The 114528-nt window shown below is 35.8% G+C and overlaps 3 protein-coding genes and 2 pseudogenes across 3 annotated transcripts; 3 read left to right on the top strand and 2 right to left on the bottom strand.

Moving 5' to 3' along the window:
* Window positions 1-10596: 10596 nt before the first annotated feature.
* Window positions 10597-13602, top strand: LOC115483393 (angiopoietin-2-like). The gene is made up of 3 exons (XM_030225170.1): window positions 10597-10674; window positions 10729-11809; window positions 13385-13602. The coding sequence occupies exons 1-3, from the start codon at window positions 10597-10599 to the stop codon at window positions 13600-13602; spliced, it is 1377 nt and encodes a 458-aa protein (XP_030081030.1).
* Window positions 13603-20554: 6952 nt separating this feature from the next.
* On the bottom strand, window positions 20555-22157 carry LOC111600375 (annotated as a pseudogene).
* A 571-nt stretch (window positions 22158-22728) lies between these two features.
* On the top strand, window positions 22729-24062 carry LOC111600388 (annotated as a pseudogene).
* Window positions 24063-32288: 8226 nt separating this feature from the next.
* Window positions 32289-109055, top strand: LOC111600324 (Down syndrome cell adhesion molecule-like protein 1 homolog). The gene is made up of 15 exons (XM_030225169.1): window positions 32289-33150; window positions 39161-39326; window positions 84101-84142; window positions 84308-84513; window positions 84900-84965; window positions 85042-85081; window positions 85155-85310; window positions 85389-85517; window positions 87831-87968; window positions 94918-95082; window positions 96281-96340; window positions 97247-97333; window positions 104387-104758; window positions 105123-105226; window positions 109020-109055. The coding sequence occupies exons 2-15, from the start codon at window positions 39176-39178 to the stop codon at window positions 109053-109055; spliced, it is 1752 nt and encodes a 583-aa protein (XP_030081029.1). The 5' UTR covers window positions 32289-33150; window positions 39161-39175.
* Window positions 45821-49509, bottom strand: LOC111600361 (glycerol-3-phosphate dehydrogenase, mitochondrial). The gene is made up of 2 exons (XM_023316435.2): window positions 46365-49509; window positions 45821-46316 (listed from the first exon to the last, which is right to left on the bottom strand). Exons 1-2 carry the CDS (start codon window positions 49324-49326, stop codon window positions 46030-46032), a joined length of 3249 nt encoding a protein of 1082 aa, XP_023172203.2. The 5' UTR covers window positions 49327-49509; the 3' UTR covers window positions 45821-46029.
* Window positions 109056-114528: the final 5473 nt, after the last annotated feature.

Below are 114528 nucleotides of genomic sequence, written 5' to 3'. Positions count from 1 at the left end.
AATCATCTTTTCAGAAGATGAGGAATCCCACATTAAACACGTGGATTGGGTCCTAAAAAGCTTATTTGAAGCAAACATGAGGGTCTCCGTCGAAAAATCACGTTTTTTTAAGAAAAGCGTGAACTTTCTTGGTTTCATAGTCACCAGCACTGGCGCCACGACGGATCCCGAAAAGGTTAGGGCAATACAAGAGTATCCAGAACCTAAAACACTGTTCGAGGTCAGATCATTTCTAGGCCTCGCAAGTTATTACAGATGTTTCATTAGGGACTTCGCCGCTATAGCAAGACCCATCTCGAATATCTTGAAGGGTGAAAATGGAACAGTCAGTAAACATAGGTCCAGAAATATAAAAGTTCAATTCTCTGAAGTGCAGCAAAGGGCGTTTCAGAAATTGCGCGATATTTTGTCATCCGAGAATGTAATGCTTAGGTACCCCGATTTTAAGAAGCCATTCGATCTAACGACCGATGCTTCGGCTCACGGCATAGGTGCAGTTTTGTCACAAGAGGGTCGTCCTATAACAATGATTTCAAGAACATTGAAGGACAGCGAGGTTAACTATGCAACAAATGAGAGAGAGTTATTGGCCATCGTATGGTCACTTGCCAAGTTAAGGCACTATTTGTATGGGGTGAAAGACATTAATGTCTTCACTGACCATCAACCCTTGACCTTCGCAGTTTCGGAATCCAATCCAAATGCGAAGATCAAAAGGTGGAAAGCGCGCATTGACGAGTCTAATGCACGTATCTTCTATAAACCTGGCAAGGACAATCTGGTTGCGGATGCCTTGTCAAGACAACAGCTCAACGCTGTAAATGAACAAGAGATTGAGTCCTGCGCAGCAACGATCCACAGTGAGGTATCACTTACCAACACCATCGAGACAACAGATAAGCCCTTGAACTGTTTTCAAAACCAAATAGTTATAGAAGAGGCGCGTTTCCCCTTAAAACGAAGTTTTATTCTTTTTGGAAATAAGAAACGCCACTTGGTCAACTATACTTGCGTCGAATCGCTGCTAGACGAGCTCGAAGATGTAGTTTCACCCAAATGCGTGAATGCTCTCCACTGTAATTTACACACGCTTGCAATGATACAAGATACATTGGTTCGAAGATACCCGGCCACAAAGTTCTGGCACTGCAAAAATCGCGTAGTGGACGTATTGGCAGTTGGAGAAAGAAGGGAAATTCTCACGGCCGAACATAATAGGGCCCATAGGGCTGCACAAGAGAATATTAAGCAGGTACTCTCGGAGTACTACTTTCCAAAGATGGCAAAAATAGCCAATGAGATAGTACTAAATTGCAAAACATGTGCTAGGGCTAAATACGATAGACACCCCAAAAAACAAGAGATTGGGGAAACTCCGATACCCTCACATGTAGGAGAGATGTTACACATAGACATTTTCTCCACTGACAGGAAATACTTTCTCACTTGCATCGACAAGTTCTCTAAGTTTGCTATTGTCCAACCGGTCCCTTCAAGAACCATCGTGGATCTGAAGCCAGCGTTAATGCAGCTGATGAATTTTTATCCAAAAGCCAGATCCATCTACTGTGACAATGAACCGTCATTGAACTCAGAGACCATCGTGACTATGCTCGCAAACAACTATGGGGTCAGCATTTCAAATGCACCACCATTGCATAGCATCTCGAATGGACAGGTTGAGCGCTTTCACAGCACTCTCTTGGAGCTAGCCAGATGCCTAAAGATCGATAAGGGCATAAGTGACACGGTAGAAGTCATTTTACTGGCTACAACTGAGTACAATAAGTCGATCCATTCGGTCATCGACCAGAGACCAGTTGATGTGGTTCAGGCTCAACCAGATGAGCCACAAGAGAAAATACAAGAAAAGATCAGAAACGCTCAGATGACGCTTAGAGCTAGGGAGAACGCAAATCGGCAGAATAGGGTCTTTGACGTTGGTGACAAAGTTTTGGTCAAGTCCAACCGACGACTCGGAAACAAACTCACACCTTTATGTGATGAGAAGGCCGTGGATGCAGACCTGGGGACCGAGGTCCTCATTAGAGGGAGGGTGGTCCACAAGGACAACCTAAGATGACTCTTGTTTTTTTTTATTTTTAAGCCACTAGGCAAACTTGTATAAGTTAGATATAGTTTTTCAATTTACTGTTAGCCACTTGGCATAGTTTTTATTAAACATTTTTGGTGGTGGGCAAACCTTTTAAAAAAAAAAAGGTTGCTAAAAAGAAAGGAAACAACCTTATTTCACAGGTTGGGATCCATAGTACTCCTTTTCTTATCAGTGGCTTCGGCACATGTCACCGACTACTCGCGTGCCAAGTACATTCCCATCATCGACGGCGAAATCTTGATATGGGAAGAATACGCCTACGTTAGGCACTCGGCAAACCTCTCAGAATACGTGCGAATTGTGGAAGAAACGGTCAAATTAATTGACATGTTCCCGCTATCCCACATGAAAAAACTTCTGAGTGTGGACACGGTACATCTACAAGACCTATTGGAGGCGTTAGGCACGCATCATAGAGTCGCCAGAAGTTTAGATTTCCTAGGGTCTATACTGAAGGTTGTGGCGGGTACACCTGATGCCAGGGATTTAGAGCAGACTAGATTTACTGAAAGGCAGCTAGTAAATGCCAACAATAGACAGATAGAAATAAACACTAGAGTTCAAGACCAGCTTAACCAGTTGACATTCACTGTCAATAAGATTCTCAAGATAGCCAAAAACTCACAAGTTGACACTAGCCATTTATTCGAGACACTATTGTCTAGAAATAGAATGCTGGTAATGGAGTTGCAAAATTTAATGCTTGCTATTACTCTTGCAAAGGCTAACATTGTTAGCCCAAACATTTTGGACCACTCAGATTTGAAATCAATTTGGCTAGAGGAACCCACCAACACTCCCATAGGAGATCTTATGTCCGTTGCGTCCGTAAAAGTCCTTCAATCCATTAACACTATACATTTTATAATTAAATTCCCAAAGATTAAACAAGCTTGCAGAAAAATTACGATTTATCCTGTCATTCACAAGAATTTCATATTGCGATTGCCTGACAACGTCATAGCCGAATGCGATGGAAAAACCCACACACTGCAGAGTTGCACCGCTTCACCTGGAGCCACCTTTTGTCGTCTGGCATTAGAGAGTTCATGTGCCAAAGAGCTCCATGCAGGTGGCACGGCACACTGTGAAATCCAGCCGAGCAACCTGGAAATAATCACCCACGTAGATGATGGAATCATCATTCTTAACGACGGGTCCGCAAGGATCCAGGTGGATAACGGCACTGAAATCCAAGTACACGGCACGCATCTCATTACGTTCGGGGACCGAGTCGCGATCAACGGGACTCTGTTTTACAACCACAACAACGTACGCAATAGAGTCCCGGGCATTGCCAACTCTCCCTTGCTGAACATCACTGCCAGCCAAGATGTCCTCAGCCTCCCTTATCTTCATCGTTTAAATGAACGTAATTTGGAGGAGATACAGCAATTCAAGAAAGACGCCGGAACTGATCAAGCTTATCGTGTGGCATTCATCATTGGAGGTATATGCTGTGCTTTAATCTGCATTGGCCTCACCCTTTGGCGGTTCATCGACGCAAGGAAGTCTGCGAAGCAATTACGAGAAGTCGTCGCCGGAATTGGGTCGGCCGAGGGCGGCCTTACACTTGAAGGGGGAGTAGTTAACACATAACATTTAATATAGGGTATTTCATAAGTTTATAACCAACCCTCGCTATCGCGTGTTTCGTAAGTTAAGAAACAGCCCTCGCAATTGCGACACTGCATACTTTGTATCAGCGCGCTATAACTGCAATGGTCAGCGGCGGTAACCAGATACTTTTGTTTACTGCAAGAGTTTCCGTTATTGCCTAAGATTGCTGAGTCGGCTTGCCGACCATGACATTGTGGTGTGATGCGAGTTTTGGCTTAGCTTAAGTGAAATATTCTATGTAGCTAAAAATCAGTTTTGCATTGAAGTTTGAAGAATAAACCCGCACTACTCCGGCACACCGCCGTAATCAAATTGTTATATTTCTGATCATTGCTGAGCCACAAGGCCAGTTAATAGAAAAGGGGGTGAAGTCAAACCCTCCAACATAATCATCATAAGAAGATTATAATTACCCGATCAACGCTGGACCTGCCACCGACGCCTAGCTCATAGCTGGACCAGCAACTTATTGATTAAGACTATAAATACCCGATCAACGCTGGACCTGCCACCGACGCCTAGTTCATCGCTGGACCAGCAACATATTAATTTATACATATAGTTCGAACAAGAAGTGAAAAATGAAATTTCCTTTTCTCATAATTGGCACACACATTGCTCGGCTTGCATTCCAGAAAACGAATTACGTTTTTTTATTGCCTACTTATTGTTGCAAACTGAACATTAATGGCCTAAAGCGCTTTAATCGAAAATTAATTAGTTCGATTAAGGTGGCAAATTAAAATGAATTGTTTAACATTTATTGTCACATGTTCGTATACTACATCAGGCATTCCACAAAACAATTTCAGCTTATGTTTAGTTAAAGATAAAATATTTTTATTAAATGTTGCATAATTATGGGAGCTCAGATAAGTCTGATAAGAAAAATGAAAAGAAATTAATATTCATTAACTAAAAACTCTTGTTCAGCTAAATTCTGTTCCATAAGTGTTGCAATTAAACAACATAAGCATTTTGATTTAATCGAGTTGAAATGTAAAAATATTTCATACCATATAGAAAAAAGTTTTTTTTCCTTGAAAAATGCTAAAGAATAAATTTGTAATTTTCATAATAAATTAAATTAATTATAAAAATTAAAAAAATACTTATTTAAGAAATGTAAACCAAAAAATTTTATAAATGATTTTAAAATAGTTTAATAGCTTAGATAAGTATTTAATGTTCTAAGCAACAAAAAATCGTTCTTAAAAGAAAATATTAAAAACTTCTAAAATTAATACAGAAGTATTTACAATTTTAAAATAATATTTAACATTCCTTAACAAATTGTTAGAAATAATGTAATTCACTAAATTTGTAACTGATTTACGAAAAAATTTAAGCCAATATTTTTAAATTTTTTTCTTATGTCAACGCATACAGAAAATTTGAGAATTGATATCAAAAAAAATTTAAAAAATATTTAAAAGTTATTTTTATGTATTCTTAACAATAAAAATAAAAATAAAAATAAAATAATAAATAAAATATTTAAGAGCATTCAAATTTGAAAAACAAAATATTTTCGAACTAAATCACATTACAAGACAAAAGCAACGTGAAAAATACTAAAATACTTTATTTACTCACGTCTTTAAAGGAAAAAATATATTTTAAGGATTGCACAAAAAAAAATTAAAAGTAAAATTTTATTTCTGATGTTTTTAAAACACATCTGAACACCCAAATTCAATTGTTTCGTGATTTTCTTATATTAAAATTGCAAACAATTTTAAACACTGTCCAAAATCCTTCAATTGTATCGAAAACATTATGTGGAACAGCTCAAGTTCCTTTCTTTTCTCTTATTTGCTGAAGACGCAACTACAAATTGTTTTTGCTTTATGCGAAACTTTAATTAAAAATCATTTTTATTTATCGCATTTGTATGTTTTTATTTAATTATTTATTTTCCCTGTTTTGTTCGTGGTTTCTTTTCATTTTGCTCTTGTTTTATTTTTTTTAGCGTATAACAAATGCGTTGCAATAATTTTGGTGCGCCACGGCAAGTGTGACATTTATTACAAACATTGTGCAAGGTGCCTGGACGCTTCGATCCGAACACCGATGGCTGCTAATAAATTAGCTCGCATTTAAAATGGAAAATTGGCAATGGCAAACATATGTGCGCGCTGCCAACGCACCCAGCGTCAGGGGCGCCCCCATAAATCATTCAAGCGAGCTGCCGTCAGGTGATTTAAGAGCGTTTTCAATAAATGCCATCAATATGACATTCGTAAAGAAAAGAAGAAAATCAAATATGTGTTTCATATTAATTTATATTATTAACAAAATTATAAAAATAATAAGCGAAACGAAATAATAATAAATCTAAAAAAATATTTTTTGGAATAATTACTGTGTATCAGGTCATTCCGATTATTAATATTAAATTTACTCCCTGACCTGCTGTCAACTGAATATGCTTACATATTTGCGTATAAATAGACAAAATTGCTATTAGTCAAACTCCTATCACATATGACTTCAATCTGTTAAATATTATTAATAACTTAATAACTCGTCTGGCTGTTGACGTCAATTGACGTTTGAGAAATTGATAAGAAATTATAAGCTGCGAAATACGAGGTTTCGTTAATGAGATGAGTGAAGAGCTTGAATCAGTTCGAAATAAATTCAATTGTGAAACAGTTGCAAACTCTGATTTATTCAGAATGGAAAAATACATCAAGATCTGTTGCATGTTCATGATATTGATATTAACTTTGAGCTGCGTGGCAATGGAAAGTCCTGTAAGTATTTGCCTATCACTCATACACATTAATGTTCAATAATAACTATTAAAGGAGTGCAAGGCTAAGAGAGAATTAGATACGCAGTGCAGTAAGTACTGCTACACAGTTGTGAAGCCCCTTCTTCAACACGCCTCATCTGTGTTCACGAAGGAGAAGTCTCTAGCAGAAAAACAACTTAAAGTTGACGAATATATTCAGACTATAGCAGATCAACAGAAAAAAATTGAGCTTAAAGACAAAGAATTGGCTGCCAACCTTCAGTTGATTGAAACCAAGGATAAGCAATTGGCTCTTCAGCTTCAACTAATTGAAGCCAAGGATAAGCAATTGGCTCTTAAGCTTGAATTACTTAAGTCCAAAGATAAACAGGTGAATGTAAATCTGGAGTCAACGGATAAGCAATTGGCTCTTCAGCTTCAGTTGACTGAAGCCAAAGATAAGCAATTGGCTTCTCAACTTCAGTTAATTGAAGTCAGGGATAAGGAATTGGCTCTTCAGAATGAGCTTATCAATAGCTACAAGGCTAAGAAGAATGAGATGGAGAATGAAAAGGATAAGGAAATACTAAGACTTAAGTCTTTGATAAAGGAAAAAGATCTTAGAATATCGGATCTTGAACTTAAAAGTACTGCAGATGGGGCGAAGATAAATGATCTACAAACGAAGCAAACAGAATATATGAAAATCTTAGAAGGATCTAACTGCCTAGGCAAATCGATCGCATCTATAATTAAGTTGCCACACATCGAGCCATTCCTCGTGCCCTGCGACTTCAAGATAGCGGGATCTGGTTGGATCGTGATTCAACGTAGGATAGATGGGACTGAAGACTTCAACAGAAACTGGGAGGAATACAAGGCAGGCTTTGGCGACTTGCAACATGAATATTTTATAGGATTGGAGAAGATGCATTTGCTTACGCAATCGCAGCCGCATGAATTGTATATTCAATTAGAGGACTTCAATAATGAAACCCGATATGCCCGATACAGCGATTTCCTTATTGGAAGCGAAGAAGAATCGTATAAGATAATAAAGGTTGGCGATTTTTCGGGAAATGCTGGAGATTCCCTTAAGTTGCATTTAAACATGAAATTTTCAACAAAAGATCGTGATAACGATACAGCTGAAGGTAACTGTGCGTTAATGTACGAATCTGGATGGTGGTTTTATGAATGCAGTCACTGGTAAAAGCGATAAAAGGGATTTGAATTCTTGTAGCCTATTGATCTGTTGACTATTTCAGTAACTTAAACGGACGATTTACAGCCGAAGACGTTGGCCAAAATGGTATGAAAATAGCTTGGCATGCCTGGGGTCAGAAGTCGCTTAAGTCTGCACAAATGATGATCAGACCAAAGTCTTTTAAAGCGCTTTAATGTTTTTGTATAAAATTCCGGTTGATTAATAAAGCTTCAGAATGCATCTATTTCCATAGTTTAATTAATTTAATGTATCCCGAAGCCTAGGATGCAGAATACACAGATTTTGTATATATTTAGATTTTGGCTACATTTAACAGAATCATCAGGATACTTTCTAGTAGAGCACTCTCGACTAGAGCACTTTTAACTTTTTGATCTTGTTTTATTGGGCCAATTGTGAAACCATTTTATGTGGTTCTGCTATACATGAGTTGAACTTACTCTCGGAATCCTTAAGTTTTCTAGATGCGTATATCTTTTAAAACAATAATATTTACCTAAAGAGCGTGTGAATGATATTGTAATCCATGTTTATATGTACATGTTCACAGCTCGCCGAATGCGTGAAAGATGCGCCGAGAACATATGCCAGATTTTAATAATCATAAAAGCAAACAGCAAGGAGGCAGCTCGAGCCGAACAGCTACAGTTGGATGTGGGAAACGTTTACACATGCTGGCATTAAAATTGGCGCAAAAACTTCAAACTGAATGGGATCCGTGGCCAAAGTTGCCACCGCACAAGTCATTGTTATGCATGACGTTGACTGCCAAAGGCAAAGTCGAAGCTGAAGCCAAGTGCCAGCCACAGACATTTCCATAAATGCCAACAACAACAACAAGCAAGCGTCAGGAAATGCCCGACTTGATGGTACCCTAAGCGTGCTGTATTTGTTTGTTTCTATTAAGACAATGTCTTAAAAGTCGCACTTGACATCTATAGATATGCCCAATGAGAGCCTAACTACAAAATTTGATAGCTCTAGCTTCTAAAAAGTATATGAGTTGTGCTAAGAGTAAGGAGAATAATCTCTAGAATTTAGAGTATTTAGACAGGCGATAGAATTCGAACTGTAAATAAATTTGAAACACGCCTCAATTTTTGTCAATTATTTAATATGAAAAGCATATACCCGGCTTGGATATTTCGAAGTCGTTGCGTCGTGGCAACAAGAAAAATATTAAAGATTCTCTCTTAAAACCATAATCTTATTGACGTGATAGGATTACACTTTGCTAAGTGAATTAATAAAGTGTGTGCGCATCGCATCGACTTGGTGGCCAACTACTTAGGGAGACCACTCAATATGAGATGCACACAATGTTATGGGTGGGTGGAGGAAAGCCAACAGCCGACAGCCGAGAGCCGCCAGCCACTTGGTTGCGTGTGTCCTGACTCTTGACAAGCGTCGACTGGGATGAGCTGTGGCCGTGGCTGTGGGTGAAACTTTCGCCACGCTCAACTTTCTTTGGCAACATTATTAACATAATTTATCACGACAAAGTCCGCTAAGCAGCTCCTCAATAAGGTAACACTTTTTCTCTTCTTTTGCCCAAAAGTTTGCCAACAACCGAAAAGGAAAACTTTAACCAAAACATATTCATTACATAAGCATTACACGAGGCAGCTCTTGGACGCCTGTCAATGGCTCAAAAGTTATACATATATACATATATATTCTATATATAATTATGTCATGCAGGCCATGATTAATCGTAGCTTGATTTGCCCGGTCCGCAAATGAATTGACATTCATTGAGACGTCAAAAGCGTCAACACAAAGGAGAAAACAAAAAGAATTTCTTGCTTGGCCTTGGCTCAAAATCCTCGTCAATTATTTAGCCTGAATTGTGCCCAAAGGAGCAATTGTTTCTTGGCTACAAAGAAGCTTAGCATTTAGCTTGATAATTTAGCCATTATTTTTGCATTTTACTTTTAGCTCTCAATCAATTTTCTACAATTATTAAATACATATAAAAAAATATGGACATAAATAAGCTTTAATTTTTAACATAAGTCAGAAATAGATAATTTTAATTAAACTAGAAATATCATAAATTTTTATTAATTAATAAAAAACTATTTAAAATTTTACTTTTAACTATTAAATATGTAAGTTTAATTTTAATTAATTTAATTAATTTTTTTTTATATTAAAAATGAAAATGAAATTAAAAATAAATATAGAAAAATAAAACCAAATATTAATAAAAAAAATAATTATTAAAAACAATATATTTCATGTTTATTATTTAATATTTTCTTAATTAGAAAAGTTTATTTCATGTTTCATTTTCTTATACCCTGATCCCATTCAAAATGGGAAATCAGTGTATAATGGTTTTTGTGCAAATGTATGTAACAGGCAGAAGGAGGCGTGGCAGTCCATATAAAGTCAGGCAACGCCAAGCGCACGCATTTTTGCTATACATTCAAATGCGTCAATTCCACGAATCGAAATTGCGATTGAATTGTGATTGAATTATCAGCTGCTGCTTAAGCTCAAATCGCAACTTATTGCATAGCCAGTGCAGTGGCATTGTTGATAGAGGCGACGCTCGTTGCCGAGACGGTGAAAGCAAGGTAATTACAGCTCATTGACGTGCTCTCAATTAAATATATGTGTTTTCTTTTGCAGAATATATTCCTGAAATAATCATCTGAAAGTGATAAGCATAGCCTTTGCCTTAGCCAATCATATATATAACAAATTGCTATTGTCGTGTGCCAGAAGTTCCTCCTTGATAAGGCCACTGACTGCTGACTCTTGTAAGATTGATAAGAAATTATAAGCTGCGAAATACAACGTTTCGTTAGTGGGATGAGTGGAGAGCTTGGATCAGTTCGAAATAAATTCAATTGTGAAACAGTTGCAAATTCTGATTTATTCAGAATGGAAAAATACATCAAGATCTGTTGCATGTTCATGATATTGATATCAACTTTGAGCTGCGTGGCAATGGAAAGTCCTGTAAGTATTTGCCTATCACTCATACACATTAATGTTCAATAATAACTATTAAAGGAGTGCAAGGCTAAGAGAGAATTAGATATGCAGTGCAGTAAGTACTGCTACACAGTTCTGAAGCCCCTTCTTCAACACGCCTCATCTATGCTCGTGAAGGAGAAGTCTCTAGCAGAAAAACAACTTAAAGTTGACGAATATATTCAGACTATAGCAGATCAACAGAAAACAATTGAGCTTAAAGACAAAGAATTGGATGCCAAGATTCAGTTGATTGAAACCAAGGATAAGCAATTGGCTCTTCAGCTTCAACTAATTGAAGCCAAGGATAAGCAATTGGCTCTTAAGCTTGAATTACTTAAGTCCAAAGATAAACAGGTGAATGTAAATCTGGAGTCAACGGATAAGCAATTGGCTCTTCAGCTTCAGTTGACTGAAGCCAAAGATAAGCAATTGGCTTCTCAACTTCAGTTAATTGAAGTCAGGGATAAGGAATTGGCTCTTCAGAATGAGCTTATCAATAGCTACAAGGCTAAGAAGAATGAGATGGAGAATGAAAAGGATAAGGAAATACTAAGACTTAAGTCTTTGATAAAGGAAAAAGATCTTAGAATATCGGATCTTGAACTTAAAAGTACTGCAGATGGGGCGAAGATAAATGATCTAGAAACGAAGCAAACAGAATATATGAAAATCTTAGAAGGATCTAACTGCCTAGGCAAATCGATCGCATCTATAATTAAGTTGCCCCACATCGAGCCATTCCTCGTGCCCTGCGACTTCAAGATAGCGGGATCTGGTTGGATCGTGATTCAACGTAGGATGGATGGGACTGAGGACTTCAACAGAAACTGGGAGGAATACAAGGCAGGCTTTGGAGACTTGCAACATGAATATTTCATAGGATTGGAGAAGATTCATTTGCTTACGCAATCGCAGCCGCATGAGTTGTATATTCAATTAGAGGACTTCAATAATGAAATTCGATATGCCCGATACAGCGATTTCCTTATTGGAAGCGAAGAAGAATCGTACAATATAATAAAGGTTGGCGATTATTCAGGAAATGCTGGAGATCCCCTTCAGTTTCATTTGAACATGAAATTTTCAACAAAAGATCGTGATAACGATACAGCTAAAGGTAACTGTGCGATATGGTATGAATCTGGATGGTGGTTTCATGAATGCGGTAACTGGTAAAAGCGAAAAAGCTATTTAAATTGTGAATCCTATTGATCTGTTGACTATTTCAGTAACTTAAACGGACGATATACAACAGAAGATGTTAGAAACAAAATAGCTTGGAATAACTGGACTACGAAACCGCTTAAATCTACACAGATGATGATCAGACCAAGGTCTGCCTGAGTCAACAATGCTTTAATATTTTTGTTTAGCCATTTTCCATTTTCGATTTGTAATTTCAATTTTTCAAATTTCAATAAAGAAATAAAAATAAATAAAAGCTTACTCGCAATTACTCCAATAGAATATAAAATGTGTTTATTTTTTAAACTGAATGCAAATTATTGAAAATATTAAAAAGCCCAAATAGGACTGGGATCAGAGTATCTTTTATTCGGGCACCTCCACTTGAGCTTTCTTATTTGTTTATATTATATTTTCTTAAGTTCTCACTTATAAAACATTTATACAAATATTTAGTATGTAATTATAACTTTAAATTTATGTAAGTCCGCACTTTTTTATTTTTTACATATTTTTTTTTTATAACAATTAATCATAATTCGAATTATTATTTGACTTACAAGAAAACAGACAAATTTTTATAACGTTTTTTTTTAATTCTTATGAAATACATATGAAATACATATGTTCCTAAGTTTGGAACCAAAAACCATTTATTTTGTATTAATTAACAACATATTAATCTTATTATTGAAATACTCTTCAAAATATTGGCCTTGAAAGAAGTCAAAGTAGAGAGAAAAAACTAAGCAATTACCATAAAATCGTTGACAAAACTTGGCAGTTCCATTGCTACCAGTCATAATTCGAAAAGTTTGCTCGGCAACCGAAAATTTTGGGTGTTTCTCAAGTATTTTGCTTTTCTCTTCTATTTCTTCTTTTTCTTTTTTTTTTTTTTTTTGTCTATTAAAAAGTTACGCTTTTCATTTCAATTGCTCGGGTGAAACTTGGAGCAGGCGAACAAATTACAGAACTAGTCGCATAAAATTCTTGCAATTGCTCGCAATGGGCGTTAAAAGTGTTGGCCAAGACTTTGGCTGTTGCCCGCTGTTGGCCAAGTTGACAGTTGACAGTCGACAGGCTGTCAATAAATGTAAATTGTCAGCCAATTAGTTGCCAGAATATTAATTTATTGGCCAATGATTAAAGATCGATGCTTAAAGCGCACAAATGAAATATAGACTGCCTAAATACTCGCTCGCTGCACAAATCAATATAGAAATAATTTAAATATGGTTTATTTATAGTCATTCACGGGCTTATACACTTCTAACTTCCTCACCTTCATACCCTCCCCAATATACCCCAAATCAATTTTATGAACAGGGTATAGAAACATCATATCTCAGCCACATTTTTTTAGCTTTCTTGCTCTTAATTAATGCAAATTAGATATGCAACGGAATTTGGTTGGCTGCCGATGCCTCAGCTAAGAAAAACCCCGCCGCAAATGAGTTTTTCATCAAGTCTAACAACTTAATTAGCTCATAAAAATGACGCCCCGTAGCTGTTAACCCGGCCAACGCTAGCCGCAACAGTGCCAAACCCCCCAAATCCACACCCAACGCCGCCCTGCGCCCTTCGCTAACCGCTTTCTGCGTGCTGCGGCCACTTAAACGCAGCACAGATTGGCACCGAATCCGTACGGAAATGCTGGGACGTCAGGTCGTAGGTCACGGCATAGGCGCAAAGCTAATTAGTATTAAGTGCTCTGGCGGCACTTGAAACCACCCTCCTACACAGCGTATTATTGTTGTTGTTGTTGTTGCTGTTTCCATTGTGGTTGTTGGACGGCGTGCGCGTCGCCTCGGGTGTGGCAAAATATTTTTCTGTGTGCGGTCACTTGTGAAATACCAGCAAAACGCTCGGCACAGCAACAACAACAAAAATGAGCAAAAATAAATAGACAGCAACTCAAAGGCAGAGCTATAACGAAGTGCGTATACGCTTTCCAGGCAGCAACAGTTAGATAAGTGCATCAAAGAACTAATAGGCAATGCCAAGTCACGCAGAGAGCAGAACATTACCGTTTGCTTTTAATTACATACATGCATGTGTATATGTATATGAAATAAGAAAATAAGACCATAATTTTAGCATATACTTATTAAATGAAATTTATTTGCATATAAAATAAAGTAACTAAGTATACATATACATATATTTAATATCTATTGTTATCCCTATTCAAGTACTCAATTTTCAAGGTCGCCAATTGAATGGACTAAAACATTTACAACTCGAGTTGACTGTAGTTCATTTCCTTATCTGTTGTTTGTCTATTTCGTTAAGTTCCTTTCGTTAAGTTCTTTCGCCGCATGCTCTCTTCTCTTTGTTGTCAAGGGCAGAACCCCTTGCCTGTTATGTTCTCTTAGTTCTCGTTTTCTTAGTTGTTCTAGTATCTCCTCTTTGATCGCAGCGTCGGCACGTGCATATGTGTTGTTCAATAACGAACTCACTTACTTATTGTTTAATGCTTATACAGTATTATTTATTTCCCATTTATTATTATCAATTTAAATATATAATTTTCAATGTGAATGAGTGGCAAAGTGAAGTGATAATCCTAGCTTGGTTCGATTCGCTCTGTTATCTTTTCTTGCGTAATCTCAATTTGCTTTGAATTTTCGTCCATTTGTCTCATATAAGCCATTGCTCTTATTTTTTGTTCTCTTGCTTTTTTAAATGCCCATCATTTCGCCTTAATTGCTGTGTGGCTGGCCTTTGTTTTTGTGCGCCTCATTGGTTCAATGCCCCTCATTGTCTTTGTGAAATCCAAGAGTTTGTTCCGCGTTTTCAACGTCTCTTCAGTTGTTCCAGTGACTTCGCTGTGATCGCAACTAGCATTTCTTTTTTTGTTTTTGCATTTATACAGAGTGACAAATATAAATGTGCTTATTGCGCTTTGAAATGTATACAACTTAAACAAAAATTAATATTCAAGCATCAATTGTTATTAGTGAAAAGGTAAGTTGCGAAGTTAGTTAGGAATTCATAATAACCATCGCTAGTTAGTTAAATGAAAATTGTGCAAAAGGCCTGTGGCAAGGCATATACATACATATATATGTATTTATGTCTGTATGCATGTATGTATGTTTGTATGTATGCGTGTATTTATACGCGATTTAGTGCTGTTTGAGTGCGTAATGATCCAGTGCCCAGCTCCCGTTAGCTTTTGCCTAATTTTTGCGCTGCTTAGTTTGTTTTCTTCTTTTTTTGACGGCATCAGCTTTGTTGGAATAAACAGTTATCAGGTGGATTCGACAAAGTTAAAAGGTCAGCAGGAAACTGTTTGATGTTTTATTTTATTTATTTTGTTTTTCTTTAAGCGGCGAGGAATATGTGGCGCTGACACACTTTGATTATCAAATATGATATGCGGATACCGGGAGGTGACCGAAAAGAATATTTTGAGCGAATACCCTACAACGATTGGGGAATATAAAAGTAAGTTCAAATCCACAGTTCTTAAAGATAAAGAATAGTGATACAGTATATATATATATATAATATAGATAGTATATATATTTGTATATCCTGTACACATTTACAAAGGGTTGGTTTTACTGAGCTGACTTGTTTTTCTAATCCCATATTATTCTTGGAAAGTAAAGTAGAATAAGATATTATTGGAATGAATATAAGAGGCAGAAGTCTCGAATCAGGGAATCCAGTGACTTTGATATCCTGCAAGAACACATAGTACAACATTAATAGTCTTAAGTTGTAATCTTCTTAAACTTCGATTTCCACCAGCCCTTCCCAACATTGCGACCTTCAGTTTAGTTGGAATTTAACTGGCACTTAGATCTATCCGCAAACAAGTCAATTATCTTATTAGAATCCATTTACACCTCCTCCTCCGGCGCCGCTCAGTGCGATGCCCCTTGCTAATCCGCTGGCGCACGTATCCGACCACGGCTAACTGTCACGTAACGCTTTACTTCAGTTCAACTCATTTCCGCAGCATCTCACATGACTTTATGCAATAACGGCCAAATAAAATTATCTTATCAGCCAGTCAGGAGAAGCAAAGTTCTGCGTGTGTTCTGTTCCTGTACTTGTTCTTCTTCAGGATCTGTATGTGCGTTTCTGTTTTTTGGGCTAATTTTATTGCATAAAACTTGTGCTTATTGCGCAATGTCCTTGTCCCAGGCCATTGCTTGTGTCCAGCTAAAAATTGCACGTCCCGGTCATACAATGTGAACGTGACCGCTTGGTCATGTACCGACGATGCCAACTGACCTGCTTGTAAGGCCCCACCTCGGCTCCCTAGACATGATGTCCTGCGGTCCATACACCCATACACGTTCCCATGTAATGTGCACGACTTGGAGCCAAACAACAACGCGACACTGACAGCAGCCAAATGACAGTTATTCATGGTAATTTTGTTCTATAATATTTGTTACTACGAGCCGAACTTAGTTAGTTGAGGGTTTGGCTATTTAGGTTCATTTGATGCGCTACGATATGCATCGCAGACATTGTTATTGTTGCAAAGAGAGCTGAGCGAAGGCTGGACAGAAATAAATATATTTCAAAGATTATTTTTATTTATTCTATGAAATATTATTATATTGGATCTGTTTCTATTTCATTTATATATTTATTATAAAATAAGAATAATAATAGCTATGATCATATCATTTTATAATTTATTAATTATACAACTATTGAAATAAGGGATATTTGAGTTTAGTTTAAAAATCTTCTCAAAATTGGAAATAATATAAACTAAACTTGAATTTAAATAAACTTAAATTTAGTTCAACCTTCATTATCTATATATTAATAAAAATTAAATCAAGTTAATAAAAAATATTCATTTATTTTATTTTTTAGTAGAAATATTAATATATAAAGAATAATACAAATTATTTAAATAATTTGATTCATTTTTAAAAATTAGATGAAAAAAATAAAATATAATAATATATAAAGAATAATACAAATTATATAAAATTACTTAAATAATTTGATTCATTTTTAAAAATTAGACGAAAAAATAAAATATAATAACAATTTTATTTATTTCGTTCTAATTATTTCACTCTCTATCATTTCCATATAAGTCTCATGTTTTGTTTAGCCCATGGCACAACATTCTGTAGAACCTGCCTCTCCTCTCTGATGATAATCATGTTATGGATGGCTGTGTCAAGAGAAGATTGAGGGGAGCCGAAAAGCGGCATGAACTTGAGGCAGTTTGAGGCGAATGTGTCACGTCTGCTTTTTGCAATGAAATGACAACACGACGAGTACAACAAATATAAATGCAAATATACATTTTGCGGTAAGCATTTGTAGCTCGTTACACTTACATAAACACACACACACACACATGTTGTAATTGTGGCATGTTCTTCGTTTCATATTCGTTGATGTCTAGCAAAGCGGAAGTGTTGATTTTCATTAAATGGCATCAGTTCAATTGGAAAAATATTGTTGTGCGTGTCACTCAGAGAGTGTATGTGTGTGCGTGTGTTTATTTGGATGTTTATACTGCGTTTGACTTATTAAATTAGCCTGGTTCACTGGCCATGTTTTCGATTGTCTCTCAGAGAATTTGTTTCTCGATCGCAAACTAAGTGAAATGAAAATTTGTTGATAATATTTTAATGCGCTTCGGCAGCTGTCTTTCGCATTTGTGCATTAATAACGATAAAATATATTAACGCTTTAGACAGAAATGATTAATTATTGATTTATTTATTTGAAAAATAAATTATATAATAAATAAAAATAAATCTAAATGAAAATGAAAAGAGAAAAGTCTGCAAAAGCTTTATCCTTTTTTTAAATATAACTATATTACATATATGACATCAAATTTCTGAATTATTTAATGATTTTAAGATGATTTACAGCGATATAAAAAGAGCATTTTACGTATACAACTTAATTATTTATTAACAATAAATAAGATTTTATAAGAACGAGATCCTTTTGTTCATGAATTTCTCTTTGATCACTTTCAAACTGATTTTCACCAGATGTAAATAATTAAAAATAATTAAATATATTAGTTATTAGAGTGTTAGAATACTCGCTTATTTACTTTGAGCAAGCTCAGTTTTATTTAAGATGCTTTTATATCTTAAATAAAACTTTATTTTTTTATAATTCAAAATTCAAACTGAAAAAGTATTTCAATATAAAAGTCAATGATTTATGAGAATTCTGAAAGAATAAATTTCACAATAAACTCCCAAGCAGCTCAAAAAAATCAAAATAAATATTTACCAAAAGTTTTCTTTATGCCCTTTCAGTTTCTTTTCATACTAACTTGTCCTAGGAGTAGATCAAATACAAAAATATTATATATTATTTATTAAATAAATCCAAAAGCATAATACAAATCATTTCAAAAGCTGGCAGCTGCTGCTTCTAGTTTTCGAATTCGTAACGAATTTCCGTAGCTTCAAATATACAAATTCAACCCAAACTGAAGAAGAAGAATATAAGTAAACTACAAATAAGCCCATTGTATGGTTCGGCTGGCAACTGCTGCTGCTGCTGTTGCTGCTATAGATAAGCGAACTGAATGATAAGTTGAAGGTTTCTGAGAGCCACATAAGATGCATAGAAAATAGAAATTGCAATTCAACAAGGCACTGCTCAAGTTTTTGACACACACTAGGCGAGGGGACGCATAGATAGTTACGTACAGTTGTCACAAAAAGTATGCGCACACAATTGCCAAATGCTGACCAAAGGGAAAACATGAAAATTTATAACCAAAACGAAATGAAATTTAAAACCAAATGCAAACACGCACACACACACATGGCATTGTGTACGTGTATGTGTGTGTGTTCAGATTATAGTGTAAATATTTTGACATTACAATATGCCAGTGCAAGCATGCTTGTGCGCTTGTGTATATTTGCTTAAGTGTTTGCACAAAATTTACTATTCATATGATATGCTCAATGGCCAAGCATTTGGAGTGGGCACAGGAAAAGGTAGCATTTGGGCTAGTTTATTTGTTTGTTCTGTGGCATTCCATTCGCAGTTAATTTGTTAAAATTTCACTTTATAAATAATATTTGCTAAATTTGTTTGCCCAACAACAGCAACTACAACAACAATAGCAGTTGGCAGTTGGCAAACGCTTTATGGTTTATGGCGTCTTCTGGCACAAGTTTTCCAATTTACATAGCTTCCGCTGCAGCTTGTTTGCCATAAATATGCAAAGGCTTTTCAGCCTCTTGTCTATGGAAATGAGTCAAGCAAATATATGCGTTTGCTTTTCTCATCATCGTGTTCTGCTTCTTGGTGCTTAGTATCTCACATGAATTAAAAATTTAGTTTTGACTTCTATTCTAGGAATACATGATCCGCAAACTTTACAACTAAAATGGATAGTTCCTTCAACGGTAAAATAATAAGCCCCAAGACCTTTGAAAATGAATATATATTGAACGTCGGAGTGTCAGTCTTGACTGCCTGTTTGCCCAGGATCGGATGAGATAGCAAATCTGCCCTCATTGCAGGCAAACAGAACACCGTGCGAGTAAGTATATATATATCTCTCTCTCTAAGGTGGCTGTTAGACACTAAAAATGCTTAGCATCACTCACGCAAACTGTGGTGGCATCGACCGTGTTGCCGAGATGAGGGACTCGGAAAGCAAGTTTGCATTGATCTAAGAGCCAGTGGGATGTGAGTGATCACAGCATCATTACTGTTTCGATAATACTTCATCAGTCAGGCAAAGTTTAGGGCTACGCTCCTGTATCCTTGTTGAAGCTCTACAGTGCTGACCTGCGGCGTTTCGGTAAAGAGTTGAGGGCTCCCACGGTAGAACTTTCTTTCATCTGATGGCATCTTGTGAGCAGGTCTCTGCCATTCTCTTCCTGGTTTATCAGATGCGCTATACTGTTTTTGAAGATCACCCGAAAGGAGTACGTGTCGCTGAAATGATAAACTGGTCGTAATCTCCTCACGACAGGGACATACATTGCCAGAGTTCGCAGGAGACACTTATATATTTCAGTATGTCTGTAACAAAGCCTTGTGATGAGTTGCAGGGCTAACAGCAACGTCAATTTGGAAGATGCATCCTTTAAGGGGTAAGTAAATATATATTTTGTATATCAAATCCACTTTTCTCCCAATTCATTATCGATAAAAATCGATCATTTTATTAAACTTTCCAGGCGTAGCTCGAAAGCTTTAAAAGAAAACTTTAGTCACTGTCATAAAATTTGAATGCTGTGTTTATTGTTATTTTTTTTTTTGTTTAATATATAAATATCAACTTTTCACTTGACATTCTTTAGCAAATTAACAATTTGGGAGACCTTGAAGAAAAAAACGAAGACAAATGAATGAATTCTTAAAACTAAGTCAACAATTTTCAGTGGCCTTTTGATACAGTTGTATAAATTATGCAAACACAAACGAATCGTCTAACAAACTGCCCAATAGACGTTTATGTTTATACACATATATGGGTATCAATATATATATATATTCACACATGTGCATATCGAAGATATTTGATTGAAATCCCAACAAATGCGAAAAGTGGTCAAAATAAATATAATTCTTTGCATACAATCCAAATATTCAGTTTTTGTTTTTTTTTTTGTTTGTTTTTGTACAAAATGTTTTGTTGAATCCCAACCAATAAATTCCTTTGTTTTCTTTTATTATTTGTCTTTTCTTTTTTTAGTTTTTTCTTTGTTAATTCTCGTATTTGTGGTTCACTTGTAGATTTGATTCCTGCAGCGCAGCGATTTGTGTATTCTTGCCATATACCCAACAATTTTTTTATTTTGAGTAAAATTGTGTACGAAATTTAGATGGTATAATTTTTACACATACATGCAACATTGTTGAAGTGCATCCCAATCCAAATAGATGCGGAACTCGTAATGTAAGAAATTGCAGCAAATTTGTTATTTTTTTGTTTTTTTTTGTTTTTTTGCTTTTGTTTTATGTTTGTCGAAATATAATTTGGACCGATCGAACACGAATAAACGCCTACGAATTGCACTCAGAGGTAATCGCTATCTGGTAATGGTGCCGGCTCCGAAAGCGTTTCATCGACGCCATCAACAAATATCATAATCACACCCAGCACCGGACGAAGATTCTCGGGCATGTGTGCATTATCCCCGCCCAGAATGACCACGCACGGCTTCCCAGTGATCACAATTGGCAGCAGGCGCGTCACATATTGCGCCAACCGATGCAGATTCATGCGTCGCATCTCTAGCGTGGCCAAGCCCTCTGGCCAGCTATCCTCGTAGCAGCAATCCATCAGCAGATTGATCAGGTGCATCGGACACCCGCTGGAGCGCAAACCCTCGCGCACCATCATGTGCATGGGGGTGTCCGGCGTAGAGATAAGACTTCCCCAAGTACGAACCGAGGCTAGTGGCAGGCTGCGTCCCCAGCGCATCAGCGAGTAGCGATCTAGCTGTTCGCCTACATTGCGTATCACGGGATTTGTGGATCGCAACGCAGCCACATAATATTGCACCAGCTCTAGCTCACGTCGATGTTCGCTCAAGCGTCGCTCCTGATGGGCCTGCATATCCCGCAGCTCGGATATCTCGTTGATCTGATCCTGCAGCTGTTCCCTCAGCTCGAAGACACAATTGTGCCGGCTCAACTCGTCCTTGGGCACACGCATGCCACAGCCCTTGTTGCACAAGACCACAACTTTTGGATTGTTTTGGCAGTTTGCCACATGGTTACGATATTCGCCCAAGGGCATCAGGGCCGTGCAGCCGTTGTCCGCAAAGCTGCATTTAATCTTTAGACGTCCCAGCATGTTGCGCATGAGACGGGAAACGGGAATTAAATGGATCGGCAGCAGATCTGACCGATCTACTGGGCAAATTTGCTTCTCCTGTATCCACTTCTCGATGCAGTAGCGACAGAAAGCGTGCTCACAGCTTGACGATTGCATTGGCTCCTCTAGCACATCAGCACAGATGGGACAGAGGAGCTCCTCATCAACATGGCCAATAATTAAGGCCTGATCGTAGCCCATGATTGGTTGCTTGGTTGGTTGGTTAGTTTAGAATTATTATTGCTAAACGAAATTATTTAAATACCCATATTATTCATATAATTGCCCAAAGGCACACTTACCCTTATCACGTGTATGTTACAGACAGAAGCCGAAAAATGAGATTTTCATAAATTTCGTTTCGAAATATGAGAGTTGCGTCGCAGCCGGCAGTTGAGTTGATCTGTGATGACTTTTTCTACAAATTTGACAGAAATCTCTAATAAAATTGACAGCTTCTGCTGCTTCGCATCTAATTATATATATATCGAATCTATATATATATATATATATATTTGTTTTGATTGATAAAAACCATTGGGTTTATTCTATAAATAAATATATAACATACGCATTTAGCCATTAAAAATGGATAATGATTTCGTAAAAATGTATATATTATGCAAAGGGTGGCATGGCTAACCGCATAAAGTATATATGTCCTTGAGCAGGAGTCGATCTGATCAGGTCGATCTCGGACACCACAAAAGCTAGGCTTGAAATTTGAAATGTATAGTCGAGTATACCATAAGGACAACCCTTTCCCTTTTCCGATAACTTATGTCATTTTCTTTCATATCGATCATTTTCGATTACGTTTTTTAAGCAGATTGGATTCGTGTAATGAATACAGATATTTTGTAAATTTCCTTTAACTTCACAAATTAAAACATATGTAAAATACTACAGACTTCTGCCATAACCTGTGATAATTTGTAAGAAATTTTTAGCATTTTATTAACATTGAGATTAATCAAGTGATGTTTATCGATATGTAATGTTAGGGAATGCCTTGAACTGTCGCGGACTGTTAGCAATGAAATTGTTTAGAACTTTTAACATTGTAGGCAGCTGTAGCTGAACATTTTCGACATTCTTGACATTTGTAAGCAAATCAAAATTTCTGTCTCTACTGTGGCTTTACTCTCACATTTCGAATCGAAATTTATGAAAAATCGTATATTTCTATCTGCAAACATCCAGTGCAAGGTCGAGTGGCAACTATATTAGCTCAAGGGCTACAAAATACAAATATATCCCCCTCTCATATTTTTAATTTAGCGAATAATAATCACAATAGTTTATAATGGGCTATGATCTATCATTAATTGTTGGCCATGTCGATGAGGAGCTCCTTTGTCCCATCTGTGCTGATGTGCTGGAGGAGCCAATGCAATCGTCTAGCTGTGAGCACGCTTTCTGTCGCTACTGCATCGAGAAGTGGATGCAGGAGAAGCAAATTTGCCCAGTCGATCGGTCAGATCTGCTGCCGATCCATTTAGTTCCCGTCTCCCGGCTCATGCGCAACATGCTGGGACGCTTGAAGATCAAGTGTTGTTTCGCCGACAACGGCTGCTCGTCGCTGATGCCTTTGGAGGAGTATCGCAGTCATGTGGCCAACTGCCAAAACAATCCAAAAGTTGTGGTATTGTGCAACAAGGGTTGTGGCATGCGTGTGCCCAAGGACGAACTGAGCCGGCACAATTGTGTCTTTGAGCTGCGTCAACAGCTGCAGGATCATATCAATGCAATACCTGAGTTGCGGGACATGCAGGCCCATCAGGAGCGTCGACTGGGCGAGCATCGGCGTGAGCTGGAGCTGCTGCAGTACTATATTGCAACACTAAGAGCCACGAATCCTGTTATTCGCACTGTTGGCGATCAGCTGGATCGATATGCCCTTATGCGCTGGGGTCGTGGCCTGCCCCTGGCTTCGGTCCGCACTTGGGGCAGCCTCATCTCCACGCCAGACATGCCCATGCGGCTGATGGTGCGCGAGGGACTGCGAGCCAGTGGCTGTCCGATGCACTTAATGGAGATATTGCTCGATTGTTGCCACGAGGATAGCTGGCCCGAGGGTCTGACCACGTTGGAGATGCGGCGCATGAATCTGCATCGGTTGGCGCAATATGTGACGCGCCTGCTGCCAATTGTGATCACTGGAAAGCCGTGCGTGGTCATTCTGGGCGGGGATAATGCACACATGCCCGAGAATCTTCGTCCGGTGCTGGGTGTGATTATGATATTTGTTGATGGCGTCGATGAGACGCATCCTGAACCCACCCCATTACCAGATAGCGATTACCTCTAAGTGCAAATTTAATACGTTAACTTATGTTCGATATGTCTAAATTATATTTGAATGACAAAATTTGCCAAGTGATTGGTTTTTCAAAGGGCCGTCAGTGTATACATATATATATAATATATAAGAAATTGAATCTTATTCTTAATTGCTTAATTAGTATTTCAGTAAATATTTGTATTGTTCCAGTTGGTGGTTGGCTTCAATTACGCGACAATTAGCAGAGTTAACGCTGCGTATGCGTAATATTTCATGCAAATTAAGTTGAAGCACTTTCCGGAAGGCGGTGTGAAGAAACGGTTTGCATTTTCGCTTGACAGTGAATTGAGGGAAAACTTGTAATGAAAATGTGAAAAGTTGGCGCTTCAGTTAGCGGCAGTTGGTGACACCATTTGCTAAAGTTTCACAAATTGCACTTGCAATTGGAATAATTTTTATGGTCATGCAGCAAGTTGTGCGCTCAACCGAGTTGCAAATTGAAATTGAGCCCTTAAATTGCATGAGTATATGCATAAATATATATATATATACTATATATTCAATGAATGCAGCTTAAGGCTAAGTTTCGTTTTTAATTAAAAATTATGTTATGATAATTGTGAATTGACTGTGAATAAATCGAACTAATCAGGCATTTACCAGTTTGAGTAAATTCAATTATAAATGGTTAATTTATTTTTTAGCAAAATATTAATTATAAATATTTTTTTACAACAATATTTCTAAAAGAAACCAAAAAAAGTATTTTATTTACCCTTAAGGTAACTTGTCTAATGAGATTTTTGCACATTTCTTTAAGGCATTAAAAAGATGCAATTAAATAAAATAATTGCCTCAAACCAAAGTTTAGCTAGAGACTTGCTATCCTCGTTTCAAAAAGTTTTCAGATTTTCTCGATCAAATTCTATACTATACTATACATATATACAAGCTATACAAATACTATATATTTTTAGCTTAAGCGCCAAAGTCTGACCTTCTTCATATAAAGACTTAAAATGATTGAAAAATGAGTAGAATGACTGAGAAAACGGCGCTGTGCAGGGCTTACGGTATATGCTAGTCGGGCACTCCCGACTATAAATTTTAACTTAGCTTTTATAATTTCTTTCATATACAATTTATAAAGTTAGCTAAAGTCAGCTGCTGACAAAGAGCTCTCGTCCATCTAAACAAGATTGAAAACAAGCATAAGAGGAAGAAGAAGAAGAACTATGCACGCATGTATACAGCAAATTAGTGTCAAATTAAATTCGACTTTGTGTCAACTAATTAAATGGAAAAGCCCAAACTGAGCTTTTAGCTAAATTGATTAAACAAAGGCCAACGGCAGCAACTAACTAGGCGACTAATATAATAATATTTCTGATCAAAACAGATGCTGCAAAGGATGCAAGGACTCAGCCACTTGGCCAGCTGGACAAAAACACAAGGCCAATGCAACGAAAGCCAAAACTTAATTAATATTTACATGAACACTTAAGACAAGCAGAGCAGAGCAGGGTAGTGCCGAGAGAGAGAGAGATAGGTGGGAGAGGGGGGAGTTGTGTTGCAGGTGCTTTTCGCTGAGTGGCTGCCAATCGATGTCATTGTTGTTGTTGTTGTTATTATCTTTGGTCTGGCTTGTTTGCATATGTCTGAGGCCCTGGAACCTGGGGCGCCCAGAAAACGCATCCTATGTGTCCCATGTGGCATGCCAGCTAGAAATCAATTCGCATTGTTAACCCATGATTGGATATTATTGATTCAATTTGCTGCCACACTGTCGATACATGTTTTATGCATGCCATCGTCTTTCTCTCCCTCTCTCTTTCTGTGTGCTTGTGTGTGTTGATAATGTCTGAGTGTATCGATAATAGGAAACATGCACGCTTGCTCAACAACACCAGCAGCTAATACAGCCAACCTGCAGCTGCACACAAGAAAACCCACTCAGTGGGCTCGATTTGACTCTTGGCGTTGTTTAATTTATGCATGAACTGCACTCACTACTCACTACTCACTTGACTACCACGCACTGTGGGGTCTATTCAAAGATTTCTATTTCAAAAATAGTTATTTGACTCAAATATAAATTGCAAATTACTAAAAATAAATATTTTAATAAATAAAAATATTATACAAATTGTATAAATACTGATATTGTTATTATGTACTGATAAAAATAAATAAAAAAAATAGAATAATATACAATAAAAATACCGTAATATATAATTATCTATATATAATATGCAATAAAAAATATTAATGCTATAACTTTCTTTCTCATGTCTGTTGTCTGGCTTAGAATACAAATAGAGTTGAATTTGCGTAACTTATACTATGACAGTTCGAGTTTGAAAGTGCTCTGCAAAAACCTTTTTTTTAGTTGAATATATCAGCTTGATATAGCAATATATATATATAGCGATCTCTGGAGAATATAATCTGATTTGTGGTTTCCCAATTGTATCAAGTTTAGTTGAACTCTGATTGTACTTTAATAAAACTTTTCATTTTAATCTAATTCTCCTTCTTTCAAAGTTTTTAGCTTATTCTAAGTCGCCTCTTAGACAATTTTTAGCTCCTTCCTCATCTTTTTTCATCTCAGTCGAACTCCTTTTCTTAGAGTTATTTTCAGCTTTTTCAAACTCTTCCCCTTTAAAGAGTTTTCATCTCATTCTAAGTCTCCCTCTTTAAAGAGTTTTCATCTCATTTGAAGACTCTTAGAGATGTTTTCAGCTCATTCTACGTTCCGCTCAATCTAACTGTTTCTTTTGTTAGTATTATACCAAAGATTATTATTGCTGAAATACAATCAGATTACCTAAATAAACGCCTCATGCTTTGACATCGATTGTCGATTATAAAAATAAAATTTTTATTTATTTCATTTTTAGCAACGCTGCATGAAACTCGTCGAGTTCAATAATTGTGCGCGTGGCAAGCAAGTGCTGCGGTCATCAATATCGCTAGCTTTGGAAATTTGTTATATTATTTGTTGTAGTTGGCAATGCATTGCGGCATTTGGCTTTGCTGCTGTTGCTGCTGTGTTGTTGTTGCTGCTGTTGTCGTGGACAATGGCAATGATAACAATGGCAGCACACATGTTGCTAATAGTAGCATGCGGCACGCCCACATGTCTGCAACATGCCATGCCATGCTCTGCCCTGCATGCTGTGCCGCCTGCCACATGCCATATGCCGCCTGCCGCCTGCCACATGCCACTTGAGCACATTGTTTTTGCCATCTGAAGTGTTTGACGTTTCCTGTTGCTTTGCGTACAATTGATTTGCCGAACGGCTCCACAATTATGGCTGCCTTCATTGATTTGTGCCACTAATCACCGTTGCATAAATCACGTAGCTGCTCGGCAAACATCAGACATAGCTGCCAAGAGCCCTGTGAATGTCAGACAATGGCATTTACCAATTTAAGTAGCTTGACTTTTAAAGACGCTGGAGAAACTCATGACAAAACATGCCTCCGACTGCAGAAGTTTATGTATTTAACTTTTCTTGCACATCTTTTGACTTGTTAAACTAGACCACATCTATTTTATTAATTTTGCCTCAGACATATCGACACTCAGAATCGGGCAATTAATTATATTTCAACACGTTTAATTTTGAAAAAGAGATTTTTTAGCTCGAGCTGAAAATAAAAATGAATCGGAAAAAATATAATATAATATAAAATAAAATACAAAATATAATATAATATAATATGATACAATATATATAAACAAAAAAATATTAATATAATAAATAATAATATAAATATAAATAAAAAATATAATGAATAATCAAAATAAACAAAAAGATAAACACAAATAATCAAAAAAAAAAATATTTATGACAAAAACGTTGTTAAGACTAATAGATTAATACTCAAACTAGTTTTTAAACTTTACTATTATAATTTTTTAGATTTTCAAAGCTTATCGAAATTATTGAATATTTCATTTTTATAATTTGACCAATAAAATTTTATGCCTTAAAAATTAAATTTCCAGTTTCAGGAAAAGTTTCAAATAATGATTCAAGAAATACAATACAAAAATTCAACAGAAATCAACAAAAAGATGGTAGAAACTTTGATGTAAACTTATCTTAAGAAATCTTCCAATCAGTCAAGCTCGCCTAGACAATGCACAATTATACATATATATTGATATCATACATATACACATACATATATATGAAACATATTTCTTTTTTCTATTTTCATTTTGAGGAAACTTTCTGTACCCAAAAAAGAAAATCAAGGGAAAAGAAAACTCTTCTTGGCACAGTCACAAATTAAACGAAAATCGTTTGCAATGCCAAACCAATTGACATATTTTATTGTGCGTGTGTGTGTGGGAGGGTGTGTGGCCTAAATTGGTTTAACGGTGTTTTTAACCCGATTTATGTACCTGTTCAGCTGCTCGTAGCTACGCTTCGGCCCAGCACAGAAAAGTAATAAAAACTTAATGGCAAATATTAAGTACACATTAAACTGATTTATTCGAGTGTGGGTTATGTCCGCACAGAACGTTGCACAGATTTATTTTTATACGACTTTGAAGAGAGTTCTTTTCCCATATATGGATGCGATATGTGTAAAGAAGAGAGGGGCAGAGAGATAGAGTGGGACAGAGATGGGTGTGGAAGATTTGTAGTAAAGGCCAAATGAAATGATTTAGGTTTTGTAACTGTTTTGATAGAACTTAAGGAAAACATTTTGACAGCAGGAGCAAATTTTGGATTAGTAAAATTTTCTTGAATAAAAAATATATATAATGATCTGTTAAATTATTAATATTTCTGTTTAAATAATTTAAATTTATTTTTTATTATAACAACAAAAATTTATATAAATCTGTATAATTTTAAATTCGATAAGTTAAAAATATTTTGTAAATTTAATTTTTCTTTTTCAAAAAAATATTTGGTTCATTTGAATTTTTGAAAGTTTTATGTTTACAATATTTCTTTAAGTTTTTAGACAAACGTAAAATATTAATAAAACTTTTTTTATTTTAAGTATTTAATTAACTTAATTATTTTAATTTTAAATGTTTATTTATATCGTGTTATTTTAAGTATTTAATTAGCTAATTTATTTTTATATTAATTGTTTTATTTTTTTTATTTATTACAATTTTAAGTATTTATATATATATGTATGTATATATTTAAATTCAATTTATTGCCTATCAAGCAACAAATCCTTAATAATAGTCGCATTAATTTGTCATTTGGCCAACCATTTGCTAATGCCCGTGCTTTAACTGCATTCAGGCTAAAATCAATTTGTGTTAAGGTAAAAAACAAGTTAAGAGCAGCAAAGCTTTGCATAAACAGGCAGTAAGGCAAATGTAACAAAAGTCTGGCCCAAAGAGTCCACAGTGCTGTTAGCCAGGCTACAGAGGGAGTGAGGAAGAGAGAAAATGTCTGCGTGTGTTGCAGCTGTGCTAAGTACATGGCCAGCTTTTGGTAGATGTTTGGGCCATATAAATGAGTTCAGTTATATTGTTGTCTCACTTTTTGTTTGTTTTTGCTAAGCAGCTTGGCTTAAACTTTATTTTTTTTTTAAATTTTTTTTTTTTTTGTATTTGCTGAGCTCTTGAATTTTGGCAGCAATTTGCGCTTTTAATGCAATCAGCTTTGTTTTTCTGAATGTGTGTGTCGTTGCTAATGCGCTTTCAGCAAAAGACACACAGTGCCACGCCCACATGCCCAGAAATCAATTGACACTTGGCACTTGGGCGCTATTATGCAGCAGCAGCAGCAACCCTCAATTTCCCATTCCGTCTACTTAACACTTTTTATGCGCTTGCAATTTACGCCAATTGTGGATAACAAAAAAAAGAAGCAGAAGAAGACGAAGCAGATGCAAGCACAGAATTGGCTACGAAAATAAGGCCAAAAGCAGACGAACAAGAAGAAGAAACAGAGCGCAACTTTCATTTAATGCCCGCACTTGTGGGTGTCGTTTCTTACAGCTAAATGACAATCCACAGCGAGCTCTTAAGACATCAAGAAGAAGACGAAGGAGGTGGCCCGGGAGGGGCGAAGCAGGTTACACAGCTTTGCAGCCAAAGAGGATTTGTTAGCGAATACTTTGCTGCATTTCGTTTCGATTTAGAGAATTGGCTCACACAAATAACACGATTGACAGCACCAGGCGTTTGCCTTTGCATTGCGACTTAAATTGAGACAGAAACAGACACTTGTTTATCCAATTATTGAACTCCAGTTTCTTACAGTCATGTAGTGTTCATGCTAGGTAAACATCTAAATTAATAATTCAGTTAACGGAACTCTAAAAAAATTAAGATTTTGCATCTCTTCCAAAACTTCCATTTAAGAACTTTTATTATTTAGTATTTGTTATTAAATCTAGTAAGTTACTAAATTAAAATTTTTATTTATAAATTATTTACGTTATTCTCCTGCAGAACTCAGTCTTTGCTTTCCTATTCCTTTCTTATGAAGCTAAAAATTAAAACAAAATAAATTTTAAATTTTAAATCGAAATCAGAACTTTATTATAAATGTTCAATTTTACTATAAATTAAACACTTAACACTTAAAACAGAAGTACATTATATATTTTATAAGTATTTATTATTATTTTATTATTATTTATTATTATATATTTTATAAGTATATTTCTCTCTTTTATCATTTAGATTTCTTATAATTTCAATTATTTTTTCATAATATTTTAAAATATATAAATGTAACTTTTACCCACTATTATTTTTTAAATATTTAGAGTTTATTAATTCAGTTTTTTTTTTTATAATTTTTACCCACATACATTTTAAGTTTTCTACATATTTTTTTGTGCTAAACTTTAATATCCCTTGTTAATACGCATTGAAATAGATATGAAATATACACCCAAAGACACACACACATGCGCACACACACACCCACACAGATAGACCCACAGAAGTCTTAAATTTTTATCAACGGAGGTCAGTTGCGCCCAGTTTGACCTTTTGCAAGCGCCGCTCCCGCCTCTTAATCCTCAAGCTGTGACGTTTGTCAACGTTTTCGGTTGCCATCATCATCGTCGTCATCAACACGAAACCATTTTCCGTTGTTGCTGGTGAAAAATGATGACCAAAGGAACGAGGCTTAAACTGTTGCCGCATGCCGCAGCGAAATTTCGGCCCAGCAGACATAAGTTCCCTTAAAGATTTGGACACATTTATGATAAATATGATATGCGATTTATAAATATATATATATATAAGAAAGTATATAACAATGCTCTATACAAATATATACATTTCTATATTGTAAGCAATTTAAGCTGGAACAGAAATTTAAGATTTTGGCATAGACAAAGCTGGTTAATAAGCTCTACTAAATAAATAAGTATACATACATATAGACATATATATATATATATATTTATATATATATACATATATAGTTATAGTTCCCAGCTTAGCTTTGGTCAGTTTTGTAGCCTTTGGCTTTAAGTTTTTTCATTGCAGCTGTGTTTATCTAAATGATGCCAGGAGCCAACGTTGCGTATGTGGAATAATTTTATTGTGGTTGACCGTTCGCCACTTGCTGCTGCTGCTTGCTGCTATTCTTGTTGTTGCTCTTGTTGGTTGCTGGTTTTGACATTTACTTAGCACAAAGAGCGAGACAATAACAGCAACAACAACAACAAGTTTTGTGTGCTTTTGCAGATAAGCCAATTTATGCAGCCATTTTTGTTGCCTTTTTTTAGAGTCTGCGTGTTAATTTGACTACGAGAAGAGTGGCTTAGCTGTTGAAGGTTGACGTTGTTAATAGCGAAGCTGGAGAGCATATATTTGACTAGGGGTTCAGGTAGTTGAGTCGAACTAGTTGAATGTAGGTGCAAATGTCGTCAAGGAAGGAAATTTTGTTCAGTGAAAAAAGGATTTCAAAGGACTCTGCGAGTAACAAATAGAAATATGGATAGTTGGATAATTGTATTGGTCGATAGATGGATAGAAGGATAAATGAATATGTGGATATATGGATATAGGGACATATGGATATATTGATATATGGATATATCGATATATGGATATATCGATATATGGATATATCGATATATTGATATATGGATATATGAATACATTGATTTATGGATATGTATATATGAATAGAGGGATAGATAAATAGATAGATACAAATCTCTAAAAAAACAGAAAATACATTAATTCGAATTAGAATTTTCTAATTTTGTATATTTATTTTTAATACATTTTTATTTAAAATTGCTAGAAAATGTACAAGCTTTATTTACAGTAAACAATTTATGTGATTTGTTGCTGCTGCTTTTTATTGCCTCATTCAACATTAACATTACTGTTCGATTTTCCATGTAGCTCTTAATTACTCTTCGCTTTTCATAACGGAAACGTGAAGCCTTCTGGCGCTGGGAGCAGAAGCCAAGAGGCAACCAATCAACTTTGTCGGCGACGCGTGCTTAGCGCCCAGCGCGCCTATCAACGCACTAAGCAACTAAACCAAACACTTGACGGCCTCACGGACACTCGCCTCGAGCCGTTCACCCACTATTCACACACGCACGCACACGCACACATACACTCGCTTAGGGATTCATTTTGGGGCGAAATGAACGCTTCCAGTGGCGCTCTTCGTTTCGTGCTCTTGCTCAAGCCGTTTCGAAGTTCGAAAAGCCGAATGTGAGCCGAGCAGCGAACGAATTGGAGTGAAGCGTCGAGCTCGGCACAGCCGTTCCACCAATCGAGTCAACGCCATTGGCATTTAGTCGTACATCGGTTGTCCTTCTGTGCGGATGGTTCGGCGTTCAGACTACGCGCCGTTTAACCAAAAATACAACTGACTAACTGTGTGAGCGCGCGCGTTTCGACATTATCGCGAGTTGTTGACGTCTTTTTATGTGCTTACCATTTACCGCTAGCAAACGATTTGACACGAAATGTTGTTCGTCACGTTGTTCTTACTGTTATCGCCAGCGTCGTTGTCCTTTTCGTTGTCGTTGTCGTCAGTGTTGTCGTTGTCAATTGCCAGCTACTGGCAGCGCTCTTCACAAAAGTTCTGAACGCATCAAGTGAAAGTTTTACCCACCGTTATTTCCCCCACTCGCATAGCAATTGCAACGGACGCGTCCTAGCGGAGATACCGTTAATCAACTTCACCAACAGCGTGTATGTGTTTGTTTGTGTCCTTAATTTTATGTAATTAGAATGTATTTTTTTCGTCTCCGTCTCTGTCTCAGTTGATCTGTCAAGGCTAAAAAACTGGCGTTTGCTTATTTTTCTTTGTTTTTGTTTGTGTAACTTTCGTTGGAAAGCTGATTTAAAAGAAGATTTAAAAGGCATAGGTAGCTTCAAATTAGAGGAACTCATAGCTATACAAGTCAGATTTAATTCTTATTGATTAAAACAATGTTTTAATTAAATAACTTGGCATATGCGAAAGCGTAGATTACATTAGACAGATTGGAAAATGTTATAGTAATATATATATATAATTATTTTTAGTAAAGGGAGTCAGTAAAGTCTTTCTGGGCACGCGTTCTTAAGCGATCTAAAATATTTATTGTATTATTTATTTGGTAACAAAACTTGTAAAGTTTCTATAGCTACAATTCTTTAAGACTAAAGATCGGCATATAATTTTAAAGATCATATTAGTATAGAACTTATTGTTGTATTTATTAGGTAAATCATTTTTATTATATTTGTAGAGATTATAACAAAATTCGAATAAGTTCTGTTCCTATTTAGTATTTCGAATTAATATTTTTAAGACATAATAAAGTTAAAGTATTTTAAGACAAAAAAAAGTTAAACAAGTCTAATTATTTTTCTTAAAGTAATATAATATCAATATAAATATTTTATATAACAAGCTCTTGTGAATCGAAAATTTTTATATATGATTTTGTTTTGTTTTTTATATTAAATTTTTCCATAAGCATTACAGCTTTTCACACATATTTATTAAGTCTTTAAATATTAGACACAAATTATTATAAATGCCAATGCCAAAATGGTTATTTCACATTTCGTAATTATATATTTTATTTTTTGCACGAAATATTTATGTGTGTTTTGTGAAACCCTAATTTGTTGGCAATTGTCCAAAAAGCCGCAATGGTAAAAATAAGGGAGAAAACAACTAAACTGCAAATCCAGGCAATGCAACGAAATAAGCCAAATGGCCATAAAAACCAGTCTCGGGCGTTAGGGGTTAGTGGGAGTCGGTTAGAGCCAGCCAGGAAGAGTTGTAACCAACCAAATAATTTGTTGCAATAAATATTTGAAAATCCAGTTAAGCGAAACATTTTCGTCACGAAGAGCCAACAACAACGGGCGACTGGCCAACAGGAACTTGAGAGTCGCAGCAGCTCCTTGTTTTGAGGAATTTTGCAGCGCACTCCAAGCACTGGCTTTAGTCGAGGATTTTGCTATTGTTTTATTGTGATATACTCTATGAAAAAAGGAGCTCGTAAAGCTAGCCACAAAATGTGTGAAGTAGAAAAGGTGCAGGAGCTCAAAATATTTGTGCTTGATAAGTATCTATTGAGAAGACTATAGAGCGATTTATCTAGATTTCTTCAAATCTTGTTTTAAATAAATAAATGAATAAGTTAAATATTTATAATATTTAAATCTAGATTCTGAAGCATATTTTTCTATTACTATAATCATTACATTTCATTTTTTTAAATATTATTTAGATATCTTAAGCAAACTTGATTTTTATATTTTCATTAACATAATATATTTAATTTTTTATGAAATGTTTGGGTTCAGAGAACTAACTTGTAATATCTATTTAAAATGAAGTGTTCAAGTTCTGCATTGTCTAAAAATTTCTTAATACTTTATAACTTGTTAAAATTAAAAATATTTCAATAGGTTCTTTCAACTATATATGTATATATACTATATAATATAAATAGCTATAAATTATATAAGAGCTTTTAGCTTTCGAGGAAAACTTGTCGATTCATTCTAAGAGTTTCCCGCCACGTTTTTTAAAATCAAACTTGTGAAATGTTTGCTATATACATTTTCAATAGCAACAGTTAGTAAACATCTTCTATATATCAGTGAATTGTCGATCTTCACTTTACAAGAGTATTAAATTTTCGTCTTAATATTTTTTAAATTTTCATTCCGCTTGTTAATATTTTTCCAGGTATTTTTTATGCAGTCGCGGCTTTTTGCACAGCACCGCAGATTGTTGCTATTTTTACGATGTCGTCGTTGTTGCTGCTGTTGCCGTGTTGCATTTTGTTGGCTGTTTCACCTGCGGTGCTGAGCTCTTACGCCTCAGCCGCTTTTGTGTCTCTATCCCAACGCTTTAATATTAAAAGCGTTTAAAATTTTTTGTTCGTTTCGTCGCCATTGTTTATGTCTGAGTCCCGTTTTACCTACGTCAAGCCCAAGGGTCTTTTGTTTATATACCCTGCATATAAAATGTATGGCTGACGGGGCTTACTTTTAGTCTGGCAATATTATTATGTCATTTACCAAAAATAAATTTATTTCTTCTAAAATCTGTTCGCTGAAGCAGAAATTCAAGAAATTAAGAATGCTTTAAGTCAAATTCTTATTATTAACATTCAAATATAAACATAGGGAAAGATGAATCTGCAGAGCTTTTTAGGTCTTGAGCAAATGTTGTTTCTGTGCGTTTAAGATATAATTATATTCCTTACTAAATTTCAGTGTTAAAAAACCCAAATTGTTTTTTTTTACCATTTTATAATATTGCATATTGCAATTTCAATATGCAATATTATAAAATGATAAATGATAATAGTGTTAAATTTTTTGAAAATATTTTAAGTTACAATTCTAGTTTTCATACTATTTGAATTAAGCCATTTATTATATTTTTTAATTTGTAGTATAAATTTTACTCAAAAAATATTTAAATTTTTTTTATTTTCAATTTTTTAAATATATTTTTAAATATTTTTTTATATATATTTTTTAAATTTGTGGACGTCATACTAAGTGGTGTGTAGGACTGCTGTTGTCTACTAAAAAACATAATTTTTTTGGGTTCTCTTTCTCTCTCTCTTCATATTTTGTATGTCAAGTATAAACATGTAGCATCTTTTCTTAAATAAAGATATATAACTGTAATCCTTTGGGATGTTTACCTTTTTTTATTCCACATTAGACGATTCAAAAACATGTTAAATCTAATTAAATGTCCAAATCTGACATATATCTATATATTGGCCTTGGCAGAAATAATTCTAGCTAACTCAATAGCAAAAATTATAAAGAAAAGATAATTTCTTTATTATAAAATATAGGGTATGCCTTAGTCCATCAATAAAGGCCATTAGGTTGCCGAAAATGTGTTATTGTTGCATTTGTTGTTTTTGTTTTTTGTCAACGCTACGGGGAGCCGCACTAACAAGCTTTGTTGTGTTCCGTCGTCAGTCGTCTGTCCGTCCTTCGTGCCTCGTGCTGTTGCTGTTGCCTGTGGGCGCATCGCCTTTGACTACAGTTTGCTCAACGTGCAACGTTTTGCCAACTGTGCAACAACGACGTCGACAACGCCCGCAGCGCCGGAAGCGGAAGTGTTACCATTGCCATTTTGTTGGCATTCGGGCGCGCTGCAGTGCGATGCGATGCGGTGCGGTTCGCTTCGGTTTTGGCATTTTGGCTGCCGGCTGTCGTTTATCCCTCTTGCTACTGTTGTTGTTGCTTATAATATTCCTTTGGCTTTCCGCTTGTAAAATGTTGCCATGTTTGCAGCTGTCGCTTTTGCTGCCCGTTGGCTCTGTCCCCCACTCTCAACAAGTTTTCGTTTTGAGTTTTGGCCAGTGTTTTCGCTTTTGCTTCTCTTGTGCTGCCAGCTGTCTGACAGGTGGTTTGTTCAACGTGTTTTGTGTTTACTTTGTGTAATCATTTCATTTGTCAAACTTGATTCGAGCTCCGCAAACAAGCACACAAAACATTCGTCGACAGTTTGACATCGCAAATTGAAGACAACTGAAATTCATCTGCAGGCCGTTTTTTTGCTTTTTGCTTCTTTCTTTTGTTTTATAGTTTTTCTTTCAGGCTTTTATATTGTTCTATATTTATGGCCAAAAAAAAATATACAAAAACTTTCAGCATTGAAATAGTGTATTTAAAGCTATATTTTTAAAAGAGTTTATATTGAAAAATAAATAAAAAATCTCTATACTTAAAAAGAAAAATAATTTAAATATTAAATTAAGTTAACTTTATATTAATTAATTCTCAATTTCAATTCCAAAAATATTATTATGTATTATATTAAATATTTTATATTATATTAATATTTTATATTATATTAATATTAGTTAATGTATTCTAATTAATACTCATTAAATTTTTTCTTAAAAAGTTAGGCAAAAAGTCAATTTTAGTCGAGGTTTCTTCTGTAAGTTTATGTCTTCAGATTTGTTGTGTAAGACTCAACCGTACTTCAGGCGTAGTAAAATGTTCTAAGGGACACGCAACTGCTCTAGAAAACATTATTCAAATTAAGACATTCAATAAATTCTCTTAAAATGCCGCAAACCTTTTCAAAGACCTTAAATCGAAGCCCTTCTCCCACCTTGAACAATCAAAGGAAAAGCACAAAATCAAATTACTGTCTAAATGCTGTCTAAGCATATTTCATTTAATTGTTTCAACTTAATCTAGACGGCAACAACAACGTAACCTCGCTCAGGCAACGCGTCAAAACAACGCCTCAAATTCTACTTGGCCAACTCGACGACGACAGCGGCCTAACTGTCCGCGCCTCCCCCATGCCGTATTGCCACTCCAGAGCCCATTTCCTGCACAAAAACAAACAGAAAACAAACGTAGGGGAAGTCAGAAAGCTATAGCCGAACTATGTGGCAACAACAACAAGCTGGAATGAGCAGACCAATCTTTAAACGAACTTTGAATACTCTTCTAGATTTTAGATATAGTCCATAAATTGAATCTTAGCTAAACATGTGTGGGAAAATATTTTAAAGCTTTGTTTGGCTAACATGACAAAATTAAGGTTTATTTATAAAAAAACGTTTACATTAATTATACAATTTTATTAATGCAGCCTAAAGTAAAGAAATTAAATTATTTAAACTAATTATTAAATATCCTTAAAAAATAAAATACTTTGAAATAATCAAATCATAATTTTAATTGTTTAATAACATTATCTAATATAAACTATAGTCACAATTTCTTAATACATAAGGTATAGATAGCTTGATTTATTTATATTTGATTCTATGCTAAAGAATTAAGAATTTCATAGCTTGTAAATGGCTCTAAGCTAAATTTAAGTTTACTAATTGATTTTATTATATTATGTCACATAAGAAACAGAGAAGCAACATGACTTAGTATAAGATATTTGGAAAAATTTAAAGGATTCTTAGGCGAGGCAATTTAACAAATATGGGCTTTAGCTCAACAACAATTGATGTCCGTTCAAGCATAGGTTTCGGTCAGCTTATAAAATGTTTAGCCAAGTAGAAGTTCCACTGTCAAGAACATTAGGAAACAGCAATGAAAGGGTAAGAGGAAGGCCAAAACCTTGAAGAGTAGCTTACAACAGTCTGAATATTTCGAATTAAACTTCCTTACTTCGCCACTATCGACTACATTTCCATTCACTGAATGGCCTAAAAGTTGCTGTGCTACACACTCAATCACATAATATGAACACCCTAAGCTAGGGCAAGGACATAGCAAAAATTTTGACTTTAGCTCGCAAAACGCTACGCATCCGGATCCGGTCGGATGGTGTGGGAAAGAGAGGACAGAGCGGGGTGAGCGATGCGCGGTGCGGGCTCTATGGAAGACGCCTACACTTTCCACGCTTACCGTTAAGTGCTGGCAAGCCCGCACGTCATCAGCCTCGACAACATCATGACGCTCAATTTCAATGGCACTGGTGTTGATTGCAATGTTGTTGTTGCTGTTGCTGTTGTTGCCAATGATTACGCGCCATTTAAGTGATTAAAGGTGAAACGGTTTGCTGGTCTGGCAGCTGGGCCAAGTGCAGTTAGAGCCGCACCTAATGCCGCAGTGTGCGTGCACCCCATACCCCTACTCAATACGACCAACCCACCTACACCCTACCCCACCCCAACCCGCCCTTAATCAAGTGTTTTTTGGCATTTTCGTGTACAATTTCGCCTATTGCCCATTTCAGAAATTTATCGCAAAAATGTTTGGACTCGTTGCACTACGACATGTACGGCCACGCCCCCTTGCCAGTGGGCGCTTGGCTGGCATTGCTCTGCACATTATCAACATCGTGGCCATAGTGCTCTTAATGATGACTGCCACGCCCACTCGTGCCGAGATACCTTCAAAGGGTAAGTACTTTGATAATTTAATGAGCTTGTTTCAATGGGCTTCTCCAATGATTAATTGATTGAACGTTGAGGTAGACCAGAGTGCGAGGCACCCAGTGGGCCTGCATGGACTGATAAGAGCGGGATTAATGAAGTATTACGAGTGCCTTTAATTATGACAGAAATATTGAATATATTTATGTATTTATATATATATTTATTATATATATATATATATATATATATATATATATATATATATATGAATTTATATATACATAAATATTACGAAATTATAATCAATGTTAAGCTTTTAAGGCTGTGCTGATGTGGTATTGTATTTACTCATTGAATAATATGGAATATTAAGTGACTAATACGTGAGTCGAAGCAAAAGCTTATATTAAAAAACGATTTAAAAGATTGGGGCTATTTAAGTCTTGAGCATAAAGTTTAAATTTAAATTAAAATTTGATTTTTTATTTGTAATCTCTTTTTAATAAATTGCCACCGAAATTATTTATCTATCTGCTGATTTCATTCTCATTATTGCGTTTTATTCTTTATATTATACCATTTAAAAATGTAAAAATATCAAATTGGAATAAATAAAAAATAAAAGTATTAAAATTTTTCTAAAAAATATTACAGTAATTTAAATATACTTTTGAATTGCTTACTTAAAAGATCAAGCAATTTGAGGCACATTATTATGTTGTTTAAGGCCACATTCTTGTACTCAACAACTAAATATATATTTAAAAAATAAAAATAAAAATAAGAAAAACTAATATTTAATGCTCTAATCACATTTTATTTTTAAAAAAATATATTTTATGTAGTTGAAAAAGTCAATAAATATACTTTTATATTTTATAGAAATCTATAAGATATTTTAGAAAAAATAATACAATAAACTAGCAAAATTAGTATATTACAAAAATTTTAATTTATTATATGACAAATTTTCATATACTTTTTAAAGAAACATAAAATAGCTGGCTATTAATTCAAAAATTTTTAAATAAAAATATTACTATTAAAGGCTAGTATATTTTTTCACTTATCGAACTTCGATACTATAAAAATTTGTATAATAAATTTAAAATTATGTGGAAAAATATTTGCATATAGATGAGCAAAATATTTACTTCAGCAATCGGTAAAGCATATTGAGGCGTTTCAATTGGCTTTGTCTGCACACATGGCATAGATATTAAACAGGCAGACAGGACCTGAGCTAAAATTGCTCATATTAAAAACGTTATTACAATAATGCTCTTTAGACGCCTTCAAACACTTTTTCTTAGCGTAATATGAGGCTTTTTGTATATTTGCATATTTCTTAAATTTATCTTTTGGTTGGCAAACAGGGCGTCTAGATCCTTCAGCATATTTCTTGACATAATCAAATATGCTTTAAGCCATGGCGCCCACAACAGCAACAACAACAGCAGGAGAAACCCTTTTGATGTCCTCAAAATGAACTGCAGATAAAGGATGTGCCTTTTGCCATGGCTGGTTGTCTTTCATTCTTCTTATTTTTTTTGCTTTAGCTATTTATTTATTTATTTTTAGCAAATTTGTTTTTATCATAGCAGAGCGCTTGCTTTATCTACTCTATACATTTTATTTATTATCTTTATTTTTCTTTTCGGTATTTTTTTTACTTTTCTGTTTGTGTTTTTCATTTTGGTATACTGAAATGCAAATGCTTACAAGACGTTTAACTTGTCACCTGCGGGCCAGAAAATGCTCTCCGCACTTATCTGACAGATGTGCATCTCCCAGGCCATTGGGGGGCGTGTAGAGATTCTTCGCCCTGCCGCACTCCAGTATAAAATATACATTTGTTTGCCTTACATGTTTGTCACTTATCGTTTTGGCCCAATGTGTTCCCTCCCTCGCTCCCTCCCTGTCTCCCTATGCATTTGAGTGCCAAGAGTCCTTGGCTCTGACTCGCTGATTCAGTTCGCAGTCACAGGACTTGTAGTTGAAAGATATATTATGATTTTATGCATGGCAAAAGCGGAAAATATTATTTGCAAAAAGTGGCCAAGTGAAGCGTGTGAATAGTTTATTTTTTCTTGGCCGTTAGTTCTCTTACATCGTGTGTGGTGTGCTCACAATAGAGCAGAGACATTTTTGAAGTAAATGTATATATAAATATAACTTAAAAATTGATGTAATTTAATTTCATTATATTTGAAACTACAAATATATTTTCTCATCGAAAATATACATTTTCTAAAAATATAAATATAATTTAGCAAATATAAGATAAAAATGTACTTGAGAATAAATTTACTTGTGAATATTTATTTTACCGAAATTATTTTATGAATATGTAATAATCTATATATTTATGTTTATGGGAAAAAATGGACAATTAATTACTTAATTAATTAAAATATATAAATTATTATAATAATAGTTGAAAATGTCACTGTGTTAGAACTTCCTAAAGATAGGAATTTTACAAAATATTTTATAATTTCTTTTTTTTTAATATCAACACATACTTCATGAACAAATTTAAATAAATACAAGTCAACATTAATTTATTGTGCTCAACTAAAAGTTTAAGAATAAAAGCCAAGAAATATGCTTCAGACACATTTTTATCATTTCCCTCTATGATAAAATCTATTTTGTAGCAAACACAAGTTTTACATTTGCCCACACAGATGCACGGCATAAAGATACATAGATAAAAACAAACAAAAATTTAACAAAAAATGAAACTCAATTTAAGCCACATATGAATACGACTTCCTGCCGCCCACATTACCACAGGCGTCTGCGCTGCTCCGCTCTGCTTACAGTAAAACATATTTTATTGCATACTATTTTCTCGTCATTTCCGTTTGACATTTATATTTTTACTCTCAGTTTTTATTTTTTTGCCTCGTTTTTGTGATACTTCCGCTATGCTATACATATATATAAAAATATATAAATTTTTTGCATACATTTCGCATTTTTTTTTGGTTGCCTTTTTCGTCTAAATGTCCTTGACTGCATTATAACAAGCACTGCATAAAAGCTGTGTACGTGGAGCGTGGTGTGTGTGTGTGTGTGAGTGCGTGGTTTTAATGGCGTGGCATTTTCTTAATATTACCAAGTCGCGTGTGCGCCGCATGCACTTTTGCCTCTATTACGAATACTTCCACAGACTTTGGACTTGGCTTATTAAAATTTTTACTGACTCGCGTCGTTTGCCAACACTGGCCCAGAGACTAAATGTTTTTTTGGCGCTGCGGCGATTTATGCCACAAGTTCTTGCCCCATCGAAATTGTTGAAATAGTTTCGCGTGCTGCAAATTGTTAACGTAGCTAATCAGCATAAAAATACCAGCCGATTGCAGCGCCCGATAGACGCGAGTCTAGAGAGTAGGACGAGTGCTGGGGATCGGGCTGTGGCAAGTAGTGAAAGTGTTTGGCATTAGACCAACTTAAAAGGTTTGTTTATTAGCTGCCTTTTGGCCAAGGGGCTAAAAGTTCGCAGCAGGTGAAAAATTGTTGCAGAATTGAATGCGTGCTAAAGCGATATTTGAAATAAATGCAATTCATTTGTAGATGCTTGTGGCTTAAGTTCATTTTTCATTTTAACACGTGGGCTAAAATGGTAATTGAAAAACCTAAAATTTATTGTTACAAGTAACTTGAATTTGCGGTAAAGGGAATGGCAATTGTTAGTGATGTTTTGGGTATTGGTGGAAAGAGCGACAGATAGGTAAATATTTGGAGGGAAAGATGAAGAGTTTAGTTAATTTAAATGCCATTCGAACTTTTCAAATTGAAAATTGATTAGTTTTATTAAACAACATACTGCAACTAAAAAATAATTTTCCACGGTGACTAGAAAAATACACATAAAGAGTTTTAAATGCATCAATTTTGTTCATTCTGGTTTCAAGAAATTAATTACTTTTTATACCCTGATCCCATTAAAAATGGGAAATCAGGGTATAATGGTTTTGTGCAAATGTATGTAACAGGCAGAAGGAGGCGTGGCAGACCCCATAAAGTATATATATTCTTGATCAGGACGACAAGCCGAGTCGATTGAGCCCTGTCCGTCTGTCTGTCTGTCCGTCTGTCCGTATGTGTGAACGCGTGGATCTCAGCATCTATAAGAGCTAGAGACTTGAAATTTTTTTTGTAGGTCCGTGTATAGCACGCGCAGGTCAAGTTTGTTTCAAATATTCGATAACTATTCGCATTTAATTGTTATCGAATAAAAACATTATTGAAATGCAGTAAATAAATTATATCTCGAACGTCTTAAGAGCTAGAGCCTCCAAATTTTGTATTTAGTCTTATATATATTTTATGCAATTTTGATTTTTGTTGGATTTTGGATACCGGCTCCAAATTCCCCCAAATTCTTAGAATTTAAGTTTAGTTGGAAATAGGGCCTTTATGTGAAGGCGTTTGCATCTCAACCAAGCCAATAGGATATGTAGATCATATGCTGAAAATTTCATTAAAATCCATTAAGTAAAACAGAAGTTATTAAACAAAACGTTTGGCCAATTTCCAAAAGCACATGTCAGCAGCGCCACGCGCACGCATTTTTCCTATGCGTGTGCACACATACATTCAAATGCGTGTATTCTTTTCTATTCCAAGAATTGAAATTGCGATTGAATTGTGCTGAATTATTAGCTGCTACTTATGTTCAAATTTGCAACAGCCCATGCAAGAAGGACAGTGGCTGCGTTGGTATGCAGCTTGGTCCGGGTTCGAGACCGGAGGAGATGAAATGTTTTTTACTGTTTTATTTTTTTTTTTTTTAGTTATGAAGTGGCGGTGTTGGTAGAGTTTGTGCACGCTGCGCAAATAATCCGGGTTCGAATCCTGGTCTCGCAATGTTGATTTTTATTTGTTTTCTTTTTTTTTTTGAATACTCGATACAAACTACGGAAAATTTAAAAAAAACTCAGAGGACTGGGATCAGGGTATCTCCTAGTCGGGCACCCCGACTGGAGCTTTCTTACTTGTTTTACTATTCGAAAATATTTAAATATGTTTAAAAAAAATGTAGAAATAAAATACAATGAAAAATAAGTTTAAATTACAATTGTAATATGCAAATTTAAAATTTTTGTTTTCAACAATATTTTTTGAAACATATTTAAATAACGGTTTGCCTCTGCAATGTTGATATATTGGGTATTATTTATATTTATTTCTTGTTGTTGTTGCTTTTTGCCATGTGTTTGGTAATTTAATTGGCAATTTATGCCGCTAGCTGCAGAGCTGAAATATGACAATTTACATGATGTTCAATTTGTGCTTCGATTTTCCAGCGAAAGCATTTTTTTTTTGCCATCGATTTTCCTTTTGGCTGTTGCCGTTACTTGGGCAATTTCCCGCTGCTCTCGTCGTTATATTTTTTTTTCTAAATAAATTAGCCAAATTTTGCTGTCTAGCATGTGGGCCAGAAGGAAGCCCATTTTGAATTATTGTTATGGGCAGGCATTTCTTGTAGTAAATATATGCTTATCGCTCATATATTGCCTTATTTATTGGCTGATTGGGTGGCATCTGTACTTATGTAAGTATTTTGTTTTCCACCAAGCCTTGTTGCGCTTAATGTGCCTGCCATTTTGACTAATGGATGCTCGTTAGCTACACAAATGAGTTTTTTATGGTTGCTTTTCTATTCGTAAGGCTAGCAGAACGGAATAAACATCTGAAATTAATTCTACTTTTTAGCAAACTTTTTTTCTTTCTATTTTCTAAAGAGAATACTTTAAACTATTGTTAATTTGAAGCAAAAATATTTTGGATTTTTTTGATAAGGCATTTGTTTTCCAACTCGCTTCATTGTTGTGTGTTTCATTTCGTTGAGAGCTAAAGAAATGCGAAAAATTACTTAGCTTTTCTTTATTTATATATTCCGCTTTAGATATATTCATAGTTATAATACTGAAAGACTTAAGTCTTAACATGTGAGTGTGAGGGTGCCCTACTTGTATGTACCGTGAACCCAGCCAGTGCTGTTCTTTCAATCATTCTACTTTGCATTTTTCTTCTTCTTCTTCTTCTTCTTCTTCTTCTATGCATACATAGCAAAATGGTATTGAGATTGGAGCATTTGAAATACTATGTAAAATATTTAAGCTTTTACTTTTTGCTGTCTCTATAGACAGACAGATGTGACTAGCTTGACTTAGCGCTTTCTGCTGATCAAAGCAAAATATGAGCACTGTTGCGCCGACTTCACATATTGATTTTTCATATTCTATAAATAAAAAGCTTTGCTTACATATTAATTTCATAAACATATGAAAAGTAGCCAAGAACAGACTTGCTCAAGCTTTGATAGCAACTGATTCTTTTTTTAAATTTTTTCAAAATTTATTTATGGACATGGATCTTCGAGAAGTTCATTCAAAATAAATCTAAAAAATCGATTGCTAATGATTCTAAAGATATCTATGCAAGACAGCTCACAATTAGCCCACAGCTTGGAATACAGGAAACATTGTATAAAGATAACTTCGTGTTTTTTTGACTTTTATTAAGATTTCAACTCTTTATATATATGTGTATATATAAAATATAAATTGAGCAAGGCACTCAACACACTTGCACACTCACTCACCGAACACCAAATGATGTTAGTGTGCCGGTGTATACTAAGTGCACTCATATTTTAGTTTAGTCAGCTTTTGCGTGAGTTTCTTTTAGGTTTGTTTGTATGGAGCCAATGTTATTTATTCGTGTCTGAATCATTGTCATCTTTGGTGCATGATTTGCGGCATGGGCATGGGCCACCCAGAAATATGCCTTGGTCATCAGTTTCTTGGGGCAGTTCATCCTGCGTTGTTGACTGGGCGGCGTCAATGCCTGCATCTGTATGCTTCGGTTTCACTTTGCGTATATTCTCCTTAATTTCCTTCAGACCCGCTGTTGCATAACGTAGAATTGTTACCGTATCGTCATCTGGACTGTCCGCACCGACGATGGACTGATCACTTGCTGCATTTATTCGATAATCTGTATTGGCGTCAGCGTTACTATTAGGAACTGCAGGTGTTTCTGTACCTGTTGCCGCCGCATCGCTGTCGATTATTGATATTGTTGATGCATGTCTGGTATTGCAGCTTTTCGGTTTGCCTGAGTTTTTGGCGTTTAGCTTCGACACGGCTGGGCTGTCGCTGCTCCTTGGATGTGCTTTCGGCTTGCCGGTGGGCTTACCTTGCTTATCAGTTGGCTTGTCCGCCTCAGACATTTCAACACGCTCCAGAGCTGACGCCTTGCTGGAACGTTGATTGCTAACGTCCATTGCCGGGCCTCTTTTGATCATCGAAGAAGTGACGTCATAGCAATTCATATAGTCAGTGGGCACCTCAACGCTCTTTGGCAGAGCTAGCGCTTTGCTTGCAGGCTGACTTTTCTGGCTGGGCATAACGAATCCATATTTATTTTTTAAGTTGTCAGTTGAGCTCGTCGGCCCCACGGCGTTTAGCCGTGTTGTCGCCGGGTTTGACGGTCGTTTGCTGCCTCCTGTTGCCGTTTCGACATTGGCTAATGTTAGGTTGTCCAGAGTGGAACGATTGAATTTCCCTCTATTGCAAGTTCGACTGATGCCTTCGAGGGCCTTGCCGCTGCTAAACACGTCATTATCGCCCTTATTGCTTTGCCTCGAGTTGTTATGCTTCTCGTGACTTGAACATTCGTTTCTATTCTTCTGCCTTTCCGAATGGATTTTCCAGCTTAGCTCTCTTCTGATTGCGCCAATATTTTTCGCGTTACTTGTGACAACGACGTTTTCTGGCACCGAGTCCGGTCTAACATAGTTTGGTGGCTTATCTGGCGTCTTGTAAACACCTCTCCTTACGGTTGTACTCGGCTTCTTGCAACTCTTAGCTCTGCTGGCTAGGCCACTGTCTCCCTCGAAGTGGACGACAGACGAACTCCCTCTGACTATGGAGGATCTATGCAGGGAGTTGGAGTCACTGACGGCCGCTAAGCCGCAGGCAATTTTAGCAGTCGGTGCCGTTGCCTGAATTATGGGAGGAGTCTCCTGTGGCTGCACGGCTAAACGCGCTTGAACTGGCCTCGAGGCATCGCGGCAATATGTTTCGGTTTTGCAATGGGAAATCGTTGGGGAACTGGAATCTATTGTTGTATTGAAAGAGCTTGTGTCTCCGCTGACTGACAATCGTGCCTCTAGTAGGGCGCACTTGTTGAGTTTGGTGTCCTTCTTGTGGTTAATAATGCAACAGAGACCCATTTGCTTTTGTAGAAATTTCTGCGCCATTTGAAGTTCGGTCTTTTGCTGACTCTCATCCCAGTGTAACTCGTTGGTCATAATCTCCAGAACGGTGGGCAGCATGTCGTAGGCGGCCACCGCATCGACAAACGCCACGCGCAATCGACGCGCGATCACATCCTCCAAGTGGCAGGCATACTCGCGCTGGCAGGCATAGATCACCTCGGCGTCTATGTAGGGGAATTTCGGATGCAAGCGATGTGTGCTACTGTCCGAGCAATGGGCGAGCACCAGTGGAGCATTGCTGCCATACGATTCGGCCAGATGTTGTGCCACATCCATGGGCAGATCGTAGGCGTGCACCAAATCGAGGGGCAGCATGCAGCAGTAGTTTTCGGCGCCATCTAACAACAGATTGCTGGTGACGCTCGCCTTCGATTGCGGCTCCAATAGGCAGGATTCAATGGCCGTATTGACGGCATCGACGGCCATCACACGATATGTGCTCCACCGTCCGCCAGCCAGGGTGATCATCTGATTGCCGCTAACTTCAAGCAAGAAATTTGTGATAACATGCGGCTCCTTGCTGTCGTCCGCATTGTCCGTGGACGGGCAGATGATTGATGGCTTTACGCCCGTCCAGGCGCTTAGTACGTGCTGCAAACTCAACTGGCAGCAATCCTCCAGCACTTTCTGCGTCTGTGCTAGCAGGCAGTCAACCTCCTCGGCTGTCGGCGCTGGCGGCTCTTTGGTCGGTTCTGGACGCTCCACGTCCAGACTGCCCACTAGCAATCTATTCTCAAAGGGCAGCATGATCAGTGCGTCATCGTAGCCCTCAATGCTGGGAAAGAGCAGGCCGAAATTCTGTGAGCCGTAATAGCCGGGCAGCGCAATATGTGTGCCCAGATGGGGCACAGCTATCGGACAGGCCCGGCAGTCATCCAGTTTGCGGACGGCATCCGTGCCGGCGCCCGTTGCATTGATAATAACTCTGCTAGTCACTATGAACGACTTGTCGTTCAGTGTGTCCTTGACGAGCACCGAGCGACAGTCCTGCTGACAGGTCGGAAATACCTCAAGTAGACGCACATAGTTGGCCACAGTTGCGCGATGTTTGGCTGCCGTGATGGCCAGGGCCAGGCACATGCGTGCATCGTCTAGCTGCACATCATAGTAGACCAGGGAGCCCAACAGTCCCTCCTTGCGCAGCAATGGGAACTCGTTGAGCGTCGCGTGTTTCGATAGAAAGTGCGAGCCGCGCACGTTCGACATGCCAGCCATGGCGTCATACATCTTCAGGCCCAGCCAATAGAGTGGCAGGCGCAGCGGACTGTATATGGGCATCAGCATGGGTTGCACTCGATTCAAATGGGGCGCTATGGTTAGCATTGTGGCGCGCTCGTTTAACACCTGTTGCAGCATGAATATCTGTTGCAGATCAGCACCTTGAATCGCTGCATGCAAATACGAATTGCTGCCTTCGATCAATTTGCTAGATTTGCAGCTGGCGCCGCTAGCAAAATCTCCAGCCTCGATTAGGGCTGTCTTGAAGCCGCGCGATGCCGATTCCAGAGCGCAGCCACAGCCAATGGCACCGCCGCCGATAACCAGTACATCGAAGTAGTCGCTCGTCAACGATTCCACCTGTTGTTTGCGGTTCGGCAACTGGGGGGTTCGCTCCTTGCCGGTCTTCTGCCCCTTGTGGAGCATGGCGCTCATCGAGCACAATAAGCGATGCGGCTGCTTTCGCCATGGCGACGCCGCTAGGCTCGTACGCAATCTCATTAGCATTGTCGTACGATATTGGATCGTTGTCTTGGCAAATTCAATTTAACAATCGAATTTTCCAGTCTCGAATCTATCGAGCTGCAAAACGGTCATTGGAAACTAGTTGAAACAAAAAATTTACTGAGACATAAGACCGAAAAAATTATCTATTTATTTCTAAAAAGCTAAAGGTCGTTCAATTCAATTGAATTTTATTAACAAACTTCTCCTGTTCTACTGAAGGCTATCTCAAAGGCATAAGATCTCATTGATAGAATTTGGGAGCGAAATTACGAGTAGGGCGCAGAGATGCCTTACAGACTGAACCCATGGAAAATGCGAATTGATTTTGTGGCAGGCAAAAGAAGGCGTGGGAGATCTCATTAGGTAGATTTCTGTATCAATTGCTTTCGATTACCATTTTCTTACTATCGATAAAGTTGATCGATACTAGACTTGACTGCGCTTATTGAGCGTAGCTTGATGGTTGCACACATCCAATTTACTGTGGGTAAATTTGTATATTGGATACTTACCCCTTGCCTTCAAAGTCGCATAAGACATATATCAAATACTAGGGACTGGCTTTAGCAGCTTCAAACATCTGGATGAATTAAGAATGTCCATCTAGAAGAAAAGTTATTCAACAGTTCGCTGGATTCAGGGTATTTCCTAGTCGGACACTTCCGAGTAGAGCACTTTTATGTGTTCTTGTTTCGCCTATAACTCAACTCGTTAGTAAACACTCTGAAATGGCCTTCTCTTAGGCCTTTCTATGCGATTTTCATAATTGCAGATTTATTCATAGAAAATACTACTATAGATGCGTGTGCCAAGATAATCAATAATAGCGAATAAGTATCTCTAATGTACATACTATCCACAATTGGATCTGTGGTCGGGCCAGCTGTTCATTAATGACTTTGGGCAAATGACAGAAGGGACACAAATGGTCAATTTATGAGCACGCAAACAGCGGGAACGAGCGGGCCACGGACGGGGCACTGGGCGCCCTTAGTAGTGTCAATAGAGAGACAATAGTTGAAAATTAACAAATGAATTGAAATTACTTAAACAAACTCATTAGCGTGTGAAAGTCAAGGCGTTCGTCAAGCTGCGCGCACTTTGTTGACACCAGCCCAAATGGGTTCCTCAGAGGTACTGAAATGGGCATTCAAATAATGCCCAAGGGGGACTAGGTTTTTGCGCTTTGAAATGATTATAACCCCGTCTAAATATTCGGGCTACGCCTCGGCAATTGTTTTCTCTATTTTTCGTTGCCCTGTCGTGTCCGGGCCACGCCTACCTGGTGCCCAAAGCACGAGCTTTTTGTACGCCTTCCTCCCCATTGCATGTAATTAAATTTTCCAACCTTTATGAGTTAAGCATAGTAATTTAGTGCCCCATTCGCCCCCGTTGCCAACAGCCTGTCACGACTTTAAATTGTCATCGATGTGACGGCTCGTCGGGGCTAGCTGACATCAATAGCGGGCGACTGGGGTGGGGGTGGGGCCGTCAGCGTAGTTAAATATTTCACTTAGTTGACAGCCCAGCATAACTGTAATTTTCATTAGGTGTATTCGTCACATTTGCTATAATTAAGAGTTTAACAGAAAACATCGAATATTTCAAATTGTTATGCTCGTTCACACTGTGAAACGAGTATATTAGTTTGCTCACTGAGTCATACAGGTGCGATCACTGCCAACCATTGCACAGCTAGTTGCACCCGATTGCCATATCTTTACGTATTAATATTTTAAAACCTAGTTTCAAGATTCAGAAGAAGCGCATTTTTGATGCCTTTGCATTTTCATATTGCAGTTAAAACTTTACTTTTTACTCAAAATCTAAAAATTGAAATTACAAATTGAAAATGGAAAATTGATAAACAAAAATATTAAAGTGTTGACTCAGGCAGATCTTGGTCTGATCATCATCTGTATAGATTTAAGCGGTTTCGTAGTCCAGTTATTCCAAGCTATTCTGTTTCTAACATTTTCTGTTGTATATCGTACGTTTAAGTTACTGAAATAGTCAACAGATCAATAGGATTCACAATTTAAATAGCTTTTTCGCCTTTACCAGTTACCGCATTCATGAAACCACCATCCAGATTTATACCATATCGCACAGTTACCTTCAGCTGTATCGTTATCACGATCTTTTGTTGAAAATTTCATGTTCAAATGAAACGTAAGGGAATCTCCAGCATTTCCCGAAAAATCGCCAACCTTTATTATCTTGTACGATTCTTCTTCGCTTCCAATAAGCAAATATGTATCGGGCATATCGGGATTCATTATTGAAGTCCTCTAATTGAATATACAATTCATGCGCCTGCGATTGCGTAAGCAAATGCATCTTCTCCAATCCTATGAAATATTCATGTTGCAAGTCGCCAAAGCCGATCAACCAGACCACGATCCAACCAGATCCCGCTATCTTGAAGTCGCAGGGCACGAGGAATGGCTCGATGTGGGGCAACTTAATTATAGATGCGATCGATTTGCCTAGGCAGTTAGATCCTTCTAAGATTTTCATATATTCTGTTTGCTTCGTTTGTAGATCATTTATCTTCGCCCCATTTGCAGTACTTTTAAGTTCAAGATCCGATATTCTAAGATCTTTCTCCTTTATCAAAGACTTGAGTCTTAGTATTTCCTTCTCATTTTCATTCTCCATCTCATTCTTCTTAGCCTTGTAGCTATTGATAAGCTCAGCCTGAAGAGCCAATTCCTTATCCCTGACTTCAATTAACTGAAGTTGAGAAGCCAATTGCTTATCTTTGGCTTCAGTCAACTGAAGCTGAAGAGCCAATTGCTTATCCGTTGACTCCAGATTTACATTCACCTGCTTATCTTTGGACTTAAGTAATTCAAGCTTAAGAGCCAATTGCTTATCCTTAGCTTCAATTAGTTGAAGCTGAAGAGCCAATTGCTTATCCTTGGTTTCAATCAACTGCAGCTTGGCAGCCAATTCTTTGTCTTTAAGCTCAATTGTTTTCTGTTGATCTGCTATAGTCTGAATATATTCGTCAACTTTAAGTTGTATTTCTGCTAGAGACTTCTCCTTCACGAGCATAGATGAAGCGTGTTGAAGAAGGGGCTTCACAACTGTGTAGCAGTACTTACTGCACTGCGTATCTAATTCTCTCTTAGCCTTGCACTCCTTTAATAGTTATTATTGAACATTAATGTGTATGAATGATAGGCGAATACTTACAGGACTTTCCATTGCCACGCAGCTCAAAGTTGATATCAATATCATGAACATGCAACAGATCTTGATGTATTTTTCGATTCTGAATAAATCAGAGTTTGCAACTGTTTCACAATTGAATTTATTTTGAACTGATTCAAGCTCTTTACTCATCTCAATAAGGAAACCTTGTATTTCGCAGCTTATAATGTCTTATCAATCTTTAAAGCGTTAGCAGTAAGAGGCGGTATCAATGAAATGCTGGCACACGACAATTGCTACTTGTAATATATATGATTGGGTCAAAGGTTAAGCTTATCAGTTGCAGACGATTATGTCATGAGTGCATGCTGCAAAGGGAAACACATCTGTTTATATAGAAGCATCAATGAGCTGTAGTCGGGCTTTCGCTGCTTTAATGTTATGGTTTTACTAGCTTAGGATTATGAAAACTAATAAATTCTGGATTGAAAGCTGTGAACGATGAAGTCTTTTGTTGCGGCGTTTTCAGTGCATTCAGTGTCTAACAAGACCAATGTTGAGAATATATAATATATATTTGAATGATTAATTTTTGCTCCTCTGTTAGAAGAACCGGTTATCTGTTTAGCTATTGGCGCTCTGTCGCAGTATTCATTTGAATTTCTTTTGGTAAACTTACAACATATCCCAAATCGCGTTAACTTCTGGTGAAAACTGACCCAGACCTCAGGCGCAGACGTTTCGGCGACAAAACAGCCGCAAAAAATATAGCTAAAGCAAGGACAACAAAAAATGCTGGGGTCTAAATACAAATTTCCGGCATAAGCCACATAACAAACCAGGCCCGTTAGCGACATGGACACGGACACGGACACGGATGCGGCTGCGGCTGCAGATACGGGTGCGGATGCGGATGCGGACGGCAGCCTAACTGTTCGGTGGACAATGGAGCAGACTGTGCTAAGGCACTTTGTTACATTTCGTTAGCTGGGCAAAGTGCCTCAACACGTTAGGTGACCCGCGATATGCCCCAACCAGCCAGTCAGCCAGCCGCCAGCCTACATACCTAGCTCTCTCTCTCTCTCTTTGTTCAGCTGCAGCGTGGCTTCGCTTTGTTTTTGTTGGCCGTGTGGCTCACCTTGCCAGAGTCACACGCCCCCGCAGCGTTGCCTTTCAGGCATTATTGCAGCTATAAAGTCAGTGCCTTGGACTTTTTTCTTGCTGCCAGTTGTGCTTTTGGCCTGGTTGTTGTTGTTATTGTTATTTTTTTGTCGCCTTATTGCTATTGAAGTTTGTTTTTTATGGCCGGGCCGAGAGCTTGACAATAAGCACGTTGGCTGCAAAACTTTTCCACTTCTCATTTATTATTACGCGTCGACTTTTATTTATTTTCATTCCTTTTTTCCATTTCTCTGCAAGTTGTGTTTTTTTTGTTGTCATGACAACGCAGCGACACAAAATTGTCGTCCGGCTAAAGAAAAACAACAAGCACAGCAACAACAACAACGAATTACAAAATGCAAACAAGCGCATGAAATTCATCTAAAAAAAATAAGCGAAAAACATAAAAAAAAATGTTTTTTTTTTGCCTTATTTTTCTAGGCGCAAAAAAGCGAGAAAATTAATATAATTCAAATAAACGATTTGCAACGCTTCGTCGGGCAATCAGCGAGGTATTAAGTTTAAGTGGCATAAATTGTTGTTGCTGCCACAGGGCAACAACAGGCTTCCCGATCGCATTCCGTTTTGTATTTGGCTTATTGGGAAAACTTTTGATTTATTGCATTAGCTGGGGAAAAAAAATAACTTGCATTTTTGGCATGCTGCAGCTGAACTTAACGGCAATTTAATTAGCAGCAAATAAATTACAGAATGGAAAAATATTATAAATTATTTATGTAGCTGTAAAGCTAAGTTTCGTTGCTTCGAGGCTGGAATTTGGTTTGTGAAATCAATTTTTAATAATTTCCAGCACATTATTTTTCAACATTTTTCATATTATCTTAAATTAATTTAATTATGTCACTAATTTTTTAATCAAATAAATATTTAAATATCAAAATTTTATATTTTCAGTTTAACTCGCACTCAATAAAATTATTCTCTATATAGATTTGATTGTTATTATTAACAATATTTATATATTGTTATATTAACTACTAAACTTAAATATTTTAACAGTGTTTATAGCTAAGAATACTTGTTATCCTATTGATAATTTTTCTATCTTAGAAAATTGTATTCATTTTAATTTATTTATTAATTTTTATATTTGAATATTTTTCATAAATATTTTTTATTTGTCCAAATTATTATTTAGAATAATTATATTTTAGAATTTCTTAAGTTTTCCAATATTATATTATTATATTAAGTATTATATAGTCAAAAATATAAATATCTTCACTAAAGTACAATTTTAATCGACATTAAAATATTAAAAGTTTAATAACATTTTTGCGAATTGGCATTTAAATTTAACTGTGGCTACAAAAGTGGCGCCAAAGACATTTACTGGGCCATATACTGTGTGCATTCTGTGGTTCTATGATATAATTGGCCTACGCACGCAATGAGGAGGCCGCGACGTGGTCCAAGACCAAGGCAAATGGTCAATGGTCAGTAAATGCTTTGTTGGCCATGGCCAGGAGACAGAACAACCAGGCTGAGCATAAAGGCGCTAATTTGAAGCAATTAGTTTTGTACTGCTATGTGTGTGTGTCTGTATCTGTGTGCGTGTATAGGGCAAAGGACAAACGACAAACGATGTGACAATGCAGTTAATGCGAACAGACAGACAAAGCAACTACACGTCTATTGAATACACTTTCTTTCTAAAAGTTAGCTTCTCTTAGCTATGCAAGAAGTGCTTGGACATTCGTTTAGGTTAATCAAATAAAAGCTAGAACATATTGCAGCATAGCTTTTAAAGGTTACTTCATATACTATAAAAGAATATTAAATTTATTACCAATTTTTTTTTACATTTTTATAATATACTTTTTTGCACTAAATATTTTGCAAATTGTATTCAAAAAGGAAATTTGGATTTTATTTGTATTACGACTTATTTATTTAGCTTAATAATATTTTGTTTAGTATTTATTTTATATAATTTTGTTAGCTATTTTTTAACTCTTTTTTTAGATTTTTATTTGTTTTGTTTGCTATATTCTGTTTGCTATGTTTCTATTTATTTTTCAAAGTTTATTGTGTATTTAGTTTATTATTTAAAAAAAATGTATATATATATGTATATAATATTCAATATTTGTTAATTCTTTTGTATGTTTTGTGTGTTGAATACAATTCTTTTTATTTTTTATTATTTTTTAAATATTTACTTTGATTTTTACATATCAAAATATAAAAACAATTAAAAATAAAATTTTAAATATTTATTTTATACAATTTTTCTTTACTTAGAAATATATATCAAACTTTTTTTTGTTGTAATTGTTTTAAAATATATTTTTATATTTTTTCATTTATGTTACTCCGATTCGTATTGTGCTAGTTCCTTCGTGAATGTCTGCTTTATTGAATTTATATTCAATTTTTTAAGCTACGTAAGCCCTATAAGAGAGTATTCATTTTGCGAGCAATTAAATGTTATCGCACTTTTTACGACTTGACATCAATTAAATTTTTACCTTCTGTTCTACAATAGTTTGTTCTTATTCTTTTCGTTTTCGTTTTTAGTAATTTTTAGTACGACAAACTGTTGGACAGCCAGCAAATATTATTTTTTTTATTATGCTTGCTGTAGCCATCAACGTCGTTGTCGTTGTTCTTGTTGTTGCTGTTGTTGGCCAACACTATTTGTGTCATGCAACAATGTAATTGGCACTGTCGTTGTCATTTCCGCTGGACACACGGTACGCCAGAGCGAGACATTAAAGATATTACGTGGGCAAGTGTAGCGACCAGACCCTAAACAAAGGTTCAGCAAGCAGACGAAGAAGGCATTGCGGCCAAGAGTGGGTGTCACCCTTCAGCGCTGAAAGCGGAAGGAAGCAACTTGTAGGTCGGCATTTGTGCAGTTTTTATGCTGTGTGTGTCGCCCGTTTTCTGTTTAAGTTGTGGGCGTGGCCATGTCCTGGCCAATTGTTAAGTTGAAAATAATAGAGGTGGACAGAGGACTGTCAGCCTGTCACTGGCGCACAATGCGGCCCGGACACTAATCGATGTGGATGTGTACAATCTACCAGTTTACTTCTACTTCCACTTCCTTCCCTTCTCCGATCCACTCGACTGACAATGCAATACCAAAATTAATGACTCAATAGGCCAAAAGGCCACAAAGCTCAAGCACTGACTGCCATTGTTTTCCACTCTTGGGCTTTTTAATTGCGCCCCCATTGGCCATTTGGCGGTTAGCCATTATTTATTTTATTCACCTCTCAATTGCTACACACACAACATACACTTCTACGGGAAGAGTTCTTTCGCTAGGCTATCACTCTACAGTTATGCTAGGATACACTTGCGGCTTGTGGCCGTGGTTATTCGACAACACTCAAGCTTTAGCTTGGCTTCTTCTGTTTTTTATTGACATTGCATATTTAATATGAAATCGTATGGTGTAAATAATATAAGAGAACTATTTATAAGAAATTAAAAATTTATATACAAGTTGAATACATATTAAACTGTTTATTGTAAACTTGTAGAAAATCAATTTCAAAGGAACAAAGTCTTTGCCCTAACACTAATGAGACCCTTATCAAATGCAATATATTTTATAATACCAAAACATTTTCTCGAATAGAACCCTTTGATTATGTGTGAAAAGCTTAAAATACTTTTATGCTAAAGTTATATTTTCAGTAAAATGTATTTATATTTGAGCTAAATTGATTTAATTTTTTAAGACAAGAAACGCAAAATAAAATTTATTTTAAGCCTACCTTTACGACACTTAATGTGTTTACTACGTTTTTAGCTCTCTTTAAATTAAATTAATTTAAATTTAAAATAAAGGCTTATACAAATGTATGTCAGCTTGAAAATCATCTCAGCTAGGTGTACAGGGTATGTGTAGTCAGGCACTTCCAACTACAGATTTTTTCTTTTTTCTTTCTTTTAATTACTAAAAATAATTTTTTTGCATGTTTTTAACTATAAAACATATTCATATATATTTTTTTAATTCTCTTTCAGGTAAGTCGATGACAAGTTTGGGTCAACATTGGCTGTTCGTAAGTTGTTCTCAATTTGCACCTAAAAATTGCTTAATCTAAGCGTTCAAACTGGATCTAAGTTGGGTTGGGTTAGGTTAAGTGGCAGATCCTAACTTTTACACCTATTTGAACGTTTTTGACGCTAAGAACCGTAAGCAATGTGGCATGAAAAACTTTGTCCAGCCTTGCCTTCGCCTAGAGCAAGTTGTGTGTGTGTGTGTGTGTAATGCCTTGGTCATTTTGGTGCCACGCCACATTCGACACTTTATCACCTGGTTGGCCAATGGCCATGTTTTCCAGCCCGGCCATAACATTTAATGGTACTCCGCTTAACGCTTGTAAACACGTGGGTGTTGTCTTCCCCCTCGGCCCAATCGCAATGTGTTTGTGTCTATGTCTATGTTTGTGCTTCTATTGCCCGCCAGCCACGCCCCTTTTGGCGTGTGTCTGTGTTTGTGCTTGTGTCGCTAGCTTTCTTTTGGAAAATTATGCCCAATGGGCATGCTAATTTCACTCAACTGAATCGCTTTTGAAAGTCTACAATTACCGCTAATAGCTGGCAAACAAAAATCAAATATAGTCCCTGCCGCTGTTGGTCTGTCATTCATTAGCGTTAATTGTCGCGCGGCCACACGGCGTATGCGCAACTTTTGCCATATTATTATTGCAAGTTAACAAATCAGTTAGCTCGACTTAAAAGTCGCTCGCCAGCACCGAAACCCCCATTGGAAACATGCGAATTAATTAACTAACTTGTTAAACTTTCACCAGTTTTGGGCCAAAAGTATTTTTCAACGCATTTTATTTGAATTTATATTGAAGCAAAAGGGCTTATAAAATGTCGTTGCCGACGATTGAATACAGTTTAAAATGTAAGTAGGAAAATGTGTATAATAATAAAATACAAACAAGTGAAAATATTGAGACAAAAAACTTGTAATAATGAAAAAAAATTTAAAACAGAAAATATTTAAAAAATTAAAATATAATATTAAATTAATTTTATAAAAAATATAAGTAAAAAATTACAATTTTAAAAATATATATAGTTAGCAGAATTTGATTATTGACTTACTTTGAAATTAAATTTATTTCTTTAAAATTCTAATTTAAAAAAATTAAGGAGTAAATATTTGAAATATTTCTTTTTACAATAATATATTTTGTATTAAATTTAAATGTAATTTACATTTGCAGTTAAATTTACATATATTTATTTAAGTAAAGTTCTTAATAACTAATTTTTCACATACGAAATTTCTTTTTTCATTTTTAGCAATTTTAGTAAATTTTTCATGATCAATTTTCTTTAATATAAACGATGCAAGATTTAAATAGATTCAGTATTTGCATACTTCTCTGTTAGGGTACAGGCAGTAAAAAGGGCACAAAAAATAGGAACAAAAATTGAAACGAAAAATCCCATTGGCATTAGGCCTTAACGCTTCGCTTAGCTCGTTATTGTAGAAGAAGTTTATTGTTGAAAGTTTTGAGCCGGCGGCAATTCGCTTTCCGAAAGCAATTATCCTCAAGGAAGACTGCGACTTAATTGATTTGGCAAACACTGAGCTAGAACATTGGCAGTCCGACGGGCCGCACTGAAGGCAGTTGTTACAATCTTAAAAGGATTCTAATAAGCGCATTGAGCGTGTGCCTTTTGTCTTTTGGGCTCTTGCGTCCGAATATCCTTGTATTATCCTTTCGGTTCAAAAGTTCCTTGCGCATTTAGATAACAACATTTCGTCGGCTTTTTTCACACTTTACAGCCGGACGTGCTGCCGTCGTCTCGCTTCGGGGGGCCAAAGTTGAACAGTTCAAGTACGTATGTATGTGAGTGTTTGACCGGAAGTTAAGCGCCCACGCAACTCTTCCCATCACACTCAATCCCTTACCCAGAGACGACAGCATTTTGGGCAACAGCGTGTAGTTTAAATATAATTTGAAAATTGTGTTTATTTAATTGCCCGGAAAGCTAACGCTTGAACCTTTTTCTATTTTTTTTATCTTTTTTTATTGTGTTGGGTCTTAGTCAGCTTTAATTTTTATAGCTGATTGAGTTTTAGTAAAATGTCCGCCGCAAAGTGCGCTATTTAATTTTATTATTAACCATTTATAGCCAAACATTATTTGTGTTAATATTATTACAACAAAATTCAATGACATTCAATAAAACCAAATAAATTTAAATTTAATTATATTTTTAAATTTAAATTGATTTATATTTATATTTATATTTATATTTATATTTATATTTATATTTATATTTATATTTATATTTATATTTATATTTATATTTATATTTATATTTATATTTATATTTATATTTATATTTATATTTATATTTATATTTATATTTATATTTATATTTATATTTATATTTATATTTATATTTATATTTATTTCCATATATAGGTTTTTATATTCTTAATAGTTTTTTAAATATTTATTTCATTAAAAATTAAATTTTTATTAAATATTAATATTTTGTTAACTTAATACTTTAGTTTAAATTGCCTTCTAGTTTTCTACAGCTTGTTGGCTTACTCAATTCAACTATAAATATTGAAGTGATAGCATTTCCATTAATTTGACAGCCACGCCCACGTACAACGCCCACTTGTTTTTGTTCCAATACGCTCGCTGGCTATGTTAATTTTACAGCACTCTCATGTTTTTCGATGATGATGTAGAGTTTCTGGCACACGGCCAGCAGCGGAAAAAAACAAGCCGGGCTTTCCTTTTTTTGGTATTTGGCTTCTGCCAACTGCGGAACTGGTTGCTGCGAAATGAACGCATCCTGCCCTGGTCTTTTTGGAGGCGTTTTTCTGCCCGAAAGCAATAACAATAACGCGCACATGTAGACACTCTGTGTGGGAGAGTGTGTTATAGCTACACTCGCCTATACACAACTAGTTGGCGCTGTTCTCCCCTTTTCAATTTTTTTTTTTTTTTTTGCTCTGAAACAGTTTGATGAACTTGCAGGCCAACTGCCGGCAACCCGGCAATTGCCGCGCTGCCTGCTTTTGATTGTTTTTATAGATGATGCGCCGAATCCTCCACTTCTCTAGCTTGTTGATTTTGATGATCATAATGATGATGATGCTGATGATGCTGCTGATGGGTTTGGCAATCACAATCACAAACGCAATCATGATGATGTTGTTTTGGAGCCTTGCCTGCAATGTTTTTTCTTTCTTTTTCGGTAACTCTATTTGCTGTTGTTGCCGTTGCCCCGTTCACCGCATTTGCCACAGTTGATTTCGTTAATAGAAAATTTAATTGCTTTTATTGATATATTCCGGGTCGAGCAGCGACTCTGATTGTAATTGGGATTACACGAATGGAGATGCAACGAGCAGTGAATTTTATTGATTGCCAGTGAACTGTTGTCAAGCAAGAAGCCGCCAAACATTAAAGCTGGCGCTTCACTGATTTTGCTAGAACGTCACTATGGCAAGTGAAATTAATGAATATAAAAAAAAAAACAACAATAAATAAAAATAGGAAATATGCTTTCTGAAATTCTTACATATTTTACTTTATTTATTGAAAATTTAAAAATTGAAATTACAAATTGAAAATGGAAAATTGCTAAACAAAAATATTAAAGTGTTGACTCAGGCAGACCTTGGTCTGATCATCATCTGTGTAGATTTAAGCGGTTTCATAGTCCAAGCAATCCAAGCTATTCTCTTTCCAACACCTTCTGCTCTATATCGTCCGTTTAAGTTACTGAAATAGTCAAAAGATCAATAGGATTCAAAATTTAAATGACTTTTTCGCTTTTACCAGTGACTGCATTTATGAAACCACCATCCAGATTCATACATTAACGCACAGTTACCTTCACCTGTATCGTTATCACGATCTTTTGTTGAAAATTTCATGTTCAAATGAAACGTGAGGGAATCTCCAGCATTTCCCGAAAAATCGCCAACCTTTATTAGCTTGTACGATTCTTCTTCGCTTCCAATAAGGAAATCGCTGTATCGGGCATATCGAATTTCATTTTTGAAGTCCTCTAATTGAATATACAATTCATGCGCCTGCGATTGCGAAAGCAAATGTATCTTCTCCAATCCTATGAAATATTCATGTTGCAAGTCGCCAAAGCCTGCCTTGTATTCCTCCCAGTTTCTGTTGAAGTCCTCAGTCCCATCCATCCTACGTTGAATCACGATCCAACCAGATCCCGCTATCTTGAAGTCGCAGGGCACGAGGAATGGCTCGATGTGTGGCAACTTAATTATAGATGCGATCGATTTGCCTAGGCAGTTAGATCCTTCTAAGATTTTCATATATTCTGTTTGCTTCGTTTGTAGATCATTTATCTTCGCCCCATTTGCAGTACTTTTAAGTTCAAGATCCGATATTCTAAGATCTTTTTCCTTTATCAAAGACTTAAGTCTTAGTATTTCCTTATCCTTTTCATTCTCCATCTCATTCTTCTTAGCCTTGTAGCTATTGATAAGCTCAGCCTGAAGAGCCAATTGCTTGTCCTTTGAGTCCAGAAGTTGAGAAGCCAATTGCTTATCCTTGGCTTCAATCAACTGAAGGTAGGTATCCAGTTCTTGGCCTTTAAGCTCAATTGTTTTCTGTTGATCTGCTATAGTCTGAATATATTCGTCAACTTTAAGTTGTTTTTCTGCGAGAGACTTCTCCTTCACGAGCATAGATGAGGCGTGTTGAAGAAGGGGCTTCACAACCGTGTAGCAGTACTTACTGCACTGCATATCTAATTCTCTCCTAGCCTTGCACTCCTTTAATAGTTATTATTGAACATTAATGTGTATGAGTGATATGTAATTACTTACAGGACTTTCCATTGCAACGCAGCTCAAAGTTGATATCAATATCATGAACATTCAACAGATCTTGAAGTATTTTTCCATTCTGAATAAATCAGAGTTTGCAACTGTTTCACAATTGAATTTATTTTGAACTGATTCAAGCTCTTTACTCATCTCAATAAGGAAACCTTGTATTTCACAGCTTATAATGTCTTATCAATCTTACAAGAGTCAGCAGTCAGTGGCCTTATCAAAGAGGAACTTTTGGCACACGACAATAGCAATTTGTTATATATGATTGGCTAAGGCAAAGGCTATGCTTATCACTTTCTGACGATTATTTCTTGAATATATTCTGCATATATTTAATTGAGAGCAGGTCAATGAGCCGTGCCTTCACCGTCTCGGCAACGAGCGTGGCCTCTATCAACAATGCCACTGCACTGGCTATGCAATAAGTTGCGAATTTGAACTTAAGTAGCAACTGATAATTCAAGCACAATTCAATCGCAATTTCGATTCGTGGAATTGACCCATTTGATGCGTGCGCTTGGCGCTGATTAAAAACTTCTGATTTACTTAATGGAATTTAATGAAATTTTCAGCATACGATCAGCATACGTAAAAATGCAAAGTCCTTAACATATTGGCTTTATTTTCAACTGAACTTAAATTTACGGAATTTGTGTAAATTCGGAGCAGGTCTCCCAAATATAGCAGAAAATCAAAATTTTGTTAAATATACATACAACTAAATACAAAATTTGGAGGATGTAGCCCTTAAGCCGAACGAGATATAATTTAATAACTACATTTTGATCATGTTTTTAATCGAGAACAATAAAACGGGAATAGTTATCGAATATATGAAACAAACATGATATGAGCGGACTATACATAGAACTGCAAAAAAAGTTCAAGTCTCCTGCGCCAGATGCTGAGATCGACGCGTTGCATATACGGACAGACCAGCAGACAGGCAGACAGGGCTCAATCGACTCGGCCTGTCGTCCTGTTCAAGACCTGTTACATAAATTTAAAAAAAAAAAATTTTTACTTGCGCTCATCTGCTATAAACTTAAAATATTTCTTCTACTTTACTTTAAGTCTAAACACAATTTTACACCTGACTTTACTTACTCTAAAATATTGAATGTCATCGCCACACCTTGGCTAATAACTCAAGCACACGCTCTTCCATATTCAGTAAGCCACAATCAGCCATCCATTCATTCAGCCACTCGATCATTCAATCATTTATCCAGCCAATTCGCTGGTGTAAACCGCATTCACACGTGCTTCATTTTCAGCTGACTGTAAAACGTGGCACAACTTCAAGTTGCAATAATATTTACTTACTTCAGGTTAAAAGCTGAAAAACTTCTTTTGAAGCATTAAATAACAAACACGCACACACACACATACACACACTGCTGGCTTGGTTGGAGTAACCCGAATATCGAATGAAATAAAACATCAACTGCAATTAGTTGAGCAATCGATGGAAGCAAGTAATAAACTTCGGGGCTGCCAACAACATTTGCCACTGATTGACTAACAACAACAACAACATCGCACAGTGGCGCAAAAATCAAAACAACCCACACTATTTTCTAGTGCGACCCTAACAAGCATTGGCAGCGGCAGCAGCAGCAGCTGCTGGGGAGGGCAAACAGCCAGGTGTGGGCGGCACTTCAGCGAAATAGAACTGAAATCTTAATTAAGATTGATATGTTAACGTGTGTGTGCGTGTGTGTGTGTGTGTGTGTGTGTGTCTGTACTGATATCATGGCAAGCCAACTGCCTGCCCTGCTCTCCTTTGGCTTGACTGACACTTGTCTGTCTAGCTATACCTGGCTGAATGCTAAGGTAGCTCTCACACACTACGGCAGCCACGCCTGCTGCGCCCACATCTCATGTGTGTTTGATTTTCGTTTCCATTTTGAGCTCTCGAAGTTGTTTTGCTGCCGTTGTTTTGGTGGAACGTGGTCAACCTTTCGCTCGAATTGAAGCACGAATTATTTATGACATTCGATTTTGACTTCTATTTTGTTGTTGTTATCGTTGTCGTTGTTGTTGTTGTTGTGTATTATCGTAATTAGTGCCTCGAAATTGACATTAGCCGAAATCTGAGACCAAATCGAAAACATTGAGCGATTTTCGCGTGTTTAATCTTTGACTGTGTTGCCCGTCAATCACACGACATTCCTCAAATCGAATTCAAATACCCTGTATATGCGTCGCTGCGTGGTCAATTGGTAATTAGTAAAGCTTTAACTGTGAAATTAATACGATATTTAAGAACTTAAAGCCTGTTAAAATCTTCATTTGAAACAGTTTGTTACAGCTAATTACAATTATTATTTAAAGTAACCTGTAAAAGCCAATGCCAAAACTTGAAGAGTTTTTCTTATATGTACAAAATTTCGCTCTTTTTTTTGCAAGTGCTTTAGATGGCTTTTTGCTTTATATTTCAATTTCATATTTATGTCTCAAAAGCTTATATAATATCTACAAATATTAGCTTTGAAACCTGTGTTATTATTACAGTAATCTGGTAATATTTATAAAAATACAGATAATAATATTACTTATTTTTGTTTTAATATTATTCGATTATTCATTTAATTTTCAGATATGGTTTATTGACAATTTCATATATTCAAAGCATTGTCCTGGCGAGTAATATTTTTTTTTTTGAAACGAATCAAGTGAATAAATAACTCATGCGGCTGCGATTGCGTAAGCAAATGCATCTTCTCCAATCCTATGAAATATTCATGTTGCAAGTCGCCAAAGCCTGCCTTGTATTCCTCCCAGTTACGGTTTTCCATCCATCCTACGTTGAATCACGATCCAACCAGATCCCGCTATCTTGAAGTCGCAGGGCGCGAGGAATGGCTCGATGTGTGGCAACTTAATTATAGATGCGATCGATTTGCCTAGGCAGTTAGATCCTTCTAAGATTTTCATATATTCCGTTTGCTTCGTTTATAGATCATTTAATTTCGCCTCATTCGCATTATTTTTAAGTTCAAGCTTCGATATTCTGAGATCTGTTTTCATTACCAGAAACTTTAATTATAATTTCAATATTTTATCATTGCTTTTTCCACATTCATCAGATTTTTTGGCTTATATATTTTAAAATAAAATTCAAATTTCAAAATACACGACAGGCACAAAAGTTTGCCATTTTGAAAATTGGTTTTGGAAAATGTTTTTGGCGAACATGCAGCATCATTTGTGCCGCAAAAGCACATGGAGCATGTTGCGCACAGCAAATTAAGTGCAGCCACAATACGTATAGACGCAGACACTCTGGGCAATGCAGCTGCCTTACAGAGCGAACAGATGGCAAGACTTTTAACACTCCAGGGATAAAGTTTCATTAAGAGCTGCCTAACATGTCCGGGATGGAGTCCAAAACTAAGTAAAGCCACAAGGCGGCACAGCACAAGTGACAGATGAGGGTGAAGATGGCGGGAAGTGGATGCTAGATAAGGCATACAAGCATACAGATACGGATACATATATATATCTGTATACAGATATATGTATATTTGTGTGTGTGCATGTGGAGACCAAACTATCATACTTCATAGTACGAGGCACTTCACTTCAAATTGCACTTCGGGTTTATGAAGCACACGCCCGCCCTTGGCAGCCGCCCACTTCGCTTCAAGTGCATGTGAAACCGCAGTTGAAAGGCATTTATTGTACTTGTCATTGTTGTGGGGGGTGCCAAAATGGGCGTGTGCATGTGTGGGCATGGCATCTGCAAGTCCAGACTGTGCGGTTGGCAACCGATTCCGTTGCCTTCGCCCGATCCCGAGCCCCGAAACGTTCGCATAGAAAAATGCTTTACTCGCTCTTATGAATGCCAATGCACTACGCTCATAAAAAGTTTGAGAGTGTGTGTGTGCGTGTGTGTGTGTGTGCGTGTATGTGTGTGTCTGCGTGCTCTGTCTTTTTGTGTATTAGGCATTTGCTAAACGACCCTAGTTAACCTCCAGGCCAAATAATTTGCATCAAGCACTTGCACTCTACACAATCTCTATCCCCCTCTCATCCCGTCTCGCTCTCTCTCTCTCTCTCTTCCTGGCTTTCCCTCTTGGCCCGACCAACTTTTGCAGAGAATCTGTATTACGCCCTTTGGGGCAATGTGGGTCTGGCACGGGTTCTTGCCTTGCCCCACGCCCCCCTGAATCTTCTTTGTCTATGCCGCTGCTTATTTTAGTTATGGCATTTGAAGCATTTTTGCCAAGTTTACAAGATTATGCGCTTAGTGTTTCGGCCGGCAAAACTTCATCCAAAGCATTGAAAACTTTTTTCTTTCCTGCAAGGTGAAAATGAATAAGTGTGTGTGAGTGAGTCCGTCTGTCTGGCCCGGGGTGTAATTAAATTGGTGCCATTTTGAGTGCTGTATGCGAGCGAGCTATACGAAATGGGCAATAAAGCCAATTCTTAAAGTAATGCACTTGCAGACGATTTCCGGCATGTGCTTAACATAAATGCGCCCATTTTCACATTGAAGGAGTTGTGTGTGTAGTGTTTGAGCTGTCTGAATAACTCGAAACGCAAATTGACCAACTAGCAGATAGTCTGGTAGCCTAATAGCCTGATAGCCTGATAGCCTCTTCATAATCCAGATATATATCCTATACACCTATACAAGAACAAAGAACATGTTTTTGATATACCCCATTTCAATAATATTGACAAATATGCATTCTGACACTTTTATTTACTTTATTATTACAAATTCTTAAACTTAAAATTTAAAAAAGAATTACAAATCGAAAATGGAAAATTGCCAACAAAAATATCAAAGTGTTGACTCAGACAGACCTTGGTCTGATCATCATCTGTGTAGATTTAAGCGGTTTCGAAGTCCAGTTATTCCAAGCTATTCTGTTTCTAACATCTTCTGTTGTATATCGACCGTTTAAGTTACTGAAATAGTCAAAAGATCAATTGAAGTCTTCCTTTCCATCTATCCTACGTTGAATCACGATCCAACCAGATCCCGCTATCTTGAAGTCGCAAGGCACGAGGAATGGCTGGATGTGGGGCAACTTAATTATATATGCGATCGATTTGCCTAGGCAGTTAGATCCTTCTAAGATTTTCATATATTCTGTTTGCTTCGTTTGTAGATCATTTATCTTCGCCCCATTTGCAGTATTTTTAAGTTTAAGATCCGATATTCCTTTATCAAAGACTTAAGTCTTAGTATTTCAATCAACTGAAGCTTGGCATCCAGTTCTTTATCTTTAAGCTCAGTTTTTTTCTGTTGATCTGCTATAGTATGAATATATTCGTCAACTTTAAGTTGTATTTCTGCTAGAGACTTCATGCTAAGCTTATCAATGTCAGATGCTTATATATGAGAAAGCGGGTGTATCAAAACAAAGTCGGATTAATTGGGTGATAGAAGAGAAGAAGGAATAATCCAAGTGCACATCAAAATATTCGTGGTCTGTAGATAGGCTGCTATAAGGTCCAAGCTGCTATCTCATCCCGACAAAGAATAATTTGTTTACATTATTACAAAAGAAATCAATTTACGTTAGCAGCCAGAGGATCTATTAGATAAGAACTTTTAAAATACGGACAGTTCCAATTTGTCATAGATCAACGGGTTAATGGGCTAAGCTGACCGATCTCAGAGATTAGAACAAAGGATTGATAGATAGGTCAGCGCTATAGAACGTGTCATCCTTCCAATGGGCGCTACTTGCTCATGGATCAGGCTGCGCTTAAACCATGTTTTACAAATTGGGTTGCGGATTAATGATCCAATTAAGAATAATATTTTGTATATAAGTTTTTGATAATGTAGGCAGAGAGAGCAAGGCTAAGCAACTGATAAGATGGCAAAAAGCGGGAAGCTCTTAGCTTGAAGCTATAGCCGTAAGCAACGTCAATGCAGCTTTGTCACCTGCAGTTGCTTCTGCTGAGAGCCTCTCAGGTTGTTGTCTTCTGTTTGCAGCGAATAAAAAAAAAAACAGATCAAAAATATTTGTTCAAATATGCAAGCGTAAGAAAACTCTCTGTTATAATTATATGAAAAATATTTTTTATTTTCCTTTGCTTAATTTCATCTGCTCAGCAAGGCTCTAAGCATTCAACAGTTGTTAAAGTCGTTGCTGTTGACACATAATGTGCTCCTAGTGTATCACTGTGCTCAACTTCAAATGCAAACAAAGCACACAGCTCCCATGTCAAAGCAACACTTGAAAATGTCAGTCAACACACACGAACACTCACCACACAGTTGCAGTCAAGGCTAAACATAAACAATTTATGAAATTTATTAAATTGGCCAAGAGGCGCTCACTCTTCATCTCGTTTGCCCTTGGCAAACATAACAAAAAAATTGCTTAACGCAAGGCTGAGAAAATCTGTTGGATTTTTGCTTATTGAGAAGGCGAACGTGGGTTGTTGGGCGGCATCAGCCTCTGGCAAACACTTGAGCAAATTTATGACAATGAGCCAACAGCTCTGAGTGCTCATAATATAAATAACAAGTGGGCCACTGGGCAAGGGGGCGTGGCACGGCATGCCTAGAATGGCTAGCTGACCGTGGTTAAATGTGTTTTATGCTCAGCAGCTGTGAGCGCCTGATTGAGCGGCCGCCTGCCCCAAGTGTAGCATCTACAATCCAAGTAGAGCTGCGTCGACTGCAAGCGCCACATGTGGCGGCAATTGGGGCGACATTAGGCCCAACGGGACCCCAAAGGCAAATGTGCCCAAAGAGCAGAAAAGTTGACTTTTTGGCCTCAGCCGTTTAGCTTGCTGTATCGAATCGCATGAAATTTTAGCAGTCGTCTCCTTGCTGTCAGCCTGCCTGCCAGTCGGCATTATTTTTTTATGTCCACGACCTGCCGACAGCCTGTTTTACACCTTGAGCAGGCCCCAGCTGAAATTTACGACAATTTGGGTTAAACGTTTTGACAACGCGAAAAAAAATGCGTAAAAGGCATAAAATATAAAACTTATTATCCCACTCCCATAGAATTTCACAGACGTTGGTTAAAAATTATTTAGAGTAATATAATCATTTTTAAATAATATTATATATAAAGAAAATTAATTGGAATTTCATATTTATCAAAAGAAATTTTAATTATATTAAAACTTAACTAAAAATAGATAAATTAAAATTATGTTAATTATTGAAGAATTAAAGTAAATAATAATAATTTAATTTAAAATATTTTTATATAAATATTTCAATATATAAAATTACGATATTTTGTATATTTAAATATATATATTTATATTTATAATTTAAAATATATAAATATAATATTTGTTATTTTCTATTTTTATTAAAAGTTCAATATTTTTTATAATTAATATTAACTTTAATTTATATTAAATAATTTAATAAGAATATATGAATATGTGTGACAGCAACAATTACAATGTGAGCAACAAACATATAATTTATATATTAATTTTAAATTTAATATATCTTGCTTTGGCCAGCGTGAAAAAATTCGCATTAAATAATTACAGCTACTTTAAAATTAAATGAATTTATAATCAAGCAGCTGATGCACACATGGCATGCAAAGGTTATTGTAAGAGTAGCTGAAAGCTAAACAAGCAATAGTTTAATAACACAAATATTGCAAAGTTCATAGCCTATTTATGTGTGTAAAAGCCTAAAAGCTTTCACATGAAATTGAAGTCAAGCAAAAAGGTGTTGCGCCTGGTCTATAAATAATGCAAACGTACTTCAGAAGTGAGAACTGCCAATATAAAATCGCTCGATAGGCATTGGAAACAAACATAAAAAAACACGCACGTTTTACACAAAAAAGCAGAAGGAAAACCCTATCAAAAGCAAAATGTCATCAACACACAAGCAAACAACAAAAAATGGAGAAGGATGCCCAACGCTGTTTGTTGATTTTTAATTAGTTGACCACCTAGCGGCCCGGCCAAGACTATGCCAAAGAAATTTACATTTGCTTGGCCACAAAATGAAATAGAAGAAGAAGAGAGAAAAAATACATTAAATGGGGAAAGGAAATAAAAGAGTTGCCAGCAAGCAGTTGGCAAAAGTTACTGAATAATTCAACGAATGTCCGCCAACATTTTAATTTAAGTTTGCGCTCCGTTGCTCGCTTAGATAAGAAACTCGGCGTCGTCCTTTCGTATTTATTTACACTCTGCTGCTGCCAAAATTAATAGAAAACTTTTTGCTCTGACAACACAAATAAAATATATATATATATATATAAACTGGTTGGCAAAATGTGAAAAGTACAAATTATGCAGCAATTTCATTTTGATATTTTTTGGTCAAACACTGGATGAAAGGCTGTTAATGTAAATGGCGGCCACAAAAGTAGCCAAAGGAAAATGTATAAAAAACCGGGGAGGAATGAAGGCAGAAAACTTTTAATAACGTCTCAAAAGACACATTTTTGTGCGCCTTTGTCTTGCCACATAGTAGAAGACAGAAAAACAAAGTTAAAGAGAGGGAGACCCAGAGAGCAAGCGAAAACTCTTGTTCACACTTCATTTGCAATTCCGAGTGCGGCTACTTCTTTTGTTCTGTAGGCGGCCTCTTCACGGGGACTGTGCCTAATTATTATTTTCACGAATTCCAGTTGTGATTTGCGCCAAGGACTTGGCCACTTGTCCTTGCTTTGATGGCGGCCGTCACTTGAAGTAAATTATGTTTATGCTTGCATACTTTCCGGCGCGAGACCTTCACTCACATACCAATGCATTGCCATTAGGTTTTATGTGCAGTCATCTTATACTCTTGTACTCTTCTTTTGGGTCTCTGGCTTATGGCCCGGCTTTATGGTCCAGTTAAGACACTTATTTGAGAAAGTTTTTGCCCATAACTTTTGACTCTGATGGGCTGCAATTTGCCACAAAATGTTTCAGCCAGATTATAGGATTGAAAGCGAGCTATATGTAGCATAAAATAATTCATTGTAATTGGGACTAGCTGAGAAAGAAGGAAAACTTTAGAGTGTAATTAAAAAAATTAATTTTATAAACTATTTAATGTTGACTATGCAAAAAGATGTTCATTTACATTTCTATATAACTTGAATAATTTTTAATTACATTGCAATAAATTTATTTAGAAAAAATCTAGAAAATTAACTTATTATTTCTTATTAAAATTATAATTTTTTTTAAAATTTTTTTGTGCAATAATATTGAGTTGATGTTGACTGTTTCTATGTAAGGCTCTTTTTATCTCAGCTGTGCAGATATATTAATGTTATTTAAATAAAGTAATGATTTTTGACTATAATAACTAATAATATATTTATATTATAAACTATAAATTTAAACTAATATTTTTAATACTTTTTAAGAAATATCTAATTTTGTTTTTAATTTTTATTTTTATTATTTATATATAAAATTTATGTTTCTCAAAATTGACATGCAAAATTCCGCCTGGCATTACACGTAAGCAGGACAAAAGTTAACTATAAATAGCTCTATTTTTGTTGTTCTACATACAAAACATAAACACACACGCACACACACACATACACAAATGCACACGCACATGTTAGCCAAGTTTTCGTGTTGTTGCTGTCTGTTTGTCTGTCTGGCTGTCGACATATCTTAATTCCCATAACCAGCAAAAGTCTGCATGAATTTCAAATTCAATTTGGCGCATTTTACATAATTTATTAAACAAAAGGCTCGACGGCAACAACAACAACAACAATGCAAAACGTTTTATTGCCTCACTTGTTGGCCGACGTCTATGTGTGTGTGTGTGGCGTGTGTGTTTGTGTGGTCGTCGGGCCTTTTTATATAAATAATTTAGGTGTGAAGATTATATGGCCGCGATATGGTTAAAATTGTTGACAACTTAATTTGTGAAGTGGCCTCCGTGGCCGGAAACATTCGCCAGTAAATGGCCAAAAGCGACGCGTAGGTGCCGCAGCCTAGAAAACAAAAAACCAACCAGACAAAATGAGCGAAAGAGAGAGGGAGAGAGAGAGAGAGAGAGAGAGGCAAACAAGCGCGCGCATTACAAATTGTAATTTAAATGCGCGTTGAAAATAATTTATGAGCTCGAGTCGCAGCAATATGGAGCCAGCAAACAAAGGTGGCGTCACGCGACGCACACGTGGCGCATACTTAATCTGCAAGACAGGTGAGAAATCAAGCCAGCCGGCGAATTGGACTGTCTGAAAATTGAGAAGAGAAAACTGTGCAACGGCAATTGAATTATTAAAAAATTAAAATACTTTGGGCAAAGGAACAGTCAGCGACAGCAACAGCAGCAGCAATTGGCGTGATATATTGCATGAATAATGCACGCAATTGGCACGCCCATCGGCACGCCCACCTGTAATTGGCGGCATCGGTTTGTTAATTGCTGCATAATTGTTTGAAATAAATTTACTTACTATGCGGCCAGCGGGCAAAAGACGTCGCTGCCAAGCGCTGACGTGGCGTATGAGTAATATGCTGTTAAATGTCCGCTCCGCCACTAACCATGCCTCTGCCCCCTGCCCCCCGCCGCACGCTTTCCACTCCCACGCGCAATTTGCATTGTGCACGTTAAGCAATCGAGCATTAAATGGAGATTGTGCATTGTTCGAGTGTGTGTGCGAGTGTGTGTAAATTGAGTGAATGATTATTGCATGATTAATTCAGCGTCGAATGCATTGGGAATTGCGTGTGCGGATCTTCTTCTTCCTCTTGCTTGAGCTCAAGCTCGCAAGCTGTGACAAATGACATGTGCATACTTTGTGCTGCAATTTAAGCTGCAAGTAACTGTACATCTCATTAACTGTTACTTTACTTAATTAGCGGTCGTAATTAGTGAAATGCACTGACGACTGCATAGGGAGACAATGTGTGTTGTTGGGGAGAAAGACTTGGCGCTAGTTAAGCGAAGCAAAGCTGAATAGATAAAAATTGAGTTATATAGAGAATGTGCCTTCATATATATATATGTATATATATATATATATATATATTTATAATTACTATTTAGACTAGAACTTTACGTTTTTTTTTTTAAATATTATTTAAAGTCTATATTGAGCTATTAAGATCGACAGTCAATTCAAAAGAAATTTATGAAAATCTATTTTCACTTTTATGTTCGTTTTGAGCTAGTTTTGGCTTTGGTGCCAAAAGTTATACAGTTGACTTCGATAACTTAGATAATTAACTGAGCTGTCAATGCACGAGCAGCTGTTTCTCATTATCTTCGAACTGCGAATTTCGCCTGAGCAATGTTAAAGCGATGCGATGTGAGAGCGAGAGACGCACGTCAAGAAGAGGGAGAAAAACAGCACGAATGACCGCAAAATCTTTAGATATATAAAGCTAGAGACATAACAGTCTTTACTCCTTACACTTTCCTTAAGAAATTTAAGCTGTTTTTTTTTTTTTAATAAATAATCAAGAATAATTACAACTCAACTCAACAATTTGAAATGTTAACTAATTAGGCTAAAGGAACTCTTTCTTAAGTTTAACTTCTTCGCTGAGTTATGGCTCTCATTTACGTTTAATGCACTCACTAAAACACCTCAGCTAACCTGGGGTATATGCTGCTGCGCTCCCAATTATTAGTTGTCTTTATTGGTCCGAGCAAGAATTTTCTTCTAGCGCGCAGCAGCTTTGTTATCTTACTTCTGGCTAAATAAACTTTTGCTCGTTTCAGATTTTAATTATTTTTAATTTTAATTGATCAATGGATAATAATCAAATTAAATAAAATTCGTAAGTCAGAGTTGTCAAAAAAGCTTGGCAGCTGCTAACTGATAGATGATAGATTTTGCTACTTCTAAAGTTTTCAATGTTAATCCAATCAGAAAACAGAATTTATCAGGCACATCAGGAATTCGGAATTCGGAATTTACTGAGCAGCAAAGTGAGTACAGTAGACTATTACAGTCAACTACAGAAGACAAAACTCGACTACAGTGGACTAAAGTCAGCTACAGGACTAATGTATTTTGGCCAATCTACAGGTACTCTTCAGCTCACTCATTCCAACTTTAGCATCTCTTTGAGCAGAGAATATCTCGATGATAAGTGCAGATTTTTGAAGAATTTAAAAGCGTCTTAATTTAAATATATATTTATATTTACTGTTACTGAAACTGAAAAATAAATTGTTTTAGTTTCGACTATCTTGACAATCTAAGGTAAGAAAGCCATTCTAGCTTCAGGTTCGGATTCAGATTCATCATATTGAGAGCCTTTAAAAACTATAGTCTAACCTTTAGTACCAAATTTTGTTGGCCTGTGTAATATGTGAATGTATTCTAGTTTACCTTTAGCTTAGGCAGCCTATGCTGTGCTCAGCCTATGCTGTGATCGTTCTTGCCGCTTCCTCAAAAGCAAAATTGCTCTACGCTCCATCTCATTAGCGTTCTCAAACTCTAGTTTACTTACACAAATTTGTTCATTCTCTAACTTAAACTTAAGCCGAAGCTACCCGAATATAATATATGTAAAGACTACACCATAGATATGCCCCAAGCAGATCTAAAAGTTAAACTATAATTTCATTTAAGCCCTTACAAGTACTACAACTCGCTTTAGCTATTGCCTAAAATCTCAGCATTGCTTTAAAAACTTAATCTACCGTTTGCGTTAAGTCATCAAACACTTTGACTCCCATTCCACAGACTTGAGCTCAAGTCCTTGGAGGAGCAGGTCATGAATACTGAAGAGTGAGCTGCTTTGGCATCATATTTGCAGCATTTGAGATATGCAGGCGTTGGCTGTGCATTTGTCACAATCATTTATTAATATGTTAAACACAGTCTAAACGAAGCCGCAGCAACAGCTGCCACCTGCCACCTGCCACCAAGCACCTGGCACATGCTGCACGCCAACTGCCAGTTGGCAGTTGCACCTTGGTGGCCCCACAGCCACTGCACAAATGCTGAACAGGACCTGACGGCTGGCAACGACTTCAAGCTGAACCTGACAGGCACGTAGCATAATTCATGAAAGTGAGAAAGTGTCGAGCAGCAGCTGACGCCCCTGCCCGCCCCCACAACTCCCCAATTCCCACTCAAGTCGCAATACTCCCCAGTTGCTTGCTATGTTTTATGTTTTCGCTCACTTTCTGACACATTTTCGCACATATTTTGTCTTAAAATACCCTCTAATCAAATGTATTAAAGGGTGTATTATGATTGGTGTGCAAGTTAAATACAATAGCCTAAGCCTTGATAGCAAATCGATTGCCTGATATCTTATTATATATGTATATATATCATATATGTGTATATATGATATCTTATTATATAGGGTCCAATATTTTATTATTAAATTATTGTTATATTAATTTTACATACATTTTAATTAATTTAATTTTTTAAGCAACTTTCAGAATTAAGCTAAAAATTATTCTATACACAATTCTCGTAAATTTAGTGGAGCTTATAATTCTTGAAAATGTAACGTTCAAATTATGCCACCTTAAAATTTTTATATTTTTTATTGTCAAATTTAAATTATGATTATTATTATTTTTTAACTTATTCAACGTTTTCTATTTTTTTGTTATTTTTTAACTATTTTATTATTATCTTATTATAGTAATAATAAAATTAAAAATCCAAATAATAATAATAATAAAATTAATGTTATATGTTATTTCATTATTGTAATAATATAGGAAAATCATTTTACAGAGTTAAGTGAAAAAAATATTTATTCATAACTGAAAAAGTAATTTAATTATTAGAAAAAATATGAATTATTAAATAATTTAATTAAAACTAACATTAAAACAATGCCACTGATTTTTTAAATTATTAAATCTTAAAAGTAAAAGCAAAAAAGTATTTATTTTGTGTAATAAAATTGTTAATTAAATATTATGAAATTAGTTTTTTAGTCACAATTTTGCATAAAAATTGTTAATTAAATATTATAAAATTATTTTGTAATTTCTTAAACTTTTAAATTGATTTTGTTAACATCTAGTAGTCAAGCACTAGAAACGAATTATTTATGTATATTTTTTGCTGCAGCTGCAAGTTGAACAAAAACTCAGCATCGGTTCTCATGTTTTATGCTATTTATATTATGAATAATGATTTTTTGCAACTATTTTTTGCGTGCCTTTAGTTTTGTATAATTTTTTTGTGACATTTTCTGGTGGCTCGATTTAATTAAAGTTCTTAATGAGTTTTCCATCGCAGCTCAATCAATCAAGATGCTCGAATTGAGCCATTAAATGCAAGCTGGCTTTGTCTTACAAGCGATTACATTGTCAGAGACAGCACAAGAGGGCGCACGGCAGCCGGAACCCGCTAGAAGTGAGCCGGAATCGAGCCAAAACCCGCCAGCTGGGCAACTTGCCAGCAAATTTTCTTTGCCAATGGAGTTCAAAATACTTGAAGCGAATAAAAAGAATAAAAAGAAAAAATAAAGAAGGAAAGCAAACAGCTACAGTTGCTCAACTGAACTGAGATTGCAGCAGCTTGCAAAAAAAAAAAAAAAAACAAAAGAAGTCCCAACACATATAAATTTCTATATATATTTGGAACTGGATTGAAGTGTGTGCGTGTGTGTGTCGCCCAGTTCGAGTTCATTTGTTTGCCAAGTTGCCAAGTTGGCAAAGTGCATTTTGCCGCAGCCGAAATTTGTTTTGCGGTTTTGCATATAAATATCTGAGCAACCACACACACATGCACACACGCGAGTCTCTGCAGCTCTGCTTGTATTTAATATTATCTGGTAAGCATTTGCTTTGGTCCTTCCTCCTTTGCTACACGTGTGCATGCTGTGAAAAAATTCCATTGCATACTTTTGGGCTTTTGCTTTGCTTTCGCCTTCTCCTTTACGGCTACCAGTGCTGCTGCTGTTGTTGTTATTGTAGCTGTTGCTTTTCTGAGAGCTAAAGTAAACAATTTGCATAAAGCATTTCATATGCTGCATCCCTTTTTTTTATGACTGCATTGTAAATTATGGTAATAGTTGCCTCCTGGATAGCTGCCCGTATTACAACTTAAGTAAATGTTGTGCGACTTGCTTCACAGTGCAGGATTGCATCCTCTCTTCTTCTTCTACTCTTTTTTTAATTCTTCACGCAAATGAAAGGCAGAGATTTTTATGCTCCGAAGTGATTTATTCAAATATTTAAGGATGCTTATTATGCGCAGCAGTATTTAAGAGCGATTAACTGTATGCAGCTACAATGACATTAAAAAAATATTTAAATAAAATGTTTGAATATATTTTAAAAATATATAAATAAAAGCATAGTTGAAAAAAAAAAATAAAATAAAATATAAAAAAATATATTATAATGTGAATATGTTCATAAAAATATCTTATATGAAATTATAATTATTTGAAAAATATTATTTGTTAAATACTTTTATTTAAATTATATATAGTTTTTTTTTCATTTTTTTATATAAATTAAACCAAATTATTTTTTAAAATTATATTTTTATTTTTATTTATTTTGTTTTATGTTATTTTCTTGTATATTGTTGCCACTGTAAGCTTAAAGCTTAAGTAAAATAAGCTAAAAAAAATAAATAATAATTCAGCAATTTTTTGTCTGTTTATAAAATGTGTAATTATATTAAAATTATTAAAAGTCAATAATAAATCGTGTCTTAAAACTTAAATTTAATAAATGTCACTATTAAAATCAAATTTAATTAAATAAATATTTGCCCAAACTAAATCTCTGTCTGACACAAATTGCAATAGTCAACAATTGTTAGTGTCTAGATTAAATTGAATTTATGTGCTATTAGTTTGCACTCACAATTAATAAGCCAAGCGTAAGCTGTAATGTAAATAAGCTTTGGCTTTAATGTGCTCTACACATGGATATAAATATATATACACATATATGTGGACATTACTGTACAAGCTGGCAATGAAGCTGAGCTGAAGTGATTTAATTGCATAATGAACCAGAGCTGATATTTAATCAGCTCGTTTGTCAATAAAGTGCTTACATAATAGCGACCTAAGGCAGATAGCGATGGAGGGTGAGAAAGCGAGGGAGAGGAGGGACAAGAACGAGAGCGAGAGAGTGGCAACAACTCTGACTGCTCATTAACTCAAAACTAATTACGTATACGCAATGTGATTATGAGCTTCAGATGATTAGGTAACTGTCAGATGTCAAATGTGCGTGTGATTGGATTGGACTGATTGGCAGCAATACCAACACCCAACAGTATCCCTCTATATATATATCAATGTACGCAACACTTTTTAAGGATAATGACCAGCCCATAAGCCATAACGAGCTGCCCAAAACCCGTCGCAGGGCCCTCAAATATTTTGTTGTTGACATATTGCGGATTTAAAATGATTTGTGCTCGCCCAGCCCAGCGCCGATCTGCGGGATTTAAACAAATACATTTGAATAATGGCTGGCAATCAGCAAACAAAACAGAAGACTGATTGCTGGCAATAAAAATGGACCATAAAAAGCGATAACATCATATTTATAAGCGAGACCAGACCCCGGCACGACTCAACAAGCAGCCGCAAGCCGCAGGCCTAACCGAAAATAAAAGACGCACATGGCCAAACGGACTCCGAAGAGCCCGAGCCAATACAGTCCCCCTACCCCAGACATGGCTCGATGTGCTCCCAAGGCGGCCAGCGTTGAAAGCGATTATATGCGTAAATATAAAAATGGCGAAAAGACAAATAAACGACAATAAACGGGCGGGCGTGGCAGGCGCGTAAACCAAACGTAGCCCGCCCCCAAATCCGGCCAGGCAACAGTCGAAAAAGAAGCAGTATAAAAAGAAGAAGAAAAAAGCAAAACATAGCCTGCAAAAAAAGATGGCCTCATAAAAAGAAAACCAAAAAAGGCCAACAAGGGTCAAGGCGCCAGCACAGTGGGTCAAAAACAATGAAAAAGTACTTAATAGCACAGACCAGCAGGATTTAGTGGTCAAGAATCAGCTAGAGAGAGACAGAGAGAGAGACAGAGAGAGAGAGAATTAGAGAGAGCAAGAGGGAAAGAGGCATAGAGAGTAAGAGAAAACAAAACAAATAGAGATAATGACAGAGATAGAAGGAGGGAAAAGCGAGTGAAAGAGAGGTAAAAATAAATATAGCGGGAGAGAAAGACAGAAGGAAAAAGAAAATTGGAAAGATACAGAAAAAGAAAGACAGATTGAAGATAAAACGAGAGAGAGAGAGTAAGAGAGAGAGAGCGAGGTTGAAAGAGAGATAAAGATAGCGAGAGCGAGAAAGACAGAGGGAAAGAATCATTGTCAAGAGAGAGAGGGAGAGAGACAGGCAAAGAGTGTGAGAGAGAGACAGACTTAACGAGACTGAGAGAGCAAGATATGGAGTGAGAGAGGGATAAAGATTGAGGGATAAAGACACAGGATAGAGAGAGAGAGAGAGAGAAAGAGAGAAATAGACAAAGATAGAGATAGGCAGGTGTTAATCTAAATCGACTCAATTTCGATTGAGATGCACATGCATTTTGCACCACTGTGCCTGCCCTGAGGCCAAAACCTGAGAACGAGCATAAAAACGGAGTAGGCGGCACGTTTGCCATAGAGTTTTGCCCTCGTATTGTGTGTGCTTTTTGTTTATGACGTCCATTTGGTTGGTGCAAGCAGCCGAGATTAGATTCTCTTCTGGCCAAGGTGGACATTCACATTCAGACACAGGCAGACAGAGAGACGTTCGCTGCATTGGGTGCTGTCTTGTGTGCCGACTACCTCAATGATTTGTCCATTTCCTGGCAGTCGCGTAAATGCGAACGACTCATTTTAATGCCGGCAAAAAGACGTGCAGATTTTGCCATTTGCATTTGCATTTACAGTCATGGGAGACAGAGGGAGTGAGTGGGCCATTCAAATGTTAAGCGGCCCATAAATTTGCCATAAACCTGAGCTGCGCTTTAAATGGCCAGCGAGGCGACTAAAAGTATGCCGACAATTTGTGTTTACTCGCTTGAAATCAAAGGCAAACAAAACAAAATAAAGAGCGAAAAAAGCGCAGTCAAATTTGCTTTGGAGCCTCGTTTTTGCAGCGACCCCGCCCACTTGAAGCGGGTGCCCACTTTTCAGCGCGTTTTTGTTTGCCCAAAGTCCAAAAACCAAAGCAGCAACGGCACGAAAGGCCGCGAAGCCATCGGCGAGCCTGATAAATTGAATGGTCAGCTGCGTTAGCATAAAAAGCCCTATTCAGTTGCTTTGGCCTTGTTTTTTATTTTGTTTTTTCTTCTACTGTGGCAAAGGTGAGAGGGCCAAACAACATATGAACGGCAGATCATGCACTGATTGCCATGTGCGCAGCAGCTGCCAAAAGCTACCGGGGCCAATTGAGCAGATAGAAAAGAGCTCACTCAGCTTTTAATTAGCTATGCAAGTGAGGTGTAGATGGGTTATGTAGGTGAGGTGCAGATGAGCTATAGATTACACAAATATATATATTGAAAGTGCTTTTATTTTTGTATAAAGTTGGAAATTTATTTCACTTTTTCAATATGTTTTTATTTAAGCGAATTCAATGTAAATAAAATGCATAAACCAACTGAAAGTGAAACACTTTTTGAGCGCTGATCATATTACTTTTTTATTTTCCCATATTTTTCGGCAGATCATATAAAGTCTATATATTCTTGAAGAGCTGAGTCATCTGTATCTCGTTTACCACAAAAGCTAGACACTAAACTCATCCAATTACAATTGTATCGATAAAAATCGATAATTTCGAAGCGAATTGTGAATTATTATAGTTCGTCTTAGCATTTGCTTTTAAGGGCACTTGCTAATCCTTTTTGAAGTTAATTTTTAAATACATCATTTAACATTAACAAACAAAATTTCGAAATTTTTGGATACTTGAAAAGATGTTTGCAGCTAAAATAAATATGAAAATAAAAAAAAAGACTTTATGCAAGCATCTCTAAATTTTTATGTTTAGATGCAACTAAATTAAATATATAAATTAAATATATATATTTATAATTTTGTTACTTCCTTCAAAAAAGTCCGAGTAGAGATTTAATGTGTTATGGAAAAAATGGAAATCATTTATTTTTGAGGACATAACTGAGGTTATGCTTGCTACGCCTTAAATCTTGTTATTACCACAACAAGATTTAAATTATTATTATTATTTATCATTAAAGCAAACTCTAACTATATAAAACTAAAAAAAACTTCTAGTTTTTTGAGCTTTATTATCTGTTTCTTTGCTGTCTATTGTGAGTGACAGCGAAAGGGAGAATTAATGAAATGAGCTCCACTTTTGCTATGTATTTATATGAAGCTTAAAACTAATTTCAGTTATTAGATGAGTCAGATTTGTTATGCTTAAGCAAATATGCTTTCTGTTTAACACTTGAACTCGTTGTCAAGGTTCATTTTACATTCTTTATAATATTATAATTTTTCAAGTGTTCATGCTTGAGCAATAAATATTAATCAAGTAGTTTATCAACTCAATCTAGATAGCTTCAATTAAATGTTGTTTCCACAAAAGTTTGCTTCATTAGCCTTTGATATAGTTATTGGTCTCAGTTTACCTTTGATATACCACATTTAGTTGTTAAAAGAATTTTCCCAAATAAGGAGGCATTCGCATATCTTTAAGTATAAGTGTGAAATGCATAACATTCCGACAGCTGACAGTGGCTGTCCTCGCCTGCTCATCTGGCATTACGCAAAGGGTAGTTCGGACAAATCGGCTGGCCTAGCGAGAAGCTTAGAAGAGAAAGCATAAAAAAACGGCTCATTAAATTGCAAGCTCAACGTTCGCGAAAAACAACTTATGAGGCATAAAAAAAATTGCAAATGCAGCAAGTCCTGTGACAGGTGAAATTGAAAGAGATGAAGGGAGGGGATGGGGTCGACGTATTACCCTTTACACCCAAAAAAAACTAAGCACCCAACTATACGAAAAACGTGCTAAAACGTAAATCAACAGCGAAAATCGTGTTGAGCATTTTTCGCTATCCCCAAAAAAAAGGAAGAAAAACTGAGCAGGGAAAGCGAAGAAAAAGCATAAACAGTAGTTGCTACGTGGCGGAGGTAGAAGCTGGACTCGAAAGTTGAAAAGTGGCAAAAGTCCAGAGGGAATTGGAGATTGGACATGGCTTTTGGCGACGACGATGGTTAGAGGAGAGCGGGAGGGTGTGGCAGTTGGGCGGGGTTGCACTTGTTCTAGCTGCTGGCTGCTGACTGCTGTCGCCTTCGCAACGTAATTCAATATGCAATGCCGTGTTAAAAGCTGTAAAAATGCTTAAGCGTTTTTCAATTTACCAGTTTTATTTTACGAACAGCTTTTTCCAGCTAACACACACACACACACACACCAAAACACATTGACCGGAATGAGATTTGCAGCTAACTCAAATTTCTTAAATGTTTTGTCGAACATTTGCAAGTGGCCGCCGGTTGGGGCAAAGCGAAGCAGTGCCAACTTCAGCAGTTTCGAAACGTACATTGACATTCGACACGACAGGTTGATGTCCTTAAAAGCTGAAGAGTCGATAAATATATAACAGAACCCCTTGGGCTTAGGCACGGCATTCAAATAGCGAAGCGCCTAATTGCATTGAGCTCAGTTAAGTTTTTTAGAATTACCAAATTGAATTTGTCTTTGGATTAGCTTTAAATACATTGTCTTATATTTTTATAAATAATTATTTAAATGAATTTATAAGATATTTATTTTTGATACTCGCTTACGAAGGAAAAAGGGTATATGGGCTTTGTGCACAGTCCATCCGTTGGAGCAAGTGTTTCAAAATTTTGCATTTTCCGTAGTCGGTCTTTAAAATTAACCATTATAGATATATATCTACGCCTAACGTACTTTTATATAGTAGCAGTATCTGCTACTGCATAGCAAGAGCAAGTCTGATTATGGCCTGGAGAACTGCGCTATTCTGACCTTAAAACAAGATTTCTAAACATATTTATTTCGATTCAATTCAATGAGTAAATGTTGTTTATAAATACATACACATATATAAAAGCGTTCTAAATTTATATATATATATATATATATATATATATATGTTATATATATATATATATATATATATAATTATATATATATATATATATATATATATATATATTTATATATAATATTAAAATATTTTATTTTAAATTTTAATTTGTATAATTATTAAATAAAGTAACTGGCAGAATCTAAAGCTTTAATTGTAATCAATTTTCTCCACACGGAACACAAATAACATTTTTAATAAATCTATTTTACAATATCCTGTGGAAAATTGTGTTTGCCGAACTCATGGCTAAATAGCAAAATATTTCCTGTAAAATGAAACTTTGTTTTTGTGCTCTCACAGCAGCAGGGGAAAAAGTGCAAACGTTGCAATTTGCGACGAAAAACAATTAAACTTGAACTTTTGTCACCGAAAAGGAAACAGGAAAAAAAAATAACAATAAAAACGCAGCAGAAACTGAAAGAGCAGCGTGAAAATTGTCGTGTCAGCAAAAATAAGGCGACAGCGAGTCCGGCACGGGACGGAAAGTTTTTTGCTCCTAGTTGGCGCTAATTAATTTTTATTTATTACGTATACGAACGGGCAGCCAATGAAATTATTTGACCAAGCCAAAAAATATAATTAAATTTTCTAACAACTACGTTTCGTTTTCGCTTTTGTTTTTGCAGGCAAACATGCTCGCGTGGACACACAGCAAACGCCACTGGACGGTAATTAATATAACATATTAGCTTTATTATTTGATTTTCATTCTAGCATTCAGCACTTGTTTTGCTCACATTACCTATACGCAATGTATATATAGCAAAGAGTCTCTAGAAATGCTTTGACATTTGAAATTTTTTAAGTAACTGAGAGTCCTTTGCCTTTCATAGATGCAGACATGCCACGCTTTGCGGAGCCCATTGCCAATGTCACCGTCTCCATTGGCCGCGATGCGCTGCTCGCCTGTGTCGTCGAGAATCTGAAGGGCTACAAAGTGGCCTGGGTGCGCGTCGATACACAGACAATACTCTCCATACACCACAATGTTATATCACAAAATAATCGCATTAGTTTGACCTACAACGATCATCGATCGGTAAGTGTTTGCTTAAAGAATTTGTTAATCATGGAAAAAAAAATTTGAATTATTTTTAGAGAATTTTCCGTCTCCTTAAAAATTCTATCAAATTTAACAAATAGTAAAAGAAAATTTAAAAAATAATTATTATTCTTGCCAAAGAAGGAAAAGAACAATTAATAATATTTTTTTTTTATTTCATTATAAATTAATATTCCAATAATAATGCTCATGGCTGGGCTCATCATGTCTTTACTTAAATTAATAATTAAAATTTGTTACATTTAAATTTTGTTTAATTTTATTTATTTTCTTTTATGCATATTCTTTGACTTCATCAAATAATTTTCAATTATATATATATTTAAATCTATTAACAAAATAATAAACTTTACCCTTTCTAGTGGTATTTGCACATTAAAGAGGTGGAGGAAACAGATCGCGGCTGGTACATGTGCCAGGTGAACACTGTAAGTGCTTTAAGTCTCAAAATTGAATTAAAAAGGGCAAAAAACTTAAATCGATTTCTGTTCATGGACATTGCAGGATCCGATGCGTTCGAGGAAGGGCTATCTGCAGGTGGTGGGTAAGTAGATAGAGCAGAGCAATGCGCTGACAGCTGAACCGCAAGGCACATAACTCATTCTTTGATGACGCAGTGCCCCCCATGATAGTCGAGGGCATGACCAGCAATGACATGGTCGTCCGCGAGGGTCAGAATGTATCGCTGATGTGCAAGGCGCGCGGCTATCCCGAGCCCTACGTCATGTGGCGACGCGAGGACGGCGAGGAAATGCTAATTGGCGGGGAGCATGGTGAGTAATCAGCTACGCATTTCACAATCCCTGCACGCAATTCATTTCCTCGATGCGGTTTCTCCACTCCTTATGCAGTCAATGTCGTCGACGGGGAGCTGCTGCACATAACCAAAGTGAGCCGTCTCCACATGGCGGCCTATCTCTGCGTGGCATCCAACGGTGTGCCGCCATCGATAAGCAAGCGCGTCCATTTGCGAGTTCAATGTGAGTACTTCAACAAAGAACTTAAATACGTAAGCTTTATAAAAATATCAGTCTATTGATGGCACTTAATTAAGCTGAATTAAGCAGCAAAAGAAGGTTAAATATCATCAAATCGAAAAATATATATATTTAATATATTAAAAAACATTTAAATGCATAGGCCAAACTCTTTCATATGAGAATCGCTCTTTGAGTTAAAGAACTTAGAACTAGGGAGAGGCACCTCCAAAGCAGACCTCTACGATTTTTGAGAAGACATTTATTGAATACATAAATAACCCAGTTCCATTTTGAAGCCTAAATATTGAAAAATAAAAACAATATATCTTTCTTTAATTTTTTTTTATTTTCCAATATTTTTTTTTTTACTTATTTCATAGTTTGGTTATTTTATTTTTAAGTCAATTATTCAACAAAAAAAATTTTTGTATTTGTTTCCTTTCAATTTTATATATATATTTTAATATCTTTATTTAAATATTTGCTTATATAGTTTTTTTATATATTTATTTTGTTCCTATTCATGCATTTATTTATTTTTTTTATATATATTTATTTTTTTTTATAATTTTAATTATTTATTTATTTATACACTCTTCAATTTATTTATAAATTTTTTATATTTATTTCTTTACTCATTTATTAATTTATTTACTAATTATTATTAATAAATAATACATATCAATTCTGTAATTTCATTTTACGATTTTTTCTCTGTTACAAGAGTTTTCTTTCCACTTCAAGTTCAATTAATTAACAGATTTACTGTTAAAGAATCATGCAACATACAATTCTTATATTCAGTTGGACGTGAGGTAACGCGTTAAATCCATTTTGGGGCTACAAATGTTATGCAACATTTATGTGACGCTCGGTCCGAGCGCTGAGAGTCAGACGCGTTGTTAAATGCGTAAAATACACACACCCGCACACACGCACACACACATTCGCACACAAAGAAACAAAGCAAAGCAGGCCCCGCCTTACTCCTTGCTTTCCTGGCTGTTGCTGCTTCGGGGCAATAACCGCAGCGTGTCCTCAACATTGGCACACGAAATAGGAGCCCAGCGCTGGCGGCAACGTGTGGCAGAGGGCAGTGCTTCGAGGTGCACTCACTTGGCCGAAAATCGACCAAAGCTGCAGTCACGTTAAATTAATTTACCAGTGCGTCTGTGTGCGTGTGTGTGTATGTGTGGGTATTTGTTGTGTGTATGCGCTCATTTCGCCTTGTTTGTGGGCGTTTTGTTTGTTTGTTTGTCAGCAGGTGTTATTTTGTGCCCCAGCGCTGTGTACGTGGCGAAAATGCGTTGCCAATGCCATCAGAGTGCTTCTGTTGTTACTGCCACACACACACCCACGCACACATAGCTGGCGGCAGTTGCAGCAACAAAAGCTATTTACACACACCCAGGCACAATCTCACGCTTAACAGGCGCACTTTTAATGACCGAATGCATTTTAATCCAAAAACAGTTTGCAAACTCACGTAAAATCCAAGCGAAAATTGCTTTTGCAAAATCTGTGATGGAAATTGAAAATTTGTTGATCAGCAAAATATCGTTTATATGCAGCCCAAAATCCATAAAAGCTTATGGACTCATAGAGAGTTTTATAATTTGAGCAAAATAAACGTGACTAAATATGCTAAAATAACAACAAATATTTCATTTAAATGCTTAAACTTTTATTTTGCGAAAAATATTTTAATAAATTGTCAAATATAATTTTGAATATTAAGAAATTTTATTTCGAAATTCTTAGCTCTTAACAGTTAAGCAAGAAATCATTTGACATTTAATTTAGAATTATTATTAGTACATGACCTTGTAGTTATACTGTATATTTATTTATTTTATTTATATTTATTTTACTTCACTTTTTTATATCAAATATTTTTAAATATTTATTTAGATATTTAGGATTATTTCTACTTCTTTTATTTTATTTTACTTTTTTTGAATCCTTTCACAAATTAAATGTTTTTAAATATAATTTTTGGATCTATCTATGGATAGTGTGTTCTTTTAGTAATTAAATAGCTCTAACTCACAAAATCTAAAATAAATAATATAAATAATAAGGGATAATGCTCCTGAAGTAGGCCCGAGGCAGCATCTTTTCGATAACATAAAATTTTTTAATATATTTTTTAAGTAAATGCAAATAAATTTATTTTCGTTTTAGATTTTAGTTATTAAGAGATTTAATAATATAATATAATAATTTTTGTATTTCTTTTGCAATTATTCGATTAATATTTGAACAAAAGATATTTTCCAATTTCAATATCTGTTTTTTTGTCACATTTTTCAGTTCCTCCCATGCTGTCCATACCAAATCAGCTGGAAGGCGCCTATTTGGGCCAGGATGTTATGCTGGAGTGCCATACAGAGGCCTATCCGGCCTCTATTAACTATTGGACTACTGAACGCGGCGACATGATAATATCAGGTAATGTCAACTGCCAGCCAACTCTTTAAGCTCTGCTTATTGACAACGTTGCGTGGTTTACCCTCTGTCTGTATATACGCTGGAAGAACTTCAATCTTGACCAGAAGCGTGCATTGTAGCCACGTTTATTATGTGGAAGAGCGTTTGTAAATGAGCTTACAATGTAATCAACATGCTGTCTGGCCAAGACCAGAATATTGCGCTCGGCGGGGGCGCACTCAGAAAATTGTCATGTAAAATGGCAAAAATTAAAACTCGCATCACGGCGTAAGCCCGAAAAATAAGTTAAGCTGCTGACGTTGCCACACAGCCACTGCCACAGCAGCGGCAACTGCAACAAAAATGAAAACAAATGAAAATCCATTGGCAAACAATGACGTGGGCTGCTGTAGAGGCTGCTGTTGCTGCTGCTGCTGCTGTGGCGATTTCTTTTTTGCATTACTCATACGCACTGAGTGACAGGCATTCGAGAAACACGAACAGCAACTGTTGAGCTGTTAATGTCACATTGTAGAGCTTTAAAAGTGATTGTCTGCATCGAGCTATACTTGACAGCTGACTGTGCCTGCAGCCCAGAAGAAGCTGCCAGCAAGCGCATTTAAAGGCGAAGTGGCCAAGTGCACAGCGGCAAAGCTGCAAAGCTGCTTAAGTTCTTAAACGTTTTTTTTTTCATGACATTTGACAGCTTATAGATTTGTTGACTTCACAAATATATATATTGTTCTATAGTCACTTTATTTATTTTTTATTTATTTTTTTTTGTAATCCGAAAACAAGAATTTTATATATTTTAAGAGATTTATAAAATTCTTTACTCTAATATATATTATAAAAATTATTTTGAAAACTTTTTATTTGTAAGAAATATTAAACAAAATTAATGAGTGAGTTGTATGTTTGTTATAATTAAGTATTTTTTTATCAAGACTTTTATTTTTTCGAAATGAGTTTCTCAAAATGCTTAACTGCAATATTAAATCTATACAGCTATAAGCCATGTATGTCTTTATATAGCTGTAGCTATTTCAGCTGAAATTTTTGGGGTACTCTAACAGCATGCTTAAATACCATCATTATATCAATTTTTGCTTTTTTTTCTAAACTTAATTTTGGCATGTGAAAATTGTACTTTTCCCTTACTCTTTTCCTTAAATTAAGTTGTTAAAAAATTTGGTTTTAACAGCATTAAATAGTTTGTGAACTTTGCTAAAGAGCTGCTGTGTGAGTTACAATATTTTTACGTGGCTTGCAGCAATTGCACATAAACGTTGACTGAGAGCGTGGATTCAACTCGGATTTGAGTATTGCGCTCAGCGCTTGCTGCTCTTTGGATATTCCAGCCGCCGTGACTGGACTGTATTGAGAATTTATGATTAGATCATTGTTTGCTACTTGCCATTTACTCGAAGCCTATTATTCATATTTCTTGTCAACTAGAAACAATCTTCTCATAAATTGCCTTCTCTTTACCTCTAACTTACCCTCTTCAACTTTCTCCACTTAAGTTAAGCTAGAAGTTAGAATATCTGAAATGAGTTCTTCTATTTTGAGCTTCAAATGAGGCTTCATGAGACAACACTTCTTTAAGCTTTCAGCTCACAATTTCGCTCAATGAGACTTATTTTCATTTTGTCATGATATAGTTGCATTTCTCTCACTTCAGCACAATCTCACGCAGTAGAGGGAGCTCTGTCTGAACAGAGCTCAACGCAAATCAAGAACTTCAGTACGAAGCAAATAAAAATTACTTGCAAAATCTGCTTTTACACCATTTTTAAGATGCAATTTTTAATTTTTTAATTCCATTAAATTTTATTTATAATTTGCATTTGAAATAAAATTAATTAATGCAATGGGGTAAGTGTCATGGGTATATTCTCTTTGGGCTTCTTCTGTGGCGGAGTCTTGTGGCAAGTATCTCAGGATAGGAGTACAGGTTGCAGTGGTATATTGCTAATTGCTTGTTTATTACATCTCCAACGGTTGAGTACAAACTTAATTGTTTACAGCTCTATAGCAAAAGAAATTCATGAATTATTATGAAATATTATAGTATATGAAAATATATAAATCTGCTTAAAATCTGAAAAAGATTCGCACAATACAGTTTCATAAAAATCCCTTTTTTTTCTCTTTTAAAATAATTATTTTATTTTTAAATGAATATATATATATAAATGCACATGTATATAAGAAAATAAAATATATAAATATATATATTAAAACACATTTAATGGCTGTAAAAACGAGGCTTATTTTTTAGCCCATATTTAATTAAGCAGACAATCGTATTTTAATCAGAGTATAAGCGATGCGCATACATAAAATCAAATGTATATATATATAGTTAATAATATACATATAAAGATAACTCTACGAATCACATATTTTGCTGATTGCCATTCGAAATGCGCTTTAATTGATAACTAATTAAATTACTGCAAAGTTTCATACAAAACAATAGATTTTAATTAATCACTGAATTCGCAGAAGTGTAATAAATAATCAAAAATGGAAATCGCATATTGTAAATAACGCACTGATTATATAAAGCGAAATTTAAATAAATATGAGAGCAGCCAAAAACAATATCAAATGCTCTGAGCACACAGACCGGCCGACAGACGTTAGAATTGTCACAAAATATTATGTTTTAGCGGAAATTATTTGAACATAATCGCATTGGCAAACACACATGTGAGTAAAGCGCCTAAATGCACGTGGAAGCATGTGCCAGGACCACAAGGATAACATCAGCTCACTGGGACAACCAATGAAAATACTAAATAATTAACACGTCACAGACGCAAGCCTCAAATGCCAAAATCAATAAAATTCCGCTGGCCAAACAAATCGTAGCATACTTTTCAGGGCTAAGTATTCATAAACCAAAGGAAGCCCGCATAAAACATGCTTTATTCTTTATGATGTTGAGCTGATGACTCAGCTCTTGCTAGTCATGAGCATAGAAATTATAATAGCTAGACTAACATGGCTATATCTCTCTTTTTTATGCTTAAATGCTGTTTGTTTGTTCGATATGCCACATGTATATACATATATATATTAGTGACACGACATTCATGTGTGTGTGTGTTGGGCAAATTATGGCCCAGGTTGTAGAGACATTTCATATGCACACACGCATAGGCTGCAAACAAAACGCGAGCTGGAGATATGAACATTTGCGGGGGCGTCGCGCATGATGCATGGCAAACAGGCACCAAAAACTTTTTGGGTAATAAATTTTAAGCGATTCCGCAGCGAAACGCATGGAAACTAGTTTGCTTATGTGTGCGTGCGTGTATGTGTGTATAGCTGCAGGAGGGTGGCCAAAGCAACTAGAAAAAGAAAGTTATCTAGTTCAGTTTGCAGATTGAAAGTTAGGAAGTGGTTAAAGCTAAAGCGACAGCAGCACATACCAAATTAGAAGTTGAAGTTGTTTAGAGTGGCAAAAAATAAAAAACTAAATAACAAATATATATATATATACAACTTATATTTTAAGATAAAGCAAACAATACAGAGTTGATAGAAGAAATGGAAATTTATAAATGAATATTTAGAGATTGTTATACAAAAGGTAGTTGAAAAGTTGACCACAACCTACAGATACATATATGCGACGGGGCATCCAATGAAACTCAGCAGACAATATTTTGCTACATGACAGAGTTACCACACCTCCAGCTGCGATAACGATCGCCCGGAAAAAAGGAATCTCCTATCTCCTATCTCCTATCTCCTATCTCCTATCTCCTATCTCCTATCTCCTATCTCCTATCTCCTATCTCCTATCTCCTATCTCCTATCTCCTATCTCCTATCTCCTATCTCCTATCTCCTATCTCCTATCTCCTATCTTATCTCCTATCTCCTATCTCCTATCTCCTATCTCCTATCTCCTATCTCCTATCTCCTATCTCCTATCTCCTATCTCCTATCTCCTATCTCCTATCTCCTATCTCCTATCTCCTATCTCCTATCTCCTATCTCCTATCTCCTATCTCCTATCTCCTATCTCCTATCTCCTATCTCCTATCTCCTATCTCCTATCTCCTATCTCCTATCTCCTATCTCCTATCTCCTATCTCCTATCTCCTATCTCCTATCTCCTATCTCCTATCTCCTATCTCCTATCTCCTATCTCCTATCTCCTATCTCCTATCTCCTATCTCCTATCTCCTATCTCCTATCTCCTATCTCCTATCTCCTATCTCCTATCTCCTATCTCCTATCTCCTATCTCCTATCTCCTATCTCCTATCTCCTATCTCCTATCTCCTATCTCCTATCTCCTATCTCCTATCTCCTATCTCCTATCTCCTATCTCCTATCTCCTATCTCCTATCTCCTATCTCCTATCTCCTATCTCCTATCTCCTATCTCCTATCTCCTATCTCCTATCTCCTATCTCCTATCTCCTATCTCCTATCTCCTATCTCCTATCTCCTATCTCCTATCTCCTATCTCCTATCTCCTATCTCCTATCTCCTATCTCCTATCTCCTATCTCCTATCTCCTATCTCCTATCTCCTATTCCTATCTCCTATCTCCTATCTCCTATCTCCTATCTCCTATCTCCTATCTCCTATTTCCTATCTCCTATCTCCTATCTCCTATCTCCTATCTCCTATCTCCTATCTCCTATCTCCTATCTCCTATCTCCTATCTCCTATCTCCTATCTCCTATCTCCTATCTCCTATCTCCTATCTCCTATCTCCTATCTCCTATCTCCTATCTCCTGTCTCCTATCTCCTATCTCCTATCTCCTATCTCCTATCTCCTATCTCCTATCTCCTATCTCCTATTTCCTATCTCCTATCTCCTATCTCCTATCTCCTATCTCCTATCTCCTATCTCCTATCTCCTATCTCCTATCTCCTATCTCCTATCTCCTATCTCCTATCTCCTATCTCCTATCTCCTATCTCCTATCTCCTATCTCCTATCTCCTATCTCCTATCTCCTATCTCCTATCTCCTTGCCCCTTTCCCCTTTCTCCTCTCTCCACTCTCCTCTCTTTTCTCTCATCTCTCCTCTTTCCCCGCTCCTCTCTTTTCTCTCCTCTCTCTCTCTCTTAAATATCTCTCAATGCCGTCTCAATTCTAACCCAATTCTGTCACATTGAGCCCAACAACTTGTCATACAGCCCTCTTGGCAACTGTCGCTGGCACATGCCATTTATCACAGACTTAGTCAGGGACAGGACAGGCAGTTCTCTCACAGACTGCCGCTGATGCATGCCACAGTCAGTGCCACAAAAAAGAAAGAATTTACCAAAAAAGGAAAGAAAACATGAAACTTGTGTTTTATGTCCCAATATCGGATGGCGGCGTATTAAAAGTATAAAGTTGCGCGATTCGCATATGTCGAGGTCTCCGCTGCTGCTGCTGCTGCTGCTGCCTTTGATTATGAGTTAAATTATATATTTGCGTGTCAGCGCGGCTTATAATACAGCACGAAAAGTATCTGAGTAACTGCGGCGTCACAAAAGGTGACTGACTATAAAAAAAGACGAACAAGAAAGGACGAAAGAGGAACATGCATGTGCCGCAACGCAAATTGTTTTTGCCAAACCAACAGCCAAAGACATTTGTCACACACACACACAGGGAGAGAGACACACACATTTAGGCAACACATGGCGTATGAGCAACATGCGACATCGCCTTACACTGCGCCAAACAATCAAACTGAAATTAAGTTTATATATTTAATGCTTCTACTTATAGCCGATATAGACCTGCGCCTAGGCTAGACCAACGAAATAGGCAGCGAAATTAAAGCCGCCAGCGAAGAAGAAAAAATAAAAGTGGAAATACTAGAAGAAGAGGAGAGAAAAAAGTAAAGAACATGGAACAAAAGTTTTTCTTTTAGATTTTCACTGATTAATGAGAAAAGTTTTATTTAGTTCAGGGCATAGGGAACACCCCTACTATTGAACTGCGGCAGTTTTAATTACACATACACGCAGATGGCAACAGCAGGGGGGAGAGAGAGTGAAAGGTGAAAGGGAGAGAGAGGCGAGAAGCGCGTAATTAGTTTGAGTTGCCATTGAAAATACACACACACACACACACATAGAGAGAGACTAAGAAATGCAGGTGACATTAATTAATTGATTTATTTTTTCTCTGCTCTTAAAGTTTTGCGTTTGTTAAGCAAAACTTTAAAGCTACAATGGGCATACCCTAGAACCCATTGTATGTGGGAAAGGGAGTATTGATTTTGTAAGCATGTATGTAACAGGCAGAGGAAGGCGTGGCAGAGCACTTAAAGCATAGATAATCTTGATCAGGACGAGCTGAGTTGATCTAGCCAGATTAATGCAGCCATCTCCTGAGCTACAAAAGACTTGAACTGTTAATATTTTGTCATATTTTTTTCGATTGTTATCGATCAAAATCGATAGTCGTACTTTGTTTTGTAAATGCTGTAGACTTTAGATTTACTGCGTAGATAAATGTATATACAAAGATTTTGTATATTTTTGATTTTGGATTTTGATACCTCCACCCTACCCTTCCCTAACCCCTTGAAATAAAAAATTACTTCAAGTGGTAGAGACTTGTGCTTTAGCAAATACACACTTTTGAGTGTCATTTTTATGCTCTACAAATTTATTTAAAAATTCCATCTAAAACATAGGATATTCAAAAATTAAGTTCCCATTGTGTTCCATGAGCGCAGCCCAAGCGCAGTCGCTGCGCAGTAAGCAGAGTGTCAGCTTATGTGTGTGTGCGTGTATGTGTGCATATATGGGTGCAAGTGTATAGCAAACAACATATATGTATGTGCGTATTAATGAAGCGTAGAATGATTGGTCAGGCTTTCGGGTATCTCCTAGTCGAGCACTCCTCACTGGAGCGCTCTCACTTGTTTATTGCAAATGATATAGTTTTTGTTGCATTTCATTCGAATTGTCGCTCTCTTTTTTGCATTTTGCAGACACTTCGCGAGCGGGCGATAAATACGAGACCACATCAACCGTCAGCGGTTATACGAAATATATGAAGTTAAAAATTCGCGCCGTTGGTCCAAACGATTTTGGCACCTATCGCTGCGTGGCAAAAAACTCGCTGGGCGAAACCGATGGCAACATTAAGCTCGACGGTGAGTGACACCCACACACAAACACACACATACATACACATATTTTTTTTTTTAACTATCAACTATTTTTTTGCAATTTACTGCAATTTATTTGCTGCATTTGTGCAGCAGCCATAAAAATGACTTCGAATTTTTCATCAGTTTAAAGTTTTTTTCTATTTTTTTTTCGTTAGCTGTCAAAGAGTAGACATTATTTAAATACCATAAAGCATTGCTATAGGTTCATATATTTTATAAAATTGTCAAATGAGCAGTATATATATTTTCAAAAATAAAATTTAATTTTAACTACGCAAAATATGTGTTAAATAAACATTTTACAGCCAGTGGATTTTTCAGGGTATTTAAAAAATATTGAAAAAAACAGATTTTATATTATTTATTCTGAAAATTCTTTTAAAGTAATTTTGCAGTCTATAGGAATTGTTGCAAAATGAATATTTAACGTACTCTTTCAGCCAACTTTGTCAAAATTCATAGCCAAAGATAGTCAGTAATGTTAATGAAATAAACTTATATCTGAAGATAAAAATTTAAAATTTAAAAAATTTTATTGTTTATATTTATTAAATTTTTTATATATAATTTATAAATTTTATTTATCATTTATTTCCGTTTTAATATTATATATAATATAAATATTTTTTTATATTTTGTATATTTATTTAATAATTTATATTTAATATTTTCTTATAAGTTTTATAGTATATTGTTTAATGTAAAACTAATATATATATTACTATTTAAATTTATATATGCTTAGTATTTAATTTTTAAATTGTATAGCTAAATAATTTAAAGTTCATTTTGTAAATTAAATACTTAAAATAAAGGAAACAAAATATAATTTTATTTATAAAAATATAAATTAAATATATAAATTATTTATTTATAATAATTTATTGTATATAAATATGCTAAATTATTTATTTGATATATTTTTATATTTCTTTATTTTTTCCGTCTTTTATTTCTTTTTTTATTTGTGATTAATAATTGTTATATATATTTTCGTATTAGTTTTATAGTTTAATAATTTTCTGAGTTCTTTTAACACACTTTCAACAAAATAATATTTTATGTATATTTTTTATATTCAATTTTTGTATTACCTTGGCTAAACACAAATACAAAATAAAATATATTTTGACCTCAATTTATTTGTTTAGATAAAGCAAACATTGAAAATCTTCCACAGAAATGCCCACGCCCACCACAGCAATCATATCCGAGATGGCCATGCTGAATCGCAGCTATGGTAAGTGCCAGCAGAAGCTTTTTCGATTTGGCCACAGTCAAAGGCTGTGCCAAGCTGTAGCTTAACAACTATCTTAAGGCACCACCCACTCACTCACTCAACCTTCGTCTAAATTGGTTTCGCATAATTTTCAATTTACAATTTTATGCACCGCAAATCATCAGCACTCAACGACCTCGAAAAAAAAAACAGAATTTAGCTTTAATTAAAAAAGATTTATTGATTTTTGTAGAGTTATGTGTAAAGAAACCTTAAAGTAATTTGCTAACTAAATTGTTTTCATAAAGAGTCTTGGCAAATAGCTGCAGAAATATATTTCGAAGCAAGCTCTGGACAAAGTCCCTAAACAAGCTCCACTCGTAGCATAAACCCTTTGCTCCATTACAAGTACCTGCCCCTCTCTCTCGCCCTCCCTCACTCCATCTCACTCTCATTCCCATTGTTTTGCATGCAATTTTCTGTGTTGATTTTTTGTTGTTGCTTGTTTTACCATATTTACTTTTGTTAGCGCTCCTCTCGCTCGCTGTCAGACGTCTATTAAATGCAAATAAATGCAAAAATTAAATAAAAATACTTGGAATACTATTACGTCTATGTGCATTATACGTTTTTATATGGCTTTTTCTTTTACCACTTTGCCTAGCCTGTTGAAGTTCGTTTTCTGGCTATTTCTTTCATGTTGCCTGCCAAAAGAAAAAACAAAAACAAAAACAGAAACACAAATTTTTCAACAACAACAAAATGATAATAAACAAAACTCCAACAACAACAAACCGTCATTATTCATATACCTTGTGCCGTGCCAAAAACACGTCCAACTCTTACTCTCTCTCTCTTACTCTCTCCCTTTCTCTCTCTCCCTCCATCTTGCTGATTCTTGCTGCATAAAATTATACAAAAAAAAAGATGGCAAGAGACGTCATAGAAATAAATTTGAGTCGGCTAACGCTTTGCCTGATTACGGGGTTGAGGAGTGGCGTGACGGTGCTCAAGGTAAGTACACGCTGCGAGTCTGGTCCAAACCTACACCTACCTGTGCTCTCACCTAAAGATACAAAGAGCAAAACTCTGCTCTTTGTGTATCTGCAGCTGCAGCTGCCTTTTTGATAGCCATCGCTGCTGCACTTTTTCATCATTTTCACACAGTTTCCCAGCCTGCCACCCGCCCTCTCACTCTCTCTGGCATTTTCTTTTCATTCATTTTTATATATTTCAAGTGCGTCGCCGTTGGCTTTCCCGTGTTGCCAGTTGCCATAATGCAAAACTTATAATAGCTCTTTTGGCTTTTTGTTTGGGCCATGGCCAAGTGTTTGGCGCCAACGTTAAAAATTAATTAAATTTCCTTGACGTTTGCATTGCACAGTTGTTATTGTTGTTTCCTTTTTCGTGTTTTCCATTTTCATTTCATGTTTAGCTGCAAATACGCAATGCGCTTTATTGCCATTCGCCGTCTTGCAGCAGGCGTTGCATCTCAGATTTATAAAGTGCCACAAGCATAAAGCGCTCAACTAACAACAAGAACAAGTAGAAGAGGAAGAAGGCAATCAACAGTGAGCGATAGTGGGTGTTGCTCTTGCGAGCTCTCAAAGAAATAAGTAGATGAAAGTTTTAGCCGTTTTATTGAATGAGTGGAAAGAGCTCAACGATTTGTAGTTTCATTTGCCAACTCAACAGGCCGACGAGGCAGAAGTTAGTTAACCTGGTTAGAGCTGGTCAGCTTTCTATAGAGCGCATTGAAGATGTTGCATGAATATAAGTTAAAAGAATTATTATATGCTGCATAGCTAGCAAATCTTTCAGATACAGTAGCTACTATGAGTATGCTGCCTTCTTACGCTGCATCAATTAAAAAGGGAAATCTTGGCTTGTTAAAATGTATGCAACAGGCAGAAGGAGGCGTGCCAGATCGTCTGTCCGTATAAAGAAAGGCAGAGGGGGCTTGGTAGAGGCTCAGGGTATCTCCTAGTCGGGCACCTCCGACTAGAGCTTTCTTACTACTATAACAAATAAATGTATAAGTTAGAAAAACCATAGCAAGCCGTGTTCAAATAGTTTATTTGTTGGCCTGTAATTATACTCAGTCTGTGTATTCAGTCGGGAGTGATAGTTGGGATAGTTTTCTGACAATTCAATGGGAAATGCCTTGTTTTTCACACCTTTTCGCATTTAATTTTTGTTGTGAGCTCTCCTTCAAGTTATCTTGGCAAATTTATAGAAATTAAATAATAATAATATAATAAATAATTAATATAATTAATAAAAATAATAATTAATATAAATTATATGAAAATATTTACAAAATTCATAAGTTTAGTCCGAGGTATGTGCTAGTCGGGCATAGCCTTGTTCTATCTATCATATGGTTAAGAGCATGCAAACAAAGCATTTCAGACTTCTCCGTTATTCACAGCTTCAAATGATATTGTATAAGCCAGACTAGCACAGTTAACTTATAGCAGCAATGAAGTAAATATATATAAATATAAATGTTGTAACAGCTTTAAGTACACATTTCTATGACTAGCTTCAAACAGTTAGTCAGAAAACTGTTACCAATATCAATTTCAATTTATATTTCCCTTTCTGGAATTTGAATTTCGGTTTCAATAACTTAATTGCTTGGCCTATGGCCTATTATCATGGCAACAGATCTCAACGCTGCCAAAAAATAGTTTAAATAGGAAAAGCCACAAATCAATTTCGCGCTAATAACGCCGTCATTTCAATTAAAATGCGGTAAAAGTGCGTCTAAATCAGATAACAACAAAATGCTAGGAAAAACCAGCAACAGCAGCAAGCAAAATGTATAAAATGACGGCAAGCTGCAATGGAATGCAGTTCGCATGCTGCACATCAAACCAGCCACAAAAGCTAACCAACAAATTGAGGGCAACGAAGGAACGGGTGGAAGAAGTTGGATAGAGGGAAGAGCAGGCAGGAGGTTAGTAAACTAAGCCACAAAATGCAGCCGCAAAACACAACCTAGCAACAATTTATTTTGTATTTTATTCCATTTTCATTTCGAATGCAGTTCGTGAATGTTTCACGCCAAAAAGCATGTGTATGCGTGCCACTGTGTGCTTGAAAGAGAGAATGATGTGTTTGGGTGAGAAAGTGCTCTACGTGTGTGTGTGTGTATAAGAGTTTTGCTAAGCGTGCAAGAGAGAGAGTGATGCAGAGAGTAAGTGAGCTATGCATGTGTATGTGCGTTCACTGCTCGTTGTACCGTTCAAAATAAATCTGCTGCAATAAAAATGCCATCAATCGCAAAGCCAAATGCAACAACAGCGATCAGGGCGGGCAACAGCTTAAATGTTGATTGACACTGACATTGTGACGTTGTCAATACCAATATCCACGTCTGTTCAGCCGCAGGATACGCGTGTCCTGTCCTCTACATTATTCACTAAAAACTTGTGCATGTCACAAATTAGTTGCGAAAAAAAGAGACGAACAAACAAGCAAACTCAACGACAAATTAGCCATAAATAGCGAGTGGTTTTATTGCGGTTTTAAGCAACAAATTTTTGGTCGCCTGCCATTTAATCCTTGGCGCATAACAACAACAAGCGCAACAATAACAACATGGCTGGCTGACCAAAAATATTTGCGAGCAGAAATGTTGATTGCATTTAAAATGCAATTATTTAAGGCATGCGTCCGTGAAATGCCGCTCAAGCGAGTGCACTAATGAACTGGATCCGAACTGAGCGAACGGAACTGCATGGAGCGGGCGGGAGCGGAACCATATCGCTTGTCTGGACAAAGGCTATGTCGAAGAGCTGGCAAACGCACTCGTGCATTGCAAGTGCCTTAAAAAATGGAGAAGGAGCAAGAAGTAGAAATGAAAGAATAACAGAAAAGAAAAAGAAGAAAACAGTTTGCTTTGGCAGCACAGTCGATAAAAACACTTGAGTTTCTTTTTAAAAGAAACCTGATGCGAACAATAATCCCATTAAGCACAATGAAAACACATATGATGTAGCAATAAACTCATTTTGTTATTGTATTTCTGTATTTAAATAACTTCTTATTATCAATATTACGAGCTCCGCTACTCCCAATCAAAGTTATTATATGTAATTTTGTTAGAAATAAGCAGAGACCCTCAAAACAAAGTTCACTCATTACATCCTTTGAGTTAAAACAAGCAGCTGACCACAGCTTGGTTGGATCATAATTAGTTGAAGAGAGACACTCGTCTTAGTGAAAGCTAAAATGAGAGCTTAGCTAATAGCTTTGCGTAAAATCCGATTCGCACACATCCACACTATCGAGTGGTTTAAGATAACTTAATTTTTATAATATTTATATAAATTCAGCTATATTAGAATTCATTAATAATTAATGTGCAATACAAAGTTGTATCAGATTATAAAATTTTAAAGCGTCACTTAGAAATAAGTACAAAACAAATGTGTTGAGGCTGATCAAGCAATAAATTCATTTATAATTTATCATGTTATTTAAACATATGTATATACACGTCTATGTTTATATAATTATCTACAGCTGCTTGAGCTCGTTAAAAAACCAACAGCTGGTACCGTTAATTTTTGGTCTTGTGCGCTATGCTATGCTTTTATCTTCTGTTTTTTCGACATCGTTTCTGTTGGATGAGTTTATGCCTAAGTAGGAGTCGGCACAGTATTTTAACGGTACATTTTGATGAGCGTTTGCACAGCAAATATCTATATGAAAGAGAAAGAGAAGAATGTACGTTTAAAAATAAACATACGAAAATACTCTACTAAAGCTGAGCATATTGATTTGACTAAGCTTATAAATATTTGAGTAAATAATAAAAATTATTATTAATGATGTACTTTTTTCTTCTAAAACGTAAATATATTTTTTATTAATATGAAAATTTTAAACTTTGGATTGCCAGTGACTTAACTATTCTTAAGACCTTATAATTGAAAATTTGTTCCCAATTGGTGCTATATTATAGAGTAATTTCATATTAGGCAGAATTCTGCTCTGCCTAATTTAACCGCATTGAAAATAAAAAATTGTACAGAAAAAAAAGAACTTCACACACAAATCTTAAAATATTGATTTAAATCACGCCTCGAGTCGAAAATATAAAAATAATTTCATAAAAATAAATATTTTATTTAAGCTCACAAAAAAAATAAACAAACACTGCCACAAAATGGTTTTTTGATTGATTTGCGATTGACAGCTTTGACGTAGAGTTTTCAGCCTTTTGTTTTGTCAACGTCACCGCTTATAAATAAAACAACAAACATATATAAATAGACCCATGAGCTAAAGTTGAAAAATCAGAACAAAGATGCGTGGCATCAAAAAAAAAAAAATGGGGAAAATTTATTGCCCTGAATTGGCATCGAATGAAATATGCCATCAAAATTGTCTGAATGTCGGCTCTGACACCTTTTCAATGTGTTCTCAATCAAGCGTGAATACGGGCACCCATATGCACACACAGACACACATACGCACACGCTTGATATTTATGTCTTTGACATCAATCAAAGGGCAATGCGAATTTCCGACTAAATTTTGCTTCGAGCCTTAAACAAACAGCTCAAGGCTGAGTGAGGCGTACAAATTGAGTAAGTGCAAGTGTGAGTGAATGTGTGGGTGAGTTTATGGGTGTGTATGTGTGTGAGTGTTGTTTGTGTGTCTTTCCTCTTGATGCTCTTGAAAATGCTTCAAGTTTGACTTATTTGAAGTATTTGCGCTTTGTTGCGTCTATCACTTTATATTTATGACTTTGACTATAGTCAAAATCAACAACAACAACAATATGTGCAACTGTCCAAAATGGCTATATGAGCAACAGCAACAGTAAAAACAACAACAAGCGCCACAAGGACCTCAAAAAGCCAGCAGCAGGAAAATCAACGCAATGCGCGCTTAAATACCACTTTGTTGTTATTTATGACGCCAGCTGATGAAAAGCCAAATGCCAAAAGATTAAAAGCTGATAAAATATATTTAATAGCCCTCATACGTATGTACTTTCGACCAGCAAACACTATGAACTCCCCTTATATGTATCTGAGTGGCTGTGCACAGTGGTATGCATGTGATGGAATAGAGAAGAAAAGTTTTTATCATGCAAATTAATATAAATTAAATGAAAATAACATAAACTAACTTAAATACAAAACTTAAGTTCAAACAAACATTTTAAAATAACTTATATTATATAAATATTCAATTTGAGAAAATTCAAAAATATTTAAAAACCAAATATAAAAAAACTTAATTTAAAGTACTATAATTTAAATATATATACATAAGTTATTATTAATTTAGATATTTTTATAAAATTACATTTATTATACAAACAATATATTTTATGAATCATTTCGATTATTTGTTAATCAATAATGTCTAGTATATAATTAAATTATATACATGAAGCTTATCTTAATTAAAAGTTCTACTTTCCCAAAGTACTAAGACCACTGTGCCTGCCATATATCAAACATTGACATGCGGTCAACAAAGTGCGTTCAATGACGTGCATAAAAACCAAAGGCAGCTACAACAACAACAACAACAACAAGTTGGAATGTGAGAGGGAAGAGGTTGGAGTGTGAGCGGGGGTATAGCACTCAATCAAGCATAGAGACAGGGCCACACGCTGTCCAAGCTTTGGGTACATTGACTGCCCGCCACATAAAGACGCACAGAAGCAGCCAGAACGGTAAAATATTGTCGAGTAATCGCTGTCGAAACGCTCGTCGAATGCATTGACGATATAAAGACACACAATGACGTTGTAAAAAAAAAGAAGAAATAACAGTCAGATGGACAGACAGAGGGAGAGAGAGAGAGATAGAGAGAATGAAAAGAGGGTGGGAAGTGGAATACGTATAAAAATGCTGAGAGGAAGCAGGGCAAGTAAAAGATGTCAACAAGCAGCAAGCCGAAATGGAAGCCATTCGGGTAGCTCTGGCTTAAGTGAGCTCCATAAATAGAGCTGTTGACCAGAGAGAAGTTGGAGGCGAGGGAAAGAGACAACAGTGAAGGGGAGAGGGAGAGAGAGAGGGAGAATGAGTGAGTCAGGCCATTGGCTGTTGACCAGTTTATATATAGAAATAAAGCTAAAGTTGGGATTGTTTGCACTTGAAAATTAATTTTTCTGATTACAGATTCTAAATTTTAAATAAAAAAGAATTAAGGGTATATTTAATAAAATTTTAATATACATTTAAAGAATTTGAAATTAGGAGATTGTTAAGCGTAGAGTAGTAGAGTAAAAAACTTGAAATATTTTTTACTTTTCAAAAGTTTTTTTAAATAATATTATTATATAAAATGTTTTTTAATATTTTTATAACTGTTAAATATTAATTTTAAAAAGAGTTTAAATATTTATTAAGCACTTGATTTCCTAGATATGTTGTGATTTAACTATAAATATATATATATATATATATATATATATATATATATATATATTTCTATCTAAATATAAATATATATATATATATATATATTAATATATTTATATCTGAACTCTATAAATCAGCAAATTCTGATGCAATTATTTGCCTGCTGCAAATTGCATAATTTTGATTACATTTCCTTAAGTCTGCTCGCTTTGATTATAATTTGCTTGGCTACTGCATTCGATTAATGAAATCCCATTGCCAATTTTGAGGTTTATGAGCCAAATGTGCCAATTTAGCTCTTGGCCAGACAAACAGCAATTGGCCCAAACCGCAGAGTGCAAAATCAATAAATTAACAAGCAATACTCATATTGCCTAACCAGCAGCTAGCTAACAGGGCAACTATTAAATGCATTCCACCAGCTCCACCATAACCACTAACCGTAGCAATTTCCTTTTACGTTCCCAACTGCCTGGCCTGGCCTGGAATGGCCTGGTCTGGCCCCTTGATAAAAAGCATTTATCCAGTGCCATTTTGGCTTTGGCAACGCGCAAAATAAATGAAAATATAAACCCGACTAACCAAAAACTGATTACTACAAGAGCTCAAACACTCATGCATCCCTTCTGTTTTCTTCCCCCTCGCTCCGTTTTCTTGTTCTTGTTCGCAGGCAACCATGGTGGCAACACTGGCGATAACAATCAAACGCCCGTGCGTAATCCGCCCGGAGCATTTCACAATTCTGCAGGCTCACTGGCACAGCATAATCTACTTGGTAAAATAATGCGCGGCATTAAAACGCAATCATTTGGGATTTTCAAACGTTTATCGAGTTATTTGCCAGCGGCGCTGTCGACGTCGCTGCCAGCGTCGACGAGTCGATGGCGTATGAGTAATATGAAAAGCCAGGCCCACGTTCAGCCACTGGAGACTGCTGTCAGCGTGCAGTCAAACATAAACAGCAGCAGCAGCGACGGCAGCAGCGACGGCAGCAGCATCTGCCAAAGGACACGACACAGTAGCAATCGATGGGCGTGGCAGCGTGAGCTGCGCATATTTCACATAGCTCATACGCCGCGTGCGACGCAATGCGATTGGCCAACGCTCATTTGCATAGTAATATTGGCAACGAGCTTTGCTGTTGCCGCGGATGTAATGCCAGCGCTGTTGTTGTGGCTGTTGCTGCATTTTATCGGCAGCCGGATCGCATTTTCTATTAGTGCGGCGCATAGGCAACACTTAATGTTAACATTTTCGGCTGTTGGTAATAAGGTTGCCGCATTGTTGCCGCAAATTTATACAACAACAGCAGCAGCAGCCGCCGCAGCCCAGCCAAACACATTCAGTGTGCTGTGCCAGCGTTGGCATTCAAGATGAAATCAAATAATTGCAAAAAACTCATTTAGGGCACAACAACATGAATCAGATGATGAAGAAGAGGAAAACGCAGAAGCAGAAGCAGAACAAACAGCGCGCCAAGAGCGTGCGAAATAGAATCAAACTTAGAGAAGTAAGTAAAAGTATAGCACACAAAAAAAAAGAATATAAATAGTATATAAAAGTTGTGCAAGAAATACTCATATATATATATCCCATATATACTCAAACTACATATATATATATATATATAAATTGTATAGCTATAATCGTAAAATGATTCTCATGTTAAGTGACAACAGCAATTGACCAGGCTTTAACATTTACTTTTTAATTGCCAATCAACAACAGCAGCAGCGGCAGCTTCAGCGTGCTAACAGCATTTAGCTCTTAAGCAGATTTTCTGATTGAATTAATTACACCTTTACCGTAATGCATTAAAATATCAATCAACACTGAATTGACTGACATTGATTCCAATTAAACTAGTTTTTAAACGTCTTTCGCAGATCAAAGCAGTTAATACATTTTCAAATCAAACTTAAACAGACTGCAAATAGCAGAAACGAGAGCCAATTTTATTATATGAATATTATGTGTTTTTGTAGAGATTTATTTAATAATTAAATGTTTTTTCTTTTGTTTTTTGTTGATTAAGACATTATGTATAATATTTGTTAAAAAATAATAACCAACTAAAAATTGTACTTTAAGTAAAAACTTAAGATGTTGATACATATTTATTTATTTATTTAAAATCAATTTATTTTTATTAATATATATTTTTTGTTTAAAATAAATTATATATACATAATATAATATTTATGTAAAATAAATAAATTATAATATTTATTTTAAAAATATATTTTATTTATATAAAAATGATTTCATTAATATAGTTATTTCTAAAAACTAAATGATATTTATATATATATATATATATATATAAAGTAAATGATATTTATTTTTATTTGTAATAAATATATTTATTTTTATTGTTTAGTAAAACATAAATAAATATTTTTTTTTTTGGCTTGAATTATTTGAGTTATTGAATAAGTACAAAAAAAATAAAATTTATATTTATTCTCGCATAAATACAAGTTAATTGAAATTTAACGAATGGCCATGACTTAGAGCAAAGGGAAATAATATTCATGCAATTTGAACTAAGTCTGGTAATTTTGCCATATTTTATATAAGTATTCATGCTTTTACAAGTTTATTTGCATTTTGAAAACCTCAATTTAACATAGTTAAATTAAATTGTAAGCGCCATAATTATTCAACCAGCCAAGTTTACAATTCTAATTCTAATTTGCGTTCGCCATGCAAGTGCAAAATAATTGATATATTCGCAAAAAAGAAGAAAAAAAAAGAAAATATTTTCATATTTAGTTGACGCTGTTCAATGCGCTGCAAATGCGAGCTGCGAACTGCGAATTGCCGAAGGCCAATTGCTGTTGGAATATTTACAAAATTAAAAGCGAAAATGTTTGTTTGCCGCTGTCGTTGCCGTTGCCCGCAATTAAATTGGAAATCAGCGTGGAAATGTTTCTACGCAAACAAATTGATGAAATATGCATCAGGCAAATAGACAAAAATCGCAGCTCCAAATGAGAGACACGAACAGCGGCTGCAACGGCAGCAAACACAACAAAAGCTTTGCCCCATTAAATGAACATAAATTAATTATATTAAACAATATATGAATTCAAAGGGAAATATGTGGAGCTAAAAATAAAAAGCCCTGTTAATCAAATTTGCATTTAGGTGAGCGTATTTACACACAACACACACACACACATAGCGAATTTACATAGTAAATTTAGCGACAAAACTAAATAATGTTCATAAAAATAATAGTAAATTTATATACAGCAAAAATATATGTGTTAAAACTTTAAACAGATATTAGCTAGTGATACGATTTATATATATATACAAAAAATATATATGAATATTTATTTATTATAAATTAAATGTATTGTTTATAAGCTAATTAGCGAGCATTTGTTGAAATGATTTGTTTGATTTAAACTCATTTAAATAGTTTTTCTACTCGCTGTAAATATAAAAAGAAAAAAGAAATTGCATTACTTCCACTAAAATCTGTTTTAAAGCTGCGCTGTAAATAAATGAAATAAAATATATAAAAAAGAATCTTTCAATTTATGTATTAAAAAAGAAGGCATTTCTACTATGCTTTAAAAATGTTGTAAATATAATTAAGTATTAAAACAGATTAAATGTATGTTGAAATGTTGAAAAAATTTGAAATTATATAAATATATAAAAAACTATTTAAAGCTAATTAAGTAGAACTTAAATTCCCAAACAGCATTTAAACAAAAACAAAAAAAAAAGAAATAAAAAATTTAAAAATTGCTGTTGATGAAAAATCGATGTATATGAATTTATATGTAAGGCGTACGCAACAAGCATAAAGAAGCTCAGTTATGTGTGCAAATGTACTCACATACATATGACTATACAAACATACTAAGTACACACATACACATACACATACATATATAAATATATATAGCTAGTTACTATGATTTCATAAGCATATCTATTATGAAGCTCCGTGTGAATATATAAGTTGTGGCATATCCATGTAACATAAATTTATATGTAAATGTATGCGGCAAGTTTACAATAAAAATAAAAGTGACAACAATTTGTGTGAAACTAATATTAAGTATTATGTCTGGCAGAAGAAGCTTTTCATGCAGCTGCAGCCTGAGGCACGCGCACTTTCAAGGACAAACAGAGCAGAGGCAGAAGAAGCATGTGCACAAATATATATATATATATACATATATATATTTAGCTAGCAAGCAGTCAACTAGAAAGCAATTTGCCAGAAGAAACGAAAGGCAACAATAGCAAAGGTAACAAAGTGAACGACTTGCATATATCTAGTGATCCTCTCAAACCAGGAATATCGAGACACAGAGCATCAATCATAAGTAAATATAGATTAATTTAAATAATTTATTTACAGTTTTAATTGCGTCAGACTATGCCCAGGCCTACTCTATATGTCAAACGTTAGCAAAAGGTTTGCCATAAAATAGTTTTTTCTTTTGCCATAGTTTTCCTCATTATCATAGTTTGCTTTGGCTCTCTTTACAGGGTATTTGGACAACAAAGCACTGCAGCCAAGCACATAATTGTTGGCACAAAACCGCACAAATTACCAAAAACCCAACACACACACACACACACGCAAGCAATACAACTGGCAACAACAGCTTCGTCGTCGTCTTTATTTAAAATCGAGCCAAAAGATTTTGGCCCAGCTGGCATTCGTTTGTTGAACATTTGCAGTTTTTACAGCCGACGCTCGGTGGAAATTGTTGCGGCTGCCATTGAAATGTTGTCGTGTGGAAGTGAGCAGATTTTCCAAGCAATTAGTGGCTGGAAAAGCGCACGCCAAATGGACAACAAAGCCCAAAGACTGGGTTAACAGGGCGACACATAAAAAGGCAACATTTACATCCAACTCAAAGTACATAAGTGTGCATGAGCATGTGTGTGCGTATATGCGAAAAGTGTGCAAACAACTTGGCCTTGGCATGAAGTCGAGACATTAAAGTAACATTGCCTGTATTTATTTTGTATATTTATTATTTAAAAAGTGTTGAAACATGTATAGTTTGCAAGATGTTTCTGTTTAAGAAATGTCTGATGGGCTTGGAGCTCTTTTGAGTTGTTTACTAATAACTGAACTTAATTATATTTAAAGATTATAAACATAGAAAGGACTTAAGCTGCTTGCGTCGATGGCCAGGCCAACTTCATTTCCAACAAAAACGAGACTTCAGTGTTAAATCAGAAGCGATCGAAAAACTGACAAAGGTCATATTGTATATCCATTAAGTTTCACTGCTAATACTCTTTAAACTATCTCTTTATAGGCATCTGTACACAGAGCTGCCAGCAAATTGAATTAAGGCAGCAACATCACTTTCTACAATCAACAATTCAAAATTTTGTTTGGAGGCTGCGATAAAATATGTCCATTCAACTAGTACTAAGACACATATTTTAACAGAGCATGAGATCGAGAGTAAATCTTCAAATAGTGTCCTATTTGCTTTTACTTGCGGAATCTCTATTAAACATAGTCTTTCTGTAATGTTAAAACAATCTTAAATTCAATGTCTGAAAAATATAAATATATATAATATACATACAAAAATATACATAGAAGAATAGCTTGAATTTTTTATTTTCTATTTTTATTCTATTTTAATTTTTTGGAATCATGAAAATCCAGCATCTTTAAAAGCATTGATTTCCTACACTCGTAATGCTTAACAGCCTCGATTAAGGACTATTTTTATAGAATTTATGTATATAATTTATATAAGCAAAATATACCATTTTTCAATAATAAAAGCAAACTTAAAATGAACAAAACTGTATTTTTTTGGTTTATTTATTTATTTTTTGTTTATTATTAGGAAAAGGAAAATTTGTGAAAAACAAATTTCGTTGCATACTTTCAAGGGCGTGCTGCCACTGTTAAATGGCAGCGCATGTTAATTTTCAGTGGGCTGCTAAGCTGTTACTCAAGATCAGCTTTTGCTGTTAACTCATCAACTCAAGAGCAGCTTCTGCTGTTAACTCAGCTGTTAAGTTGCTCATATGTTAGGCCTGCTGTAAGAGCTTCGAGATCAATCACTTGCGCGTCTTGCGACGATGTTCATTGCAACTAAGTGTTTTAAAGCAAGTAATGAGCTGGGGCATGCAATTAAATTAGGTGGCTAAAGGAAAAGGCATACATATTTTTCGTCCATATGCTTATTGTCTTTAGTCATATAGGCTGTCTGTGATATTATATAATCAAGCATAAGTAGGTCAACTGAGAACAATTGCATAAAATCATTACATTACAACAAAACTATTCAATATTAGTACAAAAGGATTCTAAATTAAATGAAAATAACATTCATCACTGCATATGCGATATACAAAACATATTTAATATATTTATATATATAAATATTATATATGTATAAGAGTGTTCGTCTGGCATTCAAGGTTGCCTTAAAAGTGAATAAATAAAATTATTAAATATTCATACAAATTAATTTAACTATTTAGATTTTTCAGCTCAGTTGTCAACTACTTAATGTGCTGTCCAGATTGTAGTTGACTTATCTACTTATGTAGGTATTTGTAATCAAATAAATGTTTATTCACCTGTAAAGGATATCATACTTGACAAAGAAAGCAGCTCTTTAATGGCAGATGCGAAAGCTGTCTGAGCCTGGCATTTGGCTGCATTTCTTGGCAGGACCTTTGTCTCACACATCTCTTTCTGTTGCAAGTTAGCTCGCCGGCGTGTATGCGAGTGGAAAATTCAATTTGCAAAGTGCATAAAAGTAAGAGACGACAACGTTGCCGATGAGCGAGGATGCAACGTGTGAGATTTTTAACTCGACGCGTTGCATGTTGGTTGTTAAACAAAAGCGTCAGCTACTCTAACCCAGTTAGCTGCACATCCCCACACATGCATACATCTCTATATATACATATTTATATATAGCTAGCAGGAGAGGTAGCTACAAAAACAGACATAACCAGATGCAGACTTTGAGCCACACTTTACAGTCGCTGCAGCATCGACATAGACGCATGCAACAAACAAGTGGCACAGTGGCATAAACGTGAACGTGAACGTGAACGTAAACGCAGCGCCCGAGTGGCGCAAACATTGTAATTAAATCTACGTCAACATAAACGACGAATGTGAATGGAAATCGTCGCAAGGCAGAGGCAAGAGAAGCGCATGTCGAGCGTGAATGTGTGTGTGTGAAAGTGTGAGTGTGTGTGAATGGATGCAAAGGGAATATATGTATGTAGGCATCTAGCTATGATACTGTTTGTAAATTTGTGTGCGCCTGTGTGTGTGTTAGCTTAAATACCCAGTCATCTGAGAGCTCGACTCGCTCGCTCGCTTTGTTAAGCAGGTTGAACTGAAATATATAAATATTTATTAAATGGAAAGTATCAAATTTAATATATAAAATGTAAATTGTAAAATAAAAAAAATTAATAAAATAAAATAAACTATGAAATATAAATATATAAAATATAAATATATAAAATAAAAATATATAAAATAATAAAAAGAGAACATTAAATATGAAAATTAAATATTAAATATAAAAATATATATATATAATTTAAAAATTAAAAATAAAATAAAAAAAAATAAACTATAAAATCAAAAAATTTAAATATAAGACAGCATACAAATAATAAATGTAAAATATAATGTTAAATATAAAATAGAAAAAATAATATATGAAGTACAAAATAATAATAATAATAATATAATATTAAATATAAAAAATTTAAATATATTAAATAAATAAAACATCAAAAATAAAATAAAATAAAAATATAATATAAAGAAAATAATAAAATATAAAATAATAAAAAATATATTAATTAATAATATATTATAAATAATAAAAATATATTAAATGTAAAATTTACAAGACAATAAATTTCAAAATGAAGATAAAAATACTATATAAAATATAATAATATATAATACATAAAAGAAACGTGAAATATGAATTATAAAATGTAACATAAAATAAAAATAAAATGTAAAAGAGAGTATTAAAAATAAAATATAAAAAGTAATATTTTAAATATATTATAAATTAACTATAAATTCAATATTATATTTCAAATCTAAAAGATTTTCCCTGACTAATAAACGTGCTCTTACCCATTTTTTATAGGGCATTGCCCAGTCGTGCCGCTCGCAATTGTGACTAATTGCTAGTGCTGTTAGCTGTTGACTTTTGAGTCAGAGCTGTGCACAGCTTGGCCAGAAAAGTTACGCAGACGTTGCCAGTGCGCTGTGTGTGTGTGTTAGCCTTATGACTGGCTTTGTTTAGCCGCCAAGGTAAGCGAAAGTTTCTATATTGTCAATGCTACAGCTGCTGTTGCTGCTGGCTTTAAAAGTCAAAGATATGAGTAAAGCATCCAGTTCGTTAAGGGCTGAGAGTTGATCTCTGATCTGTGCTTTGTGAATGTCCTTTTAGCCGCTCTCGCATTCAGTTAATCCAATTTGTTAGCTCACTTTCAATTACAATTACATTCCGAGAGACAAGAGTTCTGTTTGCCTCTGCCACTGTCACTGCATCAAATTTCCTTTATACTTCATGTGTTTGTATTTCTCTCATTGTTATTGTTGTTTTTCGACAAGCTGCAGTTGACACTTTTCAATTGTTTTTCTTTTTCTTTTTTTTTTTTTTGATAAGAGTAACTGAAAAGTTAAATTGAATTTAGCATAGTTAGCAAACAAATGAAAAACAATTAACTTACAGTTGGTAACGAGTAGCTGGCAATTATTTAAAGCTTCCACTTGAAAATGCTCCTTAAAATTCAGTATAAAGCAAGTCCTTAAAGCACATACAAAATTTGAAATTAATTTCAATGTAAATAATCACAGAGTTCATTTGCTTGAACACATTGCCAATGCATGCAAATGCCAAATGAATGATAAATAAAATTGGTTTTGGGCCCAGAAGGCATTTCGCTTGTTTGACTTGGCCATAAGCTGAGAGCCTTAACTTGAAGTCATATGCCATAAGTGGGCCTTACACGAATTGCTGCAGCAATTAAAACGTTGGCAAAAGGCATAAATTACGCATACGCCCCATTGCGTTCGTGCATTGTGCATTGTGCCATAAAAAGGCAAACGCATAACAATTTGAGAGCTCGAACAAAATCTAGCCAGCTGACCCAATTTGTATCCATTAGACAGGCGATAAATATGGTTAGGCGAGACTCTCCTTAGAAATCGATGGGCAGCGCCTCTTAAGATAACTTATGGCTGGGCTGTCAAGTGTTTGCAGAAGGGTTGCGCTTCCATGTGGCATATTAAGTTGCAGCTTGGCTTTGATAAAGGTCAAAAGCGGCAAGCCGGCAATTAGACGGCCAAGTAATACGATGCCAGAGCGGGACAGCGAGACAGCACCACTTATGGCTAATAGCCTCATCCTGCTTGGGATAGGATGTACCAATAGGGCAATAACTTAGTGCGTGTTGACGCTGATACCCCTTGCCTGGCCACTTATCATAACGCTTACGCGTTGATGGCTATCCACACTAAGTTCCGCACGCACACGCTGCTACTGCGACTGCTCCTGCTCCTCCTGCAATTATGCTAAAAGCTTTAAATTTATAGTTTTCCCATACTCGAACAACGACTGGCATTTTGAACATGGCTTCTCATGTCTGCGTCTAAATAAATGGCTTTTAAAGCACGCGTTAATGATGTTGATTGTAGTCCTGGGAACAGCAACAAACCTGACCCCGACCAGAGCCGCGTTGTTGCCCACCTTTTCATGTTTAATGTGTTTTGACTAATGTTTTATAGCTGGAACGCGTCTGCCCTGCCTCGTCTACCTCGTCTACCTCTGCTCCGAATCGCCTATGTCTGCCTTATTTTTATGATGATATATGGTCAGCCTCGCCACTCGCATGTGCTCGTTGCCAAGGATTTAGAGCCATATTTATTATGGCCTGTTACCTGTTTATGATCGTGCAAAGCCTTTTAGCGGCAGTAACTCGAGCATGCGACGGTATTAGATATTTTTGAGAGATAAAATTATATTTTAAAATTAATATGTTTTGACCTTAGCGGAGAAAAGCTGTCAGAGACTGAAGTATATAGCTTCACATATATTACATATATTATTATTATTATTATATATAATATATACGCAAAAACTTGTATTTATATTCTCAAGCATCTGTTGCAAGCCTCAAATGCCCAATTATAAATGATTTATGCCATTTAGCTAACGTCAGGTTAATTGCTGGGCTTACTATACTCAATTTTTCTAGCGCTAATGCACGATATGTAATATTTTATGAGAATGAGAATGTAAAGAGAAAAGCGACAAGTACTAAGGCGCAGCAAAATGTATATATGTATATACGTACACACATACGTATGCATGTACACTTAACTTATAGTTACCATGCGCGCATGCTGCTCTTCGCACATTTCACTCCATTGATCCGTTAGACTGAGAATGCGTGTACTACACATGTGGAACCCTTCTACTAATAGAAAAGCGCTCAGTTCAGGTTCCACTTCCACTTGGCTCAGCTCTCATACGACTTACCATACGACTGAACTCACGCTTCTTTCGTTTGATGCATTCCACAAGTACACACAACCGTATAAACAATAACAACTCAATGTCCACTTACTGAAAGTATGTGTATGTGCGTGAGCTCAAGCGAATTCTCTCAAGAATGCGCTCAGATCAGTTCTTGGTGCAGAACTGTGCTTGTGGGAGTGTGTGATATGTGGATCCTCTCAGCAACTACCATGAGAAAACGCTCAACTCTTGCAAAATGTGGAACATGTGATGGCTTACGCAT

The sequence above is a fragment of the Drosophila hydei genome, unplaced genomic scaffold (genome assembly GCF_003285905.1).
Source record: "Drosophila hydei strain 15085-1641.00,03,60 unplaced genomic scaffold, DhydRS2 tig00008124-arrow-arrow-pilon, whole genome shotgun sequence".
NCBI classification, from domain to species: Eukaryota; Metazoa; Arthropoda; class Insecta; order Diptera; family Drosophilidae; genus Drosophila; species Drosophila hydei.
This window is presented reverse-complemented; position numbering and strand designations above follow the sequence as displayed.

Excerpts from the sequence above, each read along its gene's own strand:
- LOC115483393 (XM_030225170.1), top strand. The coding sequence starts at position 10,597 with ATGGAAAAATACATCAAGATCTGTTGCATGTTCATGATATTGATATCA. Across the intron at positions 10,675-10,728 it reads GCGTGGCAATGGAAAGTCCT|GAGTGCAAGGCTAAGAGAGA; the intron begins GTAAGTATTTGC and ends TAACTATTAAAG. Across the intron at positions 11,810-13,384 it reads TGATAACGATACAGCTAAAG|CTGTTAACCCGGCCAACGCT; the intron begins GTAACTGTGCGA and ends GACGCCCCGTAG.
- LOC111600324 (XM_030225169.1), top strand. The coding sequence starts at position 39,176 with ATGTTTGGACTCGTTGCACTACGACATGTACGGCCACGCCCCCTTGCC. Across the intron at positions 85,082-85,154 it reads GGGCTATCTGCAGGTGGTGG|TGCCCCCCATGATAGTCGAG; the intron begins GTAAGTAGATAG and ends TTGATGACGCAG. Across the intron at positions 104,759-105,122 it reads CAATCGATGGGCGTGGCAGC|GGCACAACAACATGAATCAG; the intron begins GTGAGCTGCGCA and ends AAACTCATTTAG.
- LOC111600361 (XM_023316435.2), bottom strand. The coding sequence starts at position 49,326 with ATGCTAATGAGATTGCGTACGAGCCTAGCGGCGTCGCCATGGCGAAAG. Across the intron at positions 46,317-46,364 it reads CAGCGATGCGGCGGCAACAG|ATTATCGAATAAATGCAGCA; the intron begins GTACAGAAACAC and ends ACGCCAATACAG.